The sequence below is a fragment of the Loxodonta africana genome, chromosome 4 (assembly GCF_030014295.1).
Source record: "Loxodonta africana isolate mLoxAfr1 chromosome 4, mLoxAfr1.hap2, whole genome shotgun sequence".
Taxonomy (NCBI): domain Eukaryota; kingdom Metazoa; phylum Chordata; class Mammalia; order Proboscidea; family Elephantidae; genus Loxodonta; species Loxodonta africana.
In genome coordinates this window covers 7,879,801-8,021,715 of record NC_087345.1, presented here as the reverse complement: position 1 = coordinate 8,021,715, position 141,915 = coordinate 7,879,801, and the positions used below count along the sequence as shown (strand labels likewise).

Sequence of the window (141,915 nt, the reverse complement as noted above, 5' to 3'; positions counted from 1 at the left end):
CCTTTACACACAAAGAGAACTCATACCTTCAGTTTTACGACTTTAACCGGGAGTCAGAAGTAAGCACACAACACAAATCTCACTGGTCGGCTGCTGCAGCTACAGAAATAGGAAGCTCAACAAGACCCAAAGGGCCTCAAAGGGCTCCTCTCTGTCCCAGTGGACAAGAATACTTACTTCTGGAGTGACTTTAACTCATAGGAACATGTAAACGCGATAGACAACACGGAGGAGTCTTTGCATGATTAAAAAGGTAAGACAATATATTAATATGTGCTGTGGAATGAGACACAATGGCCTCCCAAGCCCACGGTCAAGACTGGCCATCAACCCAACCAAACCAGTGTCTTGGGACCTCACCACAAAGTGACAGGTGTCACTAATGCCAGGAAATAGCAGGATTCTCAAGACAAGCAAAAAAAATAAAATAAAATAACAAACATAGTATGTAACTGTCTTGGTCATCTAGTGCTGCTGTAACAGAAATACCACAAGTGGATGGTTTTAACAAACAAATTTATTTTCTCACAGCTTAGGAGGCTAGAAGTCCACATTCAGGGCGCCAGCTCTCAGGGAGGGTTTTTCTCTGTAGGCTCTGGGGGAAGGTCCTTGTCACTTGTTTCCTGGTTCCACGGAGATCTTGGCACCAGCCTTCCCCCATCTCTGCTTTTGTATCTCAAAAGAGATTGACTCAAAAACACACCCTACACTAATCCTGCCTCATTAGTATAACAAAGACAGCCCATTCCCAAATGGGATTAAAACCACAGGCATAGAGGTTAAAATTTACAATACATATTTTGGGGGGACACAATTCAGTCCATAACGGTAACCAACTCCCTCCCCTCTGCTCCCCAGCAGAGAACAAGGCAGCCCATTAAAATCAGTTTCCCAATATGGGAATACACCAGCCTTGTTCTTCAGAACAAGAAACTGTTGGATGCACAAACACACAGAGAATTGCCGCCCTGCTCTGCTGTGTGAGGTCCACCCAGGACGGTATGTCAGACACAAAGAGCCCTTCCAGGCCAGGCACTTGCCAGCTCTGGCAGAACCAACCTAGCATCCCAGTGGAACCTCAGCTATGAAAGGAAGACATTTAGAGGAGTTGTTTACTTCCAAAGATTTTCAAGGGAGTGCAAATTTAGGAAGGATGGCTCACCAAATAAAAAAGACAACAGGATTTAAAGGAAAAAGCAAGACATCAGATCATAAGCTTACTGAGTTCACTGCTGATGGAAAAATCATGATTTTCTTACATGATCATCATATTGTCAAAGGTTGCCACGTATCTTCAGACACTCAGCTTTGCAAAAGCCAGGGAGAACGTTAGGAGAAAAAGCAACTTATGGTACAGGTTCAAGGTCTCATTTCTTTGATGGATTAGAACCAGACAGAGTGAGCCTTTCATTTTTTGCAGTTGTTTGGGTATGTTTTACCTCAGTGCCTTTTTGCTTTTTCCTGACAGTGGGTTATGATGACCACACTTGCTCTCACTGGAGGCAGACGAGTTGTCAGTTTTGCTTTCATGAGGATGAAATAAGAAACGCAGCTCTTGAAGCTGTTTTTCTGCTGTGCACAGGCCGAGGAGTATCATGATTTATTCAACAGTCATTGTCTCCTGAATGACAGGCACTGTCCTTGGTGCTGAAGGTTCTGCGGTGAACAACATGATCTTGCCCTCGGAAGGTTCCGGATCCAGTGTGTGGGAAGCCACAGTAAGCAAAGCTGTAGCATACGGGATCAGACAGTGGCAAGGGCCAGGAAGAAAGACAAGGCAGCGTAGGGAGAAAGCAAGCTGGGAGTGGATGATGTAGACGGGGCAGTTGTGTGGGAATGGATTTCTCAGGGATTGTTGCTGAGAGTTGGGGGTTCCAGACATGGAGTTGGACCTGATTACAACAAACTGGGGAAAACTACAGGTGTAGGCAAAGGTGTGGAGAAATTTGAACCCTCATCCATTGCTTTGGATTGGTGCAGTCACTGTGGAAAAGAGTTTGGTGGTTCTTCAAAAAGTTAGAGTTAATATAAAAAAAAAAAACCAAACCCATTGCCATCGAGTCAATTCCGACTTATAGCGAAGCTATAGGCAGAGTAGAACTGCCCATAGAGTTTCCAAGGAGAGCCTGGCGGATTCAAACTGCTGACCTCTTGGTTAGCAGCCATAGCACTTAACCACTACGCCACCAGGGTTTCCAGAGTTAATATCTGACTCAGCAGTTCCACTCCTAGGTGTATAGACAGGAGACCTGTAAGCAGCAGCAGTGCTCATTGCTGAACTTTTCCCAACAGCCAAAAGGTAGAAACAACCTAAATGTCCATCGGCAGATGAATGGATAAACAAAATGGGGTGCGTACACACGATGGAATATTAAAACAAAAAACCCATCGCTATTAGTCACTTCCAACTCATAGCAAACCTACAGGACAGAGTAGAACTGCCCATAGGGTTTCCAAGGCTGTAAATCTTTATGGAAGCCGACTGCCACATCTTTCTCCCGAGGAATGGGTGGTGGGTTCAAACCACCGAGCTTTTGGTTAGGCAGCTGAGTGCTCCAACCATTGTGAATATCACTTAGCCATGAAGAGAAATGAAGTCCTGACATGTGCTACAACATGGGTGATGCTGAGTGAAATTTCAGTCATAAAAGGACAAATATGGTATGATCCCACTTATCCGAAAGAGGCCAATGTACAGAGACCAAAGTTTATTACTGGTTACCAGGGGTGGAAGGCAGGGGGAAAGGGGGGATCTTACCCTGGAGGACACTGAACTTCTATTAATGGTGGTGGAATAGTTTGGGAAAGGCTGGTGGTAATGGTTGCATTACATGATGAACATAAGCAATGTCACTGAACCATGCATGTGAAAATCGTTGAATTGGCAATGTTTTGATATATATATATATATTTTTTTTTCTTTTTTTCACTACAACAACAACAACAAAGCAATCTTAAAAACTCGGAAACTTCTGGTCACCTCCTAGACTGGCTGTGATCATCCGTTCCAACTTTGTCATTGTTCACTTGGGGAAAATGAGGCCCAGAGAAGGGAAGTAGCGTGCCGTTTGTCATAGGGTGAGACAGCTGCCGAAGCAGGGTGGACTTCAGGCCCCTGGCTACCCACCCAGCTTGCTGACCACCACAGCACTGGGCCTCTGGGAGCCCTATGGGCTGTGGAAGTCCCCCCCAACCCCCACCCCAGGAGTGGAAAGAGCTAAATTCTCACTTAACAGCAGGGTGCTTCTGGGCCTCATGATGATGATGGAAATTAATATTTATTATGCAATTATTCATCTTTATAATTGCCAGTATTTCAAAAGGAGCACAAAGGCTTTAATTAACACTTGGAATATTATTAAAATGGAAGGTGAGAAAAAGACGAACCTCTCTCTCCATCAGCAGCCCCTGTGCCTTTGGAAGGTTCTCAGAGCCTGGGTTCGCACACCTCGGTTTCCCCACCCAGGTCCTTGCTTGGTGTTTTGGACCTTCTTTTAAAACAAACAAAAAAACCTCTGGAAACCTTCTTGGGGGAACCTAAGCTGCAAACACAAGATTCAAAGGGATTGTGGTTGGTGCAGGATGCCTTTGAGACAGGCAGCAGAGTGTCCTCATGACCCAGCCACCCACCCCCATGCTGCCCACTGCACCCACCCGGCTTGGCCTCCCTGCCAACTCTCCTGCGGCACCAGCCAACAGCCCTCCAGCACCCCCGCTATCACCCATGTTCTTCCTTCCTCCCTGCCTTTCTTCTTTCTTCTTTCCTTCCTCCCTCCTTCCTTCTCTCCCTCCCACTTTTCTTTCCTTCCTTCCTCTTTCCCTTCTTACTTCTTTCCTTCCATCCTTCTTTCCTTTCCTTTCATCCTTCCTTCTTTCCTCCCTTCCTCCTTACTTCCCTCCCTTCCATCTTTCCTCCCTCCCTTCTTTGTTCTTTCCTTCCATCCATCCCTCCTTCCTTCTTTTCCATCCTTCCTTCCTTCCCTTCCATCTATCCTTCCATTCTTTCTCCTTTCTTCCTTTCACCTATCCTTCCTTCCTTCTTCCTTCCTTCCATCTATTCTTCCTTCCTTCCTCCTTCTCTTCCTTTCTTTCTTCCTCCCTTCCCCTTCCCTACCTTCTTTCTTCTCACCCTCCCTCTTTCCTTTCCTCCTTTCCTTCCACCCTTCTATCCTCCCTTCCTCCCATCCATTCTTCTTTCCTTCCCTCCTCCTTTCTCCCATCCATTCTTCCTTCTCTTCTTCCTTCCTTCCATCTATTCTCCCATTTTTCCTTCCTTCCTCCTTCCTTTCTTTCTCACATCCTTCTATCCTTCCTTCTTTCCTTCCTCCCTTCCTTCTTTCCTCCTTCCGTCCTTCCTCCTTTCCTCCTTCCAGTCAACAAACATTTATTATTGCGTCCCTTCTAAAATGTCTCTTGCCCTTTTAGGTTCACAGAACAGTTTCAAATATCAGATTTTTTGGTGGTGACCTGAGAAAATCAGAGAGTAAGCATCTGTTTTTAAGAAGCAAGATTTGGGAAACTGAGGCCACCTGCCCAAGGGCAGTAGTCTTCCCCGGCTGTCCTTGCCCCCGTCACGGTCTGAGCAGACCATCCACAGGCAACTGTGCTTGTATGTGGAGAGAATGGAGGCTGCTGAGCAGCTAGGAAGCAGAGGAGGGCAGGGGAGCACGGCGAGGCCTGAGCTGAGGGATGGAGCTGGGAAGAGGGCTGATGGATGCAGGGAGGAGGTCAAACATGATGCCCGGTGTCCAGCGTTGGGGGCTGAGATGGCGACACCAGAGGAGGACAGGAGAGCAGTCAGGACGATGGCAGGTTCAGTTAGGAATGAGCTGAGGGCCTCTGGACCTCCACATGGAGATACAAGTGTTGCATAATGCATGTGTGTTGTGGGTTGAACTGTGTCCCCAAAAACCCTGTACTGAAGTCCTAACCCCTGGAAACTCAGAACGTGGCCATATTTGGAAATAGGGTCTTTGCAGATGCAATTAGTTCACAGGAGTTTGCACTGGACTAGGGTGGGCCCTGATCCCATCTGAGTGGAGTCCTTATAAGGGGGGAAGAGACAGACAGAGATGCAATGGGGAGATGCCACGTGAAGATGGAGGTAGACACTGGAGCGAGGCAGCCACAAGCCAGGGACACCTGGGCTACCAGGAGCCGGAAGAGGCACAGAAGGCTCTTCCTGTAGAGCCTTCAGGGAGAACACAGCTCTGCTCACACCCCGAATTCAGATTCTGGCCTCCAGAGCCATGAGAAAATACATTTCTGTTGTTTTAAGCCACTCAGTTTGTGGTACTCTGTAGCCCCAGGACACTATTACAATGTGGCTCGGTGTGGGGGGGGGGGGCGTCCAGGTAAGGTCCAGGTTAGAGAGATGGCTGGAGAGCCCCCTGGAGAATCCGAGAGGGTACAGGGAGAGGAGAAGCCACCAGGAAGATCCCTGAGACACAGCACACAGGCGACCTCGGGGGAGCAGGCAGAGGGGTCAAAATGCCTGGCAAGGGGCCTGGCATAGACTGGCAGGAGCTTCAAACAGCAGAAGGGCGGGGTCAGAGGCAGCAAGAGGTCAAGGCAGAGGGGACGGAGCTGGTCCCATGGAGAGTCTCCAGTTGGAGGAGTGACTCATTACCTACATGTGTTGGGCATTACCAAGCCAACCCTTTGCTGTCCACCCCGACTCATGGCGATCCCATGTGTGTGAGAGCAAAATCGTCCTCTACAGGCTTTTCAGCGGCTGGTGTTTTGGAAGTAGATCAGCAGGACTTTCTTCCAAAACATCTCTGGGTAGATTTGAACCACCAGCCGTTCAGTTAGCAGCCGAGCGCGTCAACCGTTTACACCACCCAGGGACCTCATTTTGGGTATTACACAGCCCAAAGTCAGCTCCCGCCACCACCCAGGGGCTGCCACCCCCCAACACTTCACATCTGCCCCTCTCCTGCAGGTAAGGGCAGCAGCTTGGGGCGGGGGGGGGAGAGATAACAGGAATTAAGTCAGCAGGCAGAGGTGGCAGTCTCCCCCAAAAAGCCTCCCCAGTGAGAAGCTGGGGGTCAGGAAACCCCTGAAAGAAAAGAAAGATGCTGGGGTAGCAGCAGCCACCACGGGCCCTGGGCAACCCTGGCCTTTGCTTCCAGGGAGCCTCCCCGGGTTCCACCTGGGGCCAGATGCCACCCCTCTCCCTGGCCTCAGGTGCTCCCTCTGCAAAACTGGCATTAAAGCCTTCACCTGTCTGCATCCAGGAGACCAGCTGATGCAGCCTCTTGGGGTCCTTCAAGGTCTGAAACCTGGACCCCAGCAGGCAGTGGCTCTCCCCAATCCCTAAGGCACCCAGCACGGCCCTCCAACTAAGCCTCAGGTTCCCTCACTGTCGGCCCTGGCTCACCTGAGCAGGTGAGTTTCCATCGCTGTCATGATCCTGATCAGCCCATTTCACACAGGAGGAGCAGCTTGGTGGAGGCGTGCACAGTCCACTTTCCCGTTTAGGGGGGCAGAACTGCACCCCAAAGCCCCCGCTCTCACCGCTGCCCTGGGGCCCAGCCAGCCTCTCCCCTCCAGCACAGAGCCTGAGGCGAGGGGCAGCCCTCTCCTCTTCTCCCCTTTAAGCCTCAGTATCCTTACCTTTAAAGGGGGAGCTGGCCACCTTCCCCATGGGGCCAATAGCAACGGGTAGCTCCTGGAGCTGGAACTTGAAAAGCAGCCTAGTGACAGGCCCCTCGAGCCCGCCCCTCTGCCCCAGGCTCTCCCACCTGCTCAGGACCCCTCGAGGCCCCTCAGCCCCCCACCACCACACTGTGAGCTCTGTCGGGGCATATCCCTACCATCTATACCTTTGTGCCCACCTGGGCCCTCTCCTGCCTAGGGCTCTCACAGACAACTGGCACCTCAAACCAGCATGGTGGTGCAAAGAGAAAATCCTTCTTCTGCCATCGCTCCAGCAGAGCCGGACACAGAGGTGGTAGGAAGCCGGCTCCTGTTTGGCAGGGGGAGGGCTTCAGTCCTGGACACCTGCCCCTTCCAGCAGGACCCCAGCAGGATCCATGTGCGCGTGTGGTAATCACCAATACCCAGCAATCTGCATGACGGTCAGAAGGGATGAATTCTCCTTTCCTGGGTGAGAGGATTCAAGGAAGGTGGCTCCAGTCTCCCGCCCTCTTAGAGGTTTCCTGCCCCCCACCCAGTGGCCAGTGTGCAGTATGGGGGTGCGGGTACTCTCTGGACCCCTAGGTGCCAGACAGATGGTCTCACCCTCACCCTTGCAGCTTCCCCTTGGACAGGGCGTTCCGGTGGCCTTGGTGGGGGATGCCTATGGGAGACCCTCCCCCACCAGGAGCCACCCTCACTGGGAATGTTAGAGATGGAGGGAGGGTCCCACCATATAGGGAGAGGTGGACTGGGACACAAGCAGGAGGGACTCTGCTTCCACTCACTGAGCCTCAGTTCCCCCACCAAACGCCGACGAGGGTGTCGAGAAGCTGGAATCATTCTCGTATTACTGGGGGGAAAGTAAAATGGTGCAGCCACTCTGGAAATCAGTTTGGCAGTTTCTTAAAAATCTTAGCATGCAACTACCAGGTGACCCAGTAATTGCAGTCCTGGGCATTCACTTCAGAGAAATGAAAATTTATGCTCACACAAAAACCTGTACATGAAGGTTCGTAGCGGCTTTATTTCTAATAGCCAAAAGCTGGAACCAACCCAGACGTCCACCAACAGGTGAACAGTTAGCACGCTGGCCCACCCATGCCATGGAACACTGCTCAACGACCACAGAGAATGAGCAGAGTAACTCAGATGAATCTCCAGGGAATTACGACGAGTGAAAAGAAGCAATTGGAGAAGGGTGCAGACCGCATGAGTGCATTTATGTAACATATTTGAAATGACACAGCTTTGGGAATAGAGGAAAGATCAGTGGTTGCCAAGGGGTTGGGAGGTAGGCAGAAGGGAGGCAGATGTGGTTATAAAAGGTAAAGCAAGGGATCCCTGTGGTGTGGGAAGTATTCAGCATCTTCACCATGATGGTGCAGACACCAAACTACACAGGTGGTAAAGTGTACAGAACTTCACACACACACACACACACACACACGGAGGTAAAACTGGAGAATTCCGAATAAGATTGGTGAATCGTATAAATGTAAATATTCTTGTTATGATGCTATACTATAATCCAAAGAAAAAAAAACCCAGCCCATTGCCACCAAGTCAGTTCCAACTCAGAGCAACCCCACAAGTTACAGAGTACAACTGCTCCAGAGGGTTTTCTTGGCTGTAATCTTAACGGAAGCAGGTCGCCAGGCCTTTCTTCCACAGTGCCGCTTGGTGAGTTCAAACTGTCAAACTTTAGGTTAGTAGTCAAGCACAAACTGCACCCCCCAGGGACCTTGTTACCACTGGGGGAAAATGGGCAAAGCAGACAAAAGATTTCTCTGTTATGTCTTTTTTTTTAATAATACCGTAATGTGTTTTCAGTGAAAGTTTACACAACAGGTTAGCTTCCCATCTAGTCAGTACATATATGGTTCAGAGACATTGGCTACACTTTTCACAATGTGTTAACGTTCTCATTCATTCCCTTCTGGATGTTTTGCTTCCCTTAATCTGGTTTCCCTGTCCTCTTATCCTTTATTTTGGCTTTAGAGTAATTGTTGACTATTTAGTCCAATGGGAAACCCTGGTGGCACAGTGGTTAAGAGCTACGGCTGCTAACCAAAAGGTCAGCAGTTCAAATCCACCAGGTGCTCCTTGGAAACTCTATGGGGCAGTTCTACTGTCCTATAGGGTCCCTACAAGTCGGAATCGACTCGACGGGTCTGGGTTTGGTTTTTGGTTTGGTATTTAGTCCAATATAGATGATTTTTTAAAGGCGTGCAGTACTCGTGGGTGATATTCTTTATTTTATGAGCCAATCTGTTATTTAGCTAAAAAGGTGACCTCAGAGAAGAGTTTTGGTTTAAGGCTTAAAAGAGTATCTCAGGCCAATAGTCTCAGGGAGTCCTCCAGTCTCTACCAGTTCAGTAAGTCTGACTTTTTAAGAATTTGAGTTCTGTTCCACATTTTTCTCTCATTCTATCAGGGCTCATCTATTGTGGCCCTGATCAGAATGGTAGTGGTAGCCAGGCACCATCTAGCTCTTCCGGTCTCAGGGTAGATGAGGCCATGGTTTGTGCAGGCTATTAATCCTGTACACTAGCTTATTCTCTGAGTCTTTGGTTTCCTTCTCTCTCTTTTCCTCCAGAGTAGTGGAGACTGATAGCTGTATCTTAGATAGCTGCTTGCAAGCTTTTAAGACCCCAGACACTACTCCCCACACTAAGACCTAGAACGTACGCTTTGTGAACTATGTTATGCCGATTGACCAAGATGTCCCACAAGGCCATAGTCCTAATCCTTCAAATTTAGAAAACCCTATGTTTAAGAGGTATCCATAACTTTGTCCCATGAGGTTTATTATATATATATGAATACACACATGGACACGTACATTCATTTATACATATGTATATAACCAACAAATCTGTCTTGGAAGAAGTACAGCCAGAATGCTGTGAAGCTTAATAATTTCATTTTACTTGGATCCACAATCAATGCCCATGGAAACAGCAGTCAGGAAATCAAATGATGCATTGCATTGGGCAAATCTGCTGCAAAAGATCCCTTTAAAGTTTTAAAAAGCAAAGATGTCCCTTTGAGAACTAAGGTGGGCCTAACCCAAGCCATGGTGTTTTCAATCGCCTCATGTGTGTATGAAAGCTGGACAATGAACAAGGAAGACCAAAGAATTGAAGCATTTGAATTATGGGCTTGGTGTAGAATGTTGTATATACCACGGACTGCCAGAAGGATGAACAAATCTGTCTTGGAAGAAGTACAGCCAGAATGCTCCTTAATAGCAAGATGGTAATTAGCTTTGTCTCACGTATTTTGAGCTTGTCATCAGGAGGGACCAGTCCGTGGAGAAGGATATCATGTTTGGTAGAGGGTCATCGAAAAAGAGGAAGACCCTCAACAAGTTGAATTGACATGGTGACTGCAACAATGGGCTCAAGCACAGCAACAATTGTGAGGATGGCACAGGACTGGGCTGTGTTTCGTTCTGTTGTACGTGGGGGTTGCTGTGAGTCGGAACCAACTCAATGGCACCTGACAACAACCTCCATTGCTGCCGAGTAGATGCTGACTCAAACGTATAGGCACATCTTTACGTGCACACACGTGTACACACACATACATACCCATACTCATACACGCAGGTATTCATACACACATGGCCACGCACACATATTTTTTGGTTGTTGGTGGTATTGCAAAATATATATGTCATATCCTTTGTCACAAACTCTCAATTCTATTCTTGGTCGAGCTGTGTGCTCTCCACCCCCATTTGGTGCTATCTTTCCCATCATCAAAAAAAAAGACAAGTGTCTACTATCTAGAGAGTGATTTCGCCTCCCCCGTCTATATGACTTCTCACAGCTGCATGTGAATCTACAATTATCCCAAGTTTTTAAAATGCAACATTAAAAAAAAAACAAGATCTCAAATAATTAGAGAAAGGTTTGGCTGTGTCTACCAAAGCAAGAGAGTCAGCAAAAAAGAGGAAAACCCTCAATGAGATGGATTGGCACAGTGGCTGCAAGAATGGGCCCAAACATAGCAACGGTTGTGAGGATGGCACAGGACCAGGCAATGTTTTGCTCTGCTGTACGTAGGGTCACTATGAGTCAGAATTACTCGATGGCACTTGACAACAACGCTACGGCAAAAAACGCAACTACGCTAAAAAAAAAAAAAATTTTTTTTTTTTTTTTTTTAGCTAGGGCCCAGCAATTCCACTCCTTACTCTATACCCAAAAGTAATGATGAGATCATATGTCTTCCAAAAGACATATGAGAATATTTGTACAGCATTTTTCAAAAATAGCCAGAAACGGGAGAGCAAAGCAAACCATAAACCCAGAACCAAACCAAACCTTTTGTTTTCAAGTCGATTCCAAATCACAGTGACCCTATAGGACAGAGTAGAGCTGCCCCGACAGGATTTCCAAGGAGCGGCTGGTGGATTCTAATTGCCAACGTTTTGGTTAGCAGCCAAACACTTAACCGCTGCACCACCAGGGCTCCAAGTAAACCATAGTATATTCATATAATGGAAAAATACAAAGAAAAAGGGAACGAAAACACTGCTACATACAAGAAAATGGGTGGCTCTTGCAAATACCATAATGAGCAAAAGAAGTCAGCTGCAGATGACTCTGGACTGTGAGATCCAGTTATCCCAAGTTCAAGAGCAGGCGACGTGATCCACGGTGATGAAGGCCAGAGCGATGGTTACCTTTGTGGGACAGTTACTGAGAGGAAGGGCAGGAGGACACTTTGTGCAGCGTGGGATATCCTGACCTGGGTGACAGCTACACAGGTGTGTGTATATGTATAACAATGAATGGGCCAGTACCCTGTATGTCATCATAAAACTTTAAATTAATTAAATGAATAAATAAATTTTTTACCAGATCACACAGATGGCTGGCTTGCAGAGCCACAGCTTGAAGCATGACCAGCCCATGATCACTTCCCACAAATACGATCCCTGGGGGGCACCAACAGTTTGCACTTGACTACTAACGGAAAGGTTGGCAGATCAGACCCACCTAACAGCACCACGGAAGAAAGGCCTGGCAATCTGCTTCCATAAAGATTACAGCCACGAAAACCCTATGGGACAGTTCTATTCTATAACACACCAGGTTGCCATGAGTCAGAATCAACGAGATGGCAATGGGTTTTTTATTTGTTTTTTAAGGTGGGGGGGGGACGCCCACCCTCCCAGCAGGCTCCAAGCTGACCCTAGGACTGCGCTGTAAGGCAGAGCACTACTGACATCACACACTGGGTCATTCTTTGATGTGAGGGGTGTGCCTTGCACCAGAGGATGTTGAGTAGCATCCCTGGCCTCTACCCACCAGACGACAGTAGCACCCCTTGTTGCCACAACCAAACGTGTCTCCAGGCATCACCAAGTGCCCCCTGGGGGAAGATCACCCCCACTGGGGACCGCTGCGGTAAGGGAAGTTGGACCCCAGCTGGGAAGCCAAGGCTGAAAAGGGATAATAATTAAGACAACAATAATCAATTCAACAGTAGCAGGGACTGCAGAAACGACAACAACGGGGTCATCAGAAGCAGGACAAAAGTAGTATCAGCAGCAAAAAGAACAGCACACCCAATTGTACCATGCAGCAGTGCTGATAATAAACCGTATCTACGTGGGTCATCGTCATTGAACAACGTAACCATAGTGCAGAGAATTTGCTGAGAGGGCAGGTGCTGGCAGCCCTGCGCTGCTCGGCTCCTGCTGTCTTCCCAGCCCCCTAGCCCTGGGAAAGCCACTTCCCCTCTGTCAGAACAGGACCCTCAGCTGAGGTCACGCACATAGAGCACTTGGCTGGCCTAGGGCCCACCACCCAGGGGAGCTCAACAGATGGTTCCTGGGACCTGCTGCTGGCCTCCCCTTACCTGCCCAGGTGGGCCCTGTGCAGATGGGAGCTAGGGGACTTGGGCCCTAAGCTTCAAGACAGGATTTGGGAACTCTCCCCAGAGTCCTCATCTATCTCCAGGATGAGCCCTGGCTCAGGACCAAGAGAACGCAGTTCTGGCCTCAGCTCTACACCAGCCTGTCTGTGGGGCTCAGCCCCTAAGATGCCCTCCAACTCTCTGACCTTGGCGCCCCGTCCCTTCTCTCTGGCTCCTAATCCTACATGACTGGTGTCCTTATACAAGAGAAGAAGAGTCACAGACAGGCAGACAGAGAAAGGACACTAGGTGACCTTGCAGCTGCAAGGCCAAAGATGCCTGGGGCCACTAGAAGCTGAGAGAGAGGCATGGAAGAGACTGGTCTCCCTCAGAGCCATGGAAGGAATGAACACAGCTAATGCCCAGATGTGGACTCCCAGTCAGATGATACATGTCTGTTCTTACAAGCACCCAGCCTGTGGTACTTTGCAAACCAGCACTCCTGGGCTCCAGGCCATGGCTGGTGGCTGGGTGGCCTGTGCCGTACCTGTCCCACCCTGACGCTCAGGCTTTCCTGCATCTGCACAGTGGGGGCTGGGAGTGTGCACCAGGCACTGAGAGGTCCTTCCTTACACTTGAAGCTCCCCCCCACTCCAGCCCCCTGGGCTGCTGCCATGTCCCTTCTGAGTCACTGTGAGCCCTCCAGCAGCTTTCAGCTCTCTCTCAGCCCAACAGGCTGAGGCTCAGGGGCCACCCCCAGGCCGCACCACCTGGCAGGGTGGGGCCTAGAAGGCTGTCGCTGGAAAAGGTGACCCAGGTGGAGAGAACCACACCGTCAAAGGCTCAAAGAGGGAAACGCGTGGAGGAAGGATAAGCAGCATCTTCACCCCAGAGTAATAGAGCGAGGTGGCCCGCCATGGCCGCCAACTGCCACCGAAGGCATCTGATTAACCCCTGCATGCAGAAGCAGATGTGTACAGAGGCCCAGGGCATGTGGAGCCCCTACTTTCCAGCCCCAGGGGCCACGAGGACACATCAGGGCTGTCCTCGAAATCTTTGCTGCACCCACCCTTCCACCTGGACAAAGGAAATCGGGGGAAGAGGGAACAGGGAGTGAAGGCCAGGAAGGACTTCTGAGCTCCGCTGCTGGTACCTGCCACCCGACACGTGCACATGCTCAGGCCACGACCTAGGAACTAAAACAGGGCAGGAACCACGAAAGGCTTGGGGTGGGAGGGCTGTAGCCAGGCCTCAAATCCTCATTTCATATCCTTCTGGTAGGCCCCTGTTCACACAGTCACTTCCTGTTCCACTCAACCCTCCACCTCCCACCCGCTTCCTCTCTCACTGGACCCTCCACCTCCCACCCGCTTCCTCTCTCACTGGACCCTCCACCTCCTACCCGCTTCCTTTCCCACAGGGCCCTCTACCTACCTGCATCTCCCCGCCCACTTTGACCCAGCTTCTCTGCACCACACACATACTCACACACACACTTGATCACACTCACATACTCACACATTTCCAAGTTCACAATCACACACTCACATTTACATGCTCACACACTCACATGCTTTCAGACTTTTACACACATTTTCATACTTGCTCACATTGTCACATATTCTCAGTCATTGATGCACTCATGCTTGCTCTCAAACTCACACTTGTTCACACACACAAACTCTCACACACTCATAGTCACACACTCTCACACTTACACACTTATTCACACACACTAATACTCTCATACTTTCATGCACACACACTCGCACTCTCACACACTCATGCTCTCACTCTCACACACTTGTTCACACACTCATACTCTCACACGCTCACGCTGTCACTCTCTCACACGCTTGTTCACACACCCACACTCTCACACTCATGCTCTCACACACTCCCTCACCCCCGAATTGGGTGCCCAGTGAGGTGACAGCACAGCTCTGCACAGCAGACAGCTGAGAATTAAGAGGACAGGACCCTGCTCCTTTGGAAAGGAAGAAGGAGCCCCCTGTCCTTGGTCAGCCACACTCCAGCCGCCCCAAGGTTGCTGGGCTGCCCCTCCTCCTCCTGGCCCCCGTGTGAGCTCAGGACGTGTCTCTGCTTGTCAGGTGACCCGGCCACATTCCCTGGCCCGTCCTCAGCCCTGGTCCATCCAGGCCTCGATGACACCCTGGGCTACACTCACCTGGTGGTCCAGCACCCGCAGCCTGGGTCCTCCTCCTCCCACTTCCTTGGGCTCCGCTGGGAGAAGGGCCTGAACAGATGGTGTCCCTGTTGCTGGCTTATGTTCCCACCCGACTGGGCCGGGGCAGTGAGAGCCGGCTGGGTTTCCTTCACCTGTGTGTTTATGTGTGTGTCTGTGAAGGTGTCTGTGGTGTGTGTGGTAGATGTCTGTGCGTGGTAGGTGTGCGTCTTTGTGTCTCTGTGTGGGGGTGTGTGTCTCTGTGTGTCTGTGATATGTGTGTGGGGTATGTGTGTTTCTGTGATGTGTGTCTGTGGTGTGTGGGTGTGTCTGTGTGGGGGGTGCAGGGGGTGCCATCCGCTGTCATTTCGCGGGATGGAAGAACGTCCAGCGAGATGAAGTAGGGTGTGGGTGTGAGAAGGGGGGTGCCATGAGGGGTCTGCTCTCACAGCCCAGTGATGTTCAGTAGGCACCACGCAGCAGGAAGCAGGCTTGGCCTCACTCGGCAGAGGTCAGCAAAGCCATCACAGCTCCAGACACCCCTCATGCTGCCAAGGGGTCCCACAAAGCAGGTGCTCCTGAGCCGGGTCACAACTGCTGTGTGAATGCTGTTGTCATTAAAAAGGAAACGGGGGTGGGTAAGGGCCCCCCAGTCCTGTTCCTCATCCCGCAGCGACCCCAACGGCCCCTGTGGTCGTGACTTCTGACAGGCACTGGGCTGGCTGAGCTGTACCCCCACGTCTGTTTGTGTGGTTGCTAGGAGGTCTCCATAGAGACCACTAAGGGATGAGGGGAACCTGGCAGCTTAACACGTCCCCTCTGCCTGGCCGAAGTTGGGCACCCCCCACAGCACCTGAGAACCAGCCGCCCGCACAGAGGCTGTGGGGCTGGGGATGGAGAGCAAGCGGAAATGAGACTGGTGGCTGTGCAGGGGCCTGGGGTGCAGGGGGGCCTGGGGTGCAGGGACCCCCAGGGTGACACCCACTCCCACTGCAGAGGGGTTGGGGGTTCCTGGCCCTGGGCGGGCCCTTTAGGAATATGGGCTCATCCAGCCATCCTGTAACCTTGTGTCAGGGGTGGCTGCCATGGGCGAGGACGCTGAGGGGTAAAGGGACGGGACCCCAACCACAGCTCCGTTTTTTCTTGGTTTGGGCCTCCTCTGTGCCAGGGCCTGGGCCAGGCAGGTGCCTCTTATCCTGATAGCACCTGCACCGGGTGTGTGTGCTGACGTCTCCACATGGGAGGGGAGATCGAGGCACAGAGAGGGGGCGGGCCTGGGCCCAGGGCACACAGTACAGTTGGGATGGCTGGGTGTGTGGGAGAGGCTGGCACAGGGTCCTGAGACTGGGGGAGAACACGTGAGGTTGATGGGGTGGGGAATTCTGTCATTGAACACGTAGGAAACCACCGGGGGAGGAGATGCCATGCAGGGGAGGAGGGGGCAGGTGGGAGATAGTGGGGAGAGCTGAGCCCACCCCACACCCCAGCCTCTGGGGGCAAAAGCAGTGCCTCCGCTGCCCCCTCCCCAGTGCCCGACAAGGACAGCCCCAGCCTCTTCTCTTTGCTTTCTTACAGCAGCCCTTGAGGGGCAGGCCCAGGAGACTTGCACCCTGTCACAGACAGGGAAACTGAGGCCCAGGTAAGCTAAAGGATTTTCTAAGGTCAGCCAACTCCCAAGTGACAGAACTGACCCCAGACCCGGGTCCCCTGGCCCCGAGCGTTTCCACTCCTGCCCTTGTGGTGCCTCGCCTACCCACCTACCCGGGGCTCTCTCTGTGCCGAGCTCTGTACCAAGCAACCAGGGGGACACCTGCCCAGGTGTGGGGCCCAGCAGAGGGAGAGCAGGGGAGGAGGACCAGAGATCACCATCACACTGTGCAGATGGGGAAACCGAGGCCAAGCAAGAGCAGGGGCACAAGGAGCCCGTGGAGCCTGGAGCAGATCCCAGGCCCAGGCCACAACGGCCTCCTCACCCTGCGGCCCTGTGCCTCTATCCCACAGCCCACCCCCAAGTCACAGGCAAGCAGGAGAGAGGAAGAGAATGAGGGAGCAAGAACAGAAGCCCCGGAGATGAATGGCCAAGCAGTCAGGTGGAACCCTATGCCATCAGCTCCCCCTCACCACTGTCTGTAGGGTGGGGGGCTTCAGCTTCTGCTTCTTCCAAAGAGGCAGCGTTGCTATGGTGACCACGTTACCTGGCAACCGAGCTGCATCTGTCCTGGGCACCTGCTGTCTCTCCTCTGGTGCCGATGGCTGGCTCTGGGGACAGCGTGTGTCCAGGGGCCCCTTGTCTTAGGAAGCCCTGTTGCAGAGACAGGCCAGCAAGCCTGACAGGAGGGGACGTGCAGAGACCACCCCCACCCAGGTCTGAGAGTCAGGAAGCGGAACCGTCTCACTGGACACTCATTTTTTTCAAAACTGGGAATCCTTGTTTCGATTTCTAGGATAAAAATAACATTTAAAAAATGTAAAATATATATATATTTCAAACAACACAGGAAAGTACACACACAAAAGCGTAATCCAGCATGTTGGTAATAGCCTCACCTCCGTGTGGGGGACACGGCTATAACATAGCTGTGATGGTCACAATGGATCGCCCCCACACACTCGTCCTGTTTTTCCCACTTAGCCCTGCTTGTCTACCCGTCACTGGGCCAACGACTTCGACTTCTGCAATGTGGCCGGGCTGCTTTGCGAGTGCGCCCAAACTTCTGCTCAGAGCCGGGCTGGGCGGTGCAGCCCCAGACCTGAGACTTGAGGTGGTAGGGCTCCAAGGCTGCTGGGAGGGGCCTGTGACCTGCACCATCCGTAACACCAGTGTGAAGAAGGGGTGCTCCATGCCGTGGGAAAGGGGCAGGTTCAAGGGTGCAGGTTGAAAGGGGAGACAGAGCCCTCTTGGCCCAGAAATCCAGGCAGGCTGCATGGAGGAGGTCCTTTTTGGCTGAGATTAGAAAGACAAAGGGGATTTGTAAACCAAACCCATTGCCACTGTGTCAGTTCCGACTTGCAGTGACCCCACGTGTCAGACTAGAACTGCCCCATAGGGTTTTCTTGGCTGTAATCTTTATAGAAGCAGGTCACTGGGCCTTTCTTTCAGCGCCACTGAGTTCAAACTGCCTACTTTCAGGTTAGTAGTTGAGCACAAACCATTGCTACCACCCAGGGACCTTGAAAGGGATTGGAAAATGCAAAAAAATAAAAAGAAGAAAAGCAAAAGAAAGAGGGTCGGGGGAGAAGGAGGGAATGCAAAGAAGAAAACACCACAGAGGCAAAGAAATGCAGGTGGGACAGTGCAGGGGGAACTGTAGGGGTCAGGGACGCCGTGGGGTGGGCGCCCTGACCTTCCAGGCTCTGCGAGGCTGCAGGAGGGGACCGTGGGGGAGGTGGGAGGCAGGGAGGGAGAAGAGAAGAAGGATGAGAGGGAGAAGTGGGAACAGAAAAAGAAAAAAAAAAAGGAAGAGGAAGCAGGAAGGAGAGAGAAGAGGAAAAGGAAGCGGAGCAGCAGGAAGGAGGAGAAGGGAGAGGGAGGGAAGGGGAGCGGCCCACACCATCTGCACTGGCCCTGCCCCCACTCAGCCCTGCACACACCTGCCTGGGCCAGCAACCTCCCATACTTACCACCACCCTCCAACGGGCTCCGTTACTATTCCCATTTTACAGTGGGGCAAACTGAGGTTCCAGACGTTACTGCAGGAGTGGGGGCACCGGGGAGCCCACTGACCCCAGGCTTCACAGCCCGTTCCCGGCAGCCCTGCTCAGCTGCTGTACCCCACCGGTGTACCATGGAAATAGAAGCACGTCCAGTGGCCAGGGAGGGCCTGGCTGAGTGTCCTGGGCATTTCCAGCCGTGGGCATACGGCTCTCTCCGAGCCAGTGTGCCCTGCAGCCTGCTGCTCGCCCCTAGAACCAGCCTTCCTCCTTTCTTGTTCATGTCTGGTCACCTGAGGCCAGGACGCACAAGGGGTGGGCTTGCCCCAAGGAGGCAAAGGCTGAGGGAATCCCAGACAGGAGGCGGCCAGATGGCCCAGGAGACGGTTGAACACACAGCTAGCCAGGCACATGGGCAGGGAGGCCCTTGAGTGTGAATGGAGGTGTGAGCCTTCCCACAGCCTGGAATACTGACCCTACACAGGTGTGGAAGCCGGCCGAGAGGAAAGAGACAGCGTCCAGGCACCCCATTTAGCTGCACAGGTACCATGTCCACTCTGGTTCCTGGGACCCTCCGCTTCTGCCCCCACAACTCTTTCCTGCAGCTTTTGTTCCCCTGGTAACCCACACTGGGCTGTGAGCTCCCCAAGGGCAAGACCCCAGAGTGGCATCAGGTACAGGCTGGGACAGAGTAGGGAGAGTAGGGAGGCCGTCCCCCGGTCCCACCGACCTGGCCTCCTGACTTCTCAGGTTTGAATTCCCCCCAGGCCCCATCTCAGAAATGGGAGCTGAGGGGTCAACAGAGAGGCACCTGGGGGCCCACCCAGTGCACCCCAGGGCCACCTGCACAGAGGATCTGGCCAGGAGCTCCCAGGTCATGTGAACTCCCTCCAGGGACTCAGAGGTCCACCTCAAGATGGGTCTTCATACCCTGTGGGAGCCCATGAAAAATCCCACAGCGCCCCCTTGCGTCCCCTGTCCCCCCACATATACACACACAAAGGGACATGTGTGAAAGCCCACCGTCAGGCTCCCAGGTCACCCCTGGCTGTCTCCCTGCTTCCAGCCCTTGCGCACAGACCCCTATTTGAGCCACCTGAGCACTCAATCGAGAACATTGCTATTGAAGCAAGGAGAGGCCCGGCCTTCCCCTCCAGGCAGCTGCCGGCCCCTCAGAAACAGGATCAGTGGGCAGGAAGCCCCACAGTTCTGCCCTCAGGAAAAAAGCTTCCACCTGGGGGGCTCAGGCCGCCAGGAAGGGGAGGGGCTGCCGGTCCAGCTCCTCCAGCACTGTTCACCCTGCACTCCTGCAGGCCCCGCGCCTGGCACCCAGACTCTGAGGCACATGCTCAGAGTGAGCCACGATGGAGACAGGGAGCCCCCTGGGCACCAACCCTACCTGGTAGTCTGCGAGGACTTCCCAGAGGAGGCAGGGCTTGAGCCCAGCCATGGAGGGGAGAGACAGGACCTGGGTCCATTTGGGGTTGCCTGGACAGAACCACTGCTGCCAGCTGGTACTGGGCTCCAGGCTTGGGGAGCGGGCACCAGAGACCACAGCACAACCCCTCCGGAGTGAGAAGGGGGCTTGGAAGGGGGGCACTGCTGATGATGCGGAGACAAACACAGATGGAGAAATAAGCGATCACAGACAAGACCATGCAGAGGGAGGGAGGGGCAGGGGAGCCTTCACTGCCCCCACCTGGCACCCCCAGTCTCGAGGTACCCATGGGACCAAGAGGACACCAGGCAGCACCACGGGCCTGGGCCTCCCCCCAGGCTTCCTTTCCTCACCTGTGGGACCAACGCCCAGGCAGCCCCCAGGTCCTTCCAGCTTGCGTTTCTGAGGCTGTCGGGGTCTCCACAGGTGACCAAACAGATCCACCCTCACTGAGTCCCCTCTCCCGGCTTGGCCTCTAGCACCCTCATTCAACCAACGCCTCTGACACCTGTTCCACACCGGCCTGGGCTGGGGGCTGCGCGGGACACAACCCTAACCAGGGCAGCCAGGTCTGGGGGCGGGAAGCACAGGAATACCCTAAATGGTTCAAGGCCGTGTGACAAGGGCTTCCACAGAAGGACTGAGAACCCTGAGCAGAGAGCTTCAGCTTCACCAAGGCAGGGGTGAGGGACTTGGGTCATGAAGGATGTCTAGGCACTCACCAAGTCAACAAGTATAGGGAAGGGCATTCTGGACAGAGGGAACAGCACAGGGAGCTCAGAGTGTCTGGGCAGTGGGCTGGGCCCTGAGGATGGGCAACTCCTCACGCCAGTGGAGGAGCTGGGACTTGATCCCCAAGTTGGGAGGGCTGAGGCAGAGGCTCCAGGCCCCACCCTTCCTGCCCCAACTCTCCAGGCCCCCATCCCAGATTACCACATGCAAGGGGAATACCAGTCCCCCCACATGGCTCCAGGCTGTCTGGGCCAAGGAGGAAGTGTAAGGGGCCCTGGGTGGAAGGGAGGTCTGAGATCTGGCCAGCTCCGCCCCTCACCGACTGGGGAACTGTAAACCCACTGCCGATTCTGACTCAGAAGTACCCTCTAGGACAGAGTAGAACTGCCCCATAGGGTTTCCAAGGCTGTACTCTTTATGGAAGCAGGCTGCCACATCTTGCCCCCAGGATCAGCTGGTGGGTTCGAACCACCAACATTTCAGTTAGCAGCCAAGTGCTTTAATCACTGCATCACCAGGGCTCTTTTCAGGAACTGTGGTGGCCCCCAGAAGATATGTCCACATCCTAACCCCCAGAACCTGTGAACGTAACCTTATTTGGAAATAGGATACAGATGTGATGAAGACAAGATCCTCTTGGGGTAATGGGTTGGCCCTAAATCCAATGACAAGTGATCTCAGAAGAGACAGAGGGAGATCTGAGAGTCACAAAGAGAAGCGCTGTGGGGAGGGCCTGAGGCACTCACACAGGGGCAGGCAGAGCCCAACGGCCACCAAGGGCCACTCCAGACCCAGCCCCACTAGGGGCAATTGTGGGGAAGGCAGAGGCCGTTACAGTAGGGGACCCTGGTGGGATGTGGAGGCTCTGGGAACACCTCTGTCTCCAGGATCAGAACACCCACTGTCGGGCACAGAGCCCTGGGCAGGGCTGCGCACCTGGAGCGGTTCCTGAGGCTTCCAGCACCGGGATGGAGTGATGGCGCCCCCTGGTGGCCACAGCGTCCACCGCAGGCGCCACCTCAGGTGGGAATAGAGGGCCCCCAGGTGAAGACAGCCCTGATAACGCTTAAACAGAAAACTCCGTGAGCCAGAATTGTAGGTGGTCTAGGTTCTTGGTGTAAATCCAAACCCACCAGCAGCTCCTTGGAAATCCTGCGGGGCAGTTCTACTCTGTCCTCTGGAGTCGCTATGGGTCAGAATCGGCTCGACCGGCAACAAATTTTGGTTTTGGTCACCATCTCAAAATTCTTAATAATTTCTGAGCAAGGACCCAGCCTTTTCACTTTGCACTGGTCCCCAAAAATTATGCGGTGGGCCCTGGGGTGGAGTGGGAGGGCCACCATTTGGAGTCCCTGAGCTGGTGCACGCTGCCCTCCACCCAGGCTGCCAGGCCCAGGATCGGGGGTGGGGCTGGCCCGGTGCTTCTCCGTGATCCCCTGCAGGGGCAACTGGTGCCCATGGCCTCCCCTCCACGGGCCTGTCCTCTGAGACCAGCTCACAACACCTGGGAGCCCTCCTTGGCCGCTGAGGCTCCCCTAGGCCCCCTCACCCCGGGCCTCCCTGCTCCAGTCGGACCCTCAAGGACTCCTCGGCGCCAGGGTCCACCTGGTCAAGTCCGGCCCCAGCACAGAGCCAGGCACTACAAGAGCAGCTGGAGGGTTTGCTCCTGAGGGCACCGTGTGAGTGGATGCAGGTGTGGGTGGGGCCGGGGCCCAGACTCTAACTCGACCAGCAGAGGCCACACCTGGGCTTTCTTCCCTGGACCACGTCCTAGGAGCCCCCGGGATGGGCGGTAGATCTCCAGCCTCAGGCCCGGGCCGCCGAGGTGGGATCTGCGGGGCCCTGCTGCCACCTAGTGGCCAGTGAAGAGAAGGCAGTACACCCCTACGGGAAGGAGGGATTGGGGCTCAGCGAGGGAGATGGAGACAGCGAAACGCGAGTGGGATGAGGACAGGGACAATGCGGGGAACGCGAGTTCCTGGGAACACTAGGACTCCAAACGTTCTTCCCTCCCCCACAGCCTCCACGGACCTACTCTCCCTGGTCACCCTTGTTGTCAAGGAAACCGAAGGGAAAAGAAGACAGTGAGGTCGCTGGTGAGTTCAGGGGTTGCTGGGACCCCTGGTGGCGGTCTGAAAGCCAAAGGTCTTCCCAGGGCCCCTCAAGCCAAGTCCAGACCAGACTTGACTCAGGCGAAACCCGTGGGGAAGGAAGGGCCCGCAGGGCTGCAGGGGGGTAGGAGGTGGCCTCCACAATTTCCTTCCTCTCATTCCTTCCAAGTGGATTGTGGTGCTCTTCTGTCCCAGGTCTGTAAACGCAGTGTCAGACCCCCTTTCCCGCCAGGATTCCCTCCACGGGAGCCACCACAGGGCAGGGACCCCAACTCTGCCGTCAGGGACACCCCGCTCCCCCGTGTCTGGGGTGGGAGGCCGTCGCAGGAAGTGAAAATGGACACCCAGCCCCATCTTTATCTGTGCAGAAGGTGAAGGAGCTGAAGAGACAGGCGACGAGGGGAGGCAGAGGGAAAGAGGGCAGGGAACGAGGCCTCAGATTCCAGCTGGATTCAAACCCCAGCTTCCCCCACCTGCCCCAAGTTTGACCTTGGGCAACCGAGGTCACCCCCCCCCGCACCTCCCTGACCTCACCTGGGACAGCTGTGAGGAGTAAACGTGGTAATATTTACAGGGCACTTGGCTGAAGCTATGTTAAAGCCGAGCCCCAGACCCCTGAGCACCTGCTGTGCCCAGGGCTCCCCAGGGCCTCACCGACTCCCCTGCCATGGTGGACATTAACTTGGGGGACCTCTTCGGGCGCTGTGGTCATCTTCCTGCTCCTCCCCCAGCTCAGGCCACGGCACTGGAGTCAGGAAGGGAGGCCAAGCCTGGACTTTCCTCCCACCTTTCAGCTCGGAGATTCTGCAAACCCAGGGGCCTCCACTTGACTCTTCCTCCCCCCAGGTGCCACCCCGGGTCAGGCCTTCTCGGTCTCTGGACTGAATTTCAAACCATAAATCAGAGCCTGCTGCCCACTGCCTGAAACCCTCTGGTCACCTTCCCCAGCTCCTCCCAAGGTCCCCAGGGCCCTGCGAGGTCCCACCCACCTCCTCTGGCTTCTGCCAAGGCCCCCAGGGCCCTACGAGGTCCCACCCACCTCCCCAGCCTCCTCTCCCCCTTGCCCCTCCCCATCCTATGCTCCTAGCACCCAGAGCGCCCTGTGTCCCTTAACTCAGTCACTGTCACTGCCAGCCTTTACACAGGCTCTTCCTTCTACCTGGACCCGCTTCCCACCATGACACCTGCCCACCACCTCTGCCTGCATCTGGCCACGCTGAACCCCCGGCCCTGCCTCACCCCAACAGCGCTCCCAGGGCAGGGCAGACCCACCGGCTTCCTGGGAGAGGGGGTTGGCTGGTGTTTGCCAAATGGTGCTGCCCTGGCAATGTGCCCTAACCACAGGACAGCTGGGAGGAGGGAGGCCTGGGGCCCACGTTCCCTCCTGACCACTTTCTCTCGACTGCAGCCCCCACCCCACCCCGTGGCCCCTGCTCTAGACTCCCAACTCTGCTGGGGGCTTTAGGATCCACACGGGAAGCCTAACTCCAGGTTCACCACCCCCCGCCGCCCCCGTCCTCCACCACATCTGCTGAATGACCGAGGGCCAGAGCCACAGAGACTAAGCCATCCCATTCCCAGGCTCCTGAGCTTGGTGAGGGAGCAAAGACTCTTGTTGTTATTGTTAGGTGTCATTGAGTAAGTTCTGACTCATAGCGACCCTGTGTGTAATAGGACGGAACGTTGTCCAGTCCTGTGCCATCCTCAGAATCCTTGTTACGCTTGACCCATTGTTATACAGCCACTGTGTCAATCCATCTCATCAAGGGTCTTCCTCTTTTTGCTGACCCTCTACCAAGCATGATGTCCTTCTCCAGGGACTGGTCCCTCCTGATAGCATGTCGCTATGAGTCAGAATCAATCAACTCGAAGGCAATGGGTTTGGTTTTTGAAAGACTTACATGATTGAGAAAACCAAACCAAGGAGCCTGGGGGCGCAAGCAGTGTGCAGCCAGCTGCTAACCTAAAGGTCGGTGGGTATAAACCCACTCAACGGCCCTGCAGAAGAAAGACCTGAGAAACTGCTTCCGTGAAGATTAGGGCCCGAGAAAGCCCTACGGAGCACGGTTCTGCTCTGTCACAGGTGGGCTGCCGTGAGTCAGGGGGAGACTCGATGCCATCAAGCCAACGCGCATCGACGTGACCCCACGTGTGCCAGCCTAGAGCTGCTCCGTGGGGTTTCAGGAGTAAATGGCCAGGCCTTTCCCCCGAGGCTCCAGCAGTGGTGATGGTTGCACAGCATTGTGAATCTTGCATACTTTATCTAAAAGGCTGAATTTTATGGTATGTGAACTGATCTCAAAAAGAAAAAAGAGGCCCCCAACTACTTAGCCAGTGTTTGGGACCCTACACAGCAGGTCCTGCCATCCTGTCCTATCTCATCTCCCACTTGAAGTCCCCATCACATCTTCTGCCACCCTGAAAAAGTTCCAGACATCAGGCCCCAGTGCTCACCACCTGGGCATCCCTCATCACAGCAATCATCGCCTGACATTGGAGTGGCCCCTGTCTGCCTCTGTTTCCCCACCTGACCATGAGCTCCTCGAGGTCAGGGACTGGACTGGCTACCCATATCCACAGTCCCCAGCCGGGGCCTGCACAGAGTGGGCATCAGACAAGGAATAGGGAGTGACAGACGGATGGATGGATGGGTGGGTGGGTGGATGGGTGGGTGGCTGGGTGGGTGGCTGGATGAGTGGGTGGCTGGACGGGTATGTAGGAGGATGCGTGGGCGGATGGGTAAGGCAGATGGATGAATAGGGGGATGAGTGGATGGATGGGTGGGTGGATGGGTGCGTGGATGGATGGATGGGTAGATGAATTGACGCATGATGGATTAGCACATGGGTGGATGGATGGATGGATGATGAATGGACAGATGGATGGACAGATGGGTGAATGGGTGAATAGGTGGATGGATTTTCAGGAACCTAGAAAGTCTATCCAGTGACCCTGTTTCAGGATGAGGGAATGGCCACTATTGCCTTCCACGTTCTTTCTCCCTTCTGGCTCCAATGACTCCACGATAGCCAAGGGTGTTGGGAGCGATGATCCAGCCAAATGATGAGTTAAGGAGGCTAAGAGTCAGCACACTCTGCCCTGGATTTCACAGCCCAGCCAAGCGGCCTCCACTGGGGTACAGGCAGTGAGGCAGGGCCCATGGGGAGAACCCTAGGAGCAGACAGGCCACCCTGCCCTCAGCCAAGTGGTGCCAGGGGCCCTGATCTGGGAGGAGGACCAGGGAGGCCGGAGCTGAGCCAGGGGAAGGCGAGGACTCAGAAAGGCACAGGCAGGAGAGCAGACAGATGTACCCTACACTGGGCTGAGCTAGCTGGGCCTCACAAATACACAGCACCCCCCCACACAATAGCACACACACACACACCATGGAACCAACGGGCACACTGGCTGCCCCAGCCCCTAGTCTCAGAGTGGACCCCACCACCATCTTCTGAGGTAGACAAGGCAGGGTCCATTGTACCCATTTCACAGAAAAGCAAACTGAGGTCCCACAAACTGAATGACTGGGCTGGGTCTGGACCTTGTTTTCCTTGCCACCCTAACCAGGACTCCCACTCATTCATCTGCAGATACCAAGGGCCCCTCCCAAAGGAAGCCCCCAGATGTCCTTATGAATCACATTAGGGTGGCAAATCGCCCTTCGGTTGGCTCCAGTTCTGGGCCTGTGGGGGATCCTGAGCACCTCCGCGTGTCCAGCCCTGCACCCCGAGCTCCAAGCCGAGGTATCCCAGGAAGCAAAGCCAGCCCTGTTAGCGTGCAGCCATGGCTGTCACTGAACAGCTTGATTACAGGGAGGTCTGCCCCTTCCCCAGCATAAGGCCAGGAGGGAGACACAGCCAGTGGCAAAACAGGGCAGGGCCTGAATCAGGTGTGGAGGGCTTCCTGGGGGAGGTGATAAAATCCACTGCTATTGATTCCAACTCACAGCAACCCTACAGGACACAGTAGAACTGCCCCATAGCATTTCCAAGGAGTGGCTGGTGGATTCGAACTGCTGACCTTTTGGTTAGCAGCTGAGCTCTTAACCACTGAGCCACCAGGGCTTGGGGGGAGGTGATACTGCACTTGACAATTGGAAGGTAAAAGGAAGCAGCCAGGTAAAGGGAGAGCGGAGGGTGTGGCGGGAGAACTGGGAGAAAGCTCCCCACTCAGAAGGAACAGCATGTGGACAGGCTTGGAGAAGGTGAGAACAGCAAGGCTCCTGACGAATTCAGGCTGGTGGAGCTGGGGTAGGTTTTAGCATCTAACGGAATGAGGCCCCCAGAAGGCTGTGGGCATGACTTTGAAGGGATTAAAACCAGTTGTGTCCAGTTGACTGGGCTCACAGTGACCCCGTGTGTGTCTGAGTAAAGCTATGCTCTGTAGGGTTTTCAATGGCTGGTTTTTCAGTAGATCATCAGGCCCTTCTTCCCAGGCACCTCTGGGTGGACTGGAGCCTCCAGCATTTCAGTTCGCAGCCGAGCACGTTAATGGTTTACAGCACCCGGGAACTCCCTGAAGGGATTGTTCTTCTTGTTAGTTTCCCTCAAGTCGATTCCAGCTCATGAGGACCCCATGTGACAGAGTAGAACTGCCCCATACGGTTTCCTAGGCTGTAGTCTTTCGGGGAACAGATGGCCGGCTCTTCTCCCCGAGGAGGGGGGCAGCTGCTGCGTTTGAATTGATGACCTACCGTTTAGCAGCTGAAAGCTTAACTACGGAGCCACCAGGGCTCCTGTTCGAAGGGATTATGGTGCCTTTTTTTTTTTTTTTTTTAAGATTCTGTATGACCAGGGGTTTAAATGAAAGGAAAAAAAAACCTATTACGATATGATTATTTACCATCTGCTCACCTTCCCCCACTCACCTCTAAGGCAGCTTCTTGGTGGGGAGGGAACAAAATCTTTGCCCTGGGATAACAAAAACAGAAAGAAACCAGGGAGGCTGGTGTGATCTGCATGATAGAATTGAGGGGGTGTGGGAAGGAGCAGAGCTTGGCTGCTAACCAAAAGGTCAGCAGTTCAAATCCACCAGCCGTTCCTTGGGAACCCTATGGGGCAATTCTACTCTGTCCTATTGGGTCACTATGAGTCAGAATCAACTGGACGGCAACGGGTCTGGTTTTTGGTTTTATGCATTTCATATCATTTTGATGATATCCCATATAATATTTTGAATCTTAGTGTTTTGTAATTTCATCTGATTGCATAAGAATTTCCCCATGTCTTTCAAACCTCTTTGTAAGCCTAATTCTAACAGATGCGTCACCGTCCAGAGAGGGTGGATGGCAACTTCACAGCACATACTTGCTGGACATTCACAAGGGGCTGTTTTCTTTTACTATAAAGTTCTGATCAACCATATGAAGTTTTTCCTAAATTTCAGAATACATCCTTAGTATGGTTTTCCAGAAGTGGAATTTTTGAGTCAGCTCAGGAGAATTGGCCTCCAGGAAGCTTCTAGAAATGTGCACTCCCATAAGAGGTAGCTAATCAGCTGTATCCCTATTGGTATCCAGTATTATATTTATTATTAAAGTATTATACACACACACACACACACATATATGGTTTGCTGCTGTTGTTTAGGGGGATTTTTTGCTGACTGGAACATGAGGGGATCTCAGTTTCCTTTGTTGTCATTGTTAGTTGCTATTGAACGGGCTCTGATTAATGGCGGCCTCGTGTGTAACAGAATGAAAAACGTTGCCCAGTCCTGCACCATCTTCACGAACATTGGTGTGTTTGAGCCCATGGTTGAGGCTATTGTGTCAATCCATCTCATGGAGGGTGTCATGGAATGAATTGTGTCCCCCAAAAATGTGTCAACTAGGATAGGCCATGATTCCCAGTATTGTGTTTGTCCACCATTTTGTCATCGGATGTGATTTTCCTATGTGCTGTAAATCCTACCTCTACGATGTTAATAAAGCAAGGTCAGAGGCAGTTATGTTAATGAGGTAGGACTCAATCTACAAGACTGGGTTTTGTCTTAAATCAGTCTCTTCTGAGATATAAAAGAGAGAAACCAGCAGAGAGACAGAGGGACCTCATACCGCCAAGAAAGATGCAGCAGACGTACAGCTCATCCTTTGGACCCTGAGCTAAGAAGTTCCTCGACCAGGGGAAGATTGATGACAAGGACCTTCCCCCAAAGCAGACTTCCCCTGGAGCTGGTGCCCTGAATTCAGACTTCAAACCTCCTAGGCTGTGAGAGAATAAATTTCTCTTCGTTAAAACCATCCATTTGTGGTATTTCTCTTATAGCAACACTAGTTAACTAAGATAGGGTGTGTTTTACATGTGGCAAGGACATGAATTTTGGGGGGCCAAAGGGGGGTGTGTCACGGATTGAATTGTGTCCTCCAAAAATATGTGTCAACTTGGTTAGGCCATGATTCCCAGTATTGTGTAGTTGTCCTCCATTTTGTGATTGTAATTTTATATTAAAGAGGATTAGGGTGGGATTATAACACCCTTACTGAGATCACATCCATGATCCAATGTAAAGAGAGTTTTCCTGAGTGTGGCCTGCACCACGTTTTATCTTACAAGGGATGAAAGGAAAGGGAAGCAAGCAGAGAGTGGGGACCTCATACCATCAAGAAAGCAGTGCCAAGAACAGAGCACGTCCTTTGGACCCAGGGTTCCTGTGCAGAGAAGCCCCTCGTCTGGGGGAAGATTGATGAGAAGGACCTTCCAGAGCCAGTGAAGAAAGCCTTCCCCTGGAGATGACACCCTGAATTTGGACTTCTAGCCTACTAGACTACGAGAGAATAAATTTCTCTTTGGTAAAGCCATCCACTTATGGTATTTCTGTTATAGCAGCACTAGATAACCAAGATACAAGGTATCCTCATTTTTGCTGACCCTCTACTTTACCAAACATGACGTCCTTTTCTAGCAACTGGTCTTTCCTGATGATGTTTCCGATGTAAACAAGACGAAGTCTCACCATCCTTGCTTCCAATGAGCATTCTAGTGTATTTCTTCTAAGACTGGTTTGTTCGTCCTTCTGACAATCCACAGTGTATTCAATATTCTTTGCCAGCAGCATAATTGCGGATGCATCAATTCTTCTTCCGTCTTCCTTTTTCATCGTTCAGCTTTCGCGTGCACATGAGGCAATTGGAAACTCCAAGGCTTGGGTCAGGCGCAGCTTAGTCATGGTTTCCTAGGGCTGCCATAACAAAATCCCACAAGGTAGGTTATTTTAAAGAACAGAAATGTATTGTCTCACAGTTCTGGAGGCTGGGAATCTGAATTCAGGCGTTGTTAAGGCTGAACTCCCTCAGTCTGTTCTATGGGAGGATCCTTCCTGGTCGCCCCTGGCGTTTCTTAATGTTTGTTTGCTCGTCGACAGATCTGCACATTCCATCTTCCCGTGTGATTGCAATGGTTAAGGTTGTGTGTCAGCTTGGCTGGGCCATGATTCTCAGTGGGTTGGCAGTTATGATGTAGTTTGGAAGTCGCATGATGATGTGATCACCTCTATGAGCTCTGACGTAACGTGCTCACCTCCATGACGGATTCTGCTGTGAGTAGCCAATTAGTTCAAAGGGAGTTTCCTTGGGGTTGTGGCCTGCGTTGAATGTAAGTGGACTTTCTGGCAAGGTTTGTGAGCTTTTACTCACTCTGGATCACGCAGCTGGCTCCTGTTCATCTGACCTCTGGTTCTCGGGCCTTGAGCTAACAGCTTACCTGCCGATCTTAGGATTTGTCAATCTTCATAGCCCGTGAGCAAGAGCCCTGCTCTCCGACCTGCCGATCTTGGGTTCGCCAGCCCCTGCAGCTACGTGAATCAGAAGAAGCCTCCAACCTGACCAACAGACTTGGGATGTTCCAGCCTCTACAACCACGTGAGCCGTTTCCTTGATATAAATCTCTCTATATAAATATATTTCTATGCTTTACTGGTTTTGCTTCTCTAGAGAATGAAGCCTAAAACAGTGACTCTTTGTCTGTCCTGCTCTTTTTTATAAGACACTACTCAAAAGGGATTAGGACCCACTCTATTCTGACGTGATCTCATTAACACAACAAGAGAAAACCCTATTGCCCAACAGGGTCCCATTCACAGGTGCAGAGGTTAGGACTTCAACCTACCTTTTGGGGAACACACTCAGTTCATAACAGAATTCGCACCCCCTGCTCTAGAGGCATCCCCTGGTCACCATAAGGATGAGAGATTGTCCGTGTGCTTCTAGGCCAATGTTACGCATTGAATTATGTCCCCGCAAAATATGTGTTATAAATCCTAACCTCTATGCCTGTGCTTAGAATCCCACTTGTGGGGGGGTTGACTTTGCTAGGTTAATTAAGAGGATTAGTGTAGGGTGTATCTTGAGTCAATCTCTTTTGAGATAGAAAAGAGATTAAACAAGCAAGCAGAGCAGAAATGGGTTAAGATAGATGCTAAGCCACGTGGAGATCTACAACGAACCAGGAAGCAAAAGAGACAAGGACCTTCTTCCAGGGCCGACAGAGAGGGAAAGACTTCCCCTCGATCCAGTGCTCTGAATTCGAACTTCTAGCCTCCTAACCTGTGAGAAAATAAATTTCTGTTTGTTAAAGTCCTCCACTTGTGGTACTTCTGTTATAGCAGCACTAGGTAACTAAGACAGCCAATGTTCCTGCTCCACTGGGAACTGTCTCCCAGGGCTTGCTGGGGCTGGCTGGCATGTGGTGTGGACGCTGCTTGGTCTGAGCTGTGCACAGACCAGCTCTGAACCAGCCCCATCCCCTGTGGCCTTGGCCAGCAGCTTCCTCACCTGTAAATGATGACACTCAGAGAGTCATGAGAGACAATGCATGGACAGTGGGCACAGCCAGGGACCGGTTACTGGGCTGTCATCACTCAAAGCCCGTCCCTTCCTGCTTGGCCAGCCAGGCAGGCCAGAGGGAGGCCACGCTGTTCTCTGATCCCAAGCCACTCCTGCCACTTCCCAGAACAGAAGCAGATCAAAGGCACTGGGGTCCTGGACCTCATTAGCTACATATTTATTTCTCTTTGCCTGGCAAAAGTTCCCATTTAACAAGGGGAATGTTTTTTAAATTAAATGTTTCCTCCAACAGCCATGCAGTTTAGAGCTAAGGAGAGAAGGGGTCTGGGGTTTGTCAGGGTCCACATGGCTCAGAATCTCTTCTGATTCTGGAAGGCTGGTTGGGGGAGGCCCAGCTCAGCTTCCAGAGAGGCGAGATGCCCCTGGGAAGGAGGGCAAGGGCCAGAGTGAGTGGCCAGTGAGAACTTGGCCAATTCCAGAAGGCCAAAAGCACACTGGCGCTGGCTGGAGCTCCAAGGCCCCAGGTCGAGAAGGCTCCAGTCACTCAGCCATTCACTCACACGCTCACTTATTCACTCACCCAGTCACTCATTCACACACCCACTCATCCATTCACTCACCACTCACTCATTCATGTACCCATTCATCCACTCACCCACTCGTTCATTCCCTCACCCCCTTATTCATTTACTCACTCAGTCATTCATTCACTTATCCCCTCATTCATTCCCTCACCTCCTCATTCATTCACTTACCCAGTCATTCATCCACTCACCCACTCATTCATTCATCTGCTCATTCATTCATTCACCCCTCATTCATTCACTCACCCACTCGTTCATTCATTCAACTATTCATTCACACTTTCATTCATTCACTCATCTAGTTATTCATCACTCAACCAACACTTGCCATGTCCTCCATGCTGGGGCCTGGACAGAGCACAGGGAAAGAAAGATAAATCAGACACAGCCCTCTTCCAAGGAGCTGTCAGCCTCTGCAAGGGAGATGGGCACACAAAATGTGTAATTACATTCACGCAATTGTTGAAAAACACTTGCCAAGTGAGAACTGTGGGCTCGAAACTGCACTGGGAGACTCACACGGCAAGAATTCTGCAAGCAGGCACTGACTTTGTCCCAGGCCAGGAGGGAGCCAGAAGCCTGAGGCTGCAGCACCAGGTGGGGAGTGGGGCATCCGGAGACACAGCACGGCCCGGAATTCCTGCCCCTCAGGCCCTGCCCAGAGTCACAGCCCAGCCCCTGGCTGGGACGGAGCCAGGACCAGGTGTCCAGATTTTCAGCCCTATCTTGTCCCACCCAGGACCTCTGGCTCAGCCAGTGCTCCAGTGAGGGCAAGTGGGGGGCCAGGAAGCTCCCACTTCCTGACTTCCTTAAGGGTCAGAGACAATGGCCCCCAGTCCCTGCAGCTGGGGGGGGGAGGGGTGGTCAGCACCTGTCCCAGGGAAGTGGGGGAGGGGGTCCCTGCAGGCAGCCTGTGCAGGAAGCAGCTGTGGGTCTGGGAGGAAGTGGAGGGCAGGGTAATCTCAGTGGCCATCCCTCCCTTGGAAGTGGGGGCTGGCGGGGAGTTGGCTGTGCTACAACTTGGAACCACAGCCACTAAAGCCAGAGCCTGACAGACGCTGCTGGTCGGCACTGTCCCTGCTGAGGCCCAGGGTCCTCTCCTGGAAATTGCAGATTCCTGTCCCCAAGTGTTGTGGGAGTTAGTGCTCACGGTGGGCAAAATGAGGTGCCAGGAAATGTCGTTCTCCCCTAGACCGTGGGCAACTGGAGGGCAGGGCCTGGGCGCCTCTTCTCCCTCCTTCCTCCAGGCTTGCTGACTATTCTATTTCTTCCTTGATATTCGCCCCCACAATTCTCACTCCCTCCTCAAATCCTGTGGAGCCATTCATTCAGCCATAGGATCTACGTAGTCAAGAGCGGTTGCGTGGCAATGGATCACTTTTATATGGCCCTTCTAGCCATATTCTTATAACTCCCACCGAAAGATTGGGTGGGACTATGCAAATAAGGTGCTTGTGGCCCACCGAGGGGATTGGACAGCTTGCTTATAACACGAATAAGTTACACAGCACCCTTCTGGGAGTGAGACCATGCAAATAAGGAGTATGAAACCCAAACGAGGGAACTGGTTAGTTTTACCATCCTGCTGGACTTAAAATGAGCCACCCCACAGGTGGAAAGGGAGAATCTCACTACCACCAAGGAAGAAGAGCTGGGAGCACAGAGCACATCCTTTGGACCTGGGATCCCTGGGTTTATGAACCTCCTAGACCCAGGGGACAGAGAGAGGGAACTGTAACCCTGGAGATGGCACAAGATGGCCAGGGGCAGCAGCAAGCAAAGCAGAGAACAGGCAGCAGCAGAACCAGGAGACCAGCAGGAGATGGTACGGTGGGCTTCCCAGCCTAGCGGAGCAAGAAAGCTGAGCTCCTTCAGGCTGAGGCTTACTGGCAGAGTGGGGTGCCTCTGGGCAATTATTGGTGGAACTAAAGAGCTTTGTAACACTTGCCCAAGCAGGGCAGAGGCCAGGCCAAGGGTCTGAGGTCCAGAGAGAGGCCTGCCTGCGGGTACAGCTGAGAAAAGGCTGTCCTGATGAAAGAGCTGTATCCTGAGTCCTTCCTGATCCTTAATTGTAACTCGTTACTTCCCCAATAAACCCATGTCATTGTGAGTGTGGTCTGTGAGTTCTAGCGCGGCCACTGCAAAGAGTTACTGAACCCAGCAGAGAAGTAGAGAATGCCGTGGGAGGGACAGCTGGGGTCAGAATTGGTAAAAACGTTGGAGAGTGGAGGTATGTCTGACCTTCACCTCATAGGAATCAGCTTTGGGCTAATGATCTTGATTCTCCTCCTTCCCCCTTGTGAAGTTACAGGACATCAGATGCCCCCACCGTGCCATTTTTTAAACTGTAAATGTTCTGAGATTTTATCCTACTTGCAAGTGAACAAGTTTCATGGATGCTGTCAGAAGACATGAGTCTCCTGGGTCAGAGAGAAAAGACTTCATTACTCCCACCAATAGCAGTAGCCAGAGAATCAGCATTTTTATGCTGGTTCCCCGAGTCTGATTCCCAGGACACCACAAAGGGGCCCAGATTATGCCTGCACAAACAGTAGGTTGAGTTATAGGAGAAGAACCTTGAGCTCAGGGAACCTAAATCTAGACAGCAAGCATGCCTGTCCTTTTCTCTGGATAGAAAGTAGTTCTATCTTCCGGGCTGTTTGTTGCACAAAATCCTTGAAAAGGTGGTGTTCTGGATAGAATTGTGTCTCCCCAAGATATATATTCAATTCCTGTCCTTCATACCTGTGGATGTGATCCTCTTTGGAAATAGGATTTTTCTTTTGTTATGTTAATGAGGTCAGTGAAGGGTGGATCCTAAACCTAATCACTTCTGAGTTATAAAAAGACCGAACACAGGGACACACACAGTGGGAAGACACTATATGAAGACAGACACACACGGCAGATGTATCTACAAGTCCAGGAATGCCAAGGATTGCCGGCTACTAGAAGTTAAAATAGACAAGGCAGGACATCCCCCTAGAGCCACACACTGGATTCGAACTTCTAGCCTCCTGAACTGTGAGAAAATAAATTTTTGTTCTTTAAAGCCACCTATTTGTGGTATGTTTTGTTACAGCAGCACCAGGCAGAAGAATGAACAAATCAGTCTTAGAAGAAATGCAACCAGAATGCTCTTTAGAAGAGAGGATGGTGAGTCTCTGGCTCCCTTACTTTGCACACGTTATCAGGAAAGGCCAAGCACTAGAAAAGGACGTGATGGTTGGTAAAGTGAAGTCCGAAAATGAAGGAAACCCTCAATGAGATGAATTGACAAGGTAGCTGTAACAATGGACTCAAACATACCGATGATCATGAAGGTGGCTTAGGACCAAGCAACATTTTGTTCAAGGTCACCATGAGTTGGAGCCGACCTGACAGCACCAAACAACAAGAAGTAACTGAGACAGGTGGATTGGAACAAGGGGCCACCACTGTCCTGCTCACAACTTAGGCAGAAACATGAGAAACGGTGGAGACTGGTCTCCACCAGCCTTCCCCATAATGCTTTTGCTCATTGGTATGGAAGACCTACAGGTATGGAAGACCTAGCAGGTACGGGAGACCTATAGGTATGGGAGACCTATAGGTATGGGAGACCTAGCAGGTATGGAAGACCTACAGGTAAGGAAGACCTAGCAGGTATGGAAGACCTACAGGTATGGGAGACCTACAGGTATGGAAGACCTACATGTATGGGGGACCTAGCAGTATGGGAGACCTACAGGTATGGGAGACCTAGCAGGTATGTAAGACCTACAGGTATGGAAGACCTAGCAGGTATGGAAGACCTAGCAGGTATGGAAGACCTACAGGTAGACCAGGACACACCCATCTTTGGTGCTTTTATCTTGCCGTTTGGGGGTCTCACCCACCCCATTGGCTCATTGTGGCATCCCCATCCTCGCAAAGACCGTGTTTACACCAGCAAATAAGAAAATTGGAAGATGTTTCCAGATCATTGCTACATATTGGATTTCCATCCAAGAGGGTTTGAAGAAAAGTTTCCATGGATTCCAAAGTTAAAAGGCTGGAAAATCCAGGCCCCACCCTCTCCATTTACAGCTCAGAGAAGGACAGGGCTTTGCCCAAGGCCAAGAGTGGTCAGACACACTGTCGCGCCTCTCGAGTTAGTCACCAGTTTCTACCAATGGAAGTGAGGTCAGATCAGAAAACAGGGAGGGCCTGGATGGCCTGGCTCAGCACCCGGCCGAGCAGGGGCCACGGGGCAGGCAGTGCTGTGGGGGCCAAGGCCTACTTGTAAAAAGCAGCACCCTTCAACCGTCTCCTCCCCGTCTCCTGTCTGACCACAGAAAACCACGTTTCTAGCAGCCCAGCCCAGCATCCAGCTCACTTCCTCCAACACGGCTTCATCGTTGCCTCAGTTGCCATCGGTGCTGTCAGGCCAACGTGTTGCCTAAAGAAAAAACTTGTTTCACAGGGGCCCCCCTGCCAGGGCAGGGATTTCCGTCTTAGTCCCCAGACTGGCTGAGGCGATTCAGTACTGCTGCGGATGGCTGTGCTGGGGGCTGGGGCTGCCCCCCCTGCTCTGCAGAAGCGTCCCGCATTCCACATCTGAGCAGGGAGCACCCACCAGGTCCCGGGCAATGCATTCAGAGACCCTGAGTGGGTGACATTTAGCTATTTTACACGTCATCAGCCCCATGCGCAGAGGTGAAGTGGCTTGCCTAGGGTCTGTGGAAAGAAAATGGGCAAGCAGGCAGAGTGGGGCGGGGGGCGGGGGGGAGGAAGAAATGAAGAGAAGGAGGAAGGGAGAAAGAGAAAAAGAGAGAGGGAGGGTGTGAGAAAGAGGAAGTAAGGGAGGGAGGGGAGGAAAGACAGAGAATAGAAAGGAAGGAAGGAAGAAAACCTACAGCAATACACAGATCCTTATCCACGGAGAAACAAATGAATTTTGTCCAGTGGAGATGCCATTAATGCCCCACCCCAAGGAAGAGGCCAGCTTTACACCTACCAGCAATTCCTTTTCCACATTCCTGAGCGCCTCTTAGGAAAATGCCTGATTGTTGCTCTTTGGATTTCCCTTTGAATAGGTTTTAACATCCTACTGTCTCCCTCATTAACCAATGAGTTCAATAAAATCTTTGACACTTGTTCATTTTATCTTTGTATGAGAGTCATGGTTTTATCCTTAAAAAAAAATGTATCCTTTAAGACAGGGACTCCTATCTCGAGCTGGTTGGCTTCAGAGGCCAAGCACTTTCCTCAAATCCAAGCACACATCAGAATCAGACGGGTCGCTACTGACTTTGACTCGTGGCCACCCCACGTGCATCAAAGGGTTTTCCACAGGGTTTTCCATAGGGTTTTCGAGAGCTGGTTTGTCTAAGGTGGATCACCATACCTTTCCTGCGAGGAGCCTCTGGGTGGCCTAGAACCTCTAACCTACTCCAACAACGTGGGGTCACCGTGAATCTTAGTCACGAGTCATAACCAACTTGACTGATGAGCCACCTGGTTGTTGTTGTTAGGTGTCGACAAGTTGGTTCTGACTTACAACCACCCTATGTACAACACAGATGGCTTGTCAAAGCACAGATTGGGGCAGGGGGCACCACCCACTTCCACTTTCTGTTGGGGAAAACTGAGGAGAAGCCCAGGAATCTGTGTTTCTAACAAGCCTGGTGGTGCAGTGGTTAAGAGCTCAGCTGCTAACCAAAAGGTCAGCAGTTCAATCCACCAGCCACTCCTTGGAAACATTTGGGGGCAGTTCTCTGTCCTATAGGGTCACTGTGAGTTGGAATCAACAGCAGTGGGTTTTTTGGTCTAAACAAGGTCCCAGATGATGCTGAAGCCGCAGGTGGGGACTGTACCAACCCACCCGCCATCCAGACAGGTACAAATGGAAAATTAAGGGGCAAATTCCCCCGGTGAAAATAGGGGAGGGGCCCACCTCCTCCACTGCTTCCTTCAGAATTTCCTGTAGGTAACTTGTCATCGTAAATTCTTAGTCTTTCTAAAACATATGTAAATATCACTTCAGGTAATTCTCCTTTACTTCCTCTTCTTCCTGGAAGGAGATTAGCATAAACTCAAGGGACCCTCCCTATCTCCAGAAGGATTAGAAAATTAGCAATTATCTTTGAAATATGAATTACTGGCTGTATCCCCTGACCTGCAGAACGGTTATTGGGCTTTCTTGCTGTCTTTGCCATCTCTTCAGGGGACTGTCTGGTAATGTTTATTCAATAATAAAACTTCTCTTTCTTTTCTATTTTTGTGGAGAGGTTTTCTGGGTTGGGATTAGATTTTGTTTTTAGTAACTTTTCACCAGAGCCCTGGTGGCGTAGTGGTTAAGAGTTTGGCTGCTAACCAGAGGGTCAGCAGTTTGAATCCACCACCTGCTCCTATACAGTTCTGCTCTGTCCTGTAGGGTCGCTGTAAGGCAGAATCAACTCGACAGCGATGGATTTGGTTTTCTTGGAACTTTTCCTGGACAGGACAATTGCCTCCATACTAAACAAACCTCCAATAATGCCTTCCCCAGGAGCTGACCCTCCTTCCCCCATTTTGCCCTGCCCTGCCCTGCTCTGCTCTGGACTAACCCCCTTGAACCATGGCAGGTCTTCAAAGGAGAGGATCCCAAGGCCTCTCCTTGTCCCACCTCCCCCTTTCCTGAGGGTGCTCTGAAGTGGGTCCCCCAGAGCTAGACAGAGCCCCAGGCCACTGTCCGTACCCAGTGCCCGGCCTCCAGTCAGGGTTCACTCAATCATGGTTGGTGGGTAGTAAGAGGCAGGCAGGGCTCTGGTCCCAAGGGGAGGAGACCAAGGCAGGATCCCCCCCAGGCCCATTCCTGCTGAGGGAGCCCTGAGGGGTGAGGGGGGCCTGGAGGGCAGGGCTGTGTCAGGGTTCAGGGGCCTGCGTCCTTGGAACACAGCTGCAGGCCTGGACCTCTCCATCTGTTCCCGCAAATGCCCGGCGTTGACTCTCCTGAGCGTCCTGAGCCCCCAGCCCTGACTCCTTTTCCCACCTGTGGACTGGAGGGCCCAACTTCCGTCCCCAACCTTTGCCCACACAGGTGGTGTCTGGGGCCCCAGAGTGTGTGCCGCATTAAAACCAAACCAAACCCATTGCCTTCGAGTGCATTCCAGCTCATGGCTGCTCTACAGGATTTCCAGTAGAACTGCCCCATAGGATTTCCAAGGCTGTAAATCTTTACAGAAGCAGACTGCTACACCTTTCTCCCGAGGAGCAGCTGGTGATTAAAGCAATCGGCTGCTAACCGAAAGGTCAGTGGTTGGAACCCACCAGCTGCTCCACAGGAGAAAGACGCGGCAGCCTGCTTCCATAAAGATTGCAGCCTTGGAAACCCTATGGGAGCAGTTCCACTCTGTCCTGTCAGGTAACTGTGAGTTGGAACCGACCCAGTGGGGAATCGACTCAACGGCAGGGGTTATGTGTTGTATAATCTTTACCCCCAACGAGATGGATTTGACACAATGGCTGCAACAATGGGCTCGAGCATAACAATTGTGAGGATGATGCAGGACAGGGCAGTGTTTCTGTTGTACACGGGGTCACTGGGAGTTGGAATAAACTCAGCAGCACCTAGCAACAATCTTTACAAGTGCAGGTTGCCAGGCCTTTCTTACATGGTGCTGCCGGCTGGGTTTGAGCTGCCAAACTTTCGGTTAGTAGCCAAGTAAAACCATTTGCACCACCCAGGGACCCATGTAAACTCTGCTCAGGTATAAAACATAAAATAAAAGCAGTGGATGAATCGTGTTGCTGGCTGCACATAGTGTCCATATTGAGAAACCACAAGCCTCTCTCCATCCGTGGTCAGGGCATCGGAGACAAGCGGAGTGCTCACAGGGTGGTCTGTGGCATTCCAGAAAATCCCCTGCTCACCAGCCTGACGTGGGCAACTGGGCCGGCAGCTGGTGTCTCCTCGAGTTTCTCCACAGGGGGTACCCTGCCCTGACTTCACACCCTGGGGCTTGTTTCCACTGTTGTGGATTGAATAACAACAAAGACAAAAAAAAAACAACCTGCAGCTATCCAGTGGTTTCTGACACATAGTGACCCTATAGGACAGAGTAGAACCACCCCATAGGGTTTCTATGAATTGCGGACTTTTTGGTTAGCAGCCGAGCTCTTAACCACTGCGCCACGGTGTCCACCAAAAAGCCATGTTGAATTCTTAACCCTTGCGCCTGTGAAGTGAACTTGTTTGGAAACAGAGTCTTTGCAGATATTATCTGTTAAATTAACATGAGGTCATACTGGGATTAAAAAAATAAAAGCCCAAATCCGTTGCCATCTGTCAGCGGAGGCTTGTATGTTCTGTGATGCTGAACGGGTTTCAGCAGAACTTCCAGACTAAGACAGACTAGGAAGAAAGGTTTGGTGATCTACTTCCAAAAATCAGTGAAAACCCTGTGGAGCACAACCGTCTAATCCATGGCTGACCATGGGGATGGCGCAGAACCTGGCAGCGTTTCATTCTGTTGTGCTTGGGGTCGCCACGGGTTCAGGGCTCACTTAACAGCAGCTAAAAACAATGGGATGACTACAGGAATGGATTGAATTGTGTCCCCCTAAAATATGTGTCAATTTCATTAGGCCCTGTGTGGTTGTCCTCCATTCTGTGATTTTCCTATGTGCTATAAATCATAAACTCTGCCTGTGGTTAAAGAGGATTAGGGTGGGATGTAACACCCTTGCTCAGGTCACATCCCTGATGCAATGTAAAGGGAGTTTCCCTGGGGTGTAGCCTGCACCACCTTTTATCTCAAGAGATAAAAGGAACGGGAAGCAAGCAGAGAGTTGGGGAGACCTCATGCCACCAAGAAAGCAGCACCAGGAGCAGAGCGCGTCCTTTGAACCCAGGGTCCCTGTGCCTGAGAATACCCTCGACCAGGGGAAGACTGAGGACGAGGACCTTCCTCCAGAGCCGACAGAGACAGAAAGCCTTCCCCTGGAGCTGATGTCCTGAAATTGGACTTGTAACCTACTAGGCTGTGAGAGAATAAATTTCTCTTTGTGAGAGCCATCCACTTGTGGTATTTCTGTTATGGGAGCACTAGATGAGTGAGACAACTACGATCAGAAAAGCAGAAAATAATAAGTGTTGACGAAGATGTGGAGAAATTGGAGCCCGCATCCACTATGGTTGCGATTGTAAAATGGTGCAGCCCCTGCGGAAAATGGTTTGGTAGTACCTCAAAAAGTTCAATGTAGGATTACCTTATAGGCCAGCAGTTCCACTCCTAGGCTGATACACAAAAGAACTGAAAGCAAGGACGCAAACAGATAACTGCACGCTAACGTCCATTGGGAGCCCTGGTGGCGCAGTGGTTAAGAGCTCAGCTGCTAACCAAAAGGTCAGCAGTTCAAATCCCCCAGTTGCTCCTGAAGCCCTGTGGCGCATTTCTACTCTGTCTTATAGGATCACTGAGTCAGAATCAACTTGACGACAACGGGTTTTGTTTTTCAATGTTCATTGCACAATAACCAACTGATGGAAACAAACCAGCGTTCTCAATAGATGAACGGATACACAAAATGTAATACATCCATACAACGGCATGTTATTCAGCCAGAAAGGGAATAAAGTCCTGACACCTGCTATGACAGGAATGAACCTTGAGAACAAGTCGCTGAGTGAAATAAAAACCCGTTGCCATCGAGTCGATCTCGACTCATGGCAACCCTATAGGACAGGACAGAACTCCCCCACAGGGTTTCCAAATCGCTGCCAACCTTTTGTTAGCAGGCAAGCTCTTAACCACTACACCACAAGGGCTCCTGAGTGAAGTAAGTCAGCCATGAAAGGACAAATATCATGTGATCGCATTTAATGAAGCATCCAATAGAGACCGAAGTCCGTTAGTGGTTACCTGGGATAGGTGGGAAGAGAAAATGGGGGCTGGGGGGCATCGCTCAGCAGAACAGAGTTTGTGTAAAGGATGATGACGAAATCTGGAAAGGGATAGTGGAAACAGATGAACAACACGATGCATGTAGGTAACGTCACTGACTTGTCCACGTGAACATGAAGCACAATCAAAAAAATTTTTTAATTTAAAGAAAAAAGATAAAAAGCAATGTGATTTATTTCATTAATAGAAAAAAGATAAAAAAGTATATGATTTTGATAGATGCAGAAAAAGCATTTGACAAAATTCATTTACAATAATTTTTTTTTTTTAAGTTTCAGCAGGTTAGGAACAGAAGGGAAGTTTACTTACCTGATGAGGATAAGCCAAGAGAAGCTACAGCAGACAGCATAGTGTCGGAGAAAGACTGAGAGCTTCCTAGTAAGTTCGTTCACTCTCCCACGTCTCTTTGACCTCGTCCCAGGGTCCTGGCCAGTCTCTACGTGCAGACAACAGGATCATCTGTGCAGAAGACCCCAAGGGGTCTACAAGAACCACTCAGGGCTGGCTTCCCTGAGGGAGAATTGTGGATTGAATTGGGTCCCCCAAAACCATGAGTTGTAAATCTTAACCTGTAGAGCGGGACCCCTGATGGCAAAATGGTTAAGAACTTGGCTGCTAACCAAAAGGGTAGTGGTTCAAATTCACCAGCGACTCCATGGAAATCTTATGGGGTCTAGAACCAAAAAAAACGATTCATAGCAACCCTATAGAACAGAGTTGAACTGCCCCATAGAGTTTCCAAGAGGCACCTGGTGGATTTGAACTGCCGACGTTTTGGTTAGCAGCCAAGCCCTTAACCATTACATCTATCTGGGTTTCCACTCTGTCCTATAGGGTCACTATAAGTCGGAATCAACTCGAAGGCAACAGGTTTTATACGTGTAGATGTAATCCCATTTGGGAATAGGGTTTCTTTATTAGGCTAATGAGACCATATCAGTGTAGGGTGGGCCCTAAACCTAACCACATTTGAGATATAAAAAGAGCAGATTAGGTACAGAAGCAAACAACCGTAAATGGGGGAAAGACAGGTGCCACGTAAGACGGCCAAGGATCCGAGGAACTGAAGTGGAAAGAAACAAAGACTTCCCCCCAGAGCTGACAGAGAGAGAAAGCCTTCCCCTGGAGCTGGTGCCCTGATCTGGGATCTCTAGCCTCCCGAATTGTGACAGAATAGATTCCTGTTCTTTAAAGCCACTCCCTTGTGGTATTTCTATTATAGCTGCACGAGGAGACGAAGATGGAGAGGGAGGGTCCTTGCATGGAATGGGAAGATGGGGGCGCCAGGAAGGCTAAAAGTGGAGAGGGCTGCCGGGCCTCTTCTGCCCAGAAGGCCACCAAGGATGCCCAGTTATTTTAAGGCAAATTGGGCCAATTTCCTGCCGAAGCCAGGTTTGTTCTGCCTGGGAAATCTGAAAGTCATTTTAGACAGATTCTTGGCAGGACCTTGGGCTGCCAGCCTCCTCTCTAATCCGCTTCCAGGCCAGGCTGCGTGGGCCGCGTGCAGGGGGCATTGCCAGGTTCTCAGTGCATGGTGGCTGCATGTGAAAGGCCTCAGCTTGCACCCCTTTGATCTCCAAGTTTCACCTCTGAGGCAGGGGAGGGGCAGTGTGCAGCCAGAGGAATTCCCATGGGGAGGGGGCAGGATGAGCCATTAGCCACAAGATGAGGGTCTCAGGGAGTGGCAAGTCCTGCCCAACTCACCCTTTCAGCCCCCTGCTCTAGCTCTGGGCCTGGACTGTGAGCTGAGACCCCCCTGGCAGGCAGCGGGCCTGGAGCACTGGACCAAGGAGGACCAGCAGCTCTGGGTTTGAGGCTGCAGGCTGTGGGCAGAGCACAAGGAGACCCCAAGCCTGGGGTCTGCCCTTTGAGTGAATCGTCTCTTGCACACATGGGACTTCCAGCGGGACAGCCCTCGTCCCACTCTGTGGCCGAATCAGTTCCCGGGTCTGTGTCCCCTACCTCTGCCCCCAGCCTGGGGGTTCCGGGGAGCAGGTCTGACTCCCATCTGCAACCCAGCACCAAACTCCGAACTGGCATAGGCAACGGCCATGAGAAACACCAGGGGATGGAACAATTCAGCCCCTGTGGCAGGGGCCCCACAGCCAGGCTAGCAGCGGCAAAGACAGAAGGACATTTGGTGTCAGCTGGGACCAGGGCCAGGAGCAGCAGGCGGTGAGGCCAGCTCTCAGCCCGAGTCCCAGCCCCTCCAGCCCAGCCTGACAAGGCTGCCTGCCGCCCAAGGCTGAGTCGCCTCCCCCAGCCTGTTGGCGGCCCTGTCCCCACTGGTATACCAGCAGCAGATGGTCAACAGGTCTACAGGCACCACACCAGCCTCCGGCTCCCACATCTCACTTCCTCTCCCTCATTGTCTCCTTCCCTCTGAGAGTCAGAAGGAGGAGGCCTCTCTTGGTGCCCCTGGGAGAGGCTCCCATTGCTACAGCCTCCAGGAGCACACTTGGGATTAGACAGGTAATGCTCCTTGCAATAAGGGAGGGCAGAGACCAGGGGAACTGAGTCAATAATTAAATTTATCTATTAAAAAAAAAAGAAAAAAAAATTTTTTTTTAGATGAGGTTTATTCTACAGAAGATTCACAGATCAGGTAACACCACACCAAACGTGGAAAGGCGCTCCACCAAGTATTAAAAGTGAGTGGCTTTTTGTTGAAAAACATGCAGAAGCAAAGACACGTATTCCTAGTTGGTTTATATAATTTACTATTGAAACGCTGTCAAGATCTTATTGGTCAATGAGGGTGGCCTGATTTACAGGCAAAAAATCTGTTGCCGTCCAGTGGATTCTGACGCATACCACCCTATAGGACAGAGTAGGAACACCCCATAGGGTTTCCAAGGCTGTAATCTTTACGGAAGCAGATCGCCACCTGTTTCTCCTGTGGAGTTAAGACAGGACTGGAGCCAGAGAGCCATTTTTCTTAGCCTGAAGACAGCCCCCACCCAGCCCACTTCCTAGAGTTCTTTCTTTCCCTCCTCAGAACCTCCTTAAAGAGAAACAGCCACCCGCTAACCAGAATCTGCTGAAATAGGCCCTGCCCTTCGCCCTGGCTTTCCAGATGACCTTTAGCTCATTAACTTCTTCATGCATGGTAAATCCTCTGCCCGTGGGTGGAGAGCTGACATGCTAATTAACAAAAACTAGGTGCCTCCTGCGCAGGGAATGGAACCCAGGCCTCAGATAATGCTTACTCATTCTAAAAACTTTCAGCGCCTGCCCTTGCGCCATTTTGTATTCCGAAACTGATCCTGCCTATATAACCAGCCTCAACAAGCTGCCTGCAAGGCAGTCTTGGATGGCACGCAGCCCCATCTGTCTCTTTGCTCGGCCAGTCCATAAAATTGCCTTTCGTTCTCCCCAGCTGGGTCTCTGTCTTTTTGGCCAGGATGGAGTCGCACCGAGCAGAACCCGGAGTTCCCAGCAACGGAGTGGCTGGTGGATTTGAACTACCGACCTTTTGGTTAGCAGCCAAGCACTTAACCACTACACCACCAGGGCTCCATTTACAGGAAAGCCAGGCTTCAACCTCGGTAGACAAGTCCATTTGACCGGTGACGCCATTTTGTCAACCACTCAACTCCATTTTGATTCCACTTTGTGGTAGGAGGATGTTGGAAACGGCTCACAAGACTCGGGCTGTGTTGGGTGATTTGGGGGCTTTAAGGAAGTAGGCTTGGCTCTGGACTGGGTGCTGTCAAGAAGCGGGGTTATTGGGTATATTGATTAATCTCTGGAAGGTGGGAAGCGTAGAGCGAGGCCGAGGCCGTACTGGGTAAGGCAGGGCTGTCAGTCCTGTTAGCCAGGTGAAGGATGTCTGGTCATTTTTGTGGCTTGGAGGACATTTATGTTTTATCTGTGTTCAGACATGATTACTAAGTGGTCTCATTTTTGTCTTGACCATCACGGGCACAGAGCTGCCTTGTCTGATGTTAGTGTTCTGTGAAGCCGTTGATGTCCCCCAGGGGGACCCTAAGGCCAGGATGCCAGGGCCCAGATACTCCAACTGTCAGGGCCTCCTTCTCTGTCCCACCATTCTGCTGGTTAGAGTGCTGACCCTTCTCTCTCAGTAATTTGAGCCGACCTGGCCCAGTCTGACCCAACCTCTAATGAACAGTGTAATCTTGGCAGATCCTCTTCCTCTCTGAGCTCCCGTTTCCTTATCTGTAAATGGGAAGACTGAACAAGAGCAATGGACCCTACACTTTGAACTTTTTTTGAGCCTCAACAAAGCTGTGGTTTCATTCTGCCATGTGAGGATAGAGGAGATTTGAACACCAAACAACATCACTAGGGCCGGCACCCTTGTTGGATGTCTGTCCTGTACCACGGGCTTCACGTGGACCCATGATCCAGGCATCACACAATCCTCACAATAGGGACTACGTCGCCCATTGTCCAGATGAGAAAATCGCAAAGGAAGTAGGCAACCTGCTCAAGGACACCCAGCAGGTAAAAGGTGTGTGGGTGCTGGGGGAGACAAGAGCCCAAGCATTCTGATGCTAAGACCCTCTCAAGCAAGACCCTCTCAAGCTCTTGGTGGTGGTTGTTGTTAGGTCCCAAGGAGTCGGCTCCAGCTCATAGCGACCTTACATATCACAGAACAAACCAGTACCCGGTCCTGTACTGTCCTCATAATCTTTGGTATGTTTGAACCCGTTGTGCGGCTATTGTGTCAATCCATCTCATTGAAGGTGGCCCTCCTTTTTGGTGGCCCTCCACTTTACCAACCATGAAGTCCGTTTCTGGCGATTGGTGGTTCCTGATCAATGACATGTCCAAAGTAAGCGAGCTGAAGCCTTGCTATCCTTGCTTCTGAGGAGCATTCTGGTTGTATTTCTTCTAAAACTAGTTGGTTCATTCTTCTGGCAGTCCATGGAATGTTCACTATTCTTCTCCGGCACCACAGCTTGAATGCATCAATTCTTCGGTCTTCTTTTTTCATTTTCCAGTTTTTGCATGCATATGAGGAAATTGAAAAGACCATGGCTTGGGCCAGGCACGCTTTAAGCTCGTTGTTGTCAAGTTGATTCCAACTCATAGCGACCCTATAGGTCAGAGTAGAACTGCCCCATGGGGTTTTCTAGGCTCTAATCTTTACAGAAGCCAACGCTCCCATCTTTCTCCTGGGAATAGGCTGGTGGGTTTGAACTTCCAACCTTTCAGTTAGCAGCGAGACACTTTAACCACTGCACCACTCGGGCTCCTTAGCTGCACCTTAGTCATCATCAGAGTGACATCTTTGCTTTTTAAAACTGTAAAGAGGTTTTTTGCAGCAGATTTGCCCAATGCAATAGCATCCAAGCCACCACAGTACAAAAGACTGATAGACGGGTGGTGCCAAGTACTTGGAGTCTCAAAAAAAAAGACAGTCCTTCTGGTGATGGGAACTATTGCACACCAACAAATCGAAGAGAAGATGCTATCATTAAAAAAAGAATGCAGAAGATTTTAAACATAAAAAATATATAAAAAACATTTTTCTGCACAATTAACAAAATGAAGAAAATGCAGTGTTCTTAGCTGCTGCAAGGAGACCCTCTTCCAGGGAGATCTCCCCCTGTGGGCAGAGTCCTGGCTGAGCCCTTCAGGGTGGCAGCTGAGAGCCTAGGGTAGAGAAGGGCAGAGGCACCCTGGGTTGGGCAGGCTAGGAAAGGGCTCAGTCTGAAGAGGGAGGGGTCCCAGAAGAGGGGAGGGCTGTGTGAGACTCAACAGGGGCCCTCTCCAGATCCCCTCAAATGCTCAGGAAAGTGACGAACACACAGCATCATGGTACGGTGGAAGAACTCAGGTGTGGGACCAGTGGAGGTACCATCTTTGTACTGAGCTTTCCTGGAGGGCCCTGGATCTCGTGTAAGGCTCAGGCCCAAGGCAAAGGGGCTTCCCAGCAGTGCAGGGCCACCAGGAAGTCCCAGAAATCCTGGGGGGATGCGGCAGGGTGCAGGATTGGGCTTCCTCAAGATGAGTGATTTGGGACTGGGCCACATGGAAATGGCCTTGAAACGATCTTGTCAGGGTGGGCTTCATTTGGGCTGTGCCGCGAGGCAGCATTGGCACTTGTAGCTCAGCCCAAAGTTCCTCTTTTGTCTAAAAGTTACCTTCATCTAATGTAATTTTCACCTCTCTTGGAAGAGACACTGCAGCCCCAGGGGCTTGGAGTGGGCCTCCATCTTCCTTACGAGCTCTGGGCTCAAACACATGTGTAAAACCATGAAGCACACGCTTTAGGCTAGTGGACACATCTGCAGGAGGCAAATAAGGTTTGCTGGGAGCGAGGGTAGCCCACAGGACTTCAAAACTGCAGGCCAAGGTCTAGGTCTTCTGCTGAGTGGTAGAGGGTGTGGGGGGCGGTCATTATTTAAACTGGTTTATGTGTGTAATGGAGTCCCTCAGTAGAGCAATGGTTAATGCACTCAGCTGCTAAAGGAAAGTTTGGAGGCTGAAGTCCACCCAGAGGTGGAAAGAAAGGAAGAAAATGCTGGTGACCTGTTTCCAAAAAATCAGCCCCTGGAAACCCTGTGGAGCACACTTCTATTCTGACACACGTGGGGTCACCAAGGGTCAGAATTGACTCGACGGCAGCTGGTTTGGGGATCTACCCTGTGTGGGGTTTGATGAGCTTCTTGGATAGGTATCTCCTCATCTTTCATGATAGCAGGGAAGTTTTCTGCCAACAAATCTTCCACAACTCTCTCTGTATTTTCTGTTATCGCCCCCATTCTGGTACTCCTATCACTGGTAGGTTATTCCTCTTGATACAGCCCCACATAATTCTTTTGGTTTCTTCATTTTTTTTTAATTCTTTTATCTGATTTTTCCTCAAATAAATTGGTGTCAAGTACTTTATCTTTGGTCTCGCTAATTCTGACTTCCATCGCCTCAATTCTGCTCCTACGACTTTCTATTGAGTTGTCTAATGCTGAAATTTTACTGTTAATCTTTTGGATTTCTATGGGCTATCTCTCTATGGATTCTTGCAACCTGTTAAATTTGTCATTTTGCACTTGTTTGACCTGCCTAAATTCCTCTGTTGGTTTGTCTGGGTGTTCCTTGGCTTGATCTGCATTTTGCCTGACCTCTTTCTTCATCTCTTGAAGGGCTCTGTATATTAATCTTTTGAATTCTACCTCCAGCAATTCCAAGAAATTATCTTCCTCCAGAAGATTTCTTGATTCTTTATTTTGGGCACTTGCTGAAGCCATTGTGATTTGCCTCTTTATGTGATTTGATATTGACTGTTGTCTCTGAGCCATTAGTAAGTTATAATATTTATTTATTGTATGTTTGCTTGCTTGTCCTAGCTTCTTGTTTTGTTTTGATATACCCAAATAGGCTGGTCGTGTGAGCTACTTTGATTATTGGTGTGTTTGAAGCTCTCACGTCCTATCACTGGGAGGTTAGAGCTGTTACTAGGTATGTGAGCCCAGGAGTCCATTTTCTTTTCTTGTGTGGATTCAGCTCAGGTGTCCAGGTCATTGGTCACCAAGTGTGTGGTGCAAGCCCCTATAGTCCTAGATGAGAAGGAGTGATCAGAGCAGGCACAGGTATCTGGCAACTGGTTTTTACGTGTGTAATATTTTCCACATTTTGAGTACCACACAGAAGAAAAATTAGGCCTGAAACACCTGGTCCATCTCACAGCTCCAGGAGCCTCTGATGCAAAGTAGCACAGGCACAGGGCACAGTGCTAACCAAAAGGTCAGCTGCTAACCATAAGGCCGGCAGTTCAAATCCACCAGCCACTCCTTGGAAACCCTATGGGGAAGTTCTGCTCTGTTCCTATAGGGTCACTATGACTCAACAGTAATGGGTTTAGTTTTTGTTCCTTTGGTCCAGCCTCGCAAACCACGTGGCCCTAGGCAGTTACTACTTATCGCTGGACGTCTGTCTCCCTGTCTGCAGTGGCAGGTGGGTATCACCAAGGCTCAGAGAACCCTCGGACCATCTGAGAGCATCACCCAAGGGCACTAAAGACCCTCTGGCCAAGTGGAGGGGTTAGAGGTCCCCTGGAGGGGCCCAGGCTCCATAGGAGCAGATGGTAGGACTCACCATCGGAGAGGTACATTTTGTACAGGGCTTTAGATTTGCAAAGCATTACGTGCTAGGCAATGCACAGAGAGCAGCGGTGGTCCAGTGGTAGAATTCTCGCCTTCCATTTTTTTATGCAGGAGACCCGGGTTCGATTCCCAGCCAATGCACTTCATGTGCGGCCAGCACCTGTCTGTCAGTGGAGGCTTGTGTGATGCTGAACAGCTTTCAGAGGAGCTTCCGGGCTAAGGAGGACTAGGGAGAAAGTCCTGTTGATCTGCTTCTGAAAATAGCCAGTGAAAACCCCGTGGACCACGACCATCTGACCCCATTGTGCATGGGGTCTCCAAGAGTCACAGCAGCTAACAACAAGAACCAGGCAGTGAGCAAAGGCCCTGTAAATAGTTTTTCATGACTCCGTCGAACAGCGAATAAACAGACAAATCAAAGAGCTGCAATTGTGGGCTGGGCAGATATGACGGCCCTGCTTTAGGGACGAAGAACCAGAGGTGCACAGGGAAAGGGGAACTTGACGAGGGGCGCAGACTCGGCCTCCTGGCCCCAGGCCTGTGCCCTCTGCTCCCACTCTGCCCCTTCATGCCCCTGGGGACCAGCAGGGTCCTGGCAGACATGGGGGCTCCATGCTGATCGCTCATTTGAAAAGCAAGACAAGGAAATGGAAGGTCAGGTGGCCATGGGGCGGAGCAGGGCTTCACCCGAGCCTCCCTGGACCTAGAAGGAGCTAGGGGGTGATAATTCACACTCACTCTCAGTGTGACTAGGTGGCTGAAGGAAGCGGTAGACAGGCTTATGGGAGCACACAGAGCTGTGACAGCCCCCTGGGTGTTCCCAGGCGCCCCAGGGCCCAGCTGCCTTCCGATCACCTGGTCACCTCCATGTTTCCCCAGTCCCAAGCCCTCAGAGGAGAGGAACTTAATCTCCCCCTACCATCCACAACAGCAAAAAAAGCCAGACACACAGGCTTTAAGCCAGGGTGTCCCGGGTTCAAATCCTAACTCTGTCATTACTTACTGCCTCACCCTGGGCATGTTTCATAACTCCTCTAAGCCTCAGTTTCCAATTTTGTAAAGTGGCAAAATGATATCTACCTGTTCCAGCCGGGGTCCCAGCAGGACAGAATTTACCCCCAGGCAGTTTAAATAAGGGGCTTCAGTAGAAGGACCTGCTTCCAGAGGCATGGACGGGGTTCCGGAGAACCCTAGGGACTAGCAGTAAGGGAAGCTGCTACCACCCCTGGGCTGAAGGAAGAGGGGAGGAAACGGTGTTTCCCCCGGAAGCCAGTGGGAGCTGAAGCGGTGGAGGGGCCGCCCGCTGGGGCTGTGGTAACGGGGTGCACAGTCAGTGCGGTTCTGGAGCAGGGTGAGGGGGCCCAAACACCATCTGCTTCTCCTTCCGCCCTCGGGCCTCCAGCCCCTGCCTTCCATGGGCCAACCCAATGACACCCAGAGAGGGGTGCAACTCTCCAGGTCAGCCTCAGGGAATATGCACCTGAGCGCTGAATGGATGGCGGCTCAGGGCAGCGACAAGCAACCAGCATCACTCATTATGGGGGCATTCGTTCCATAAATATCTATTGGTTGTTGTTAGCTGCTGTCGAGTGAATCCCCGACTCATGGCGACCCCAAGCACAACAGAACAAAAGGCTGGCCAGTCCTGTGCCATCTTCACAATTGCACTGTGATCCGCAGGGTTTTCAATGGTTGGGTTTTTGTTTTTGTTTTCAGGAGTAGATGCCAGGCCTTTCTTCCTAGTCCATCTTAGTCTGGAAGCTTCACTGTTTAGCATCATAGCACCACGGGGTACATTGGTGGGGAATTGAACCTGGGTCTCCCGCAGGGAAGGTGAGAACTCTACCACTGAACCACCATTGCCCTCGAACATCTAATGGGCCAAGTGCCAAAAGAAATGTTCTAAATGCTGGGGAAGAAAAGAGATGGTCCCCTCTCCCAGAGAGCTTACGTGCCTGCAGAGGAATTCAACACGAAAGAAATCACCAACTGTAGAATGCCATGCCAGGCCCAAGTACCGGGAAGAAAAACAGAGCAGGACACGGGAAGAGCGGATGAAAAGGGAGGCTGTCTTAGACAATGTGTAGAAAGCGCCTGAAGTACCCAGACACACTCAGGACACGTGCTCCCTCTTCAAACATTCCTATCTGCTGAGCCTGGCATCTTAGCAACTGCCAAAGCCTTCAGAGAGCTACAAAAACAAAACATGGCTTCATCCCCAGGTTAGAGCGAGGTAAAGAGATGGCACAAAACAAACAGAAACCCGTTGACATTGGGTCGATTCCAATTCATTGCGACCCTATAGGACAGAGTAGAACAGCTCCGTAGGGTTCCCAAGGGTGTAGTCTTTATAGAAGCAGACGGCCACATCCTTCTCCCACAGAGCGGCTGGTGGGTTCAAAGCATCAACCTTTCCGTTAGCAGCTGAGCGCTTAACCACTGTACCACTGAGATATGCAAATTTTAAACTATGACAAGAGATCACTGAACACGTCCCTGTTGTTAACGTTAGCTGCCATTGAATGGGTCCCTGATTCACGGTGGCCCCATGTGCAATGGGATAAAATGCTTCTCAGTCCTGTGCCATCTCCACAATTGGTTGCGGATCAGGCCCACAGAGTTTTCAGCGGCAGATTTTTGGAGGTGGATTGCCAGGCCTTTCTTCCTAGTCCATCTTAGTCTGGAAGCTCTGCTGAAACCCGTTCAGCATCACGGCAACACAGAAGCCTCCGCAGACAGACGGGTGGTGGGGCACATGAGGTGCGCTGGCCAGGAATCAATCCCAGGTCTCCCCCGTGGAAGGTGAGAATTCTACCACTGAACCTCCAACTACTCCTAGCACAGCAGCTAAATAAAATAAACAATGGTGGCAGCACCCGGTTCTGGAGAGGGAGTGGAGAGACTGAATCATTCACACATTGCTGGCGGGAATGTAAAATGATAGAGTCACTCACGAAAACAGCGTGGCAGTTTCTTTTCTTCCTTTTTTTAATTGTGATTTAGGTGAAAGTTTACAGAGCAAATTAGTTCCTCTTTGAACAGTTAATACATAAATTGTTTTGTGACACTGGTGGCCAACCTCGGATGTGCGAGCACTCTCCCCTTCTCCACCCTGGGTTCCCTGTTTCCGTTCGTCCAGTTTTCCTGTCCCTTCCCGCCTTCTCGTCTTTGTTTTTGGACGCGTGTGCCCATTTAGCCTCATATACGTGATGGAACTACGAAGCACGTTCCCCAGGTGTGTCATTGTTTGCCCTATAGACCTGTCGAACCTTTGGCTGAAGGGTGAGCCTTGGGAGTGACTTCAGTAGTGAGTTAAAAGGGTGTCAGGGTGTCTCTTAAATATCTAAAAATTCATGTACCGTACAACCCAGCCATTGTGCTCCTGGGCATTTTTCCCAGACAAATGAAAACTTACATCCACACAAAAGTCTGTGCAGGAATGTTTTCCCCAGTTTTATTCATAATGGCCCCCAAACTGGAGACAGCCCAGATGTCCTTCAACAGGTGAATGGCCAAACAAACTCTGATACATCCTTACCCTGGAATACTACTCAGCAATAAAAAGGAATAAATTATTGAAACACAGGACAACCGGAAAGAGTCTCCAGAGAGCTGCTGAGTGAAAAAAAAGCTAATCCCCAAAGAGAACAATACCGTATGAGCCCATTTCTATACCCACTGCTGTCGAGTCGATTCCCACTCATGGTGGCCCCGTGTGTTACAGAGTAAAACTGAGCTCCCTGGGCTTTCTTGGCTGTGATCTTTATGGAGTCAGTTTGCCAGGCCTTTCTTCTGTGGTGCCACTGGGTGGGTTTGAACCGCCAACTTTCAGGTTAACAGTCAATCCCAAACTGCTTGCACCACCCAGGCTCCCTTCTATTTATAGAACATTTTCAAAATCACAAAATTATAGGAACAGAGGGCAGATGAGTTGGGCCTTGGTGGGGGGAGGTGGTATGGCTATAAAAGGGTAACTTGAGGACCCTTGTCCCATATCTTGGCCAGGACAATGTCAACATCCTGGTTGTGACATTGCACCATATTTTTGCAAGTTGTTACCTTGGGGGATGAAGTGGTGATTGTTCAGTGGAGCCCTGGGGGCGCAGTGGTTAAGAACTTGGCTGCTAACCAAAAGGTCAGCAATTTGAACCAACCAGCCAGTCCTTGGAAACCCTATGGGGCAGTTCTACTCTGACCTACAGGGTCGCTCTGAGTCGGAATCGACTTGTGTTGCGATGGAGCACTTTTGTGTGGCCTGGCCTTTAGAGCCATGGTCTTGTAAGTCCCACCCAAGTGGTTGGGCAGGACCGTGTGACAGCGTAATTGTGGCCCACGGAGGGATGGGTCAGTTTTGTCATCCCGCTGGGCTTGAAATGAGCTAGCCCAGAGGTGGGAAAGAGAAGATCCCACCACCACCAAGGAAGAACAGCCAGAAGCCAACACATCCTTTGGACCCAGGATCTCTGCCCTGAAAAGCTCCTGAAACCAGGAGATAGACAGAGAGACCTGGCAGCAGAGACCTGGCAGCTGGAAACAGCATGGTCAGCTCCCAGTCCACGGAGAGAGAAAGCTGGGGGCCTTTTGGCCGAGGCTGAGCGCCAGGGAGAGGCGTGCCTTCTAGCACAGCTGGGAAGAGGCTGTCCCGATGAAAGAACTGTATCCTGAGTGTTCCTGAGCCTGAATGTAACCATTACTTCCCTGTTGTCTATGAGTTCTGTGTGGCCATCGCAATGAATTATCAAACCCATCGGAGAAGCAGAGAGTGCCCTAGGAGGGATGGCTGGTGTCAGAATTAGTAAAGATGGTGGAAAAAGGAGGCATAGGAATCAGCCTCGGGCTGTTGATCTAGATTGTCCATCCCTCTTGTGACGTTAGAGGAGGTTAGACGCTGCCCTCGTGCTGTTCTTACATGACTTGAGGGTAATGGGATGTGGAAGACCCAGGTTCGATTCCCGTATGGGTGGCTGCTCATATGCAGCCACCACCCGACTGTCAGTGGAGGCTCACATGTTGGGAAGCTGAACAGATCCCAGTGGAGCTTCCAGTCTAAGACAGGCTAGGAGGAAACAGCGGCACTAGGGTCGGTGTCACCCCTCCCATGGACCGCCTCCTATACCAGGCCATACAGAATCCTTAACAAAACTGTAATTACCGTGTATCACCTCCTTCCTTTCCTTTAATTACTGCTTCTTTCTCAAAAAAGTTCACAAATACTAATTACCAGAATACTGTAACTAAAAGACCAGAAATTTTGCAAAATCAGCAACTATAAAAATACCACAAGCAGACAAAACCATGTGATTTGAAGTGTCACCTTAACTGGGTAATAATGACAGATCTGACTGGAGGGTATTAGAAGTTTCAAAAAGTAAATTAGCATCGAGGTATATTCCCAGAAGAATGAACAAATCTGTCTTGGAAGAAGTACAACCAGAATGCTCCTTAGAAGCAAAGATGGTGAGACTAGTCTCACGTACTTTGAACATGTTATCAGGAGGGACCAGTCCCCGGAGAAGGACATCATGCTTGGTAAAGTACAGGGTCAGGGAAAAAGGGGAAGACCCTGAACGAGGTGGATTGACACAGTGGCCGCAACAATGGGCTCAAACATGACGACGATTGTGAGGATGGCGCAGGACCGGGCAGTGCTTCGTTCTGTTATACACGGGGTCCCTGTGAGTCGGAACTGACTCCACAGCACCCAACAACAAGTTGGGCTTACAAAAAATGTTTTTGTTGTTTAACTACAGGGACATTTTATAAAAAATAATAAATTGCTGCTGGAAGACTGCACAAAAATTTTATAGACGGTCATTGTGGTGTCACCCCCTCTGAGAGTGTCACCCCCCACACCCCTACAGTGACGCCACTGGGAAGAAAGGCCTGGTTATCTACTTCCGTGAATCAGTCAATGAAAACCCTGTGGGTCACAACGGGACATTGTCCAATCCTCAGACGATCATGGGGATGGCGCAGGACCAGGCAGCACTTCGTTCCGCCGTGCACAGGGCGGCGGCCGACAGCAACAACCACCACCACTGGGAGAAACTGGGTAAAGGGGACAAGGGATCTCTTCGCATTATTTCTTACAACTGCATATGAATCTACGATTATCTCAAAATTAAAAAGTTGAATTAAAAAAAGCAATGGGGTGGGCCCCAGCAGTCACAACAAGAAGCGGGATTTGATGATCCCAAAGTCCCTCCAAGGCCAGGATATTGCGTTCTCAGCATAGGGCTGAGAAGGGCTCCCCCTCCTTCCAGGCACTGCTGCCGCGTCGCCAGCCCCACCCTGGCACCCCCTCCAGGCACCATGTGACCAGTGTAGACGCCTTCCCACCACCATGGCCCTCGGTGTTTGCTCCAGCTGTCTCCTGTCCACACACATTGTCTTCGCCCATTCTGGGAAGAGCTGGACAGCTGCCCAGGCCGAACTGCTCACTTGCAGAGCTCGGGGGACGTCCATGGTGCACTCCAGGCCTGGCAGGCCTTACCCTCTCCTGGAGACAGCACCAGGAAAGTCTGCCGTCAACCTGCCTGTTGGAACACTGTTTCTGGGGGTTGAGGGGCTGAAGTGCAGACATGCACGACGACTGGAGGGGAAAATATGCTGTAGTACAAGGTATGGGCACACATATTTGCACAATTGTATTTCAAAACTTTAAAACAATTGTTAAATACCAAAACACGTAATAACCAGTGACCATCACCACTGGAATGCCCGCCCGCCAGGCAGCCTCCTGGCTTCCACCAGCTGCAATTCCCACAGGGCCTATCTGGTCCAGGAGCCATTGGCCCAAACACCACCACATACAACATTAGCAAGGCCAGGTGTTTAAATGAGGTGAGCTTGGAAAGAAACCCTTTAGACACAGAGGACATGGGTGCTGGATGTGGGGTGCTGGATGTGGGTGCCCCATCTCAGTGCTGGATGTGGGTGTTGGATGTAGGGATTGGGTGGGGGTGCTGGGTGTTGATGTAGGTGTTGGACATGGGGTGTTGGATGTTGGTGTTTGACCTGGGGCACTGGCTGGGGGTGCTGGGTGTGAGTGTTGGATGTGGGTGTAGGATGTATGGATTGGGTGGGTGCTGAGTGTGGGGTGCTAGAACCAGGTGTTGATGTGGGTGTTGGATATGGGGTGTTGGATGGGGATGCTGGGCTTGGGTGCTGGACATGAAGTGTTGGATGTAGGGTGCCAGACTTGGGTTCCAGATGTTTCCACCAAGGCAGTAATTTTCAAGCTTTGCATAGTGTCAGAACCACCCAGAGGGCTGGCTAAAACCCAAATACCTAGGCCCCAGCCTCTTTTCCATTAGGTCTAGGGTGGGACCCAAGAATTTGCATTTCTCACAAGTTCCCTGGTGAGACTGATGGAGCGGGAGGTAGACACCTGGAGAACCACAGCCCTGGCCACGTACCCCATCCCTCCGCCTCCCCACCCCCACCCTACTCCGCCCTGTGCCACCCACCCCACCCCGCCCCACCCGCAGACTCTACGCCCCAGGGCAGGGACTGAGTGGGGCCCGTCAGATCTCTCCTCCCGGATCCTGGCGCCCCGCACAGGCCCGGCCCCCGGGAGGGGGCGCCCAAAGAGGCCTTGGAAGCCGGCCGAGGGGGGACGGCCTCGTCGCTGGCCCGCGCGGTGGCCGGCACCGCCCACAGCTGCGCAGCGTCCTGGCCCGGGAGACGGGACCGTAGGGTCTCCGCTCTGCACCCCGTGCCGCCCGGCTCCGAGGTGACGGCGGGGTCCTTGCCCGGCGCCGCGCCGCGGGAGCGCAGGGTGCGGCCGGGCCGGTGGGCGTGCCGGCCGAGGTCACCGCACCGCGCCTGTCCCCGCGGGCCGGGCGGGCCGGGGCGGGGCCAGGGGCGGGGTCTGCTCGGGCCCTCCCCCTCCCGGCCCCGGGCTCGGGCTCCGGCTCTGCGCGGTGGCAGCGGTGGCGGCGCGGGGACCAAGGTGAGCGGCGGCGACGGGGTCCGGAGACCCTGGGGAGAGGGGGGCCACACGCGCGCTCCTGCGGAAGGCGGTGGCCCGGGGCGGCGGCGGCGTGGCGCGCGTGTGTGTGCGCGTGTGCGTGTGTGTGTGCGCGCGTGTGTGTGTGCGCGTGTGTGTGTGTGTCGCGCCGAGTGCGGGGACATGGGGTGATGGGGTGGGGCGCCGCCTGGGCGCGATCGCCCGGGCAGACGGTGGGGTCCCGCTCCTCCCACCCGGCCTCCCGGGCCCCGAGCTCATCCTCTCCCGGTCTCCCCTCGTCCCCCGCCCCGCCCCCTTTCCTGCGTCTCTGAGTTTCTCTCCATGTCTGTGGGTGGGTCTCTCTTGTCCAGTCCCCTGTCCGGCCGCCTGATCTCCCGATCTCCTCCCCAGGCGCCGCCCCCTCCTTGTCCTCCCTCTCCCTGGCCCCCCTTTTAATAGGCCGGCAAAGATGGTCTAGGGAGGGGGCGCCCCCCCTTTTGGAGTCCAGTCCTGGCTCAGGGCCCCCCTCTGGCCTCTGGCCTGGGCCTCCAGCCACCTTCCTGCAGGCAGAGGGAAGGCAGAGGCCCCTGGACCAGAGCACTTTGGGGGCCCCGCTATCAAAGCCCGGGGACCCCCACGTCCCTTGGCAGGTGGGGGCACTGAGCAGATCTGCCTGATCAGGGTCTGAGGCTCTGGCAAGATCAGCTCCTTCTTTAGGACACGTCCCGAGCCACGGTGAGCAGGCAAGGTGCAGACACTTTCTAAGATTCTGCCCCAGCAGAGCCTAGGTGGGGAGGGGCCCTGGCTGGGGTCACGGGTGTGGCCTCAACCCTGCTCACCAGACCACTTCCTCGGCGGCCTCCATTTCCTCTGCTGTGTCAGGGGCAACAGTGACATCTGTATGGTTCTGCGTGGGGCTTTTGGTTGAGAGGGTGGCTGTGCGGTGCTGGGCCAGGCCCAGTTCCCAGGGATCCCGCAGGAAGGCCTGTGATTATTCCAGGCTCTGGAGGACGGGGGTGTGTCTCAGACTCCTGCTTGGGCCCAGCCTGGGAATCCTGTGCTGGAAGGGTCCACTAGGGACTCCCGGAGTGGGGTTCCGGACTACCTGCATCTGCCTGTAATAGGGTGCTTGACAAAATGCTGAATACTGGGCCCCAGTCCCAGTCGCTGGTGTGGAGCACCAGGAATCTGCATTTTAGCAGGCCCTGCCACGGTGGCTCACACTGGGTGTGAGCCCCCCAGGGTGATGGCACTGGATGGCTGGGACAAGGTTGAATAGCTCCTATTGGCCATCAGGTAGTGGGTGGACAGAAGAGGGGCCCATCCTAGGGGCCACAGCAAGTGGCCACGGTGTCCTTGGGCAAGCCACCGGTCATCTCAGTGTGAGTTTCCCACCTGTTGAGGAGGGTAGGCCCTCCCAAAGGGCCTTCCTGCCGAGGAGCCTCAGATTCTGAGCCCTTTGTTTAAATTATGAGTCTCAGGGGGTAGGAGGTGCTTGGAGTCAGGCAGACCTGGAGCAGCACCCCAGGTCTACCGCTGCCTGGCTGTGTGACCCTGAGCAGTTACTTCACCTCTCTGGGCCTCTTTCTGGTCATCTGGAGACCGGAATCCGGGAGGACCCAGTGAGTGCAGTACCTGACCACGCAGCTGCCCGAGCATGAGAACGGCCAATGCTTTTGTTGTGTCTCGGCTGACTTAATGCCTCATCTGGAGACCGGAAGCCGGGAGGACCCAGCCAGTGGCGAGTGCAGTACCTGACCACGCAGTCGCCCGACCCTGAGAATGGCCAGTGCTTTTATTGTGCCTCGGCTGAGTTAACACCTCATCTGCAGGGAACACAGTCTATGCAGCTTGGCTGATGGATTTTTCGTTTCTGATGGCTTCAAAGGGCTGGGATGTACCTGAGCCCTCCTGACAGAGCACAATTGTCTGGGGAGCGTCAGCGCATCTCATGGGCTCAGAGACGTTAGACAGCTTTCCTAGCTAAAAAAAAAGAAAACCAGTTGCTGTCAAGGCAAGTCTGACTCATAGTGACCCTAGAGAACAGAGTAGAACTGCCCCGTGGGGTGTCCAAGGAGCGGCTGGTGGATTCAAACTGCCAGCCTTTTGGTTAACAGCTGAGCTCTTAACCACAGCACCACCAGGGCTCCTTCCTAGTTTAGGGGCTAAGTTTTCTTGGTCAAAGCAGGCCCTGGGGATGACACCCTGTGTCTCCCATGAGGGTTGGGAGCAGGAACCCGGGAGGGGTGAGCAGGGAGAAGAACGAAGAAGTCTTGGGACATACTCTGGGTGCCCGAGTTGTGGGGGCTCGTGGACGTGAGTGAATAGTCTTCTGAGGCCTCTGAGGTGTTCTGAGACTCCCATAGACGGAGTGAGAAAGTCATTCGCTCCCTCACTCATTCACACAGGCCTTCTCAGGGCTGTAGTCCAGCAAGACAGAGACCCACACAGGAAGGGGGCGGTGCTGTAGGCAGTGAAGCTGTCAGAGATCCCTGGGTCAGATCAGATATCCCTGGGTCAGATAGCAGGGTGAGGGTGTCACCTTCAGGCCCAAGGTGGCCACCGAACCCGCCCCGACAGGATCCAGCCTCCTTCTAGGTTAGCACCAGGAACTGTGAATCAGAACCTTGGGCTGTTACAAAGATACTGTTAAGTGGAACAAGGAAGTGACTTCCTGGTGACAATACGGCCCTCTTTCTATCTTTTAACCACATCCCACTTTCATGTCTCGGAATCTTATCGAGGCGGGGGAGCACCTGCTCTGGCGGGGTCTTTGAAGTCTGCATGAGCACACTTCTTGGTGACTTAGGAAACCCTAGGTCTCCGAGGAGCTGCTGGCTGCTGGGGCTGCCTGTGGGACTTGGCCTCCGCCCTCAGACCCTCAGCTCTTGGTGACCGCGGAGGCGGACCTAGTGAGAGCCGGGGAGGGGATGCAAAGATCAAGACTGAGAGTCAGGCCTGCCTGGCTTTAAATCCCAGCAGCACCAATTCGTTGCTGTGTGACGGGAAAGCTGCCTAACCTCTGTGAGTTTCAGCTCTCTCATTGTCACAGTGTCAGTTGGAATACACAGTTTAGGTGATTAAAAGCATGGGTGCTGGGGCCAGGCTGCCTGGGTTCGAGTCCTGGCCCCACCACTCATCATCTCTGTGACCTTGGGCAAGTTACATAACTTCTTTCTGCCTCAGTTTCTTCATATAAAAACCAAAAACTGGTTGCCGTGGAGTCAATTCCAACTGATAGCAACCCTACAGAACAGTAGAACTGCCCCATAGGGATTGCAAGGCTATAATCTTTCCAGGAGCAAAATGTTGGCGGTTCAAATCCACCAGCTGCTCATTGTAAACCCTGTGGGGCAGTTCCACCCTGTCCTATAGGGTCACTATGAGTCAGAATCGACTCCATGGCAACAGGTTTGCTTCTTTTTTTGGTTTTAGTCTTTACAGAAGCAGGCTGCCACATCTTTCTCCCACAGAACAACTTTCGGGTTTGAACTGCCGACCTCTCAGTTAGCAGCCAAACGCTTAACCACTGTGCCACCAGGGCTCCTTCATCTATGACGCGGTAATAATTGCAACACCTGCCTCGTAGGGCTGTCGTGAGGATAAGGGACTTCATGTAAGGTCCTCAGCACAGTGCTGGCCGAGTGTTGGCTGTAGCTCTTGCAGTGGCGTGCTATTGTAGAGACGCAGTCTTGTAGTGACGCAGTGCTGTAGCTATCCGATCAGCCATGTAGTGACACGGTCTTGCAGTAACCTGGTGATATACTGACGGGGTCTTGTGGCGGCTTGGTCTTCTCATCTTGTAGTGAGGTGGCCGAGCAGTGACGTGGTCTTATACTCTCGGGGTAATGTGGTCTTACAGTGAAACGGTCTGCTAAAGACATGGTCTTTTGGTGACCTAGCCTTCTGGCAACATGGTCCTGTAGTCCTGAGGCCATATAATGATGTGGTCATGTAATGCTGTGGCCACATAGTGCTGTGGTCGCCTAGTGCCGTGGTCGCCTAGTGCCATGGTCGCATAGTGCCGTGGTCACCTAGTGCCGTGGTCGCCCAGTGCCGTGGTCACCCTGGGCCGTGGTCACGTAGTGCTGTGGTCGCGTAGTGCTGTGGTTGCCTAGTGCTGTGGTCACCTAGTGCGGTGGTCGCATAGTGCCATGGTTGCATAGTGCCGTGGTCCCCTAGTGCCATGGTCACCGAGTGCCATGGTCGCAGAGTGCCGTAGTCGCCTAGTGCCGTGGTCGCCTAGTGCCGTGGTCGCCTAGTGCAGTGGTCACCTAGTGCCATGGTCACGTAGTGCCGTGGTCACCTAGTGCCGTGGTCGCTGAGTGCCGTGGTCGCCGAGTGCCGTGGTTGCATAGTACTGTGCTCGCATAGTAATGTGGTCGCCTAGTGCTGTGGTCGCCTAGTGCTGTGGTCGCCTAGTGCAGTGGTCGCCTAGTGCTGTGCCTGCGTAGTGCTGTGATCATGTAGTGCTGTGGTCACCTAGTGCCATGGTCACCTAGTGCCATGGTCGCAGAGTGCCACGGTCGCCTAGTGCCATGGTCACATAGTGCCGTGGTCGCAGAGTGCCGTGGTCGCCGAGTGCCGTGGTTGCATAGTGCCATGGTTGCGTAGTGCTGTGCTCGCATAGTAATATGATCGCCTAGTGCTGTGGTCGCCTAGTGCTGTGGTCGCCTAGTGCAGTGGTCGCCTAGTGCTGTGGTCGCCTAGTGCTGTGCCTGCGTAGTGCTGTGATCATGTAGTGCTGTGATCATGTAGTGCTGTGGTCACCTAGTGCCATGGTCACCTAGTGCCATGGTCGCAGAGTGCCACGGTCACCTAGTGCAATGGTCACATAGTGCCGTGGTCGCCTAGTGCCGTGGTCGCATAGTGCCGTGGTCGCCTAGTGCCGTGGTTGCCTAGTGCTGTGGTCACCTAATGCTGTGGTCATGTAGTGCTGTGGTCGCGTACTGCTGTGGTCACGTAGTAATGTGGTTGCCTAGTGCGGTGGTCGCCTAGTGCTGTGGCTGTGTAGTGCTGTGGTCGCCTAGTGCCGTGGTCACCTAGTGCCGCGGTCACGTAGTGCTGCGGTTGCATAGTGCTGTAGTCACGTATGGCTGTGGTCGCCTGGTGCTGTGGTCACCTAGTGCTGTCATCGCATAGTGCTGTGGTCACATAGTATTGTGGTCACAGAGTGCTGTGGTCACACAGTGCTGTCGTCGCATAGTGCTGTGGTAACATAGTGGTGTGGTCACAGAGTGCTGTGGTCACATAGTAGTGTGATCATACAGTGGTGTGGTGTTGCAATGACATGTTCTTGTGGTAAGGCGGTCTTGGCATTAGCACTCGTTTTACTATTGGTGTTGTTATAATGCTGGTGTTTGTACCCACCTCCTGGGATGGCCGAGATGACCACAGGACATGAGAGTGTCCATTGCCCACTCAGTGTCTGGTGTTTGTACCCACTTCCTGGGATGGCCGAGATGACCACAGGACATGAGAGTGTCCGTTGCCCACTCAGTGTCTGGTGTTTGTACCCACTTCCTGGGATGGCCGAGATGACCACAGGACATGAGAGTGTCCGTTGCCCACTCAGTGTCTGGTGTTTGTACCCACTTCCTGGGATGGCCGAGATGACCACAGGACATGAGAGTGTCCATTGCCCACTCAGTGTCTGGTGTTTGTACCCACTTCCTGGGATGGCCGAGATGGCCACAGGACATGAGAGTGTCCATTGCCCACTCAGTGTCTGGTGTTTGTACCCACCTCCTGGAATGGCCGAGATGACCACAGGACATGAGATGTGTCCAGTGCCCGCTGAGTGTCTGGTGTTTGTACCCACCTCCTGGGATGGCCGAGATGACCACAGGACATGAGAGTGTCCATTGCCCACTCAGCGTCTGGTGTTTGTATCCACCTCCTGGGATGGCCGAGATGGCCACAGGACATGAGACGTGCCCAGTGCCCGCTCAGTGTCTGGCACGGGGAAGCCCTCCCCTGTACCCATGCATATCCCGCCCCAGAGGAGTGGGACAGAGCTGGAGTTCATTATTACTGACTACATGCTGGGGCCAGTGGGGAGGGGGCGGGGCCAGGCCAACTTTAAAAAATTACAGAGAAAAGGTCGTAGTTCTCTTCAGTGCAAGGAATGTTGCTCTCCTTGGTTCTTACTCCAAGGCTCGGGCTTACCTCTGGAAGGGTGGGGACTGCTACGTTGTGAGCACGCGTTGTGTGCCAGGGCCTGTAGAAGGACCTCGCTAGGGACTGTCTTGGGCTGTCCATGAATGGTACGAATAGGTGCTAAAGATGTCACTGTGAGGGCTAAGCGTGGGTCTGACTCAAGCCATGGTCTTTTCAGTCCCTTCATATGCATGTGAAAGCTGGACGATGAATAAGGAAGACCAAAGAATTGACGCTTTTCAATTATAGTGTTGGCAAAGAATATCGAATATACCATGGACTGCCAGAAGAACGAACAAATCTATCTTGGAAGAAGTACAGCGAAAATGCTCCTTAGAAGCAAGGGTGGCGAGACTTCATCACACATACTTTGGACATGTTATCAGGAGGGATCAGTCCCTGGAGGAGGACTTCATGCTTGGTAAAGTAGGGGGTCAGCAAAGAAAGGAAGACCCTCAATGAGATGCACTGACGTAGTAGCTGCAACAGGAGGCCCGAACATTACAATTGTGAAGATGTCGCTAATCCAGGCAGTGTTTCATTCTGCTGTACGTGGGGTCGCTGTGAGTCGGAAGCAACGTGATGGCACCTAACAACAACATACTAACTAAAAGGTTGATGGTTCAAACCCAGCCAGAGGGGCCTCAGATGAAACGTCAGGTGATCTGCTTCCGAAAGGTCACCTCCTGGAAAGCCCTGTGGGGCAGTCCTACTCTGCACACACGGGGTCGCCATGAGTCACAATCAATTTGCCAACAACTGGTTTATTTTGTTTTTAGTCGCCTTCTTACTTCATCCCCCGAGCCAGCCTAGGAGGTGGTCATGGCCACCCGCACATTACAGATGGGCAGACTGAGGCTCAGAGAGAATCAGCGGCTGCCCAGAGACACAAGCAGCCAGGGGCAGGGCTGAGAGTTGAACCCAGGACTCCCTGACACGAGCTCTGCACACTTCAGCCCTCACACACATCCCCAAGGAGGCGCTCCACCGAGCATCATTACCATGGGCTCTTCTGACCCCCAGGATGCGAGCTCCTGGGACCCCATCCCCTGGGGAAGCCCTGCTTGTTTTCTAGAAGATTCTAGAAATTTAACCGCCCACTGGACCGGTTAAAAGCCTTCTTTGTGTTCAAAAGCAGCTTTTCCAGCAGAACGAACCTGCGTGACACCCCAAGGAGCAGCCCCCATCCGACACCAGAAAACTCTCCTTCAGGTCCTCATTCTGATTTCACCACTTACACCAACCCCTTTGCGTGTGGAGAGTTTCCCTCTGGGCCTCAGTTTTCTCACCTATAAAATGGGAATTTTTATCTCGGCCCTGCTTAGCTTCCAGGCCAGGGAGTAAGGTAAAGATGTGAAGTAATAATCGTTATTGTCGTTGTGTGCTGTTGAGTCGATTCTGACTCATAGGGACCCTACAGGACGGAGTGGAGCTGCCCCATAGGGTTTCCTGATACATAAAACGTTTTCCATGTAACCAAGTCGATCCTTGTGTTGGCACACGTCAGGCCCTTCCCCGCGCCCTCTCTGCAGTCATTGCCGAGGGCCCATTCTGCTGTCCCTGCACCAGCACTGGGTATCAGCCCTCCCAGCCCCAGGTGTGAGGTTTAAGAATTCATTTTCAGGGTTCTGTGGTAGAGGAGTGCAACTGACGGCTGTTTTGAAGTTGGGTGCAGCGAGTAACCACTTTAGCTCTTCTGGAGATCGGGGTGTATGTGTAAGATGTTGCCCCTTCTGTGGGTCTGGGAGAGTCCCTGGGAGAATGCCGGCGGCTGCTAACCGGAAGGCTGGAGGTTCGAGTCCATCCAGAGGTGCCTTGGAAGAAAAGCCTGGCAATCTACTTCCCAAAAAATCAGCCATTGCAAACCCTATGGAGCACAGTTCTCCTACTCTGACATGTATGGGGCCATTATGAGTTGGAGTCGACTCCACAGCCACTGGGTTTTTATGAGGGTGGAGCGCATGGGAGAGAAGGGTTGTCAAAGTGGAGGGAAGATTCTGTTGAGACTGTCAGGAGCATCCGGCGTGTGCAGCAGTGCTGACACCTCGGGGAGCAGGGCCTGGCCACCCACAAGGGCCCAGCTGAAAAGCTACACTGTGGAACCATCCTGGGGGTGGCCGCTGTGGCCGCGGAAACGGCTGCTTTTTAGATTCTTCAGTGAGGCTTACCATGGTGCCTGTGAGGACAGGAAGATCCCAGATGGTGGTGTCTGGCCTGGTATGTGGTGGGGGGTGGGGGGGGTGCTGATACAGCTCCAGATCTCCTGAGCCACGGGGAACAGCCGCATCCTGGGCCCCAGGAGGCAAAACCAGACCCTGGAAGGGGGGTGCTAGGGACCAGTGTCAGGAAGACCTTTCTAACCAACAGAGCAGAGCAGACTGGGGGAGTGGACGGCCCACCCTCAGGGGCATTTGGGGCAGCAGAGGGCACTAGCGACCCTGGTGACAGGCGCGGCTCTAGATAGCATCGTCCCATAGGCCCAGGCAGCATACTGAAAACCCTGGGTCTGACCCTCACAGCCAGGTTAGGAGGAGGGAGGGGTCCTCAGCCTTGAGGGACAGATGCAACTAGAAGGGGTGCAGTGCTTATCCCTCAAGCCCTGCGTATCGGGCCCAGGTAGGGTTTGAACTCAGATCTGTATGACTCAGAGTCCAGTGCTCCCTCCTGCCACCCCAGGCTGCCTCCCAGGACATCTGGCCAATCTGGGGTCACACTGACCACAGTGGGTGGGTGGCCGAGGCCCTCTTTTCCCAGCTGCAAGGAGGGTGGGTGGGAGACAGCTCTTGGCTGAGTCTCTCACGGGACTTGCCCTCAGCTGAAGCCACCTTGTTCATGTCTCACCCCTTCCCAGGGACAGCCAGAGCTGGATCTGCATGGGGGCATGAAGGCCCAACTCCAGACAAGCTGGCAGGGCCGTCCCCTGATCTGGAGCACCCCTTGGGGGTCTGCTGAAGCCTCTGTTGCAGCTACATTGCAGCTCGACCTCTCCTCTGGCCTTCTTGCGTCCCTCACTGCCCCCTGGGACTGTTCCCGAGGGCGGGTGTGCCCCAAAGATTCAACAGGACAGCCGGTCAGCTCTGGGCAAGCTGTGTGTCCTCGGGCAGGGCCCTGCTCCTGCACTGCTGTAAGACAGGGGGCTCACCCCCATGTCACAGGGTGCTGGGAGCAGTAATCAAGGTATGAGGCAGGGAGGGGCTTGAAACGTGACAGTCATTATGGTCGCCGGTGCTGCGATAGTAATTACTGGTGGTATTATTTAGGTCCTATCTTCCCAGCTAGGAGCCTGGGTGGTGCAAACAGTTAGGCAGGCACTCAGCTGCTAACCGAAAGGTTGGTGATTCGAACCCACCCAGAGGTGCCTCAGGAGAAATGCCTGGCAATCTGCTTCCAAAAGCTCACAGCCTTCAAAACCCTATGAGCCAGTCCTACTCTACACACATGGGGCTGCCATGAGCTGGAACCAACCCGACAGCAACTGGTCTCTCTTCTTTCTTCCTCTCAGCTAAACTGTGGGTCCCTGCAAGGAGGAACCAGGCCGTATGTGCCCCTTTATCTATGACAGTATTTTTATTGATCTGGCTTCTGATGTCCGGTTCCCCCAGATAGAACGAGCCTCCGGGGGGTGAGGTGTGGGAGACCCTCCCTTACGCCCACGCCCCCTGAGTGGGAATTATTGGCCCTATTTTAGAGCTAGGCTTGGAGAGTGCTGGGCCTGCCCAAGATCACACAGAGGGAAGAGGCAGAGCCAGGAAGCCTTCCTGCAGGAGGAGGCACAGGGCCAGCAGGGACTTGAGTAGGCAAAGGGCGGGGGGTGGGGCTGGTGCTCCAGGCAGGGTAGAGAGGAGATGGAACCAGCTGAGTGCGGTGTGGACAGGCTCAGGCAGCCTTGGCTCAGCTGAGCGGAGACCACAGGATGGACCTGAGCTGGCTCCCGTCCACCCGCCCTGCCACTGGACCCCCTCCTCCAGTCCGGGCAGGAAGGGGTGCTCTGATGGTTCGCAGGCTGCAGGCACCTTCCTGGGGCTGCTCCCTGAGCAGGGATAAAGTATTTACCAGAAATGCCAGCAGCTGGGCTTCCCCACACAGGGCGCAATCGGGGGGCAGGCCACTGGGGCCTGCAGCCCTGCTGAGCTCTGCTGAGTCATGGGAGCCCGGGCCTCCTGGCCCCTCTGCCCTTTGACCACGTGGAGGTCTCAGAATAGGTAAACCATCCACCGAATAGGTAAACCATCCAGCTGCCCACAGACCAGGGTGTCCAGGCAGCTCCAGCTGGGCAGGTTCAGAGCTCACAGCAGGTCTCTCGAGGAGGGAGGCCCAGGAGAGCGCAGGCCTTGCCCTTGGCCAAAGCCACAAGGCAGAGCATGGGCGGTAGGCTGGGACCCCACCCTGCAGGGCCTGCCTCCAACTAGGTAGATTCTGCGAGCCTCTGTGTAGCAATGAGGCCAGAGGGGCAGCACCACGGGTGGGTTTCACAGCTCTGCAGTGCTGAGCAGAGACTGGGCCTGGTCTGTCTGGCCCAGACCCCACGCCCCTGCCCCACTGAGCCGACTCGGTCCTGGCCCTGATGAGGCCAGGATGCCCACACTGAGGTGACACAGTGCTCTGACTCTGGGTTTGTGATTTTGGTCTTCAGAGTAACAGCAACAACAAAAAACAGTAGCAGATGGCTTCTTCCGACTGCTGCGTGGATCGCAGACTCTTTGTTCATTCTTTTGTTCATTCATTCATAACACACGTTCCGGGCATTCTCTCCAAGGGCCAGGCGCCTTCCGGGCCCCACTGGCTGACCCTGCTCTGGGGAGCTTCCCTGTGGTAGGGGAGTGAGTGCAGATCATTGAGGACATGCTGGGGGCCTACATCCACTTACCTGCTGTGTGACCTTGGGTGGGTGGTGCTGCCTCTCTGAGCCTCGGTCGTGATTCTGAGTTGGGGTAACTGCATTCCCGTGGAGCGTGAGCAAGGGTCTCATCTGTGTCCTTGGTCTCTAGCACACGCTCACACCCGGGAGGCCTTTGGGACGTGCTCGGATTTCCAGACAGTCCTGCAGGCCTTGAGGCTGGCTCTTCCAGGGAACAAGCAGAGCCAGGGGCACGCAGTTCAAGTGGGAGTTTTTTCTAAGGTGCTTGGATTTCCTGATGGGACGCTCTGGTCCCTGGAACTGCTCAAGCTGCCTGCAGCCGTGAGAGGGAGCCAGGCCCCCCTGGGTCACTAGGGTCATCTCTGACCCCCAGGTCTGGACCAGGGGCCCTGTTACTGCCCCTTGTTGCCTGCCCACACACCTGGAATACCTTTCCTCCCCTTCTTCACCTGGTGGGCTTCTTCTGGTTCTTCAAGCCCCTGCTGGAAGGCACCCTCCTCCAGGAAGCCCTCCTGGCTGCCCATCTCTATCCCAGGCAGGGCAGCCGGCCCCTCTCAACATGCCCTCTCACCCCAGAAATGCTGCATTCCAGGGGCTGCTTCCTGCAGCCTGGGGACCCCCAAGGGCGGGCTCGGTTTGATGTCTCTGGGTCCCTGGGCCCAGCTGGGGGCTGGCAGAGTGAGTGAGTGGCAGACGGCCAGGAGCACGTGTTAAAGGGACAAAGTCCCTGGATGGTACAAACAGTTAACACATGAACTGCTAACTGAAAGGCTGGAGGTTGGAGTCCACCCAAGAGGTGCCTCAGAAGACAGGCCTGGTGGTCCACTTCTGAAAAATCAGCCGCTGAAAACCCCATGGAGCACAGTTCTACTCCAGCACTCAGGGGGTCACCAGGAGTTGGAGTCGACCGCTGGTGAAATGGACAGGAGTCTGCTGTTTCCTGTGGTCTGAGTGGTACACCCGCTGTGCTTCTGTGAAATGACTCTGCAGGTGGCCTCTGTCTTCCTGGCCTTCAAAGGCCACACACACTCAGCTGGATAAGGGAGAAGAGGATTCTGGGGCCCGGAGAGACTGCTGGGGGGCAGAACCTGGGGTGGAGGGCTGGGCTCCCGCTCTAAGCCCTGCCCCTGCAGCTGTGTGACCCTTTCCATTCTGCGACCTGTCCACGGCCCAGCATTCACCTGCGAGGGAAGCGGGCAGGCGGCAGGCTGTGCCGCTGGGATGCCCATAGCAGCGCCCAACTCGCCTCCCAGCCAGGCAGAGACGAACCCTGGAAGGACATGCACTGAGATGGGGAAAGGGACATCCTCTGCGTGGCTGGTTTCTGCTTCTAGCACTTTTGTGTTTTCCAAATTTTCTAGAGTTCATTCAGTGACTTGAATGTGTATTGATAGCGCTATGCTAAGCCTCTGGAGATAATTGTCATCAAGACACAGCCCCTGTCCTCTGGGATGCTCAGTCTGATGGGGGAGGCAGACCCAGACGCAGATGGTGACCCACAGTGTCATCAAGGCTCAGTCTGATGGGAGAGGCAGACTGGACACATACAGTGACCCATGGTGTGATCAGGGCTCAGTCTGGTGGGGGAGGCAGACTGGACACACACAGTGACCCACAGTGTGATCGGGGCCCAGTCTGATGGGGGAGGCTGACCAGACACAGTGACTCATGGTGTGATCAGGGCTCAGTCTGACAGGGGAGGCTAACTGGACACAGTGACCCGTGCTGTGACCAGAGCTGTCACAGAGGGAAGCCAGGCTGAGGAAGCCCAGAGGAGGTCTGAGGGCTTGTGAAGGTGGCATGTGCTGAAGGATGGCTTTACTAGGATGGGAGGTGCTGGGGCTGGTGCCTCCAATCTGGCTGGAGACCTCAGGGCGGCTTTGCTTGGAGGGACTGGGCCCGATCCCTGCAATCAGAGGTGGGCTGTGATCCAGCCCCTTCCTGGCCTGTCTGGAGATAAACAGCTGCTGAGCTCCAGGGCTCTCATGCTGTGTGGGTCTCACAGGGGGCTCTGAGGAGCCCCTGCAGGCCTTACCCTAGCCCTCTGAGGCAGGCTCTGCAGTGTCCCAATTCTACAGAACGGGCAACTGAGACCAGGCCGGGGTGAGCAACGGAGCTGCGCTTCAAGTCCAGTCTGTCTATCCTCAGGGCCCAACTTTGAATGGCTAAACTGCAGCCCTTGCTAGTTGCCGACCCCCCCAGGGTGCCCATTTTGTCACTTGTAAAGTAGGGGTTTGAATATGACGTCACAGACCAAACGAGACCAAGTTCACAGCTGTCACGCCATCGACTGGAGTCCCAATTATAAGGATCTGTTTTTCCTGCTGTCTGTGGGTGGAGTGTTGCTGAGGACAGTGGGGGTGGAGATAGGACAGGAGCCATCTTGGGGCAGGTTTCCAAGGAAGAGAACCCACAGAAATAGGAAGTGAGCTTGATTGCACAAGAGCAGCCCGACAGACCGCCCAGCATCAGCCAAAGGGGATCATCGCAGACATAGCCCCGGAGTGTGGCTCAGACCTGAAGGCGTGTAGCAGTGGCTCTCTGGGATGGCGCATCAGGTCCACAGATGGTTAAGACAAATGAGAGGAACCCGTCTCAGCTCACGCCCCAGCAGCTGGAGCAAGAGTGTCCCTGCAGATAGGAAGGCGCCAGGGGCCTGGCCAAGGTCTGAGCGGTGGAGGTGGGCAGGGGAACTTGTCTGTCCACTGAGTCACAGAGCGGGTGTGGACAGTGGTGGTGAGGTGTCCTCTGCTTTTTCTAGAGATGAAAAGAATCAACCCAAGAAAGGGAAAAGGACTCCGTGCTGACGGCCTTCACCGTGGTCTGTCAGCCCCGAAGGCCAGAGGGCCTGTCCGGGCTGTAGGCCGTGGCCCAGGCAGGGTGTGTGGGGGTGGGGAAGGTGTTCCTGTCACCCAGCTCAGAGGACTGCCCTCCTCCTGCATGTGACAATACAGGGGCCACTACAGGGCCTTCTAGGCAGTGGGTGCCCAGGAGGGCAGGAGGGAGAAGAGGGGACCCTCCAAGACCCCAGCCAGGGCCCCCATCCTCCTTCCAGGAGAGGGGAAGGAAGGCTCCGTGCCCCCCATGGGTTTTCAGCTGGACAAGCAAGGCTGGCAGCTTGTGCCCTAGGGCCAGAGAAGGTGGGCAGGGCCCTGGGCAGAGGAGGGCTGTGCCCAGTCTGGGGGTTTGTCTGTCCATGGGTAAAATGGAGACTCCCCCATTCCACCTTCCTCACTGAGCGGCTATGAAGGCCGGACAACGATGCAGAGGCCGCGCAGAGTAACAGAGTTGGCCAAGGTCTGATCAGGCTCCAATCCAGCACTTAGCTCAGGGCCTGGCTCTACTAGGTTCTCAAGTGGTATCTGTTGAATGAAAAGGAAGGAAAGTGCCCATGGCCTTGGGCGGGTTGCAGTATCCCCCACAGCCCTGGTTTCCTTGGTGAGGGGACTTCGGAAGCCCACCCCAGTCAGGAATGCTATGCAGATGGTCACAGCGCCCACTGTGGGGTGTGTGCCGAGTGCTGGCGAGATTCTGACTACCTGAGCCAGTAAGGAAAGAGACGGCTCTCACTCTGCAGAACTTTCTGGAGCCCCCTAGGCCTCCTGTGGAGTATGCCCACTGTAGTGGGTGGCCTGGGCAGTTGAGTCCTATCCTTCAACTGTAGCACTGACAATGGCTTAAAGGGGCTGGAAGCCAGAACTTGATGACCTTGCCAACCATCCCAGTTCCTGTCCACATGCTTGCCCTTCCCTCTGCCTGGGATGACCTTCCCCTAATCCTGATCTGGTTGGCCAACCCTTATTTATCCTGCAAAACCCTATTCCTGGTGACCTCACCCACCAGTCTTTTCCATGAGCCCTGCCCCCACCACATGCATGTCTAGCCTTCCCCTTTTCCAACCCATGTTTGAGTTACGCTTTCTAAGTTCCAGGCAGCGCACAAGGCTGGAGCTAGGAGAGAGTTTGAGAAAGGCAAGAGGGCTAGAGAAACCCAGTGCTCGTTCCTGTCTCTTAACAGGAGTATTTCTGATTGAGATGCTATGAGATGTAGCATCTACCCATTCCTCTCTTCCCCTCCTTCCTTTGCATTTGGGCAGACTGGGGCTCACACTGACTGTGGGGACAGGGGCCCTCAGGGATGAGCATGAGAACTAGCGTTGCTCCGTGTCCCGCGGCTACCCCAGGGAGGACTCTCTCCTTCACCTCCCAACAGCCTGGCTCCTGTGTGCAGGGGGCCTTGACTGCAGAGTGGGGACAGTCCTGTGTGACAGGAGAAGGCCGGGTGTGAGTCTTCATTCTAGCTCAGGCCACACTGCCCCGAGGGCTGCAGTCTCCTGGGGAGACCACAATAGCGGGTGGCTTCTATGTCGTCTCACCATTCTGGAGTCCAAATCAGGGCCCTGTTGACTCCTGAGGCTCTGCTTCTCTCCCGGCTCCAGGCGTTACTCGGCTTGTGGCTGTAGCATCACATGGCGTCCGTCCTCTGTCTCCCTGCCTGAGTCTCTTCTCTTCTTTTATAAGGACGTTAGTTATATAGGATCAGAACCCACCCTCCCCCAGCATGACCTTGTGTTAACCAATAGCATCTGCAAAGACCCTATTCCCAAACAAGGTCATGTTCACATGTACAAGGGTTATGACTTCACCATAGGTTTTTGAAGGAGAACACCATCCAATCTGCAACTGAGGCCTTAGCTTCCCCATCTGAAAAATGGGCACAGCAAGCCTCTGCTTCAGGCTGCTGGCCACAGACTTCAGCTCAGCTGGGGGGTTGGTGGAGACACAGAGGCAAGGCAGACATGCCCCCGAACTTGAGGGTTCAGATTGGGTTGGAGGGCAGAGACCTGAGCAGACCTTGATGACATAGAGTGGTCACTGCTGAAGGGTACCTTCGGGCTGAGGAAGCCCCCGGAGTCACCTGACAGTGGCCTTGAGGGGGAGGGTCAGGAAGGCTTCCTGGAGGAGGCTGGGCTGGACCCTGAAGGAGCAGAAAATTTGATGGAAGCACGGGAGCAAGGGCCTCCAGGAGGGGCGTTCCAGCAGGACAAAGGCCAGCAGGTGTGACCAGGCCAGCTGGGTTTGGGGACAGCCACTTGGTCCTTTGTGGCTGGGACTCAGCCACCTGGGGGAGGGTCTGGGCCAAGTGAAGGCTGCAGAGGAAGCTGGGCAGACCTCCAAGGACAGCGCCTCCTCCAGGGAAGTTGGCTTCTGCCTTCATTTGCTCCTGAGGACTCAGGGAGGCTGCTTCCCCGTTCCCCGCGAGGGGCTGGGAGCTTCCAGCCACATGCTGCCCTCTTGTCCCATACCTTTGGCAGAGCCCCAGAGAACCCCTTCCTGTCACCTGCCCCTCGAGTCTGGGGAAATCCCTGAGGGCTGCGCCGGTGCCAGGGGAGCCGCACAGATTGTCATCAAGACAGCCGCCACCACCGCCGGCACCTGGCAGAGACTTCTCCCCTCGGCCCCACCCCAAGCTGCCCACACTCCAGTAACCACGAGAGAAAGAGCCCAGGCCTGGGTTAGACAGAAACAGAACTACTGAGAAGGTCTAAATGAGGGGATTCAAGCAGGACCCACACCCAGAAGAGCCACCTGGAAGTGGGCTTGAGGGTGATCAGGGGCTGGGGACCCCTGTCTGCACCCTGGGCTCTGGGACACAGAGCCATAGACTCAGTGTTCCTCTGGTCTGGCTTGATACAAGGAGCAGAGTCCTCAGGCTCTCTTCGCTGTCGTGGCGGGGGACATCTCCAGGGACTTGCAAAGGGGTTGGCCAATTAAGGCTCCATGACCTTTAGACGACTTTGAGGTGTCATGTGGTACCCTGAAAGTTCCGGACGATTTTACTTCCATCTCTAGTAGAGCGTGTGTACCTAACTACAAAAATAATATCTCCCTCCCCCATGCTAAATCTTTGGGTACCAATTAGAAATGGAAAGAGCGTGGCTTTTTGAGGCAGGGCCCCAGTCCTCAGAGAAGCTGTCAGGCCACATCCTCTCTCCCAGCAAAAAGCACCCTCGCATTCAGGAATCAAGCAGACAATTTTAAGGGTCCCTAGATCCCAAACAACTCCCCCAGGGGACTCGGGGACCCCAGCTTGAAGACTCTGGTCTAGGGTGATGGGGGCCTGCATTTCATTCGCACAATGCTCTGTGAGTATTATTTCTCCCCGCTGGGCTGTTGTCAGATGGGAAGCAGCAGAAGGCTCAAATTTCTCCTCCCTTTCTGGGCTGAAAGTGGATCTATTCTGTGCAGAGCCGGATGTTTTCACAGTCGCCAAGCCAGGAATGGGCTTGGGACTCTGACACTCTCCTGAGCAGGACACCCCGGCACACACCTCAGTTGGTAGAGACTTTCACACAGACTCTGCTGAGCACTAGTGGAGAACAGCAGGAAGATAAGCACTGAGAACTCATGAGTCTCCAATGGCCCTTTTGCCATGAGATGAGAAGAACTGGTGCCCAGCTACCATTACTGAACATTCTGACCAAAGATTGTGTAGAAGAATTCTGATCAAAAGGGGGGAAATACAGAACAGAATTTCAAATGCTCATGGAATGCAGACTTTATGGAGTCATGGAGGCTGGATGAACCCCCAAGACTATTGCCCTGAGACAACCTCTAAACCTTAAACCAAAAATATCCCCTGAAGTCTTCTTTAAACCCAACAATAGTTTAGCTTAACTAGTAAAGAATGTCTGCCTTATACATTATGTTCTTTAGAGATCTATCTGTATGGGATCAAATCGACAAAAGCAACTTAAAAGGTTAGACAGGAAGCTTAGGGGGGCAGTGAATTTAGGTTAATGGGGGAGGAACAATTCAGAAAAGGAGGGTGAGAATGGTTGCACAACTTGAAGACTGTACTCAGAGTCACTGAATTGTACATGTAGAAACTTGAATTGATGTGTGTTTCTGGTGTTTATATTCTAAACAACAAGAAAAACAAAACAAATTTTTTAAAAAAGAATGAATGATTGTCTTTTTCTCCCAGGTTCAGTCCCCTTTCATACCTAGATAGGTACCTAGACTGGCTTCTCAATTACTGGCTCCCCTGTAAGCACTTATTCCGCTGATGTTCATAAGGTTTTCACTGGCTAATGCTTTTCAGTGAAAGATGAAGGAATAGAAGATTTTTTTCAGCTGCTACAGTCTGAAATTGATCGAACATGCAATCAAGATGCATTGATAATTACTGGCTATTGGAATGTGAAGTTGGAAACGAAGAAGGATCAGTAAGTTGGAAAATATGGCCTTGGGGATAGAAACAATGCCAGAGATCGAATGATAGAATTTTGTAATTCCAACAACTTCTTCATTGCAAATACCTTCTTTCACCAACATAAACAGCGACTGTACACGTGGACCTCTCCAGACGGAACACACAGAAATCAAATTGACTACATCTGTGGAAACAGATGATGGAAAAGCTCAATATCATCAGTCAGAGCAAGGCCAGGGGCCAACTGTGGAACAGACCATCAATTGCTCATATGCCAGTGCAAGCTGAAACTGAAGAAAATCAGAGCAAGTCCACGAGAGCCAAAATATGACCTTGAGTACATCCCACCTGAATTTAGAGACCATCTGAAGAATAGATTTGACGCATTGAACACTAGTGACTGAAGACCAGACGACTTGTGGAATGACATCAAGGACATCATCCATGAAGAAAGCAAGAGGTCATTGAAAAGACAGGAAAGAAAGAAAAGACCAAGATGGATGTCAGAGGAGACTCTGAAACTTGCTCTTGAGCGTCGAGCAACTAAAGCAAAAGGAAGAATTAATGAAGTAAAAGAACTGAACAGAAGATTTCAAAGGGCGGCTCAAGAAGAAAAAGTAAAGTATTATAATGACATGTGCAAAGAGCTGGAGATGGAAAACCAAAAGGGAAGGACACACTCGGCATTTCTCAAGCTGAAAAAACTGAAGCAAAAATTCAAGCCTCGAGTTGCAACTGTGAAGGATTCTATGGGGAAAATATTAGATGCAGGAAGCATCAAAAGACAATGGAAGGAATATACAGAGTCGTTATACCAAAAAGAATTAGTCGATGTTCAACCATTTCAAGAGGTGGCATGTGATCAGTAACCGATGGTACCGAAGGAAGAAGTCCAAGCTGCTCTGAAGGCATTGGCAAAAAACAAGGCTCCAGAAAATGATGGAATATCAATTGAGATGTTTCAACAAACAAATGCAGCGCTGGAGGTGCTCACTCGTCTATGCCAAGAAATATGGAAGACAGCTTCCTGGCCAACTGACTGGAAGAGATCCATATTTATGCCTATTCCCAAGAAAGGTGATCCAACCGAATGTGGAAATTACAGAACAAAATCATTAATATCACACGCAAGCAAAATTTTGCTGAAGATCATTCAAAAACGGCTGCAGCAGTGTATAGACAGGGAACTGCCAGAAATTCAGGCCAGTTTCGAAAGAGAACATGGAACCAGGGATATCATTGCTGATGTCAGATGGATCCTGGCTGAAAGCAGAGAATACCAGAAGGATGTTTACCTGTGTTTTTTTGATTATGCAAAGGCATTCGACTGTGTGGATCATGGCAAATTATGGATAACATTGCGAAGAATGGGAATTCCAGAACACTTAATTGTGCTCATGAGGAGCCTTTACATAGATCAAGAGGCAGTTGTTTGGACAGAACAAGGGGATACTGATTGGTTTAAAGTCAGGAAAGGTGTGCATCAGGGTTGTATTCTTTCACCATACCTATTTAACCTGTATGCTGAGCAAATAATCCGAGAAGCTGGACTACATGAAGAAGAACGTGGCATCAAGACTGGAGGAAGATTAATTAACAACCTGCGTTATGCAGATGACACAACCTTGCTTGCTGAAAATGAAGAGGACTTGAAGCACTTACTAATGAAGATCAAAGACCACAGCCTTCAGTATGGATTGCACCTCAACATAAAGAAAACAAAAATCCTCACAACTGGCCCAATGAGCAACATCATAATAAATGGAGAAAAGATTGAAGTTGTCAAGGATTTCATTTTACTTGGATCCACAATCAACAGCCATGGAAGCAGCAGTCAAGAAATCAAAAGACACATTGCATTGGGTAAATTTGCTGCAAAGGACCTCTTTAAAGTGTTGAAGAGCAAAGATGTCACCTTGAGGACTAAGGTGAGCCTGACCCAAGCCATGGTATTTTGAATCACCTCATATGCATGTGAAAGCTGGACAATGAATAAGGAAGACCGAAAAAGAATTGACGCCTTTGAATTGTGGTGTTGGCGAAGAATATTGAATATACCATGGACTGCCAAAAGAACGAACGAATCTGTCTCAGAAGAAGTGCGGCTAGAATGCTCCCTAGTGGCAAGGATGGCGAGACTGCATCTTACATACTTTGGACATGTCATCAGGAGGGATCAGTCCCTGGAGAAGGACATCATCCTTGGCAGAGTACAGGGTCAGCGGAAAAGAGGAAGACCCTCAATGAGGTGGATGGACACAGTGGCTGCAACAATGAGCTCAAGCATAGCAACGATTGTAAGGATGGCGCAGGACCGGGCAGTGTTTCATTCTATTGTGCATAGGGTCGCTAGGAGTCGGAACCGACTCAAAGGCACCAAACAGCAACAACAACCTGTAAACAACTTATTTTTCTAGTATCTTGTTATATTGTTTTTTGATTCCTTCTTTTATATCTTTAATTACATGAGGCAAATTAATGTTACAGTTTCTTTCCATTTGTTCTTGGCTAAAGTTCTTGGGAATCTCATCCAGATATTTGTAGAGTTTGCCCTCTCTTTCTCTCATGGTAGTCTGTTTCATTGTGTGTTTTTTAATTTGAGATCATGAGTTTATCTGCAGCAAGGCTTCATCTGTGAGAATCCGGGGAGTCCTGGTACGTGGGCATGGAAGCTCCTGGGAGTTTCAGCCAAATATTTGTAGTGTTGGCTCTCCCTTCCCCTTGGTGGCCTGTTTCCTTGTGTGTTTTGTAATTTGAGATCATGGGTTTTATCTGCAGCAGGACTTCATCTGTGGGAATCTAGGGAGGGTTGGCTTGTGGGCATGGTCCTCGAGAGCATCTTAGGATTACTGTGCCTGGCAGCCTCGGGCTCTCACCAGCCTGATGTGTTTTTGGGATTCTGAATTGGATTTTGGATTCCCTGTGTGGTGCAAATGATTAACACGCTGGGCTGCTAACTGAAAGGTTGGAGCTTTGAGTCCACCCAGAGGCACCTCAGAAGAAAAGCCTGGTGATCTCTTTCCAAAAACTCAGCCATGGAAGACCTTACAGAGCCACGTTCTGCCCTAACACACATGGAGTCGCCGTGAGTTGGAATCGACCCGGCGGCAACTGGTTTGATTTTGGTTTTGGTTTGTGTTGGATGTTAGAATGATAACATGGGGTCTGTTACAATGACACACACTGCCCCCCGCGGGGTCAGGATGGCACCCGCATAGCCACAGGCAATGAAACCAGAAGATTTACACCAAGTGGGAAAAACAAAGGCTATAAATAGTCTTTCTTCAGCTCAGGTCATTTTTTGCGGCAGACAAGCCCCGGAAAAACCGTTTAGATTTCAGAATTGCCAAGTAGGACGGTGACCTCTCCCGACTTTGAAGGAGGTCGTGCAGCCGTACCTACAACCCCAGCAGAGCCGGGCTTGAGCGCTGCTGGGAGGCTGGAGCAGCTGTTGTAGATACAAGGGGACCCAGGCCTCAGGCTTTGTTGGGCCCACACCGTGACACGGTGATGAAGGCAGAATTCTAAACAGCTCTTCCCGACACCAAAGCCCAGACCTTTTCCAATGTCCCACACTTGTTCCCAGGACCCAGAATGAGACAAGTGAGGCACCCCAAGAGCAGGTGCCCCTCAATTTACATCCTTGATGCATCACTTGCCACACCCTGGTCCCATCCCTGTTGCTCCCCCAAAAGTGTGCTCCCACTCCTGACTCCTGAGGGCCCGTCTTTGCAGCTCTGGTTTTGGCAGACAGACAAAGACACCCCAGGGACATGGATGGCCCCCAGCCTGGCCTGGTCGGTCAATAAGGCCACAGAAAACTGAAGATGGGGCCCTGGGACCCCTTAACAGGCAGAGATCTGGGACAGGGTGTAAGAGCCAGCAAGGCGTCTGGCAAGGGTCGGCAGGAGGTGGGAAGGAAGCCCAGAACAGTGGGGTCCCGGAGGCTGAGGGAGCCAGGCTTCAGGGAGCAGGACTGGCAGCATCAGAGGCTGCCACAGCCTGGGCACAGTGCCGGCTGGGACTTCACCCTGGGTGTGGCACAGTAGGTGGTGCTGTGGCTGGGCAGAGCCGTCACATGGCCTCAGGAGACAAGAGCTTTTTGCAGAAGTTCTGTTCTCAGGGGGAGCAGGGCGGGGGCGCTGGCTGAAGGTAGTGGTGTGGTCCAGCGGACAGAGCAGAGCGGATATGTGGGGATGGTGTGATGAGGAGGCCAGGACGGAGAAGCGCACTTAGGAAAGGAGCTGAGATGTGAGCCCTGGGGCCGGAGGAGGAGGAGGAGGGGGCCAGGGCAGCTGCAGGTGTCAAGAAGAAGGAAGAGGTGACCAGCTGACCAGGAGGACATAGGAGAGGCTCACTGAGTGGACAGAGCCCCAATGAGAGGGGAGGCCTGGCCTTGGAGAGCAGGGCACAGACATCCAGAAAGGCCAACCTTGCATCGAGTGGACGATGGATCTCCTGGGCACTCACCATGAACCTCTGCATGCAGGGGCCAGCTTTGGACAAGGAGGCACCGTCCCAAGACCTGTTAACATAAGGAGGTTGGGGAGGTGGGCTGGGGGAGGTGGGCTGCTGGAGACCCATGGAATCCTGATGCCCGGGGAGGATTGCCCCCTCAGCTGTGAATACGGTCCACGTGGAGCTGGAGGGGCCTCGGGGAGTAGCTGGCTAGCTTGTGATCAGAGCCGATGCTGACTGAGTGCCTTCCATGTGCCAGATAGCTCGGTGACCCCACACTTACTAACACATTTAAAGCCTGAGATCACCCCTGGAAGGAAGGTGTTATCATGGTTATCCTCATCTCACAGGTGAGGAAACTGAGGCACAGTTAAACCGATGTAACAGCTTAAACCAAAAAAAAAAAAAAAAAATTGCCATCAAGTCTGTTCCAACTCACGGTGACCCCACGTGTTCAGAGTAGAACTGCCTCACAGGGTTTTCAACGCTGTGACCTTTCAGAAGCAGATTGCCAGGCCTTTCTTCTGCAGCACCACTGGGTGGGTTCTAAGAGCCAACCTTTAGGTTAGCAGTTGAGTGCAAATCGTCTGTGTCACCAGCAACCTTCGATCAGCCCAAGGTCAGCAGCTACTAAGCGATGGAGCCACAATTCCAACCCAGGCGGTCTAGGGGCACAGCCCATTCTCTGAATCAGGACACTCTACTGCCTTTTATCATCATCATCATCATCATTACTGGAAGAAAAACAAACAGTTGGAGGAAAGCGAAGAGCATCCTAGGATGAAGGCCTGGACGTGGGAAGGAGGCAGGATGTCTGGGGAGCAGACATTTTCCTTGTGGTGGGCTGGGTGGGGTCGTGGAGGAGGGTCTCAGATGCCAGGCTTGACTTTTGAGTTGCTCCACAGCCAGAGGGCCTCTGAGCAGGGAGCCCCAGGGTCACACTGGGGGTCCGAGTGGATGTCCTGGCGGCCAGGAGGTGGGGGGAGGCGGAGGAGTCCTGAGTCCGAAGAGGCTGCTGGCCGAGACGGCTGGGCAGGCCTGAGGCCAGGCTACGACCTGTGTACCACCATGGCAGGGACTGGGGTGGGGAGCAGGTCCCGGCTGCCTCCAAAAGGACATGTATACTCCATCTACAGGGAGCCCAGGACTGGAGTGGGGACACCAGTGACACCCCCTAGCCCTGCCTCCCACCGGCCATGACCCTGAAGATGACTAGGGAATGTGGGACCTCAGCTTCCGTGTTGGTGGCATGGGGGTGAAGCCACCCACTGGCAGGCTCATGGTGGAGGGGCCATGCCGGGCAGGCACAGAGCGGGCCCTCGGTACTGCCTTGGCCCTGGCCTTTGGACCCAGGCTCACTTGGAGCTGGCTGTTCCTGGCCCCGTGGGGAGACACCCGTCCAGCCTCTCCTGTGAACCTCAGCAGCTGCCCCCTCCTCCCTCAACAGCTTCGGAAGAGATAGAGCATGCCCAGCTGTTTATTGGCAGGACTGCCCCAGCCCCACCTCTCCCCACGTGGCGCACCCCCCGCCCCAGGGACTTTGAACCCTGTTCTTGGGACCGTGAGATCAGTTCCTTCGAAGATACCGATTTCCTGGTTGCAGAAGTGGGCGGAAGATCCGTGGAATTCCATCCTGGTGAACGTGCCTCCACCACGAGCTAAGCCTTGGACTTGGCAGAGTCCAAACAACCGGAGATCACCCCCACGCTGGGCTCTTTGGGTTTTATTTATGGAGTCAAGAACACAGGCCAAGTTTCGATACCACTGTTTCCCATCTACTGTATTGGATCTGAATTCCTGACTGGATACAGCAATTCCTAACTCTTCACAGGCCTTTTGGAAAAGGCGTGAAGTGATGCGTAAAAAAGTGCTTCCTCGGCTCTGCACAGAACAGACCCACTTTCAGCCCAGAAGGGGAGGAGAAATTTGAGCCTTCTGCTGCTCCCCGTCTGACAACAGCCCAGCGAGGAGAAATAATACAGAGTACTGTGCGAATGAAACGCAGGCCCCCATCACCGCAGACCAGAGCCTCTAAGCTGGGGTCCCCGAGTCCCTGGAGCAGTTGCTCAGGATCTGGGAGCCCCCAAAATTGTCTGCACGATTCCTGGATGTGAGGATGCATTTGTCGGGAGAGGGAAATGGCTTCCATCAACTTCTCTGAGAGAGCTGAGGCCCTACGTCAAGAAGCAGCCGCGCTCTGTGTGTGTGTGTGTGCGCGCGCGCGCGCGCGCACTTTAGGTGAAAGTTTTCAGAGCAAATTAGTTTCTCATTAAACAATTGATACACGTATTGTTTTGTGACATTTGTTGCCAACCCCGTGACGTGTCAGCATTCTCCCCTTCTTGACCTTGGGTTGCCCGTTCCCATTTGTCCGGCTTTCCTGTCCCCTCCTGCCTTCTCATCTTTCCTTTTGGGCTGGTGCTCATTTAGCCTTGTATACATGATTGGAGGAAACCCTGGTGGTGTAGAGGTTAAGTGCTACGGCTGCTAACCAAAGGGTCAGCAGTTCAAATCCACCAGGCTCTCCTCGGAAGCTCTATGGGGCAGTTCTACTCTGTCTTCTAGGGTCACTACGAGTCGGAATCGACTCGATGGCACTGGGTTTGGTTTGGTTTTTGACATGATTGGACTACGTGTGTTACTGTTTTAAAGGCCTGCCCAATCTTTGGTTGAAGGGTGAACTTCAGGAGTGACTTCACTAACAAGTTAAAGGGGTGTCCGGGGGCCATATTCTCGGGGTTTCTCTAGTCTCTGTTAGACCAGTAAGTCTGGTCTTTTTTTGTGAGCTTGAATTTTGTTCTACATTTTTTTCCAGCTCTGTCCAGGACCCTCTATTGTGATCCCTGTCAGAGCCTGGTGGTGGTGGTAGCCAGGCACCATCTAGTTGTGCTGGACTCAGTCTGGTGGAGGCTATGGCTGTTGTGGTCCCATAGTCCTTTGGACTAATCTTTCCCTTGTGTCTTTGGTTTTCTTTGTTCTCCCTTGCTCTAGTCAGGATGGAACCAGTGGAGTATCTTATAAACTATGTTATACCAGTTGAGCTAGATGTTCCCCGAAACCACGGTCCCCAGCCCTCAGCCCAGTAACTCGGGCCCTCAGGGAGTTTGGATGTGTCTGTGAAGCTGCCATGACCTTGCCTTGGTCAAGGTTGTGCTGGCTTTCCCAGTATTGTGTACTGTCTTACCCTTCACCAATGTTACCACTTATCTATTGTCTATTTAGTGTTTTTCCCTCCCACCCCTCTCCTCCCTCGTAACCATCAAAGATTATTTCTTTCTGTATGTAAACCTTTTCATGAGTTTTTATAATAGCGGTCTCATACAGTATTTGTTTTTCTGTAATTGACTTATTTCACTCAGGATAATGCCCTCCAGATTCATCCATATCGTGAGACATTTCTCAGATTCATCGTTGTTCTTGTTGCGTAGTACTCCGTTGTGTGTATGTACCATAGTTTACCCATTCATCCATTGATGGGCATCTAGGTTGTTTCCATCTTTTGCTATTGTGAACAGTGCTGCAATGAACATGGGTGTGCATATGTCTATTTGTGTGGTGGCTCTTATCTCTCTAGGATGTATTCCTAGGAGTGGGACTCCTCCCATTTCTAACTGGTAAAGATTTGGCCTGAGGGAGGGAAATATTTTTGTAGTTAGGTACACATGACTCAGGGAATTGGTAATCTCTACATTGCACGTGGGGGTGTGAATAGGTTTACCTGGCAGTATCAAAGCAGTAAACGCACATACTCTTTGAGTGAGAAAATTCACTGGTTAGAGTCCATTATGTACTGGGTTGCATGTGTAAGGAGGCCTAGCGACACAAAGGTTAAGTGCTCAGCTGCTAGCCAAGAGGTGGTGGTTCCAACCTACCGGGCGGCTCCCCAGGAGAAAGACCTGGCAACCTGCTCCCATAAAGATTCCAGCCTAGAAAACCCTATGGGGCAGCTCTCCCCTGTCACACGGTGTGGATGGGAGGCAGAATCGGCTCTACAGCAAACAACAACGACAAGTAGTTGGCATTCGTTCCTTCCAACGATTCTTCTAAGGAGAGGCTGCTGGCAGAGAGCGCAATGGGAGACCGTGGAGCTGAAAGTTGGGCCCGCAGTCCCGCCCCGCTCTGCCACCTGCCAGCTGGGTGAGCCTCAGTCTACGTGTCTGTACAATGGGGATAACAGTCGATCCAGCATCACAGGCTTATTGCAAATAGTAGGGCCAGGAAATGCTATCAAGTGCCCAGCACCGGGTCAGGCGTGGCGAGCTGTTTAAAAAGCCAGTTACTGTCGAGTGGGCTGTGACTCCAGGTGTCCCCAGGTGTGTCAGAGTAGACCTGTGCTCCAGAGGGTTTCAGTGGGTGATATTTCAGAAGTAGACCATCAGGCCTTTCTTCTGAGTCTCTCTGGCTGGGCTCGAACCTCCAGCCTTTCGGTTAGCAGTCGAAAGCATTAACCGTTTGCACCAGCCAGGGACTCCAGCGTGCTGTGAAACAGACAAAATCATGCTGCTTTTGGCAGGGGTTCCTGCCCACTTCCCGGTCTTCTGAAGTCTGCCCTGTCTCGCTGGAGAAAGCAGGGGTGTCAGCTGAGTGTCAGGGCAGATGTCCCCCATCTGGACAAGTGGTTCCTAGGGTTGAAGCCAGAGCCAGGGGAGGCGGCCCCATCTGGACACCCAGGGCTCAGCTGACAGGAGCTGATCTTCTTGAATCTAAGTCTGTGTGACGCGTCCCATCCCGGGTGGACAGGAGGCTGCAGGGACAGGCACCTGCCTGATGGTGGCAGGACAGCCACAGAGCTAAGCTCCCCCCAACTCGCTGCCCACGCTGCCTCTATCCATGATGTTGTCTGCTGCTTATTCGAGGCTTGCTCTGTGCCATGCCCCTAGAGGACCCCGGTTGTGTGGGATGGGTGTTGTTGAGCACCCCCACACTGAAGCCAGACGGCCTGGGTTTAAATCCTCACCTTGATATGAGACCTTGGGCAAGTCACTTAGCCTCTCTGGGCCCCAGCTGGGCAGTCTGTACAGTAGAATGGCGAGTAGCTGCCTACCTTGTAGGATTGCTATAGAAATTAAAGGAGGGACACGGCGGCTACCCCAGCCCACAGTGCTCGGCCAGCACTGACTGTGAGCACTCTTCTGATGCTGGCAGGGGCTGGTTTTATCCCATTCTGCAGATGAGGAGCCCGAGGCTTAGAGGGGCTAGAGGGCATGGCTGGGAGGCATGACAAGGGCAGTGGCAGAGCAGGGAGCTGCTGATTTGGGTATTCCAAAGGAGCCATGCTCCCCTTCTCGCCATAACCTCACCAGACAGATGTTTGTAGACTAGACTCAGAGTTATAAGATACCCACCCCAAAGGGCCTTTGAAAACTGAGTGTTCAAGACCTCATTTACAGATGGGGAAACTGAGGGCTGGAAGGGAATCCCATGTGTCTTAGTTCCCTAGTGCTGCTATAATAGGAATACCACGGGGGGCTTTAATGGACAGAAATTTATCTTCTCACAGCTTAGGAGGCTAGAAGCCTGAATTCAGGACACCAGCTGTAGGGGAAGGCTCTCTACCTGCCCTGGGGGAGAATCTTTGTCTCAGTTTCTCTAGGGTCCTTCTCAGCGTTCCTTGGTAATCTCCATGTGGCACCCTTCTTTCCTTGATTTATTCTTGCTTTCTCATGTGCCTGATCTGCTTATTTATATCTCAAACGGGATTGGTTTAAGACATGCCTACACCAATATGGCCTCCTGAACATAACAGAGAAAACCCTATTCTCAAATGGGATTACATCCACAGGTGTGTTGCCGTTGGGTGCCATCAAACTGATCCCAACTCATAGCGACCCCACGTGACAGAGTAGAAGTGCCCCATGGGTTTTTCTGGGCTATAATCTTTATGGGAGCAGATCTCCAGGTCTTTCTCTGAAGAGCCACTTAGTAGGTTCAAACTGCCAACCTTTTTGTTAACAGCCAAGCATTTAACCATTGTGCCACGAGGGCTCCTTATCCACAGGTATGTTGTTGTTACTGGGTGCCGTCCAGTCGGTTCCGACTCACGGTGACTCTGTGTACAACAGAACAAAACCTTGCTCGGTCCTGCGCCATCCTCACAGTCCTCGCTCTGTTTGAGCCCATTGTTGCAGCCACCGCGTCAATCTATCTCATCAGAGTCATCCTCTTTTTTGCTGACCCCTCTACTTTCCCTAGCATGATGTCCTTCTCTAGAGACTGGTCCCTCCTGATGCCATGTCCAAAGCATGTGAAACGAAGAAGCACTCTGGCTATATTTCTTCCAAGTCAGATTTGCCCTTTTGGCAGTCCATGGATGTTCAATATTCTTCGCCAACACCGCAACTCAAAGGCATCAATTCTTAGGTCTTCCTTACTCATTGTCCAGCTTTCACACGCATATGAAGAGATTGAAAACACCATGGCTTGGGTCAGGCTCACCTTAGTCCTCAAAGTGACATCTTTGCTCTTCAACACTTTGAAGAGGTCCTTTGCAGCAGATTGGCCCAGTGCAATGCGTCTTTTGATTCCTTGACTGCTGCTTCCATGGCCATTGATTGTGGATCCAAGTAAAATGAAACCCTTGAAGTCAATCATTTCTCCATTTATCACAATGTTGTTTATTGGGCCAGTTGTGAGGAGTTTTGTTTTCTTTATGTTGAGGTGTAATCCATACGGAAGGCTTTGGTCTTTGATCTTCATCAGTAAGTGCTTCAAGTCCTCTTCACTTTCAGCAAGCAAGGTTGTGTCATCTGCATAAGGCAAGATGTTAATGAGTCTTCCTCCAATTCTGATGCCCTATTCTTCTTCCTATAGTCCAGCTTCTCAGATTATTTGCTCAACCTACAGACTGAGTAAGTATAGTGAAAGGGTCCAACCCTGACATGCACCTTTCTAGATTTAAACCATGCAGTCCCCTTGCTCTGTTTGAATGACTGCCTCGTGGTCTATCTACACGTTCTGCATGACTTCCCATTCTTCGCAATGTTATCCATAATTCGTTCCACAGGTATACAGTTTAGGATTTACAACACCTGCTTTGGGGGGACACAATTCAATCTGTAACACCATGTGGTGCATTTATGGGGTGATCATGTCTAAGATAAGGGACCTCTGCTGGTCAGACCCCCCTTACCTGCCCCAAGAATGGGCCTCCAAGGGATGCTAGTGAGGAGTGAGCTTCTTGGATCAGGTGGACACTTGAGACTAGGTTGACATCTCCTGCCTGGAGGGGAGAGGAGAGGGTGGAGGGGGTTAGAAGCTGGCAAAAAGGACACGAAAAGAGAGAGTGGAGGGAGAGAGCAGGCTGTCTCTTTAAAAAAAAAATTTTTTTTTCTTTTTTTTTTGTCTCATTGGGGGAGAGTAATTGGGAGTGTGTAGCAAGGTGTATATGGGTTTTTGTGTGAGAGACTGACTTGATTTGTAAACTTTCACTTAATGCACAATGAAAAGTATTTTTTAAAAAAGAATGGGGCTCCAGTGGGAGAATGTGCTGAACGCAGAGGATGGAGACCACCAGGGTGGGGACAGGCCACAGATGAGGACCTGGTGGCAGTGGGGTGGGGTGGAGGACTCCTTTGGTAAAGAGAAGACACGGGGGGAAGGCGGTCTATCTTTGAAGTGCTAGGCTGTCACAGGGCTGAGGAGGACATGGATGAGACCATGAACTCACCCTGTGATGGCAGAGACCCTGTCTTTATTGTCCCCCACTAGATCCCCAACGCCTACAACAGTGTCTGCATATAGTAGGTGCTCAATAAATGTATGTGTGGTGTTGATGAAAGTGCCAGGGAGGTGGGTTTTGTCTCACCAGAAGTACAGTACCCCCGCTTCATCATTTTCTAGCTGACAGCCCTTGAACAAGCACCTTAACCCTGCTCAGCCTCAGTTTCCCACCTGTCAAAGGGGGTAATAATAGTTGAAACTGGCTCTGAGGCCAGGATGTTGCGGCTAGAGGAGGACATTTCTTTTGGAGCAGCCTGGAGTGGGAAGACCCCACCACCCCAGACCCTCCATGTTGTGGGGGGTCTCCGTGAGGTCTCCCCTTTCATGAGGTACAACACGAGTCACTTCTGATGTGCCCAGCATCCATCCTGCCCAGGAGGCTGTTGAGCCTGGGCATGGTCACTTAGGATTGGGGCATTGCAAAGGACCCTCGGAGTTGACCAGCCTCATCCCAGGTGATGCTGGAGTCACCGCAGGTGACATGGCCCAGCGCCGACAGCCCTGACCCTGACCTTTGGAGATGTCTTTCTGCGGGCGAACATAACAACCAGCAGCTCCCAGGTGCTCCCCCTCCGTTCAGGGATTTCCAATGACTTGCCCTCTCCCCCCATGGAGGAGGCGTTTCCACCCCGTTTGCTCCAGAGAACCACGGCACATGGGCATGGCTGCCCATGCTGGCATATGGAGGTGCCCCTCCTGGGTGTCCGGGACCCCAGGGTGCAGAGCGGACTGTGCAGAGGTCCCACAGTGCAGGGGGTACTTTTCTGAGTCCACTTTGGGGAGTGTCAGGCTCTGCCACCAGGGGTCAGAGTGCAGCTCCGGAGCGGGCAGCACCTGGGAAACCAGGCGGGGCGGGCTGAGGCGGTGGAGGGTGAAGTCCTGCCCTGCCCAGGCTGCCTGACTTAGAAGCTGGGTGCGCTCTCTCTTACGGTCGGCTGGCCTGGGCTCCAGCTTCTGTGCTGCCACCTGCTGGCTTTTGTGGCATTGGCCACATGCGACTTCCCTGAGTCTCGGCTTCTCTGGCTGTGAAATGGGGCTCCTGACTCCACTAGGAGGAGCCCTGGTGGCGCAGTGGTTAAATAGTTCAAACCTACCAGCCCCCCCGCAGGAGAAAGATATGGCAGTCTGTTTCCATAAGGATTAAAGCCTCGGAAACCCTACGGGGCAGTTCTACTCTGTCCTACAGGGTCGCTGTGAGTCAGAACCAACTCAACCGCAGTGGGTTCACCCCACTTGGCAGCCTATCGAGGACTAGATCAAGCAGTGTGACTAAAGTGGCCACGCTCTGACTTTTCTCTTGTGCCCTCCTTAGGCCCCCTCCCGACCTGGCCCCTTTGAGGGTGGGCTCTCTCCCTGCTTTAGCTGGCATCTGAGGATGGCTGGTGTCTCAGGAATCTTGTACTCCTTCAAGTAGACATGAAGTCAGGAGTCCTGGGTTCAAGTCCTGTCACCTACCTGCTTCGTGACCCTGGACAGTCCCTTCCCGTCTCTGGGTATCAAGCTTCCCGTCTGTAAAGTGAGGGGCTAAGCCCGGCTCAGGGGCTTGCAGACTCTAGTACCACAAAGCCCCCTGAGATGCTTCTCAGCAATCCCCAGGCTCTGCCCACAAAGGTCCTGACTCCCAGGGTCCCAGCAGGGCTGGAAAGGGGCGATTTGAACCAGCTGCCCCCCTCCAGGGGGATTCTGAGGTAAGGTCCCAGGGCTGTGAGCTTCTCTAAAGGTGCCAGGCCTCCTCCTGAAGGACGATATCAGCCCCAGCGCTGAGCTGTGGGCCAGCACCTCTTTGTAGTCATCCTCAGGGACTCAGAGACGCTGGGTTACTGTCCCCTGCTACATCCACGTGCAGCGTTTGACCCCTGGAGAGCTTTTGCTGTTGTTGGGTGCTGCCGAGTAGATTCCTACTCCTAGCCACCCCATGTGACAGAGTAAAATTCCCCATAGGGCTCTCTAGGCTGCAGTCTTTACCAAAAAGAGCCCTGGTGGTTCACTGGTTAAAGCACTCCCTGGAACCCACCAGCCGTTCCTCAGGAGAAAACGTGGCAGTCTGCTTCTGTAAGGATTACAGCCTTGGGGCAGTTCTACTCTGTCACACAGAGTTGCTCTGAGTCGGAATCGGCTCAACAGCAATGGGTTTTAGTTTGGTTTAATCTTTATGGAAGCAGATCGCCAGGTCTTTCTCCTCCCTCAGAACTGCTGAGTGGGAGCAAATTGCCAACGTTTCAGTGAGCAGCTGAGCACTTAACCATTGGGCTACCAGGGCTCCTTCTAAAGGGCTTTAGAGTTCCTCATTTCTCTGCCCTCTGGCCCTAACACTTGCCCATGGCAGCTTGGGGTGGGGGGTAGAGCCGGGACCCAACCCTTGACTCACCCATCTTACAATGGGCAAACTGAGGGCCTCGAGGCCACCTGACTTAGCAACAGGCCTGGGTGGACCCCAGTTCTGGTGACCTGGCTCAGGGCTCACTCTCCCATCAGCAGGACAAACCCTGGGGTTAGCGGGGTCCCTCTTGGCGGGGAGTAGAATCAGGGTCCTGTGTGCTTCTGATACCCCTGGCCAGGGGTCTGGGATGACATTTGGATCCTGAGTGAGGTGAGGGTGAGGTTGATGCTGAGTCCTGGCTGTGCTTTGGCTGCGCTGAGCGTGGTTCTCGGTGGGTGGGGGTCGCTCTGGCTACCTCAGAGATGCAGCCCCCCCGCCCCGTGTCCTGTCATTGAGGGGTATTTCCCACCCACTCCCAAGCCCCAGATGCAGATGGGCCCTGTCCAGAACCACCCCCCACCCACTACAATTGCTGGAACCCCGACCCCCTTGTAGGGCTGGAGGCCTCATGGTGAGTGGAGGGGCAGCAGCTCAGCTGCGAGCTGTCACGTGGGCCTCAGGCCCAGGAGGCCGGTCATCTGATGCAGCCGGGGCAGCCAGAAATCAGGGTTTCTGTGTCAGTCTCTCCGTTGTGAAACAAGCCCTGGCTGCGCACAGGATTTTTCCAGCTCTGCAGGCCGCATGCAGCACATGGGGCTGGACTTGGTCCTCAGCCACCCCGTTGCCTCCTGCTGCGGGGGGTGGTCAGCAATGGCTCATGTCTCCTCCAAGCCTGGGGGCTCGCTGCTTCCCTGGCCGTTGAGCCCCTTCCACCAACCCCCCCCCCCCCGTCACCAGCCCAAACGCGGGTCAGTGGCGCCTTCTCTCTGAGTCTGCGCAGCACCCCTGGACTGGGCTGTCAGACATGCTGCAACGTGGAGCCTTGAAAACAGAAGTCACTCGTAAGACGACAAATACTGCATGACCCCAGTTACATGAAATATCTCAAATAGACACCAAAGTAGATGAGTGGTTACCAGGAGCAGGCAGGAAGGAGGGGAAAGAGGGCTGGGGTCTTAGGGGACACTCAGCTCCTGCTAAGGGTAATGGGAAGTTTCAAAAATGGACAGCGCTGACGCTTGAACAACACGATGAACGTAATTGATGTCAGTGAATCGCCCTTGTAAAAAAAGGTTAAAAAGGCAACTGTTTTGTTACATGCGTATTTACCAAAATTTAAAAGAAAAAGAAAAAAAAAAGGGTTGCACTGGGGGAAGGAGGGAGTTATAGCTAATTACTTGACACTGACTTTCAAAACCAGTGACCAGCTGCTGTGGCGTAGACTCTGGCTCCTGGTGACCCCAGGTGCGTCAGGGTAGATCTGTGCTCCACAGGGTTTTCTTTTATTTATTTATTTTTATTTATTGTGCTTTAAGTGAAAGTTTACAAATCAGATCAGTCTCTCATACAAAAATTTATACACACCTTGCTATGTACTCCTAGTTGCTCTCCCCCTAATGAGACAGCACACTCCTCTCCACCCTGTGTTCCCTGTGTCCTTTCAGCCAGCTCCTGTCCCCCTCTGCCCTCTCATCTCCCCTCCAGACAGGAGCTGCCCACATAGTCTCATGTGTCCACTTGAGCCAAGAAGCTCACTCCTCGCCAGTATCATTTTCTGTCTTAGAGTCCAGTCCAATCCCTGTCTGAAGAGTTGGCTTCGGGAATGGCTCCAGTCTTGGACTAACAGAAGGTCTGGGAACCATGACCTCCGGGGTCCTTCTAGTCTCAGTCAGACCATTGAGTCTGGTCTTTTTACAAGAATTTGAGGTCTGCATACCACTATTCTCCTGCTCCATCAGGGATTCTCTTCCATAGGGTTTTCAGAGGCTGATTTTTCAGAATTAGATTGCCAGGTCTTTCTTCCAAGGTGCCTGTGGGTGGACTCAAACCTAGAACCTTTCAGTTATTAGCCAAGCGTTCACTATAGATGTCTTCTAAATCCCTGCACCATTTCCACCCCAGAGTTTCTTGTGGCCACTTCTCCTCCCAGACTCTCGCTACACCTCCAGCCCCCTCCCCCTGAGACCCTCCCTGGCCCTAACCTTAGGCTGTCCTGACCCTCGAATCTGGCATTTTCCCTCTAATTTCCTTCTCCAGAGCAGCCCTGCCCTCCCTTCCCTGAACTGGCCATCCTGCCAACCTTGCCCTGCCTACAGCCAAGTTTTTCCCCCCAAATCTGCTGAACAGACACAGCCAGCCCTCTCCTCGGGGAGCCACCACCTCCGGCATATGAAGTCACTCTTCATTCCAGCCCCACAGAATCAGTGCCGCCCCCTCGGCTCAGGTCGGCAGCGTTTTCGCCAGCGACAGTGAGGGTGACTTGAGCCTGCCCAGTGTGGGACCTTTTATAAAGTGTTTTCATAGATGTGATCTGTTTAATCCGTTGTCCTGGGAGATCGATACCCATCAATCCATTCGACCAAGTATTTATGATTATCAGTCTGTCAGTCTGTCATACTGTGGTAACTTGCATGTTGTGGGAAACTGTGCCACCGGTATTTTCAATACCAGCAGTGTCACCCATAGTGGGCAGGTTTCAGTGGAGCTTCCAGACTAAGAAAGACTAGGAAGAAGGACCTGGTGATCAGCTTCTGAAAATCAGCCAATGAAAACCCAGCGGGTCACTACAGGGAAGATGAGCCCCCTAGGTTGGAAGGCACTCAGAATACACAGTGGTCATGAAGATGGCGCAGGACCAGGCAAATGTTTCGTTCCGTTGTACGTGGGGTCGCCAGGAGTCAGAGCGTACTCAAAGGCAGCCAGCAACAACGCCTACCTACGTGCTAGGTGAGGGGATGTCGCGGTAACAAGTTCTCAGAGCCCCCGCCCTCCTGACTTAGAGTGTCCCATGGAAGAAAGCCCTCAGACAAACGACCAAGAGGAAGACCCCAGCCTAACTGAGGCTCAGAGCAGCCTGGGAAGTGGAGAGATGGGCTTCCATGAAAGATGCTCCAGGGGGCTGGACGGTGAGGGGTGAGGGTGTTACCTGATGCAGCTGTAACAGAAATACCACAGTGGGTGGCTTCAGCCAACAGAAATTTCGCTTCTCACAGTTTAGGAGGCTACGTGTCCAAATCCAGGGTGCCAACTCTAGGCTCTGGGGGAAGGTCCTTGTCTTTTCAGCCTGTTTCTCGATTCCTTGGTGATCTATGTGTGCACCTCTCTTCCCCCATCTCTGCTTGCTTCTTTGTGCCAAATCCGCTCTTTTATATCTCAAAAGTGATTGCTTTAAAACACACCCTACACTGACATGGCCTCTTTAACATTACAAAGACAACCCTATTCCTAAATGGGATCACACCCACAGGTATCAGGGTTAGGATTTACAACGCATGTTTTTGGAGACACAATTCAGTCCATAACAGGGGGCGTGGCTGGAGAGGAGAGCGAGGCGGGAACAGAGTCCTGAAGGATGTCGTCCCCAATGGGGTGCTCTAAGGGGCGGGCACCATGGGCAGCTCTTCCTTTAGAAAGATCTTGTGGGGGAGGGATTTGTTATAAGACCTGTGTAGCCCCTCCACCTCTGGTCATCCAGCATCTTGGTCTGAGGAGACAGGGCGAGCAGACAGGCTCAGAGATGTAAACGGTTGAAGTTCCCAGGCTTGGGGCTTGACTGGGTGCCAACCGACCCAGGCCCCTCACTCTCCACACGAGGAAACTGAGGCTTAAGGCCATACAGTAGGTCAAGGGCAGACGGAGGACAAGCCCAGGTCTCCCAAGCCCACTGCTGTGGGACACGTCCCTGTCTGGAGGCACCAGGGGAAGAGGCCACGCTCGTGAGGCCCTCCCAGCCAAGTGACCGTCGCCCCGCACCCGCGTGGGCAGCTGGTGTCCCAGGCAACTCAAGTCTTCTCTGTCATATTCTTTTCAAAGACAATTCCATCATTGCCTAAAAGATTTTTTTAAAACAACAGTAAGGACAGGAAAAACGTCCTGTCTGACCCTGAAATCTGGTTTGGGGTCTAAAAATTTTGCCCTCTGTGTGTGGGCGTGATTGGGAGCTGTCTAAGACAGTGCTCTCTTACCCCCGAGCAGGGAGGGGCCCATAACAGATGGTACACAGCACTTGACAGTTTATAAAGCACTTTTCATACCAGTTTCTGCCCTGAGCCTCACAAGCCCGCTGGGGGTTGGGGGTGCTGAGTGTTTTCACCCCCACCTTACCGGTAAGGAAACAGAAAAAACCTGTTGCCGTGGAATCGATCCTGACTCATGGTGACTCCATGTGTGTCACAGTAGAACTTGGCTCCAACATGTTTTGTTTTGTTTTTTAGGGTGAAAATATATATACATCAAGACATACAGCACCAAAGATTAGACAGGCCCATGAAACAAAATGAGACTAAATGGGCGCACCAGCCAGAGGCAAGGACGAGAAGGCAAGAGGGGACAGGAAAGTTGGTAATAGGGAACCCAAGGTCGAGAAGGGAGAGTGCTGACGTGTGGGGCTGGCAACCAATGTCGCAAAACAATATGTGTATTAATTATTTAATCGGAAACTAATTTGCTCTGTAAACCTTCATCTACAGCATACACACACACAAAAAAGCCATAAGATCCAGGGCTTGCGAAGATGTGTTGAAAAAAGCAATACACCAATTCAGCAATTTCTACATGTCTCACTCAGTGACATTGTTTACTTTCTTCAAGCTGTGCCACCATTCTCCCTATTCTTTTCCAAATTATTCCACCACCATTAGCATAAACTCATGCCCCCTAAGCAAAAACGCCCCCTTTCCGCCTACCTTCCACCCCTGGTAACCACTTGCTTCTGGCGTGTAAGATTACACAGTACTTGTCCCTTTGCGACTGACTTATTTTGCTCACCACGACGTCAAGCTTCATCCACGTGGTGGCACGCGTTAGGACTTCATTTCTCTTTATGTCTGGGTAGCATTTCATTGTATGTCTATACCACATTTTGTTTATCCATTCATCTGTAGGAGTCCTGGTGGTGCAGTGGTTAAAGAGCTCAGCTGCCAACCGAAAGGTAGGCGGTTTGAACCCACTAACTGCTCCATAGGAGAAAGATGCAGCAGTCTGCTTTCGTAAAGATTACAGCCTTGGAAACCCTGTGGGGTGGGTGGTTCTACTCTGTCCAATGGGGTCACTGTGAGTCGGAATTGAACTGACAATAGTAGGTTTGGTTTATTATTTATTTTTGGATGAAGCCTGTGTGCCGGCTCTCCTGACCCATCCCAGCTCCCCTCTGTTCTCTCTGCGCTCTGGGCCTCCAGACTTTGCTGGGCAACCTCCTAGAGCCTTGACTGCCTCAGGGAGAGGGGAACAGGTGACCCTTCCCCACCTGCCAGCTCCCACTGGTGGCGTGGGTCTTAACCTTGGTGATAGCCAGCTCTGGAAAAGTCGAAGGGCTCTGTACCTTCAATGTTGAGCTTCTCAAAGGCGGGAAGTGTGCCTGTTTATGGCTTGGCCTCCCAAGAACCATGGCCATGTCTGGCACAAACCATAGTTGTTGTTAGGTGCCATCGAGTCCGTTCCAACTCATAGTGACCCTATGTACCACAGAGCGAAACACTGCCTGGTCCTGTGCCGTCCTCACAATTGTGGTTATGCCTGAGCCCATTGTTACAGCCACGTTGTCAATTCATATCGTTAAGGGTCTTCCTCTTCTTCACTGACCCTCTACCTCATCAAGCATGATGTCCTTCTTCCAGGGACTGATCCCTCTTGACAACATGTCCAAACTATGTAAGATGAAGTCTTGGCCATCTTTGCCTCTGAGTGAGCTTTCTAGCTATACTTCTTCCAAGACAGATTTGTTCTTTCTTCTGGCAGTCCATGGTATATTCAATATTCTTTGCCAACGCCATAATTCAAAGGTATCAATTCTTCTGCCTTCCTTATTCATTGTCCAGCTTTCACGTGCATATGAGGCAATTGAAAATACCATGGCTTGGGTCAGGGGCACCTTAGTCTTCAAAGTGACATCTTTGCTCTTCAACACTTTAAAGAGGTCCTTTACAGCAGATTTGCCCAGTGCAATGCGTCTTTTGATTTCTGACTGCTGCTTCCGTGGCTGTTGTTTGTGGATCCAAGTAAAATGAAATCCTTGACAACTTCAATCTTTTCTCCGTTTATCATGATGTTGCTCATCGGTCCAGTTGTGAGGATTTTTGTTTTCTTTATGTTGAGGTGTAATCTGTATTAAAGGCTGTGGTTTGTTTTTTTTTATTTATTTATTTTAAATTGTGCTTTAAGTGAAAGTTTACAAATCAAATCAGTCTCTCATACAAAAACTTATGTACACTTTGCTATGTACTCCTAGCGCCCCTCCCCCGATGAGACAGCACACTCCTTCCTCTCCATCCTGTATTCCCCGTGTCCACTCAACCAGCTCCTGTCCCCTCTGCTTTCTCATCTCGCCTCCTGACAGGAGCTGCCCACATAGTCTCATGTGTCTACTTGAGCCAAGAAGCTCACTCCTCACCAGTATCATTTTCTGTCTTAGAGTCCAGTCCAATCCCAGTCTGAAGAGTTGGCTTCAGGAATGGTTCCAGCCTTGGGCTAACAAAGGGTCCAGGGACCATGACCTCCAGGGTCCCTCTAGTCTCATTCAGACCATTGAGTCTGATCTTTTTAAGAGTATTTGAGATCTGCATCCCACTGTTCTCCTGCTCCATGAGGGATTCTCTGTTGTGTTCCCTGTCAGGGCAGTGATCAGTGGTAGCCGGGCACCATCTAGTTCTTCTGGTCTCAGGCTCATGTAGTCTCTGGTTTATGTGGCCCTTTCTGTCTCTTGGGCTCATGTTTACCTTATGTCTTTGGTGTTCTCTATTTTCCTTTGCTCCAGGTGGGTTGAGACCAATTGATGCATCTCGGATGGCCGCCTGCTAGGGTTTAAGACCCCAGACAAGGCTGTGGTCTTTGATCTTCATAAGTGCTTCAAGTCCTCTTTGCTTTCAGCAGGCAAGGTTGTGTTATCTGCGTAACCCTGGTTGTTAATGAGTCTTCCTCCAATCCTGATGCTTCCTTCTTGTTCATATAATCCAGCTTCTCGCATTGTTTGCTCAACATACAGATTGAAGAAGAATGGTGAAAGGATACAACCCTGACGCACGCCTTTCCTGACTTTAAACCACACAGTATCCCCTTGTTCTGTTCAAACGACTGCCTCTCGGTCTATGCACAGGTTCCCCATGAACACAAATAAGTGTTCTGGAATTCCCATTCTTTTCAATGTTATCCATAGTTTGTTATGATCCAAATAGTTGAATGTCTTTGCATACCCAATAAAATACAGGTAAACATCTTTCTGGTATTCTTTGCTTTCAGCCAAGATCCATCTGACATCAGCAATGATATCCCTGGCTCCATGTCCTCTTCTGAATCCAGCTTGAATTTCTGGCAGTTCACTGTCAATATATTTCTGCAACTGCTTTTGAATGATCTTCAGCAAAATTTTATTTGCATGTGATATTAATGATATTGTTCTATAATTTCTGCATTCTGTTGGATTACCTTTCTTTAGAATAGGTACAAATATAGATCTCTTCCAGTAGATTTCCCAAGTAGCCGTCTTCCGATTCCTTGGCATAGGCGAGTGAGCACCTTCAGCACACACGCATTTATGGAAACATCTCATTGGTATTCCATCAATTCCTGGAGCCTTGTTTTTCACCAATGCCTTCAGTGCAGCTTAGACTTCTTCCTTCAGTACCATCGGTTCTTGATCATATGTTACTGCTTCAAATGGTTGAACATCAACTAATTCTTTTTGGTGCAGTGACTCTGTGTATTCCTTCTACCTTCATTTGATGCTTGGAAGAAGTACAACCAGAATGTCCTTAGAAGCAAGGTTGATGAAACTATGTCTTACAGACTTTGGACATGTTGTCAGGAGGGATCAGCCCCTGGAGAAGGACATCATGCTTGGTAAAGTACAGGGTCAGCGGAAAAGAGGAAGACCCTCAACGAGATGGATGGACACAGTGGCTGCAACAATGGGCTCAAGCATAATGGCAATTGTGAGGACGGCACAGGACTGGGGAGTGTTTTGTTCTGTGGTACATAGGGTCACTACGAGTCAGAACTGACTTGATGGCACCTAACAACAACAACTACTTTGGCAGCTCTTCCCCAGTCATCTTTTGAGTGCCTTCCAGCCTGAGAGCTCACTTTCCAGCACTATATCAGACTATTCATAAGGTTTTCACTGCCTAATTTTTTTTTCAGAAATGGACTGCCTACCCCTTCTTCCTATTCTCTCTTAGTCTGTAAGCTCAGCTTTAACCTGTCCACCAGTGGTGACCCTGCTGATATTTGAAAACTTTCAGTATACCATAGTTGGTGCATAGGAAATGCTAGTTGATTTGAATTGAAATATTATTCCTTGCTAAGCTGTTACACTTTACTGGTGCTCTCCTAGCTGAAAAACAGAAAACAGTTGCCATGGAGTCAGTTCTGACTCTTGGTGACCCCATGTGTGTCAGAGTAGAACTGCAATCCATAGAAATAGATTGCCAGGCCTTTCTTCCTAGGTGCCTCTGGTGGACTCAAACATGCAACCTGTCAGTCAGCAGCCAAGATTGTTAATTGTTTGCACAATCCAGGGTAGTGGGAACCCACAAGAGAGTGGGCTCTGTCTGCTGGCTCACAGAAGCAGATCCTCACAGTTGCCTGGGTAAACCATCCCAATGGGTCATTCAGCAGAAAGAGCCCCGGAGAGGGATTAAGCCTGGCGGTCAACACCTCCTTCACCCAGACGTGCAGACATGTCTGTCTGAGAGGGGATGGTAGTGCCAGCATGATGCTTCCATGCGGAGCCCCTCTCCCAGGGCAGATCTTTGGGTTCCTCCTTTGGGGGTGTAGCATAAGATGCACACACCTCTGCAAGACGGGACCCACCGACCCTGTGACCCCTGAACTTCAGTTTCCTCATCTGTACAACGCAGGAGAGCTGCTTTTGCAGTCCCTCCCATGGAGGGCTTCTAAGATGTGCCCCCATCCACCCGCTGGGACCCCTGATGGGGAGACGTGGGGTGGGTGCTATGGAGACCCCAGAGCTTGCCCAGCACAGGCCTTGCTGTGGGAAAGGCCCAGAGACAGACAGGGCAGCAACACTGTGGCACACCGTCTGATGGAGAGGCCGATGAGCCTGGGGGCCTAGAGGCTTGGGGGGAGGCTGCGCCAGGGTGGGTGGGCACTTGGTGGGCTCAGGAGGCCTGGGTTTAGGCCCAGCGCTGCGCTTTGTTGACTGCACGGCGTTGGGCAAGTTATTCCACCCTTCTGAGATTGTTTCCTTAACCAGGAAATGGGGAGAATAATAATTTGTACTTCAAAGAGGGAGACTCTCATAAGAGCAAGCTTTTTAAAGTGCTTTGTAAAGTGAGACTTTACAAGGCCATGCCCACCCTTCACTGGGCACTCCATTCCAGCCAGGGGGTCTTAGGAAACCCCACTTTCCATCACCCAAGAGATCTGAGGGGACAGCCGGGTGGCTGGTCTCTGTCCTGGGGGGACCGCTCTTGATGCCCCCCAAGCCCCATCAAGCTGGCAGCTTCTCCAGGCAGCCAGTCACCTCGAGGTCCCTGCCTGAGCAGCGTGTACAGGGAGGCCAGGCCCAAGCTGCACCGGGATCGGTGAGGTCCTGGCCAGAGACTGCCACGCGAAGGGCGAAGGACTGAAGGCCTGGACTACAAGGGGTGGGGGCAGGAAGGTGGCGACGGACCCTGGGGGAGCCTGTGCCTCCTGTGTCTGCGGGAAGGAGCCTCAAGGGATAAGTGTGGGCAAAGCCTTTGGGGAGGGATGCCAGGAGGCAGTGGCTTTACCAGAGCTCTGAGGACCTGGGAGAGGGGTCCTGAGGTTAAGGAGGTCGTTGGACAACACCTGGGTGTGACGCAGTGCATGAAACCTGGCAGTCCCTTGGAGGTGGGGTGTGCGTCGCGTGCGTGTTGGTTTCCTGTGGGAGGGGGCCAGACACTACTCCCTGAATGAGGGGTGGGCGGAGGGGTGTTGAGGCTGCTGCCCAGTTGAGGCTCCCGGCCCCGCCCCCAGCGCGTGGCCCCTCCCAGCTAGTGGCCCCGCCCACCAGAGACCCGCCCCTGCCTCAGGTCCCGCCCCTCCGCCCACCCCGGCCCGCCCCCTTGTCCGAGGCCCCGCCCCTCCGCCCCGCCCCGCCCCCGCCCGCCTTTGCGCGGGTCCGCGCTGCCCGCCGCGTTCCCGGCCCAGCTCCTGGCGCTCCACGGTGCAGCCGCTCGGAGCGATGATCGGCCCCGCGTGGCGGCCGGCGCGGGGCCCGGGGCGGCGGCGCGGGCCGGGGGCGGGACCCCGGAGGGCCCCTCGGCTTCCCGCTGTGGCCGCAGCTTCCTGGTAGAGGGCGCGGCGCCGCAGGGCCCGCAGAGCGGCGTGGCGCAGGGCGGGCGCGGGCGCGGGGTCACCATGAGGACTCTCCGCAGGTTGAAGTTCATGAGTTCGCCCAGCCTCAGTGACCTGGGCAAGAGAGAGCCGGCCGCCGCGGACGAGCGGGGCACGCAGCAGCGCCGGGCCTGCGCCAACGCCACCTGGAACAGGTAAGGCCGCGCCCTCCCGGCCCGCCGCCTGGCACCCCGGAGCCCCCGAGCCGGTCCGCGGGCGAGCGTGCGCCCCGAGCGAGGGGCGGCGGCGGCAGCGGGGCACTTTGCAGTTGGCAGAGAACTTACTCCACCCGTGACCGAGTTGTGCCGGCCGGGAGGGAAGTTTAGTGCAACGTGTTTCTAGAACAGGGACGAGACCGAACCGTGCCAGGGCCGGGCCGGGCCAAAGCGCCCCGCGGGTGGGGGTGGAGAGAGCCTCGGCCGACCCCACCCAGGGCACTCCCACACCTCCGCCTGAGTGCTGCTGACAACCTGGCAGGTAAATCCAGCAGGAAGTGTTTTTACCATTTTGCGGTTGAGCTGTAAGCCGCTCGGGCTCGGTCGGTGAGTGGCCGCGGCGCTTCCTGTCTCTAGGTTTTAGTCCCTTTGGTCGAGGGTGGGCGGGCTGCTTTCCCTTGAGCGGCCCCCTGTCCTGCGCAGCTGTCAGAGGCCGCCCCAGCTGCCCGCATTCCTTAGGGGACCCTCCCCCAGGCCCGAGGCCGGGTTCCCAGAGCTCAGGAGCAGGGGCATGGGAAGACCACCCCCCCCCATCCAGAGCAAGGGCGGGATCCGGAAAAGAGTGGGATTCTCCCGGGGTTCGGCTCCTGAGCCCTTTTCAAAACTAGACATTTCCATCAGCAGGAAAAAAGGGTGGGAAGGGGCGAGTGAGGCAGGCTGTTGGGTAGGGAGGCTGGACTCCGCCTGCTCCCGGCATCTCTCCAGATACCCGGCTAGCTGTGGTCTTGGCCACCCAGAACTGGGCTGTCACGTGGATACACAGCCACTCGTTCATCTACCGCTTCCTGAGCACCATGATGGGTAGGGGCGGCCACCCTGAGACCCTCCTCTGCAGACTAGTCAGAAACGTGTCTGACTCGGTTTCCTTATCTGTCAGTGGACAGGGGCATTCTTCCCCACAGAGCTGGTGTGGTGAGCCTGAAGGAAGGAGGAGGGCTGGGTATCTCATCCAACCACTAACACACATTTTCAGCATAAAAGGCCTTTTCAGCCCTGTAAGGGCCCTGCGAGGTGGGCGCCATTATTAGCCCATTTTAGGATGAGGAAGGAGTCCCTGGGTGGTGTGGACGGTTAAGTGCTTGGCTACTGACCGGAAGGTTGGTGGATGAATATTTCTTGCAGTATCAAGGTGAGAGAAGCAGTCTCCCTCCTCCGTTCCTTGCCGCAGCGTAGTGGAAAGAGCCAGCAAACTTAATTCAAATCCCAGCTCTACCTCTTTCCTGCTGTGTGACCTTGAGCAAGTCACCTAACTTCTCTGGTCGTGAATTCCAACTCATGGCGCCCTCATGTGTGCCAGAGTAGAACTGCGCTCCGTAGGGTTTTCAATGGCGGTGATCTTTCAGCAGATTGCCAGGCCTTCTGAGGTGGCTCTGTGCAGACTTGCTCTGCCAATGTTTGAGTTAGTAGCTGAGCACTTGACTGTTTGCACCACCCAGGACCTCCCCCTTCCTTACCCATAAAACAGGCCAATAATGGTGGCATCTCACTGGGTTGTCACAGGGATTAATGCAAGGGAGCATCCTAACGCCCTCTGCACAACACCCATGGGACAGTGGGTGCTTCTTGATTGTTGACTTGCATCAGGTGGGACTGTGGGTTTGGTGAGCTGTCTCCCACTCCCAGCTGAGGTCTCCTGCAGTGATGGGGGCTCTAGCTGGACACTGGCTCAGAAAGCCCCCCCCATGACCTTGGGACCTGCTCTGGTCTGTGTCTTTCCAGGGCTCAGGGAGGCACCCTGCAGGGAGAAAGTCACTGAGTCCCTCCACTGTTTTCCCTGAGAAGGAACTTAGGCACTCCGGCGGCGTTGCCAGCCTGCAGGGGAGGCCGCCTCCCCCACAGTGCCCACAAGGCTCGGGTCTCCTTGTTCCCACATCAGCCTGGCCCCCTCAGATGGCGGGGCACTGCCATGTCCTGTGCTCCTACTGTGTGCTAGGCCCCGGGCCAGGCCCTTCCTATCCTTTGGCTCACTTAGCCCCATCATAGCTCAGGCAGGAGGTATTACTGCCGCCCCTCATTGTGCCACGGGGGCGCACAGAGAGCTCCTGGGAGGCCTGCCTGGCAGCCCCCCGGCGTAGATGAGGCAGAGCCAGACCCCCGCTCTGTCCTCCACGGGCAGCTGTGGGGATGGAACCAAGGGGAAATGAAGTGCCTTCCCCTGCCAAGTCCCTGGGCAGAAACAGTGGGGATCAGGGTCCCCCTCTGCTCCCTGCCAGGGCCCCCCAGGACAACAGCTTGGTGCAGCAGGTGTTATCACCCTGCAGGTTGAGGTCCAGGCCTGCTGAGCTGTGGGTGCCTCATTTTGAGCCCAAGATGCACCCCCTTTTTTCTGTATGACCCTGGGCACGCCCCTGAAATCCCCTGGGCTTCTGTTTCCTTATCTGGACGTGAGACAAAATTACATACCTGACTGTGTCGTGAGGGTTGAACGCATGCATTCACATGGCCAGTCACTCACTCACTCATGACATGTGTGAACAGCATGCCCCTTGTGCTGGGCGCCATGCTGGACCCAGGGCACAGATACACCCAGAAGAGCCTCCTGGAGCTTAGAGTTTGTGGAGGGAACCAGGAGGCAGACACGGACACCAGCGCACCAACAAGGTAACTGCAGATGGAGGGGGCAGGTGGCTACAGTGCTGGCCACACGCTGCCGGCCTGCCATCCAGCCATGGTCATGTCCATGGGTGTAGGAAGTGCGTTACATGACGGTGGGTGCGAGCCATCTGGCCGCTGGGCCTGTTTGCAACCAGAGGCTGGAGATGCTAGGAGTTGTTTCCTGACTGCATGCTGCTTGTTTATTGAGCAAGTTCCCTCCCTGGACTTGTGCCAGGCCTTGCTGAGGGCTGGAGCTGCAGAGAGGCAAGCAGTAGGGCACTCCTGGCTCCGGGCGACAGAGGACGACGCCCATGTGGGCCCTGAGAAGGCTCACTGCCCCTCCCACCCAAGCCCTTTAGCCGCACCCAGTGCCTGGCTGCACCCGCGTTCTGCAGCCAGGAACCGGCATTCTGGGTCCGTGTCTGTTCTCGCCTTCCCTTTGGGCAGCTCCACTTTATCCCCCACTGGGCCAGGACCTGGTTCCCTGCCTGCGGTTCTGTGAAGGTTGTCTTCTTGAGTTGAGGTGCCAGGTTGTGGCCTCAGACCCTTCCAGGCTGTGGTGTGCTCTGCAGGCTGAGCCAAAGCATCCATGGAGAAGTGGGGGGCATGAGGCCCACGTAGCTGGAGCTGGAGGCCAGGGCTGCTGCTGTGGGGCGTGGGGAGGAACAGAGCATCCTGAGCTGCAGGGAGGCCTGGGTAGGGCAGGAGGCCAGGCCACCCTCCCACTGGGGCCCAGCCTGCAGGCCTTGCTCTCTCCGCCCAACCCAGGACACACCCTTTGGCCCTTGCCCCAGAGGCCTCCCCCTCCTGTCAAGGGAGCTCTTTCCCGCCCCCTCTGGTCACTCACCCCCACCTGGGCCCCAGATCTCTGGGAAAACCCAAGACCCAGAGTGGTCCCAGGGTGACTCAGGGAAGTAGGGGGGATGGCCGACCCTGAGCCAGGGCCCCACCTCTGTCTGGAGAACCCCAGCTGGGCTAACCACTGCAGAGACCCCAGCTGGGGGATGAGAGGGAACTCACCAAACCCCACCCCTACAGACCCACCCGACACAAGGCCCCATTCTTGAGTTGGGCTGATGTGTGTTAACAATCACAGTGCCCACTCCTTGCTGCGCTGGGGTCTGCCCGAATGCTGGAGGCCGTAGTGCACCCTGCACCCAGCCATCCATGGAGTGGAGGCCCCAGCAGGGGAAGGAGCAGGGAGGGGACTCGTGGTACAAGCACACCTTACTCCTCACTCACTCCACATGCGCATCCACCTCCAAGGCCGGAACGATTGGCTTTTAGTTGGGGAAACTGAGGCCAGAGGGGGAAAGGGACTTGACCAAGACCCCATGGCTAATGTAGGGGGGTGGGATCGGATCCCAGGTCTGACTGGAGGCCACTAATGAGGGACACGTTCATGTCCCTGCTTGGGCCCAGGGTGAGGTGGGTGTTCGTGGTAGGAGGAAATTCTATAGCTGTGGTCACCCCAGCATGGCGGCACACAGAGCAGGGACTAAAGCCAGAAGGGTGCAGCCGGCCCACCTTGTCTGCATCGGCTGGTTCTGGACAGGAGCTGGCTGGGGCCATGACAGATGCAGCCGTGGCCCCCAGCCCTCTCTTCGTGTGCTCTACGCTTGTGGTCCCCTCAACAATGTTGTGAGGGGCCTGGGAGCACCCCATGTCACAGATGGCGGTGCAGCCTCACACCCTGACCTACACCAGGCCCTGTCCAAGCCCAGAGCATGGGTTAGCTCCTTTAATCCAGAAAGAACCCTTGAGGTGGTGTCTTAGTCATCTAGTGCTGCTATAACAGAAATACCACAAGTAGATGGCTTTAAGAAAGCTAAATTTATTTTCTCACAGTAAAGCAGGCTGAAAGTCCAAATTCAGGGTGTCACCTCCAGGGGAAAGCTTTCTCTTTCTGTCAGCCTTCTCATCAATCTTCCCCCAGACTAGGAGCTTCTTTGCTCAGGAACCCCAGGTCCAAAGGACAAGCTCTGCTCCTGGTGCTGCTTTCTTGGTGGTATGAGGTCCCCAACCATCTGCTTGCTTCCCTTTCCTTTTATCTCTTGGGAGATAAAAGGTGGTGCAGGCCACACCCCAGGGAAACTCCCTTTACACTGGATCAGGGAGGTGACCTGAGTAAGGGTGGTGTTACAATCCCACCCTAATCCTGTTAACATAAAATTGCAATCACAAAATGGAGGACGGCCACACAATACTGAGAATCATGGCCTAACCAAGTTGACACATGTTTTGGGGGGACTCTTCAATCTATGACAGGTGGGGAACAATACCCCAGTTTTGCAGATGAGGAGACTGAGGCTCAGAGAGGGGCAGATTTGGATCGGAACCCGGGTGTAACTCTGGAGCCTCCCCTTTCAATACTGCCTCATGGGGTTTCTAACGGGCCCCAAAGGAGCCCTGGTGGTGCAGTGGTTAAGAGCTTGGCTGCGAACCGAAAGGTTGGCAGCTCGAACCCACCCAGTGACCCAGGAGAAAGACCTGGCGATCTGCTTCCGTAAAGATTACAGCCTAGGAAACCCTATGGGGCAGTTCTACCCTGTCTCGTGGAGTTGCTATGAGTCGATATCAACTCGGCGGCACCTGACAACAACGAAGGGCTGCCCTGGGTCTGGCACTGGGTCCCACACCACCTCTCGCTCTAAGGCAGTCTAGGTATGGTAAACAGAATCACGGCCCCCAAAGATGTCCACGTGCTAATCCCTGGGACCTGTAAATATGTGACACGCACAGCTAAAGGGACCTTTTAAATGTGACTAAAGTTAAAGACCTTGAGAGGGGAGATGGTCCTGGATAATCTTGTAGGCCCAGTGGAATGACAGGGTTAGGGTTTAGGGGCCTTACAAAGGAAAAGGGGGAGGCAGGAGAGTCAGAAGGAGCTTGAAGAAGGAAGCAGAGAGGTTGGGAGATGCTATGCTTACGGCTTTGAAGATGGAGAGGGGCCACAAGCCAAGGACTACAGGTGGCATTTCTGAGGCTGAAAGAACTGCATAAAAAATTCAATCCTCGAGTTGTAATATTGAAGGATTCTATGGGTGGTATCCTTTTACCATTATTAGTTCAAACTGTATGCTGAGCAAATAATCCAGGAAGCTGGACTATATAAAGAAGAACGGTATGTGAGGATTGGAGGAAGACTCATTAAGAACTTGAGTTATGCAGATGACACAACCTTGCTTACTGAAAGTGAAGAGGACTTGAAGCACTTACTAATGAGGATCAGAGACCACAGCCTTCAGTATGGATTCTAGCTCAACATAAAGAAAACAAAAATCTTCACAAAAAGACCAGTAATCAACATTATGATCATCAAAATACTGAAGTTGTCAAGGATTTCGTTTTACTTGGCACGGAAGCAGCAGTCAGGAGATCAAACAATGCAGTGCATCGGTCAAACCTGCTGCAAAAGACCTCTATAAAGTGTTGAAAAGCAAAGATGTCACTTTGAGGGCTAAGGTGCACCTGACTCAAGGCATGGTATTTTCATTCGCCTCCTATGCATGGGAAAGCTGGACAGTGAATAAGGAAGACAGAAGAAGAATTCGTGCCTTTGAATTATGGTGTTGGTGAAAAATATTGAGTGGACTGCCAGAAGTACAACCAAGTCTGTCTTGGAAGAAGGACAGCCAGAATGCTCCTTGGAAGTGAGGATGGCGAGACTTTGTCTCACATACTTTGGACATGTTATCAGGAGGGATCAGTCCCTGGAGAAGGACATCATCTTTGGTAAGGTAGGGGATCAGCGAAAAAGAGGAAGACCCTTAACAACATGGATTGACACAGTGGCTGCAACAATGGGCTCAAATGTAATGACAATTATGAGGATGGTGCAGGATCAGGCAGTGTTTTGTTCTGTTGTACATGGGACTGATACGAGTCGGAACGGATTCGACAGTACCTAACAACATCAACAACCTGGGGAAACACTGAATGATGCAGGAAGCATCAAAATAACATAGAAGGAATACACAGAGTCAGTGTACCAAAAAGAATTGGCCAATGTTCAGCCATTTCAGGAGGTGGCATATGATCGAGAACCGATGGTACTGAAGGAAAAAGTCCAAGCTGCACTGAAGGCACTGGCGAAAAACAAGGCTCCAGGAATTGATGGAATACCAGTTGAGATGTTTCCACAAATGGATGCAGCGCTGGAAGCACTCACTTGTCTATGCCAAGAAATATGGAAGACAGCTACCTGGCCAACCGGCTGGATCCATATACGTTTCCAAAGAAAGGTGATCCAATGGGATGCTGAAATTATCTAACGGTATCATTAATTTCACAAGCAGGTAAAATTTTACTGAAGATAATTCAAAACTGTTTGTGGCAGCGTATCGACAGGGGATAGCTGGATTCAGAAAAGGAAGTGGAAGGAGGAAAATCATTGCTGATGTCAGCTGGGTCCTGGCTGAGAGCAGAGAATACTAGAAAGATGTTGTGTTAGTCATCTACTGCTGCTGTAACAGAAATACCACAAGTGGGTGGCTTTAACCAAGAGAAATTTATTCTCTCACAGTCTAGGCGGCTAGAAGTCCAAATTCAGGGTGTCAGCTCCAGGGGAAGGCTTTCTCTGTCGGCTCTGGAGGAAGGTCTTTGTCATCAACCTTCCCTTGGTCTAGGAGCTCCTCAGCACAGGGACCCCGGGTCCAAAGGACACAATATTCTCCTAGCTCTTGTTTCTTGGTGGTATGAGGTCCCCACGTCTCTCTGCTAGTTTCTTTCTTCTATATCTCAGAAGAGATTGGCTTGAGACACAGTCTAATCTTGTAGATAGAATCCTGCCTTGTTGACACAACTGCCACTAATCCCATGTCATTAACGTCATACAGGATTTGCAACACAGGAAAGTCACATCATATGACAAGATGGTGACAATTTCGTAATACTGGGAACTATGACCTAGCCAAGTTCATACACCTATTTGGGGGGCCACAATGCAATCCATGACAGCTGTTTACCTGTGTTTTATTGACTAGGCGAAGACATTCGACTGCGTGGATCATAACAAATTATAGATAACATTGTGAAGAAGAGGAATTCCAGGACACTTAACTGTGCTCATGAGGAACCTGGACATAGGCCAAGAGGCAGTTGTTCGGACAGAACAAGGGGATACTTTGTGGTTTAAAGTCAGGAAAGGTGTGCGTCAGGGTTGTATCCTTTCACCATACCTATTCAATCTGTACACTGAGCAAATAATCCGAGAAGCTGGACTATATGAAGAACGGGGCATCAGAACTGAGGAAGACTCATTAACAACCTGCGTTCTGCAGATGACACAACCTTGCTTGCTGAAAGTGAAGAGGACTTGAAGCACTTACCGATGAAGATCAAAGACCACAGCCTTCAGTATGGATTGCACCTCAACATAAAGAAAACAAAACTCCTCACAACTGGACCAATAAGCAACATCATGATAAATGGAGAAAAAATTGAAGTTGTCAAAGATTTCGTTTTACTTGGATCCATAATCAACACCCATGGAAGCCACAATCAAGAAATGAAATGACATATTGCATTGGGAAAATCTGCAAAAGACCTCTTTAAAATATTATAAAAGGGAAAGATGTCACTTTGAAGACTAAGGTGTGTCTGACCGAAGCCATGGTATTTTTCATTCACCTCATGAGCAAGGGAAAGCTGGACAGTGAATACGGGAGACTGAAGAAGAGCTGGTGCCTTTGAATTACGTTTCGAAGCGTACTGAATGGACTACCAGAAGAACAAACAAGTCTGTCTTGGACGAAGCACAGCCAGAGGGCTCCTTAGAAGCGAGGCTGACGAGAAGGACATGCTTGGTAAAGCAGGTGGTCAGCAAAAAAGAGCAAGATCCTCGAGGAGGCGGATTGACACAGTGGCTGCGACAATGGGCCCAAACATACCAACGGTTGTGCGGACGGCGCAGGACTGGACAGTGTTTCTTTCTATTGTTCATAGAGTGGCTATCAGTCCTAACTGACTCACCTGCACCTAACAATGACAAGAGCCATTTTGGACTTCTGACCTCCAGGCTGTAAGAGAGTAAGTGTGTGCTGTTTTCAGCCACTAAGTGTGAGGTGATCTGTTACCGTGGCCACAGGAAACTGAAACTCCGGCTTCTCTCCCTCCCCTCAAGTGCCTTGTCTCCCACCCACCAGCCTGGGCTCAGGGACTCTGCAGCCCCCCTACCCCCAGCCTTCCAGAAGGGAAGGGCGGGGCGGGTCGGGGAGGGAGAGTGAGGCTGAGCAGCCTGGGGGTGGCAGGTTAGAGCCCAAGTTTCCTGAGCGGACTCAGGTGCCTGCCCACCTGGGAAGGTGAGCCTCAGGAGCAATGCTCCAAGCCCTTGCCAGGCTCCCAGGGGAGTGAGGGTTCGTATAGGCCCCCTCCTGCTCAGCCCAGAGCCCCACTGGGGGGCTGTGGCATTTTCCACCAGGTGGACTGAAACCAGGGTGTGATGCCTGTTTGCTGAGGGTCAGGCGAACCTGCCTGCGGGCCTGGTGATGTTGTTATCATGCCCACTATGCAGAAGGTCAAACTGAGGCCCAGCCTTTGGGTGGGATTTGGTTGAGTCACCTACTTGCCTGTGCTTTTCACCTTGACATGACAAGGAGGCTGGGGACACCATCTGTTTGTGGGATGGCTGGCCCAGAGCCAGCTGGACCCCCACTTCATCAGGAGTGGGCCTGGTACCCTAAATACAGGGTGCTCTGGCTGCACGGGGTGGACAGGACAGGCGGACTGGCGCTGGGTCTGTGGCCCTGGCTCCTCCCTGGGCAGCCTATGGGTTCCCAGGGATCCTTAGCACATGCCCCCCCGGGCCAGCCCACTGGGCTCTGGGAGGCCACAGCCAGGACAGCTGGGTTTCACTTCCATTTTGGGGAGATGGGAAGTGACATGAGGCGCTCCTCAGCCTTCCTCACACCCGATCAGCTCGCAGCAAGGTGGTTTGGGTTCCCCAGCTTGGACTTTGGAAAGAACTGGGAGCCGCAGCCTTTGGGGAGAAGCAGGCCCTCCTGGTGCCTTCCCCTTCCCCTCAATGTGGCAGAGAGTGGAGGGGGGACTGTGGGCCAGGGCTCCAAGCCTAAACCCTGCCTCTGCCAGGCATTGAGTTGTGTGACTTTGGGGAAGTCCCTTGGCCCCACTGGGCCCCAGCGTTCTCATTTGTGACCTGGGGTATAACAGAAACTTGACAGCACCTAATAACAACACCTGATGCAGTGGTTACAAGGAGGAGGATGAGAGGCCACCCAGCAGGTGGGCCATGCGGGCTGGGTGTGGTGGCAGGTGGACCGGGGTGGGCTGGGCGTGCTGAATGCGTGGTGTGGGTGGCCCCTTGCCGCAGTCACTGCTAACCATCGAAGCACTCTGCCTAGCTTAAGGGTTAAGGAACCTACCCCCCCTCTGCTTCCTCCTGCCCCTGAGGCCTCCATCCAGGCTGCCTGTTTGGGGCGTGGGGATGGGACAACCACCAGCCCTGAGGGAGGTCTGGGCCCCCAGGGAGAACTTGGCAGGGCCCCTCTGGCCCTCTCTGAGCCTCAGGGTGTGGCTGGGCCCTGGGGCTGTGTCCAGAATGTCCCCCCACAGCCCTTCCCTAGAAGCTCTGCAGCCCACTTGGGCCAGCAGACTGGGGCTGAGTTAACACAGCTGAGGGCCCAGCAGGGGCTGGCGCAGCCGGGGTGGGTTGCCAGCTGTTGGAATTCCTGGTTGGGGCCACTTTCGGAAAGCGGCTTCCTGGTGCTGTCAGACTCCCCGGGATTTTTATTCTTTTCATCTGTAGGTGGAAAGCAGTTTGTGGGGCTGGTCCACCCGGGATTTCTGGTGGAGGTGAACAGCACCCAGCCCTGAACACGTGCAGGCCTCTCCCCAGCCAGGCAAGGGCTTCACGTGCGTGATGTCATGTCACCCTCACAGCTACCTACCTGGGTGGGGGGCGTGCTCACGATCCCCGTCTTAGAGACAGGGAGCGGGAGTTTAGAGACGTGGTGTTGTTGAACACATGAATAAGGGCGCTCTAGTGCCAGGGCCTGGCCCCGGGTCGTGTGACGTGTCCAGCGTGTTCTTGGCCGTTCCTGCTGAGAAGCCGATGGCGGCCGCTGGACGAAGCTGGTCCTCAGCCTCTGGCCTGGCCGGGGCAGGAACCAGCAGTGGGAGCTCAGGCCGTCCCCTCACCAGATCCTCCTTTACCCATCTGGGCTGTGAGGCCATAAAGGTTAAAACCCAAAAACCGAATCCTTTGCCGTAGAGTAGATTCCGATTCATAGTGACCCTATAGTACAGAATAGAAATGCCCCAGAGAGTTTCCTCTTTATGGAGCCCTGGTGGTGCAGTGGTTAAGAGCTTGGCTGCTAACCAAAAGATCAGCAGTTCGAATCCACCAGCCGCTTGCTCCTTGGAAATCTTATGGGACAGTTCTGCGCTGTCCTATAGGGTTGCTATGTGTCGGAATCCACTGGACGGCAATGGGTTTGGTTTTTGGGGAATCTTTACAGAAGCGGATTTGGAGCCTCTGGTGGGTTTGAGCTGCCAACCTTTCTGTTAGCGGCCAAGCATTTAACCACTGTGCCACCAGGGCTCCTTTCTGTACAGATTCTTGTTGTTAGGTGCCATGGTCTAAGATTACTATCTGTGGGTATAATCTCTTTTGGGAATAGGGTTTTCTTTGTTATGTTGATGAGGCCACGTCAGCATAGGGTGTGTCTTAGACCCTATAACTTTTGAGACATAAAAAGAGCTGATGAGGCACCAGAGCAGGGACAAAGCAGGGCAGGGCTGCCAAGTTCTCCCTGGGGGCGCAGGCCTCCAACAGGGTGGCAGTGGTCCCATCCCCACACCCAAACGGGGCCAGCCCAGATGGAGCCTGGGGCAGGAGGAAGCAGGGAGGAGCTTCCTTAATCCTTAACTTAGACTGTTTAGAAGGTTAGCAGTGATGCAGCAAGGGGCCCGCCCACACCAAGCTAGGGGAAGACAGATGCCCTTTGACGATCCCTAAGGAACTCCTAGAAGCTGAGACAAGGATCTTCCCCCAAAGCTAACAGAGAACCTTATCCTAGAGCCGGAGCCGGAGCCCCGTATTCAGACTTCTAACCTCTTCAACTGTGAGAAGATAAATTTCTGTTCGTTAAGCCACTCCCGTGTGGTATTTCTGTTTGAGCCAAAACCCACTGCCGTTGAGTCAATTCCAACTCACAGTGTCCCTATAGGACAAAGTAGAACTGCCCCCATAGAGTTTGCAAGGAGAGCCTGATTCAAACCGCCAGCCTTTTTGTTAGCAGCCGTAGCTGTTAACCACTGAGCCACCAGGGTTTCCTCTGTTACAGCAGCGTTAGGGAACCGAGACATCCAGCTCCCTGTGAGGAGAGGGAGCTGCTGCTGGGCCAGCACCTGGGACCACACTGCAGGCTCTGTGCTCTTGGCAGGGGGTATGGCCTCTCTGACCCTCAGTTTTCTCATCTGTGAAATGGCCGCCAGTCCAACTCATGGGGACCAAACCCATTGCCAATCAAGTCATTTCCAACTCATAGCGATCCTATAGAATAGAGTGAAACTACCCCATAGGGTTTCCAAGAAACAGCTGGTGGGTTCGAACTGCCGACCTGTTGGTTAGCAGACAAGCTGTTAACCACTGCGCCACCAGGGCACCCCTTGTGGGGAAGAGTTAATGAGGCAGACAAGGGCACCAGCACGTGGCCAGCTGTCCCCTCTGCACCAAGATTCAGGGCAGCTGCCAGGCCCTGGGTGGAGGGCAAGCAGCCCTGGGACTCACCCCCTGGGAGATCAAGGCTGGTGGGGAAATGAACAGGAGAATGAATCTGAAAAGTGCAGGGAAATCAGACTGCCCAGGCAAGAGAGGAGTTCACGGAGGGGCAGAGGCCCCAAAGACAAATAGCTGCTTGCCCTGTCCCCTTAGACGAGAAGGTCCTTCCAGTCAGGAGGGGCAGTGGGTCCAAGGACTCTAGGATTCAGGTGGAGAGTGCCCAGGAGCCTTGAGTGCTTCATCCAGGATGGGTGGCTATATCTGGAGGGTCCCGAGCAGAGAAGTGGCTCTGCCACAGTGGAGGGTGGGCTGCAGGGGGAGGCAGGAGGCAGGCTGATGTCCTTCAAGGGCCAGCGAGTCAGCCTGGACAGAGAGAAGAAGGGGTGGTTGGAGACATCCAGGCAGTAGAAATGGGAAAGACTTCAGGACTGATTGGATTGGAGGTGAGGGAGCATCGAGGATTTATTTATTCCCCGAACCCTTACCAACTTCTTTGCTCCAGGTGCTGGCACACAGCACTGAGCTGAAAGCACAGGGCCCTGCACTCTTCCGGTTTATACTTTATGGCGGAGACAGACGGTAATCAAATAATCGCACACCCCCTCTGCCATGAGACAGAGCTGCATGGTGCCCGGCTACCATTACTAAACATTTTGATCAAAGACTCCACAGAAGAATCCTGATCAAAAGGGGAAAATACAAAACAGAATTTCAAATTTTTGTGGACTGTAGACTTTCTGGAGCCATGGAGGGTGGATGAACACCCCCCCACCACCGAAACTATTGCCCTGAGATAATCTTTAAACCTGAAACCAAAAATATCCCCTGAAGTCTTTTTAAAACCCAACAATAGTTTAGCTTAACTAGTAAAGAATGTAGGTCTTAAGCATTATGCTCTTTTAAGAACTGTCTATATGGGATGAAACTGACAACAGCAACTTGAAAGACTTGATAGGAACCTTAGGGGGCAGTGAGTTGATGTTACTGGGGGAGGAGCAACTCAGAAAAGGAGGGTGAGGGTGGTGGCATGACTGAAAGACGGCGATCAGTATCACTGAATTGTACCTGGAGAAACCGTTGGTTTGGTGTATGTTCTGCTGTGTATATTCTCCACAACAAAAAATACAATTTTTTAAAAAAAATTTTAAGAAAAAGGAAAAAAATGATCACATAAATGAGTTTACACACTGACTAGTGAGAAAGCCAATAACCAACCACGTGTGATCTGAAGAAAAGAACGGATAGATCGAAGGAAGGGAGGGGCCAGGGGAGAATGGAACAGCAGGAAGGCATGTGCAAAGGCCCTGGGGCTGGCGGCAGCTTCCACTGTGGGGCTGGGTGCAGATGACAAGGGGGCAGCTTGCTCAGGGAGGCTGGGGGTCCCAGGGGCGGCTCAGAGGCACCCTGAAGTGCATGGTGAGGAAGTCTTTAGAGCAGATTACAGCCCACAGGTCAAATCTGACCCACATCTGGCTGGCTGTGTCTTTTTGTAAATAAAGTTTTATTGGAACACAGCCATGCCTGTTAATTTACCTGTTATCTATGGCTGCTACAAAGGCAGAATTGAGTAGTTGTGACAAGGACCAGATGGGCTGCAAAGCTTAAAATAGTTACTCTCTGGCTTTTGACAGTGCGAGTTTGCAGACCCCAGCTTTAGAGGGTTTCAGCAGGGGCCGGCAATGCCATCAGAATGGCACTTTTGAACTCAGTGGAACCTGAAAGGGGGCAGTGGCTCCAGGGGAAGCCTGGAAGCGGAGGGTGGATTGGAGCCCACCGCTGTGGTGTGGAGGCCTGAATGGGGGGGGGGGGAGGCGGGGCAGGTAGAGGGTAGAAGTCGGGTGGCCAGAGTCCAGAGATGCTGAGAAGCCGTAAGTCACCAGACCTGACTGTGTTGGGGGAAGGCCAAGGGAGGGTGCTCCCCTAGTTTCTGGCCTGAGGGGAGGGTGGCCCCTAGTTTCTGGCCTAGGGGGAGGGTGGCCCCCTCATTTCTGGCCTGGGGGGCGGGTTTTAAGCACACGGGGATGAGGCAAGTTTGCGGGGAAAGTGACGGGTCCAGGTTTGGCTGCAAGCAGGTGTGGGGTGAACAGGACATCTGAGAGGGGGATTCAGAGGTGACACAGGCCTGGGGCTGGGGGAGACCGGGGCTGGGGCACAAGATCTCAGGGTGCTGATGGGTGTGGATGGAGTCACTCAGGGTGGCTGACCCTGCTGTCCGGGGCTTCCTGGTAAAAGGAGGGCAGACCCACCCTACTCCTGCTGGCTGGGCCCATTTCTGTTCCTCCAGCAGGGCGTGGTGTCTGGGGGTGGTGGGGGCCTGTGGACGGCAGCTCCCCTCTGCCCACAGCATCTACCGTGGGGTGATTGCTGTCCTCCAGGATGTAGGGGGCTGGGGGCAAGGAGGAAGGTCTGGGGTGGCAGCTCCCCACTGCCCACAGCATCTACCATGGGGTGATTGCCATCCTCCAGGGCATGGGGGGCTAGGGGCAGGGAGGGAGGCCTGGGACAGCAGCTCCCCTTCTCTGCCTGCAGCATCCACAACGGGGTGATCGCCGTCTTCCAGCGCAAAGGGCTGCCCGACCAGGAGCTCTTCAGCCTCAACGAGGGTGTCCGGTGAGTACCCCACCCACCCCTCCCCAGCCTGGGTCCCAGAGTTAAGGAGGGCAATGCCCAGGGTGGAGGCCACAGCCAGGCCCCCAGTTTGCCAGCGGGCACACCCAAGCTTCCCGCATTGGTCACTGGAGAGCTAGGTCTGATGGGGCAGTGACCGCCAGGCCTTGGTTTCCTGCACTGCCCTGGGACCTCGGCCAGCAGCTGCACTGCTCCCTGGTTACACGGCTTCAGGCCGGGCAGGCCTGCCACCCACACCCCGTTTTTCAGGGGAAGCAGGGCCAGACTGTGACAGTGGCTGGAGATAACACCCACATCCCCTGCTGCCCTGAGCATCGCCAAGGACATTTATCCTGCTAAAGAGGAAGGGCCCACCTGCCTAATGACGGAAAAAGCAATCACAGCCGTGCCGGAGGCCCCTCATTTCCTGTGGATGGCAGAGAAATGAGCATGTGGAGGGGGAGCCGGGGACAGCCACCAGCCCCACGGAGCTGCCGCTGGGAGCCAGGCACTGGTGGCAGCTCCACGAGAACCAGAGAGACTAGCTGCTTGTTAATGCTGGTTTGTGGTCCAGGAGGCTGGCACTCAGAGAGGTCAAGAGACTTACTCAGGGTCACACAGCTGCACAGGACCAAGAGGCGCTCCCCAGCTCTGCTTCCCAGCCCTGACCTGCAGCACACTGGGAAAAGGGGTCAGCAAACCTCCCCCTTTTCCCATCAGGTCGGGAATAAAAGTGTGTTTGGGACCACCAATTAGTGGCTGTCGAATAGATTCTGACTCACGGCAACACACGTGTGTCAGAGGAGAACTGTGCTCCATAGGGTTTTCAGTGGCTGATTTTTTGGATGTAGATTGCCAGGCCTTTCTTCTGAGCTGCCTCTGGGTGGACTTGCACCATTTGCACCCCTGGGGACTCCTAGTGTTATTTAAACCGTGGTAACTGAAGTCCATCCATCTCAGAACCGCAGAGTGAGGGCTGCCAGTGGTTCCGAATCGCCTAAAGCGGTCCCTCTGCTCAGAGTGTCGTTAGCTGCCTTGGAGGTGAGGCCGACGCGTGGCAGCCCCGTGTGTGCCGAGCAGAACTGTGCTCCACAGGGTTTTCAAGGCTGGGAACTTTCATAAGCAGATCACCAGGCCTCTCTTCCGAGGCACTTCTGAGTGGGTTTGAACCTCCAACCTTTAGGCTAGTAGTCGAGCAGTTAACCTAGGGACTCGTGGTGGGAATTGCTGTTGTCATAGCAACCCTGTATGACAGAGTAGAACTGCCCCACGGGGTTTCCTAGGCTGAAATCTTTACGGAAGCAGGTCGTCTGGTCTTTTCTCCTGAGGAGCCACTGGCGGGTTAGAACCACTGAACTTTTGATTAGCAGCTGAGCGCTTTAAGAATTGAGCCGCCAGGACTCCTTTTGATGGGATTACCCATTGCCATCGAGTTGATTTCCAGCTCATGGTGACCCTGTAGGACAGGGAACTGCCCCACAGCGTTTCCAAGGCTGTAATCTTTACAAAAGCAGACTGCCACATCTTTCTCCCGAGGAGCAGCTGGTGGGCTCGAACAGCCGACCTTTCAGTTAGCAGTCGAGCGCTTAACCACTGCATTTGGTCTAGAACGTAAGGGCCCTGGGCCTCGACGTTGGCAGTGGCCGATGTCTTCAGTCTGTGGTTGACATGGAATAGATGCTCACTGTCCTCTCCACCCCTGGAGGTGGCATGCAAAAGATAAGGTTCAGGTCCTAACTCGGATGTGTCCTGTGTGGCCTCGGACAAGTTGCTTGACCTCTCTGAGCCTCTTCTGCCTTGCCTGCCACTGGCTCGATGAAGATTGAATGAGATCTCAAGAATAGAGCAAGGCTTCCTAGTGCTACTGTAACAGATAGCCCAGATGGGTGGCTTTAAAGGATAGAAATTTATTGTGTCTCAGTTCTGGGGGCTAAAGTCCACATCAGGGTCTCAGCTGGGTAGACTCCTTTCTTGTAGGTAGCTCAGGCGTTCTTTGGCTCCTTGGCTTGTACGTGACCCTCAGTTGGCTTCTGACTTGCCAGCGTGTGCGTGTACGTGTGTGTCTGCTCACATGCCTCCATGTCTAATCTGCTTTTGGTTTAGGGCCCACACCACGCTGACCTGGCCTTATTAATATAACAAAGAAAACCCAGTTTCCAAACGGGATATCACAGGTTGGGGATTCCAGCACACCTTCTGGGGAACACAGTTCAATCCCAAGCAGAGGACACACATGCAAACCCAGCAGGGAGAGTGAGCGTGGAGTCCTGCCTGGCTCTGGGGTTTGGGCAGGTAGAAGCAGGGAGCCAACGTGTGTGCTGAAGGCCCGCCCCTCAGGTGTCTCCCTGAGAGAGCATGAGACGCAGTGGCCCCGGCTTTGCCTCTGGGGACCCACGTGTCCTCCTCTGAAGTGGATAGAGGGTGTACTTGATGAGCCAAGACTGTGGACAGTGCTGTTGGCCCAGCCCCCCATGACACATGCCCTGCCCCCTCATGTTGTAGGCTGAAGGGGGAGAGCGCCCAACTGCTCTGTGCCCCCAGCCCCCAGGGTCCCACCCCGCCGACACCTGTGGTCTCTGACTCCTGCCCTCTCATCCCCTCCTCCCACAGGCAGCTGCTGAAGACGGAGCTGGGGTCCTTCTTCACCGAGTACCTGCAGGTGGGTGGTCCTGCTGTCCAGCTGGGCTGGGCTTGCTTCCTGAGTGGGTCAGGTGGGACAGGGTGACCAACCCCAGTGGCAGCTCCACTGTGTCTGACTCAGTTTCCCCACCTGGCCAGTGTGGCTCGTTGTGAAGGTGAAATCATAAGGTGCAGGGGAAGTCGTAGTGCCGTGCCTGGCCCGTGGTGGGTACTCGGTGTCCATTTTGTTACTATTTGTCCACTCCTTCCTGGAATACCATGACCCAGGTGTCCATGTCTGAACCCTCCTGACCCTCGTGGTATCAGCAGCGGCCAAGGTGCCCTGTGCTGACACTGCCCCCATTGGGCCGACCAGCCTGCAGAGCCGATTGACCCACAGGGAACAGGGCAGAGAGGGGCCACGACCTGCCCAAGGTCACATGACCCGAGGGGCAGTGAGCAGTTCCTCGCTCAGTGCTCACTCGGCTCCACAGGGCAGTGTGGACACCCAGGACTCTGTCCACACAGGGGTGTCTGTGTGCAGGTGCAGACCGAGGGCTTGCCCGGCCCAGGGCTGAATGAGGACGCCACATGGTTCCTCACAGCGTGGGGTTTGTGTGTTGTTTTAATATAACAGCTTTCGTGAGATATTGATTCACGTGACATACAATCCATCCATCTAAAGTCTGCCATTCAGTGCTTTTTAGTATATTCACAAGGTTGTGCCATCCTCGTCATTGTCTAATTCCAGGACTTCCAGAATATTTCCATCACCCCAGAAGAAACCCTGTACCTGTTAGCAGTTACTGGCCAGCCCCCCAGCCCCTGGAAACCACTGGCCTCCTTTCTGTCTCTGGCTTTGCCTGTTCTGGGCACTTCATAGAGGTGGGATCATAGAGGAGCCCTGGTGACATGGTGGTTAAGAGCTACAGCTGCTGACCAAAAGGCCGGCAGTTCAAATCCACCAGCTGATCCTTGGAAACCTTATGGGACAGTTCTACTCTGTCCAATAGGGTCACTGTGAGTTGGAATCGACTTGACGGCAATGAATTTGATTTGGTTTTTTGGAATCATAGAACCCATGAATGAGCTTTTGTATCTGGCTTCTTTCACTTGATGTAATGTTTTCAGGGTTCATCCATGTTGTCCCATGTATCAGGGTTTCATTCCTTTTTATGACTGAGTACTAACCCATTATATGCAAATACAAGGAGCCCTGGTGGTGCAATGGTTAAGTGCTCAACTGCTAACCAGAAGGTTGGCTGTTCGAACCCACCCAGTGGCTCTGTTGGAGAAAGACCTGGCAATCTCCCCATGTAAAGATTACCACCTAAAAAGCCTACGGGGCAGCTCTACCCTGTCACATGGGGAATCGCTGTGAGCGGGAATCGACTCCACCGCACACAGCAACAACGTACGCACACACAACATGTTGTTTATCCTCTCATCATTGAGGGCCACCTGGGTTGTTTCCACCTGGTGGCCGTCGTGACCAGTGCTGAGACCACGTGGTATATTCTCAGCCGAGATGCCAAGGGCAGCCGTGGGCGCGTCTGTGCTGTGAGCCTACTGTTCATGGTGGTAATTCACCAGCTGGGCCTGCAGTAAGTGGACCACCCCCAACTTCTTAAATCCTCTGTCACTGGGTCACACGACGTGAAGAACCTCAGCCTCGGCCTGTCTCTCAGGGGACGTCCCTGCAGCTGCCTCCTGTCCCTGGACAGCACAGGTGGGGTCAGTTGTTAGTGTGGTCCAGGCTGAGGGTGTTCAGTGAGTCCCTTCCCCGCCTGGTGGAGCCCTGGGGCCCTGTTGGCTGGCAGGCTGAGGGTCTTCCATAAGTCCCTTCCCTGCCTGGTGGGCCCCGGGCCCTGCTGGCTGGCAGTGACAGCACGCACGCTCATCTTGTCCCTGCCTGGTAGGTCCCGGGCCCTGCTGGCCAGCAGTGACAGCGCCTATGCTCATCTTGTCCCTGCCTGGTGGGCTCCGGGCCCTACTGGCCGGCAGTGACAGCACGCATGCTCATCTTGTCCCTGCCTGGGGGGCCCCAGGCCTGCTGGCTGACAATGACAGCACCCACGCTCATCTTGTCCCTGCCTGGGGGGCCCCAGGCCTGCTGGCCGGAAGCGACAGCACCCATGCTCATCTTGTCCCTGCCTGGAGGGCCCGGGGCCCGCTAGCCAGCAGTGACAGCACCCATGCTCATCTTGTCCCTGCCTGGAGGGCCCGGGACCTGCTGGCCAGCAGTGACAGCACCCATGCTCATCTTGTCCCTGCCTGGAGGGCCCGGGGCCTGCTGGCCAGCAGTGACAGCACCCATGCTCATCTTGTCCCCGCCTGGGGGGCCCCAGGCCTGCTGGCCGGCAGTGACAGCACGCACGCTCATCTTGTCCCCGCCTGGTGGCCCCGGGGCCTGCTGGCCGGAAGTGGCAGCACCCATGCTCATCTTGTCCCCGCCTGGGGGGCCCGGGGCCTGCTGGCCAGCAGTGACAGCACCCACGTTCATCTTGTCCCCGCCTGGTGGCCCCGGGGCCTGCTGGCCGGCAGTGACAGCACCCACGCTCATCTTGTCCCCGCCTGGTGGCCCCGGGGCCTGCTGGCCGGAAGTGGCAGCACCCATGCTCATCTTGTCCCCGCCTGGGGGGCCCGGGGCCTGCTGGCCAGCAGTGGGAGCACCCACGCTCATCTTGTCCCCGCCTGGTGGCCCCGGAGTCTGCTGGCCGAAAGTGGCAGCACCCATGCTCATCTTGTCCCCGCCTGGGGGGCCCGGGGCCTGCTGGCCAGCAGTGACAGCACCCACGCTCATCTTGTCCCCGCCTGGGGGGCCCGGGGCCTGCTGGCCAGCAGTGACAGCACCCACGCTCATCTTGTCCCCGCCTGGGGGGCCCGGGGCCCGCTGGCCGGCAGTGACAGCACCCACGCTCATCTTGCAGAACCAGCTGCTGACGAAAGGCATGGTGATCCTTCGTGACAAGATCCGCTTCTACGAGGGTGAGTCTGGCGGGGGCCCAGGACCTCGTGCTGGGCCCCTGCGCTGGAGGGGTGTCGGGTGGGTGCCAGGGGGCCGTGCACCGCAGGTGTGCCTGGAGGGTGTCACAGTGACTGCTGGGCCGTGTCAGGGAGTGCATCTGCCCACCAATTTGTAGGGCCCAGCAGGACCGCAGCACTGGCAAGGGGGCCCTGATTCTCCTCACTGCCTGGTAGGGTGATTCGCATCCTGGCTGCCTGGGGGAAGCCCTGAAAGGGTCTATGAGGGCCTGCCAAGAACTGGCTTAGGGCGTAGTTTGCCCTAAACTCCACAAGGGAGAAGGAAGAGTCCATGAGGCACAGGGTGGTGGCTGGAAGTAGTTTCCAGGCTGAGTTCTAGAAGGGTTGGCTGGTGAACGGCGCCTCTGCCCTCAGAGGAGGAAGCAGCAGGGGCCAGGAGACAGCTGGTCCACCAGGGTACGTCCACCAGGAAGCCTCGTTCCCTGGTTTAGGGTTCTTTGGTGGCAAGCAACAGAAACAGTGTCTGGCAAACTCGGCAGGAAGCACATGTGTTGGGAGAGCCTTGACGAGCTTACAGACCCACTGGGATGCTGGAGAGCCAGGCGTGACAGGGGCCGAAGCCAGGCCAGCCCCTGGGGCCCACACAAAGAGAGGCTTCTGACAGGATTGTAGAGAAAGTGTGGAGACCTGGTCTGAGAGACAGCCCCGATGTGTATCTGCGGCTGCTTGGAGGACCATCCGCCAACGCTGCTAATGCCTTAAAGTGGCGGTTCTGAGATGCCTGGGTCTCAAGGTCCCTTTACACCCTTAAAAAGTATGACTACTACCAAGAGCTTGCCATGGAAAATTCTAGAAAATGCAAGATCACATGAGCATACACATTCTATTACCTGTCAGAGCAATGACACACATCATCACGTACCGTGTATTTTCCGGAAATCTCCACCCTGCCCTCATGAGACATTAAGAAAGGCAATTGGAAAGTTTTGATCTCGTGGACCCCTGAAAGGCTCTCAGGGGCCCCCAGACCACCCTGTGAGCACCTCTGGGTTAAAGCCTCCAGAGGAGGTTTTCACAGACACCTGAGTGGTGACCTGAAGCTGGATGCCGTGGCTGGCCTGTTGAACCTTAAAACCAAGATCCAAAAAGCCCTCAAGTGTGCCCAGAGGGGACTTTGTCAGGACGGTCAATAAGTCCATGTGGCGGAGGAGAAGGTGGGGGGCGGGTACCACAGGGGAGCAGCTGACCAGGTCTGGTGCCCAAGGGCTCGGCGCTGGGCACTGTAGGCCAGTTTTCTCTTCATTCTCTCACCCACCCCATGACATCTTGGTGTCCCCGTTTCACAGTTGAGGACAGACACAGTGATACAGGTGATCTGCCTGTGGTCACGCTGCAAAGCAGGGAGGCAGGATTCCAACCTGGGTCTGCCTGACTCCTGAGTCCATGTCCTTTGCCCTTTTAAAGGCCCAGGGGTCCCAGTGGCTTCCCTGCCCGGCTTGGGCCTAACAGGTCCCAGCAGTCTGGGGCCCCCAGTGTCTGAAGGGCTTGTGTGTGCTTCATTGTGGATGGATCAGCATCGGGAGAGAGCAGGTTATGGGGAGAACTCAGTTCAAACCCACTCTTTGCTGAGGGCCTACTATGGGCTAGGCCCTGGGAGTGTGCCTACTACGTACCAAACTCAGTGCTTCACACTTGTTAACTTACTTGTCCCCCAACAACCCTGTGAAGGAGGCCCCCATTATCGTCAGTGGACATATATATGGGGAAACCGAGGCACAGTGAGGCTAAGTGTCTTGCCCAGGACACACAGTGCCGGCTGCAAATGAGGGCAACCGGCTCCGAGCTGCCCTCTGTGCCTCCCTGCTCTGCTACTTTTTCCTCCCGAGGGCTCACTCTGGCCTGTGGGGAAGGGCTGTTAGCCCATTTCACAGAGGAATAGACTGAGGCCTGAGAAGATCCCAACGTGCTCCCAATGAACTAGGGACTGCTGGTCTTGCACAGTGCACATCGGGTGGGACCCACGAGGCAGGAGCCTGAATACCAACCAGATGGGGTGCGGGAGTTCTTCTTGGAGGGGGCAGCGCTCAGGCTGGCGGGACGGGGTGGTGAGGATTTGGCTCCCGGCAAAGGCGCCCTCCTACGGCCCACTTCTGACTCGGCACATTCTGATAGTGTCCACACTTCCACCCTCCCACCCAGGGGTGCTGGGCACCGTCAGAGAAGGGCAGCTTTGTGTGGCTGTGGAGCCCTGCCCACAGCATCCATGCCTGCCGGGCCACCCAGGGACCAACAGTGCCCTCCGTCTTGCCAGCCCATAAACCTGCAGGGATGGAGCCCAGGCCAGGGTCAGTGGCCCTGCCTGGGGTCCTTTCCCCTGTCCAGTTCAGCATCCTCATCTTAACACCATAGGGCTGGCCAGCTCCACCCACGTGCTCAGCATGGGTTTTCTGGGTGTTCACTATTTGTCAGGCTCCGGGTGGCCCCAGGGGACCTAGAGACAGAAGATACCCAGGTACTACCCTGCAGGGCCACACAGGCAAGCTGGGGACACAGACGGTAACAGTAAAACCAAAAACCAAACCCAGTGCCGTTGAATCGATTCCGACTCATAGCGACCCTATAGGACTGAGTAGAACTGCGCCATAGAGTTGGCAGTGACAGTACAGTGTGATAATGTCATGGTGGAGGGAAGCCCTGGGGAAGGAAGGGTTTATTCCAGCCTGGTAGTCAGGGAGGGCTGCCTAGAGGAGGTGTGTTCAGATGGGTCTGTTCAGATAAACATCTGGCCTTTTCAGGCTCTTTGCAGTGGGGACAGTAGCCACCCTCGCACCCCGAAGGGTGGGTGGCCTCAGAGACCCCCTTCCTCCTCCCTCTCTAGTTTGGGTCCCAGTGGAAGCTCCAGGCTCTCTCAGCTTGTCTTCAGTCCCGTGGCTCGGCTAGAGGGGTTGGGCAGTGGCTCCAGCGCAGAGTAGGTGGGCCCGCCCCTTCTCCCACCCACTACGAGGCCTTGGACTCAGACCCAAGCAGCGCAAACCCTGCAAATTGGAGACAGAGGCAGCCTTATGGTGGACGGGTGTCTTGCCAGGAAGGTGAACTGCAACCAAGAATGTGGCCTGGGGACCTCAGAGGGTGATGGCTTCCAGGGACCAGCCCACTGCAGCCAGGGTCCCTTCTCAGCAGCCAGACTCTCCAGAGCTGTGAAGGAGGGGACAGGGTGGTTTCTGCTGGCCCTGGGCCCTGCCTGCTTTCCCAGCTGGGAACTGAGCCAGGCTTAGGTCAGGGGGCCTAAGTCCGTGCAACAGCACCTCCGCGCACACGCCCTGTGCTTCACCTCAGCTGCCCCTACCCTGGGCTGTGTCCCCTAGAAGGCCCCCTGGGGCATCTGGCACCATCATGGGCCCTGTCTTCAGTCTGCCTGCCATGGGCTGTAAGGCTAGAGCCTGGGATCAGGCTGGCTCCCTCTGCACCCAGGGTGTCACATCAGCCCCCAACACGCACGGACTGAGTACAAGGAAGAGAGACAGACTGACAGACCCGCTCCTGGATGAGACCCAATAGCACGGTTGGCCCACCCGGACTGGTGCCTGCCAGGCGTTGCCATCTGCAGCAACCTGGATGTGAGCCAGGAAGGGGCACACACGTGTCCACCCAGTAGCACCGTGTGGACTTACTGAGCACTCCCTGTACGTCAGTGCACCCCTACCCAGGTGGGAACTTTCTCATGTGGCCCATTTCACAGAGGTCAACACTGAGGCTTAGGTCGGCGAGCCCACCTGAGGTCCTGCAGTGTAGGGCAGAGCTGAGCTTCCACCCCGAGCTCTCCAGCTCCATAACCACTGACGACCCACCACCCTCCAGGTACCTCTGCAGCACAGTCCCCAGCAGAGTGGCCAGCCCGGGTCCGAGGCCATCCTCCTGGCCTGGCCAGTGCGTGGCTCCGGCTGGGCCCAAGGTGGGGTTTTATGGCATCCGCCCTCCACCCTGTGTTTCCACCCCGGGGGCTGGAGAACCGCCCGCTTAGGAGCCGCAGCCTGGCCGGCACCCAGAGCCACCCCATGGCCACCCAGGGACTGAGGCGCCTTTCTTCCTGCCCGGCGACAGCAGGGACTGAAGGGGCCTTTGTGTGCACAGAGCTGTGCAGGGCAGTGAGCATCTGCCCGCGGGGCATTCCTGCGGCCAGTCCCTGCAGAGCCAGGTACGGGCCACCTGGGAAGCTGGGCTGAGGGTGGGACTCAGGCTGGATGGGCCTCAGTGCTGCTGGTGGCCAGCCCCACTCGAGGGCCCCAGCACAGGACCCAAGGAGCGTGAAGAGAGGAGGCAAAGGCCTTGTCTGGCCTCCATCCCCATGGAAACCTTGAGGTGGACCCCGGCCTCAGCAGCGTGGTCTGGACGCCAGCCAGTGTTCGGTTTCCACCCAGCCCGTTTTCCCCTCTTCACTCGTCAGCTCCATCAGCATCTGGGTTTTCTCCAGCTGATTGCACACAGGGCCTCCGGATAGGGGTCTGCCCAGCAGCAGAGACTTTGGGGGCTTGTGGGGACACAGGCCTGCTCAACCCAGACCCAGCAGCCCTGCATCCCAGCTCCCTGCTCAGTCCGGGCAGAAAGGCCAGGGGTCAGGAGCCTCGTGGTGGAGCCTAGAGCCGGCTTAAGGGCCGCTCAGCTTTCCCCATTCCCCAAGGGCCTCCACCCTGAGGACAGCACCCCTCCCTCCCCCAGCAGCAGAGATGTGTGCAGAGCTTGTCCCATGCCTGCATAGTCAACAGTACAAACTCCTCCTAAATCTGGCTTGGACTGACACCTTCTCCAGGAAGCCTTCCTTGCTTGACTCCCTCCACCTTTCTTACTCTGGATACCTTGTTGCTGTTATAAGAGGTCTCTCTGGCTCCCCAGCCCTCTGGGATGGAGCAGAACTTGCTCTTTGAGGCAGATGACCTCGAACTGTACCTCGGCTGCCCCAGGTGGTAGATGCATAACCATGGGCATTCCCCTCCTCTCCGTTCCTTCATCTGCTCCATGGGGCATTGTCATTGTATTTTCACTCAGTCTCCTGCTTCCCTGTCACATGGTGGGACTGGGGCTGTTTGAAGCTCCACTGGGTTTCCAGGTCCCAGTATCAGGCCCAGCATAGAGCAGGTGCTCTGTCAGTGTTTGTTGGATGGGACGACAGATGGCTGGACGGGTGGATGGAAGGAGGGGGGTAGAGAAGGTAGATGGATTGGTAGATGGGTGGGTGGGTACTTGGGTGGGTGGATAGGCAGGTAGATGATGGATGGATAAATGATGGGTAAATGGGTGGATGAATGGGCACATGGGTGGATAAATGGATGGATGAACGGGTACAGGGGTGGATGGATGGATACATGGGTAGATGGGTGGATGATGGACAAATAAATGGTGGATGGGCGGGTGGGTGGATGGATGGATGAATCCTGAGTGGTTGGAGGGATGAGTGCGTGCCTAGGTGGATGGGTAGATTTGCCGACTGCTTGGCAGGGTCATCAGGAGGATTGAGTGAGATCGAATGTAAGCTGAGGCTTTTGTTAAGGACGTACCTGATGAGGGAACAGGAACTCGCACCTGGCATTTACCAGTCCTTACACTGCACCAGAAATGCTGGTGGCATAGTGGTTAAGTGCTACGGGTGCTAACCAAAGGGTCGGCAGTTTGAATCCACTAGGCGCTCCTTGGAAACTACGGGGCAGTTCTACTCTGTCCTATAGGGTCGCTATGAGTCGGAATCGACGGCGCTGGGTTTGGTTTTTTTTTTTTTTTTTTTTTTTGGTCACACTGCACCAGGTCCTGGGCCCTGGTTTAATCACATGTCATCCCATCAGCTCTGGGAGTTTGATCCTGTTACTGTCCCATTTCACAAATGGGAAGACTGAGGCACAGGGAGATTAAGTAGCTGGCCCAGGGTGACGGAGCCAGGAGTCAAGCTCAGGCAAGTGCCTCTGGGCTCAGAACCCAGGCCCTCAGCTCTAGGGCCCTCCTCTTGGTGACCGAGATAATTCTGGGTTCTCAGTGAGCTGACAGCGCCTGCTGGAGCCGTTTGGTGACGACTTTCTGTGCCTACAGGACAGAAGCTGCTGGACTCGCTGGCGGAGACGTGGGACTTCTTTTTCAGTGACGTGTTGCCTACGCTGCAGGCCATCTTCTACCCCGTGCAGGTGAGAGGCCCCGCAGCGAGGGGAGCACATCTGCCCACACCATGTGGGACCCCAGGGTGGCGGCGGGAAGGAGGCAGGCCTGCTGTCCCGTTTGGCCATTCCTGGGTGTCTCAGCCTTGCACGTCACCAGCCATCTCTGAACCTGTTCCCATACCTACAAAACAGAAACAAGGACAGCTCCCTCTTACAGGCCCTGTAAAACCCAAGCAATAAGGCCCGGGCCTGGCACAGTAGGCGCTGTGTGTGGCAGTAACCCAGGAAGCCATAGTGCCCTCTCTCCTTAGGACAGGGGTCACCTGGGGGTGAGGATGCTCATGGGCAGGGGAGGAGGAAAGAGGTGGACGGAGCCTGAGGGTCAGCGAGTCCACCACCCCCGCCCCCGTGACCCGCCCAGAGCTAAGGACATGGGGGAGGAGGAGTGAAGCAGCTGTTAAGATGAACAGCACACACCCTCACACGCAGCACTTCCTCCCCTGCCCCGACCTCCCAGAGCAATGTCAGCTCTGATAAGCTGAAGGACCCAGTCCTCTCGACTGCCAAGTCGGCCCAAGACCTCAGACACCAGCCTCAAGCTTGGTGGTCTCCACGACACTCTCACTTCTGAACTGCTGGCTGCAAGTTCAGGGGTCTCACACTACCCTTCAGGATGCCAGCTGCAAGCTCGGGGGCTCCTCTGGGCTCCCTCACTCCTGACCTGCTGGCTCCCACCACTCCCTCGGGTTTGATAATTCGCTAGAATGACTCACAGAAACCATGGAAAGTGTTGTGGGTACAATTACAGTTTTACTGTAGGAAAAACGGCACAAATGAAGAGATACATAGGGTGAGGTCTAGGAGGGTTTCATGTGCCGAGCCTCCAGGTCCCAAAAAGGGACATGCTGCCCTCTGCATCAATGTCTGTCACCAACCGGGAAGCCCAGGGAGCTTCCATGTCCAGCGCTATAGCTGGAGGTCTCTCAGCTCCCAGCACCTTCTTCCTGAGGTCAGTCCATACCATGAGGTGGCCTTTCTGGTCTGGCCAGCCCTCACCCCCAGCCTGCCTCATCGCCTCGCCCAACCTGTCACCTAGATGTGGTCTAGCGTCCTCACCAAAGACACTTAAATTCCAAGGCTTTCTAAGATATTATGTCCCAGGAACCAAAGGCAAAGACCAAATACTTGGGGTGAAGTTAATGTAAACCCCTCACCCACTGATGACAGCACTGGGGTGGGGTGGCACATCCTGGGTCCACAGGGCAAGGAGCCGTCGGTGCGCCAGCTGGCCCTGCTACACTTCCGGAACACCATCACGCTCAGTGTGAAGCTGGAAGACGCGCTGGCGCGCACCCATGCCCGTGTGCCGCCAGCCATCGTACAAATGCTGCTGGTGCTACAGGTGAGGGGGCACCTGGGCGGTCGGGATGCATCAGGTCAGGCTCCCCAGAGACAGAGCCCCAGATGGCGACACACAGAAGAAACTGGAGGAGGGCAAAGCACGGGGCGCAGGACCCAGACCAAGATGAGGTTCCGGAGACATCTAGCCTCAGCCTAGTCCACAGGGAGCGTGGGAGTGTGCAGGGCCCCACAGGTTGGCCACTGTGGGCAGGGGCTGGGCAGAGGGCCTGGGTGATGTTCTGGTATCTGTCTGTTTTAGCCTCCTAGTACTGCTGTAACAAAAATACCACAAGGGGGTGGCTTTAAAGAACAGGAATTTATCATCTCACTGTTTAGGAGGCTGGAAGTCTGAATTCAGGGCGCCGGCTCTAGGGGAAGGCTCTCTCTGTTCGCTCCGGGGGAAGGTCTTTGTCTTACCTCCGCTAGCCCCAGCGTTCCCTGACTCCTTGGCGATCTCCATGTTTGTGCTTGTTCTTGTGTCTAATCTGCTTTTTATAACTCAGAAGTGATTAGGTTTAGGTCCCACCCCACAAAGATTAAGAAAAAAAAAAAACACTGCTGTTGAATGGATTCAGCTCGTGGTGACCCTGTGCCTTACAGCGTAGAACTGAGCTCCGGAGAGTTTTCTCGGCTGTAATCTTTATGGAAGCAGATCACCAGACAGACCTTTCTTCTGAGCTGCCACTGGCTGGGTTTGAACCACCAACCTTTTGGTCAGTAGTCGGGCACAGACCTTGCCATCCAGAAACTTCTACAATGATAGGGCCTCATTGACATGACAAACCCCTATTTTCAAATAGGATCACATCCACAGGTATAGGGGTTAGGGTTCCAAGAAGTATTCTGGGGACACAAAGTGCACTGGCTGCCAGGTCTTCTGTGAAAAGCCCCAGCTAGGGGAGTTGAGCTGCAGGGCCCGGGACAGAGAGAGCCCATCACAGCTTCTCCAGCCCTAGAGCCCGGAAGGGACGGAAGCCAGGAGCTGCCTGCCCAGTGCCTCGCCCACTCAGGTCTTTCCTGGGCAGCCAGCAGAGCAGCTGGATGGTGAGGGGCTGCGGCCATGGACCCTTCACACAGAATGGGCTTTGCAGTCAGGCTTACCCAGGTTTGAAGCCAGCTCTGCGCCTTCCCACCTGTCTGCCTTCAGGCAAGCAGCTCCACAGGGCTTTCAGCTCCATCAGCACCTCAGCTCCGTCAGCTCCACAAGGCTTTCAGTGGCTGAGTTTTGGGAAGTAGATTGCCAGCCCTTTCTTCCGAGGCACCCCTGGGCGGCCTTGAACCTCCAGCCTTTTGGTTAGCTGAGCATGTGACTCGTTTGTACCACCCACGGACTCCTTGGATGTTGAGAAGGTCCCACTTTAATTGTATGAAAGTTTGCTGTGTCCCCAGCACGTGGTGGTGGCCAGGCTTCTCCTTGGCATGGTGCTGCTGCCACCTGGTGGTCATCATGCCGCTGGCAGCTTCCCACCTTGTCCCACTGGCCCTAGGCTGGGCAGGCTGACTATGGAGGCAGAGGACAGGGTGGCTGACTGTGGAAGGGACAGCCTGGGCAAGGGCGCCTGACCCCCTCCGTCCTCTTGCAGGGGGTACACGAGTCCAGAGGCGTGACTGAGGACTACCTGAGGCTGGAGGCGCTGGTCCAGAAGGTGGTATCACCCTACTTGGGCACCTACGGCCTCTACTCCAGCGAGGGTTCCTTCGCACACTCCTGCATCCTGGGTAGGTCTCCCCTGGGCCAGGATGGGGTGGGGGCATTACCTGGAACTAGGGTGCCCTTTCTGCGGTGACCATCAGCCTCCTTCACCTCTGTCTAGGGTTGGGGGGTGGGCAAAGCCTCCCAATGAACAGACTGGCAAACTGAGGCCCAGGGAGGGGAAGCAGCCTGCCCCACAGCAAAGTCCTGGCCAAACAGGATCAAACTCAGGATTAGCTTTCTCAGTCATTCAGCACACCTGTCCTGATGGCCACCCTGCCCCACTGGGGCTGAGCACATAGAGATAGCTCCCTCCTTCCAGACACCAGGAATGGTGATGAGGGGGCTTCCTGAAATCCTGGGGGGGGCGGGGTGGGCTGCTACCTCCCACTACCTCTACCTGCACTAGAGCTGAACAGGTGAGGGCTTGGCTGGGCAGAGTCACCTGGAGCAGGAAATGCTGGCTTGTCGTTCAGGGAAGTCCAGTGGTTTGCCGGGCTGGGCGCAGAGAGACAGGCCGGGAGGGGACCTGGCGGACGTCCTGGGCCGCCTGGCGTGTCTGGCAGAGACCAGCCAGCCTTGCTCATCAGACGGTTCGTTTATTTAGCACCACTTGATCACGTGTTGGGTCAGCTCTCTTCCTTGGGGCTGGGGGCTCAGCAGAGACCAAGGCAGGCCAGCCCCACCCTGTGAGCTCACAACTGACCGGGGATGGGACCAATCAGTGATCCTTCCCAGGTGGTCTGTGCAGGAAGGGTGCCCAGGTGACCTGAGGGTGGTAGGTGAGGAGCCCAGGGGAGGCCTCACTGCAGAGGTGACCGCTGAACTGAAGGACGGGGAGGAGCCAGGCTTGGAAAGAGGTGTGCGTGGAGCAGGGCTGGTGGTCAGGGGTGCCAGGGCCCCGGAGTCCGGCCCACCCCCAGGAGGGCTGTGCGGGGAAACATGCCCCCGCATCCAGAGTGGCTTCTTGATGCAAGTATCCCATCTGCCCACTGGGCTTAGCTCGGGCAGGACCCCAGCCCCAGAGAGGAGAGTGTTGGAGCCTCTGGGCTCTCAGGCCAGGAAAGGCCCGGGAACCACTCGCCATGCACAGCCCTGCCCTCTTGTGGCCACGGTCTGGAACTGCAGGGTCCTGGGTGGGAGCCTGAACCCTTCTCCCTCACCTGCCTGGCCTTAGCCCACCCGGACCACCGAAGGGCCTCCTCACTGACTCCCTGCTTCTGCCCTTGCCCCCAGTAGCCAGGGAGACCCATTTACAGTGGCCAGGCCATGTGCCCCCTGCTGGGACATCCAGGGCTCCATCACACTCAGCATAAAATCCCCAGGCCTCACCTTACCCTGAAGGGCCCTCACCTGCCCTCCTTCACTGTCAGTCACCTGGGTGGGTTGTCCCCCCGTCCCCCTCCACACTAGGATACCAGGGAAACAGCACAGAGGTTGGGTGTCTTTCTGGGGTCCCAAGGGCAGTAACTGGCAGGGTGGAGACGGGAGACTCACACCTTGGCCTGCCCTGTGCCACCCCCACCAGAGCAGGTGGAGAGGCTGGGACCCCAGAAGAGAGGGCTTGTCAAGGCCACAGAGGGAGGGGTCTGGTGTCAATTGGGGAGAAGCCCATCTCCTATCCCTCCCTCTGGCGGTTCCCTCCCTCCCTCCCCTTTCCTCGGCCACTGCCACAGGCCACAGGCCACAGGCCACTGCCACATTCCACCCGGTCAAGCTACCCCACAGAAGTGGGGTGGGGCAGAGCCTGGGTCTGCATCCTTGTACCTTGTCACTAAGGAGCCATGGTGGCACGGTGGTTAAACACTCAGCTGCTAACTGAAAGGTCAGCAATTCAAACTCACCAGCTGCTCCATGGGAGAAAGATGTGGCAGTCTGCTCCCTTAAAGATTACAGCCTTGAAATCCCACGTGGCAGTTCTATTCTGTCCTGTAGGGTCACTGTGAGTCGGAATCAACTTGACGCCAACGGGTTTGGTTTGGGTTTACATTGTCCCTTCCTGCAGAGCTGGGGTGCAGTAGGCGCTCTACGTTAGGGTAGCCTCTGGCCTGAGGGGCGGCCTGGGTGTGCTGGGGCACAGGACCAAGCAGGCAGTGGCTGTGGAGGGGTGCCTGCCTGGCCTGTACCTCCACCCACTCGGGACACCTTGCCCCCTCTGCCCCTTCTCTCCGCAGAGAAACGCCTTCTGCGCCGCTCGCGCTCTGGGGACATCCTGGCCAAGAACCCCGTGGTGCGTTCTAAGAGCTACAACACGCCGCTGCTGAACCCGGTGGCTGAGCACGAGGCCGAGGGGGCCGCAGGCGGTGGCACCGGCATCCGCAGGCACTCTGTCTCCGAAATGACATCGTGCCTCGAGCCCCAGGGCTTCGCTGACGCAGCCCCCCACTCGGGGCCCTGCCCCAGCAGACTGTACCCCCCGGCCCAGGCTGCCGAGCAAGGCCTGGACCCTGCCCACAGCTCCCCTCCCACCTCGAGCCCCGAGAACCTGGTGGACCAGATCCTGGAGTCCGCCGACTCGGACTCCGAAGGGATCTTCATTGACTTCGGCCGGGGCAGCGGCTCTGGAGAGTTCGAGGGGGCCGGGGGCCAGCAGAGCGTCGTGTGAGGGACGTTTTCACCAAGCCCAAGCGTGCATGTGTGTGTGTGTGTGTGTGTGCATGCGTGTCTGGTGTGTGTGTGCAAAACTTTTTTACTCTGCCCGGTCCTCACCGGTCTCCTGTCGGCCTTCCCCCTGGGCCCCGTTCACTTCCGTATTCCGGAATCATCTTTGTGGGGAAACGACCCGCTGCCCCTGCTCGGCCCAAGCCACAGCACCCCTCCATCCGGGCGTCCGAGTCACTGACCCCACCGACCCTCACGTAGCGTCTCTCAAGTGCACATCCATCAACTTCGTGCCCACAAGGTGGGGTCGGCCACTTGCTCCCCACCTTCCTGGCCACCCCAAGCCCCCGAATGTCCACGCTTACGGAGAATGGGAATCCCAGGGGATTCTGTCTGCCCCGGCTAGGCCAGGCCCCAGGAGGCCTCTGTGCATGGCTCTGTCCCAGGACCCTCTGCTGGTGGCCATGGGATGGGAAGGGCAGAATAAAGTGTGTCTGCCCCTCTCCTGTCTCTTGACTGGAGGGACAGGCCTGTCCACACCATCTAGGCCTTGGCATCCTCCTACCTCGGGTTCTCTTTCTAGCCCTGATGGCACAGCTCGGAGGTCACCAGAAAAGCAGATCTCAGAAGTGGTAGGGGCCCTATAGGGGGCAGGGGGCAGGGACCAGCTGGCAGCCCTACTGCAGAGGTGTCTGGCCTCTGATTTTGTCCCCTGCTTTGTGGGTGCCAAAACTGCTGCAGCTGAGAGGGCAGAGGCAGGACCTGCCTGACCCCAGGTGCTGGGGTGGAGCTTTCGAGAAAGGGCTTGCTGAAGACATGTGGTCGCTGGCCCTGGGGCCCACTCTGCCCCACGCCGTCTACCCGAGCCCTGGGCGTGTTTCCTGCATCAGCTGACCAGGTGTCTCCTGTGGGCCGAAGACCACTGACATCCGGGCCTGGGAAACCACCCAAGGAGGAGGGTGAGGCCCAGAGTGTTCCTGAAAGTCAGAGGACCCTGCAGGCCAGCTCACAGCAAGGTCCCTAGACCCACAGGGGCAGGAGCTGACCTGGGGCAAGCTTCTCTGGATGCCCCTTTCATGAAGCCCTGGCCCGTGTGGCCTGGGGAGGAGGGGGGGGGGCTCTTTCCTGGCACAGGGCTGGCCTCTCACTGGGCGGGTATTCCCTGGGGGGAATCAAGGAGGGTATGCCAAGCATGAGCTGGGGTCAGGGTGATGGGCAGGGTTGAGGTGCCGTGAGCAGGTGGTCGGGGAGGAGGTCCCAGAGTCACAGGAGGAGTGGCCTGCCAACATGCCAGAAGACCCCGTGGACAGTGATGCTTGTATGCACATGAGGGTGTACGGTCAGCAGACCCAGGAGGCTGCCTGGTGCTCCTTGGTCCTGCTGTCTGTGACGTGGGTGCAGGACACCATCTCCCCAGGGCTGAGGACACTGACCTGGGGCTGGAAGACGTGTGGCTCGAAGGGCCGTGGGAATGGACCCTGCGGCTCCAGGCAGGCCCAGCCCGGCGTCTGAGAGAGCAGCCCCCGCTCAGGACCTGGCTCGGCCAGAGATCCAGGAAGTAGCCATATGGCCTGAGGACCGATGAGAACTCGGCCTCTTGGCTGGGCTGCAACGTTTCCTCCAGTCCTGATCTCCCCATTTTAAAGATGAGCAAACCTTATCAACTGGATTCCTGGGGCACTATCACATGACCACTAGCGTGGTGGCTCAAGCCACAGAAATGTATTCTGTCATGATTCTGTATGCCAGAGTCTGAAATCAAGGTATGGGCAGGGGTGGTTTCTTCTGGAGGCTCTCACCTAGCTTTTGGGGGTGGCCAGCATTCCTTGGCTCGTAGCTGCCTCATTCCAATCTCTGCTTGCATCATCACGTGGCCATCTTCCCTCTGGGTGCCTTTTCTGTCTCTTATAAGGACGCTGTCATTGGCCTTAGAGCCCACCCTAGCAGTCTGAATTGTGGTGTTGGCGAAGAATATTGACTACTGTGAACTGCCAGAAGAACAAGTCAGCCTTAGAAGAAATACAACCACATTGCTCCTTAGAAGCGAGGATTAGTGAGACTTTGGCTCTCTTACTTTGGACACATCATCAGGAAAGACCCATCTCTAGAAAAGAACATCATGGCTGGAAACCCTCCATGAGGTGGATTGACACAATAGCCAGGATGGTGAACTCACAGCAGTGACCGTGGAGATGGCACAGGACCAGCTGGGCAATGTTTTGTTCCGTTCGTCAGGATTGCCAACTCAGTGGCAACAACTGATACTCTATGATGTGGTCACAGTCCTAACCACTCACATCTGCAAAACCCGATTTCAAATAAGGTCACGTCCTCAGATTCTGGGTGGATATTAATTTGGGGGACACTGTTCAACCCACTGAGCTGAGACTCATTCAGGGTCACCCAGTTAGCAAAGGAGGCAGAGAATTCAATCCCAGGTCAGCAGGACCCTAGAGTGCACTGTGACCCCCCCCCCAAACTGCCTCCCCATTGTCTGACCTTGGCTTTGGCTTGTGCTGTGTCTTGACTGCTTCCTCCCTGAACTAGGAGTTCCCTGAGAATTGAGGAGGAAAAGGACCCCTGCCAATAGATTGTGAGTCCCCCCAAATTTATGTTGAAGTCCTAACCGCTCCCCCTTACCAGTAATTATGACACTGTGTGGAAAGAGGGGCTGCCTGTTGTTGTGCTAATGAGACCACATCAGAGCAGGGTGGGTCTTTAACCTAGTCACTTCTGAGTTCTAAAGAGCAGATTAGACACAGACAGAAAGGTCTGCAGTTCGAACCCACCAGCTGCTCCTAGGGAGACAGATGTAAAGATTACAGCCTTGGAAACCCTAGGGGACAGTTCTAGTCTGTCCCAGAGGGTTGCTATGAGTTGGAGATGGCAGTGGTTTGTAGACAGAGACACACACGGGAAGACACCAACAAGCCCAGGAACGTCAAGGATTGCCAGTCGCTTCTAGAAGCTGAAAGAGACAAACTTCCTCTAGAACCAATGCCCTGTTTTGGACTGCTAGCCTCCTGAACTGTGAGAAAATAGGTTTCTGTTCTTTAATGCCACCGCCTTGTGGTATTTCTGTTACAGCAGCACGAGGAGGCTGAGACCCACCCCCAGGACAATGATACTTTTTTCTAACCTCCTTCGAGCCAGTGGCATCCCAAAAGGTCAGAGTCAGGAGCGCTTCTCCTCCAGCCACCCATTTTACAGGTGGGGAAAGTGAGGCTGGAGGAGGAAAGACCTTCCAAAGTCTCATGGTGAGGGCGCTGAGTTGGCCTAGGACCGAGCCCGGGTCTCTCCTGTCTACCACCCCAGATGTGGCACCGTACCCGCTCTTCAGAGGACTATCACACTCTGAAATTCAGGGACAATATAGGAATTGTGGGGCCAGAAGCCTACGTGATGTGGGAGGCTTGCTTTAAAAGCAGAGTGAGAAAGACAGTGGTCCTAACCCTTTGAGGCGAAGCTATCTTACATTTGCAAATTTTAGGACATATGAACACGTGGCTGGGGCCTTCCCTGTGAGCACCCGGCTAGGGCTCTCCTGAGCCCAAGAGCTGGCCTAAGGTTTTAGCTTCATGAGCTCATGGTAGCCCCGCCACCCCTGCAGAAATGGGTTATTTATTGGTGTACCTCCCCCGTGACCTCACGCACAGCCATCACCAGTCCACCAGTGGACGCTCGCGTGTCTTTATGATGCTGAACAAAAGGAGTCCCTGGTGGCACAAACAGGTAAGTGTGTAACCTAACCAAAGGTTGACAGTTCAAACCCACCCGGAGACACCTTGGAAAACAGGCACCTGCTTCTGAAAGGCCTTGAAAACCTTATGGAGCACAGTTCTACTCTGACACACATGGGGTCACCATGAGCCGGCATCGACTTGGTGGCAGCTAGCAACAACATGATGCTGAACAGGTTTCAGCGGAGCTTCCAGACTAAGACGAGCTGAGAAGAGAGGCCCGGCAATCTTCTGAAAATCACCCCATGGAAACCCTATGGATCACAGCAGTCCAATCCACAGCCTATCATGGGGATGGCACACAACCAGGCACCATTTCCTTGTGCCTGGGGTTGCCACGAGTCGTGCCAACTTGACATCAAATAACAAGAAGCCTCCCCACCCCCAGTGGACAGTGGACGTTCAGCCCCCTCAGGGCAGGAAGCTCAGCCTCCTGTTGTTCCCGCTGAGCTCCCAGCCCTACAATACCTCCTTGGGCTGGGCTAATTGTGTTGGCCTCAGTGAACACTTGCTGAATGAATGGAATAATCAGTTAATGGCTGATGAGAACCAGGAGAACTTCCTGCCCTGAGAATGCTTCACGTGCCTCTTCAGGGCTGGGGCTCAAGAAACTGTTGAATTTGTTTTTTGTTTTGTTCATTTGTTTGCTTTACGTTCCGTTCCTTCTCCATGTTGTCCTCATGAACACTCACTCCTTGCCTCTCCAGCTGTGGCCCTTGGTCCGGCAGCATCAGCACCACCTGGGTGCTCGTCACAGATGCAGACTCTCTGGCCCTGAATCTGCGTTTTCACCAGGTGCAGTGTCGTGACATTTGAGAAGCCAAGCTCCAATCCACACCCAACACTGGCTTCCTCTTGTTTTGGAGGCAGAGGCTCCAGTAAAACAAACAGAAAAACAAAGCAGTTGCCATGACGTCAACTCTGACTCACGGCGACCCCATGTGTGTCAGAGTAGAACTGTGCTCCATAGCATTCTCGATGGCTATGATCTTCCACTAGCAGATTGCCAGGCCTTTCTTCCAAGGCACCTATGGGTGGATTCAAACTGCCAACCTTTTGGTTAGGAGCCAAGCATTTAAACCATTTGCGCCACCCAGAGACTGTCTAAAATGAGAAGTCTTTTTAAATAATCCAAATCAACAGTGCATCAGACAAAAACAGCCCATAAAGCAGAGTGGGGAACGTTCTGTACTGGGCAGAGGGGGGACGCTGCTTTGTCCAGCAGCCAGCAGTGCTGGGTGAAAACCAGGTTGGCAGAGGATGCGGAGGGTCGGTACCCGGGGAAGATCCCGATGGGAGTGAAAAGCTTTATTTAAAAAATTCATTCACCTGAGAGCTAGGTTGTGTGTTTCTGCTGTTCACCTTCTGAATGCATGGAAAGGCTGCATTTCCCGGTTCTGTTGGGGCTGGGAGGGCAGTGTGATCACTCCAGCCAATGAGCTCTGAGCAGAGGGACTTAGGTCCCTTTGGAGGTAGAATATCTGACCACCAGGAGGAGACCCTCCCCAGCTCACTTCCCTTCTGCCGGGATGATTAGCCACACTCAGGTGTGACTGCTCCAGAAGGTGGAGTCCCTAGGGATGCCGACAGGTGACGTGAACGAGAAGCAGGCCGGTATGAGTCTCAGCCCCTGAGATGTGGGGGCTGCTTGTTACTGCAGCATAACCCAGCCTATGCTGACTAATAAACCCCTCTTTCCCAAACACTCCAGAGGAAGTCCTTGCGTGGGGAGAGGCCGATAATGGAGTCTAGCATTTTATCACACCCGCTTTGTGTTAGTTACCTAGTGCCATCGTAACAAAGACCACAAGTGGGTGGCTTTAAAGAATGAAAATTTATTTTCTCGCAGTTGAGGAGGCTAGAAGTCCGAATTCAGAGTGATGGCTGTGGGGAGAAGCCTGTCCTTGTCTCTTTCAGCCTCTGGCAGCCAGCAGTCCTTGAAGTTCCGGGTTTGTAGGCTCATCTGCCTCTGTGGTCTTCAGATAGAGTCTGTCTTCCTAGTGTGTCTGCTTGTTTGTCTGTGCTGATCTGCTCTTTCATATCTCAAAAGCGATTAGGTTGAAGACACACCCTACATGTTATCAGGAGGGACCAGTCCCTGGAGAAGGACATCGTGTTTGGTAAAAGGAAGGGTCATCGAAAAAGGGGAAGGCCCGCAATAAGATGCATTGACACAGTGGCTGCAACGACGGGCTCAAACATAGCAACGATTGTGAGGATGGCGCAGGATCAGGCAACATTTGGTTCTGTGGCCCATGGAGTCGCTACGAGTCAGAATTGATTCGACGGCACCTAACAACAGCACCACCAATAATGGCCTTACTAACATAACAAGGGAGACCTGGGGGTACAGTGGTTAAAGTGCTGATCAAAAGGTCAGAGGTTCAAACCCACCAACCACTCCACAGGAGAAAGATGTGGCAGCCTGCTTCGGTAGATGAGAAGTAGACCAGCGTGTGTCCCAGTCCCTGAGGTGGGGGTGCTTGTTACTGTAGCGTCACTCAGCCTGTGCTGACTAATACACTCCTCTTCCCCAAACACTCCAGAGGAAACCCTGTGGGGCAGTTCTACTCTGTCCCATAGGGTCCTTATGAGTCAGAATCCACTCGAAGGGCAACAGGTTTTAACATAATCAAGAAAATCCTATTCCCAAATGGGATGATACCCACAGGTATAGGGGTTAGGATTCCAACACATATGGCGAGAGGCACAATTCAATCCTTAACACCCCTCAAGAGCAGAGACAGGAGCCCTGGGTTCCCATCCTGAATCTGTCACCGCCTTGCTATGTGACACTTTCATGCTCCAGCAAGAACCCTTCCAGGTATAAAATTCTGTGACAGGCAATATTGCACCATAAACTCACAGAGTGGAGGTGGCAAGGTTGTAAACGCCTCTATTCCCATGGTCCTGAGGAAGGAGCTCTGTGCAGTAGACAGCGCAGTGGGCAGACATTTACTTAATGGGTTTTGACCTCAAGGTGATAATGATTTAATAATAAACGGATGGTTTTAGTCCCAAGAACCCTTCTCATTGACAGATGTTGGCAGAGAACTCAGAACTGCTCTAACATCCCGTAAAAAAACTATAAAAATGTATCACCAACATCATCCACAAGAAATGTGCTGACATTTCTCCTTTTGCCGTGGGGATTTGTGTCCTTTTGCCGTGGGAGTTTGTGTCCTTTTGCCGTGGGGATTTGTGTCCTTTTGCCGTGGGGATTTGTGTCCTTTTGCCGTGGGGGTTTGTGTCCTTTTGCCGTGGGGATTTGTGTCCTTTTGCCGTGGGGGTTTGTGTCCTTTTGCCGTGGGGGTTTGTGTCCTTTTGCCGTAGGGATTTGTGTCCTTTTGCCGTGGGGGTTTGTGTCCTTTTGCTGTGGGGATTTGCGTCCTTTTGCTGTGGGGATTTGTGTCAGCCCGTGTTTGGCAGGGAGGGGGCCTGGGGTGGCATAAAACATGAGGACTGGACAGGGGTCTTGGTCGTAAGCAACCGAAGCAGATTCTGGCTGATGAAGTAGAGAAGTCGTTTGTTAAAGAAGGTTGGGAGCTCTGAGTATTGGCAGGAGGGTGGGAGAGCCAGGCTTGAGATCTAGCTTTGTGGACACTCAAAAAATCCTAAACTGGGCTTTGCTAGGTGTCTTAGTCATCTAGTGCTGCTATAACAGAAATGCCACAAGTGGATGGCTTTTTATTCTCTCACAGTCTAGGAGGCTAGAAGTCTGAATTCAGGACGCCAGCTCCAGGGGAAGGCTTTCTTTCTCTGTCAGCTCTTGGGAAATGTCCTTGTCATCAATCTTGCCCTGGTCTAGGAGTTTCTCAGGGCAGGAATCCCAGGTCTCAAGGATGTGCTCTGATCCTGGCTCTTCTTTCTTGGTGGTAGGAAGACCCCCTCTCTGCTCACTTCTCTCTACTTTTATCTCTTGTAAGATAAAAGATATGACTCAAGCAAAGGCAGTGCACCCCACCCTGATCCTCATTAGCATAACCTAATCAGGAACTAGGAAGACTGAAGAACTGATGCCTTTGAATTGTGGTGTTGGCGAAGAATATTGACTACACCATGGACTGCCAGAAAAATGAACAAATCTGTCTCCGAAGAAGTATAGCCAGAGTGCTCCTTAGAAGCAAGGATGGCAAGACGTCGTCTCACATGCTTTGGATATGTTATCAGGAGGGATCAGTCCCTGGGGAAGGACATCATGCCTGGTAAAGTAGAGGGTGAGCGAAAAAGAGGAAGACCCTCAGCAAGATGAATTGACACAGTGGCTGCAGCAATGGGCTCGACCATAGATAGCAACGATGTTGTACATGGGTTGCTATGAATTGGAACTGGCTCACTGGCACCTCAAGACAACAACAATCCTGCCTCATTAACATAACAACTCAACTCAAATGGGACTACAACCACAGCCCTGGAGGGTAGGACTTACAACACATAATCACATCAGATCATAAAAGGAGGACAACCACATGATACTGGAAATCATGGCCTAGCCAAGTTGACACAAA

General features: G+C 53.5%; 1 protein-coding gene across 5 annotated transcripts; it reads left to right on the top strand.

The window, feature by feature from the left end:
- The first annotated feature begins 57,884 nt into the window (after positions 1 to 57,884).
- Positions 57,885 to 134,209, top strand: PRR5 (proline rich 5). Of its 5 annotated transcripts, none has more exons than XM_064283389.1 (9): positions 57,885 to 57,930; positions 101,111 to 101,224; positions 116,151 to 116,231; positions 118,839 to 118,887; positions 121,778 to 121,835; positions 127,908 to 127,999; positions 129,234 to 129,374; positions 130,957 to 131,092; positions 133,241 to 134,209. In XM_064283389.1, exons 2-9 carry the CDS (start codon positions 101,121 to 101,123, stop codon positions 133,669 to 133,671), a joined length of 1,092 nt encoding a protein of 363 aa, XP_064139459.1. In that variant the 5' UTR covers positions 57,885 to 57,930; positions 101,111 to 101,120; the 3' UTR covers positions 133,672 to 134,209. The 5 variants fall into 5 exon arrangements, with proteins under 5 accessions (XP_064139459.1, XP_023415626.2, XP_003419764.2 ...); XM_064283390.1 differs by lacking the exon at positions 57,885 to 57,930 and adding an exon at positions 108,865 to 109,909; XM_003419716.4 differs by lacking the exon at positions 57,885 to 57,930 and having other exon boundaries at positions 101,049 to 101,224.
- The last annotated feature ends 7,706 nt before the right edge of the window (positions 134,210 to 141,915 follow it).

What these genes read in the sequence shown, in the direction of transcription:
- PRR5 (XM_003419716.4), top strand. Translation starts at nt 101,094, where the DNA reads ATGAGGACTCTCCGCAGGTTGAAGTTCATGAGTTCGCCCAGCCTCAGT. An exon ending in GCCAACGCCACCTGGAACAG is followed by an intron (nt 101,225 to 116,150) that starts GTAAGGCCGCGC and finishes CTCTGCCTGCAG; the next exon opens with CATCCACAACGGGGTGATCG. An exon ending in CGCACACTCCTGCATCCTGG is followed by an intron (nt 131,093 to 133,240) that starts GTAGGTCTCCCC and finishes TTCTCTCCGCAG; the next exon opens with AGAAACGCCTTCTGCGCCGC.